At 41.7% G+C, this 123,121-nt stretch overlaps 1 protein-coding gene across 1 annotated transcript; it reads left to right on the forward strand.

Moving 5' to 3' along the window:
- The first annotated feature begins 15,281 nt into the window (after positions 1 to 15,281).
- On the forward strand, positions 15,282 to 92,340 carry ngfrb (nerve growth factor receptor b). Its single transcript, XM_034193726.1, has 6 exons — positions 15,282 to 15,621; positions 25,386 to 25,527; positions 44,483 to 44,839; positions 71,058 to 71,298; positions 82,478 to 82,638; positions 86,515 to 92,340. Exons 1-6 carry the CDS (start codon positions 15,586 to 15,588, stop codon positions 86,856 to 86,858), a joined length of 1,281 nt encoding a protein of 426 aa, XP_034049617.1. The 5' UTR covers positions 15,282 to 15,585; the 3' UTR covers positions 86,859 to 92,340.
- Positions 92,341 to 123,121: the final 30,781 nt, after the last annotated feature.

The following is a 123,121-nucleotide window of genomic DNA, read 5'->3' on the forward strand; positions in this document are numbered from 1 at the left end:
CCTCGCCAGCAGTACCAGATCCGACACACGGAGGCAGTGGCCACCTGGGAGTTCTGGACTTGGCGGCTCCAGTATTCCCGGGGTTCGGTGGCGGAGGAAATCGTGTGGTTCCCGTTCGACTTCGGACTGATGTCTCCTATCTTCGAGCCTGCCCACATGACATCTTGTATTTGACTCACTATTGTAATCTGTTGTTGTTGTGCATTTTCACAACAGTAAAGTGTTGTATTTGGCTTTATCCATTGTCCGTTCATTTGCGCCCCCTGTTGTGGGTCCGTGCTCCTACACTTTCCCCAACAGTTTCCCCTCCCAAGTAATTGTCAAATCATGTTTTTCTTTTCACAAATATGGGAACAATAGTCAAAAATATCATTAAAATGCATAGTTTTATGCAAAAGATTATCAAAATTTTCCGCTGGCCTGGTCACTATATGGGAGCCTCATAGGATGTTTTTTCATGGAGCCCCAAATCTCTGGCGGTGTCCCTGACACTACGTACAGCTTTAAAAGAGTCATATTTTAGATCCTTGCATCAGGCCGGTACAGGTCATCAGGGGTCTCAAAAACAGATATTAAAGTTTGATGATATTAGAGCTTAAATGAGCCATTGCTACGTGCGGAGTCAATGCGGATGTTTAACATGAAATACCAACTACAAATACAAAACAACTGTGAAAGATCAATAAGACTTAAGACAAAGACCCCCTTCAGTATCTATAAACGGTGTCATGTTGAACAATATGTAGTAAAATTAAGCTTAATCATAGAAAGCAATTGTTGCAGTTAATTACTGTAAATCATAGATGGAGTCTACAAGTGAATACTAAACTGATTGAAGGATAATTTTCATTTGTCTTGGTTTCATAATTAGTCAAAATAAGAACTAATCCAAGTTCATGAACCACTTCAGGTTTAAAAGTAAAAATGAGAGAGGAAGAGGGAAAAAAACGCATATTTTAAATCAATCAGATCAAGTGATGAAGTTCAAAGACACAGACCTGATTACAATCTGGACTCTCTCTCACACACACACACACACACACACACACACACACACACACACACACACACACACACACACACACACACACACACACACACACACACACACACACACACACACACACACACACAGCATCTGTTGCCAGTGATGGGTGGTCCATGAGACATTCACTGCTCCTTCTCAGGTTCCGAGAAAAGGATTCTGTTCCAGGTTGCCAGGCACTGTGAGAGGGGGAAAAAAGCAGCTACTCATCTCCCTCGGTGTTGGAGGGCTGAGTATCCAAGAAGAGTTCACGTGTCACATATTCTAACAATATGATAATGAGGCTGACCTGGGAGGCCCGCCTGTCACTCATCAGAGAGCAGCGACGCCGCTGATCCAGAGTTTGCTCCCGAGCTTCTCCTCTAATGTAGCGTAATAGATGGAGAGGCATCACATCACGAGACAAGGAAGCCAAACACTCACACCAATAACTGAGAGACAGAGAAATCCTCTAACCACCGGTGATGCCTTCAGGTCACATGGTTCATCTCAGAAAACACAAGATCCTCAGTGAATTATATAACTTTTGTCATGCAGGAGGTGCGGTTGCATTTTGGTGACAGAATGAAACTTGGACGAGCCAGATGGCAGCAAACTCTTCTTCTTCCTCTGGGAAACATTTATCTGCACTTTATTGATCCGCTCTGTCCATCCTTCCTTCTGATTTTTTTGCTGTCTGCTCTTCCTTCCATCTTCTGTTTGCAGGCTGCCACATCTGCCTTAACAGGACAATAAATCTAAAGCCTAACGTCAAACAAAATGCTATGAACTATCTCTGCACACCTTTAAACTTTAACGATCTCATATTTTTTATTGCTTCAATAGAATCAAATATTGCTGTTACTTTTTAATTCTGAATTAATTTTAGCAACATAGAAAATGATACTCCCTATTTCACAAAAAAGATATTAAATCAGAACACCTTTTTTCTGATTGTTATCATCAGGATTCATGAACAAATCATCTCATTAACAAAAACTACAGAACATATATAATTTATATTTATTTATATAACATATTATTTTGATTCTAATCTCAATTTCAATGTTTTTTAAATCAGCAGACTAATGAACACATTTTAGTCTATTAGTCAATGCATCACCAATGTGACTAAAACAAAATAAGATTTAGAAATGAATAATTTTACATAAAGTTGAATGAGTTAATGAATTTATTCAGCATACACACCTACACATACTACACACATACACAACTCACAAATAAATCAATCCAACAACACACCCATGTGCCCAAAAGAATGTAGCCAGAAGCAAAAACTTATAAACACCCACCCCTTTAACCAAAAAATAAAAATGTATACATATGTATATAAAAATATACATATATTATATTATATATAATATATTATGTATCATATATATATTATGTATATAAAAATATACATATATTTATGGAAATACTGGAGGAGTGAATTAGTTATACCTAACAGCTAACGTTAGCTTATCTAGCTGACTGTAGCACCGTTTATCGTAGCTTACAAAATAATTGGTTCTTTTCTGTTTGATAACCCACATTAATTCATACTTTGTCCACATTTATTTGTATATGTATTTGTTAATACCGTTATTGTAGGTTTAACTACGCTATTATACTTTATACACTAATTACCGTTTTTGTTTATCTTGTTAGCTTGCTAGGTATGGCTGGCTTATTAATGGCTAATTTAGTTCTTCTAACTATAACTAGCTTATTTTCGTTATTTACAATTTTATTTTACATGGTGTAGATTTTTAATGATTCATCAGTTTACGTGTTCTTTATAAAGATATCAACATATAGTACCGTAGTTCTTAGGTTTCCATTTGATAGCATATAGATTATGCTTTTTATCTTCCTATAATATGCTAGCAAAGTTACTTTAGATCGATAACAATACACATTACATCATAGCTTCTGTTTCTATAATAAAATACCAGATTTATAGCTTAGCCCACTAACTATAATTTAATTTTACTACTAGTCTACATACTAAATTACCTATACTACAATCTTCTCCTGTATTAATATTTAGGTTTTAATACCTACTCATGTATATTATATATTATATAGTACCATATTTATTATTTTATATGTTGTTTATTATCCTTAATATTTAAATATAGTTATATATATGATGTCTTATCTTTCTTATGTCTTATTATTTATTATTATATATACTTTTTTCTTGAGCCGCTTGGGTGGGTAGGGAGACTTCCCATGGGATATAAAAGCTTTTCAACCTACCATCCCTGGTTCTCAAGACCAGGCACCTAAGTGGCTCTACTCTACTCTTTTCTACCCTTCCTTTTTAGATATACCTTTATATACTAGCATAGTTCCACCTTAGAATTGGAATATAATATATAAGATATACCTTACTGAATTTTCATATACCCATGATAACAAATACAAAATATAAATTAATCACTAAACTAAAATTTCAAAACACAAACACAAAACTAAATCGATAATCCTAATTCATCATGCTATAACAAGTAATTAACATTTTTTTGTAGAGCCTTTTAAAGCCAACCAAGTTACCGAATGATTACACATCTGATTTACAGGGTTTTTAAAAATAATTTCTTTGCAGGCAAACTGCCTGGTACATCACAACACAGAGACAGTTGCTTACAATCACTCACTAAAATGATTATTAAAAACCTGATTAAATACAGCCTGATTTCTTATACTGAATGTGACCTAAAAGACATTTTTTTGGGGTGGAGTCATCATACTTTTTTGATAAATTTTAGACATTCAGCAGCTTTTAATTATATAAATGTTTTAAGCACATGTAATGTGCCTGTTACATTTGCACAGCAACGGATCTGTAAGAAATATTGTAAAATTACTAATAATTGACATCACTTTGTTGCTGAGGTTTCCTTTATACGTTTAGGTTCCTTCATTTACTGAACCTGCTTATTCCAGTTCAGAGTTTTGCAGGAGTTACTTGGCAAGAGGCAGGGTCCACCCTGGACAGGCTGCAAGTCCATCACAGGGCCACATATAGACAGACAAACACATTCACACACTTGAAAGTGATCATCTTCTTTTTTTTTTTTAACCTTCATCAACAAAGTTGGAGGAGGTTATGTTATCGCCCCTGTTTGTTTGTGAGCAGCCTGGAGCCCACAATTTTTAATATATTGTTATGAAATTTTTGCTGACTATTCAAATCCCGATAGACAAGAACTGATTCAATTTTCAAGGTCATGGGTCTGGAAAAATCTTGTAATACTGGAAAAATTCTTATTTTTAACATTGAACGAATTTTCAGAAATTCATAACTCTGCACAAAAACATATAATTTCTTTCATATTTGAGAGTTTTATGTAGGATGGCATCCTTTAGCAACTGGCAAAGTTTGATCCAGATCTGATCCAGATTACAGATTTTGTGGCCATTTAAAACCCCATTTAATGTATATTTTACATCATATCTTAATCAAACATGCCCCAATTACTCTCATACTTATATGTGAGGTGCAGACTGGCACTCACTATCACCTGACAAAGTTTGATCCAGATCTGATCCAGATTGTGGATTGTGTGGACATTCGAATTTAATATTGAAAAGACTTATATCAAAAGTGCCTCAATCACTCTCATTTGTGACATTGAGGTGCAAACTGGCACTCTCAATGAATAGACTAAGTTTGATTCCCATCTGATCCATATTGCAGATTTAGTGGATATTTGATTCTTTTTAACATTGAAAAGCCCTTTTGGTCTATATTTTGTATTATATTTTATCTTATGAAAAGTCATTTCTAACAAGACTTTGACCTTGAAAATATTTCCAAGGTAAAAATTTGTGGAATTGGAAACTAGTGTTGACGGAGGTTCTACGAGTGCGGTGCCCTAGTTTTTTGTTCTTTTTGGCTTCTCCGTTTTGGTCCAGGATTACCACGGCAGATCAGATTGTTGACTTGGCACATGCATTATGCCTGATTCACTTCCTGATTCAACTCCAGATGTTCCTGGAAAATGGGACAGATGTGGTTTTAAACCAAGAATCTTGTTGTGTGGGCCGCCAGAAGAGGAGGTACTGCTGGCCCACCACCAGAGGGCGCCCTGCCTGGAGTGCGGGCTCCAGGCACCAGAGGGCGCAGCCGCCTCACAGGAGCAGCTAGGGTGACAGCTGTCACGCATCACCTGCAACAGCTGTTACCAATCAGCAGGGGTACATCAGCAGGACGACGTCTCCACCTCTTTGCCGAGATATCGTTCTACCTGGAAGGTAATATTCTCAGCTGACTGCTTGGCAGTAACCTTTTGTGACTTTTGTGAGTGATAACAGACCTTTTTTCCAACGAGAGGTGGAGGTAGCTTTCCTGCCGTGTGGATTACTGGGTGCAAACGCGCCCACCTTTAATTGTGTTTTGTTCCTCGCCAGCAGTACCAGGTCCGACACGCGGAGGCAGTGGCCACCTGGGAGTTCGGGACTTGGCGGCTCCAGTATTCCCGGGGTCTGGTGGCGGAGGAAATCGTGTGGTTCCGGTTCTGCTTTGGACAGGTGTCTCCTATCTTCGAGCCTGCCCACACGACACCTTTGTGGATTGATTCTGATCTATTGTTGTAATCTGTTGTATTTGATGTGCACATTCACGACAGTAAAGTGTTGTTATTTGACCTACTCCATTGTCCGTTCCTTTGCGCCCCCTGTTGTGGGTCCGTGTACCGACACTTTCCCAACAGGATATCTCGGCCAGCGTCATGGATCCCGAGGGGCGTCAACCGGCTGTTGAACGGCCAATGGAAGAACAGGGCGCACAGGCGTCCGCAGGAGGAATGATCGGTGAGTTGCAGCGGATCCTCACCGCTTTCACGGCTCGGTTGGATTTAATGACCGAGCAGAACGTCCTCCTTAACCGCAGGGTGGAGGCTCTCGCCGCGCAGGTGGAAGCGCGCCCTCAGGGCGCTGCTGCGGCTCTCCCTCCTGTCGATCCTGTGCGTAACAGTGACGTTCCACAGGTCGTTCAACGACCCCTCCCACCTTCCCCGGAAGCATACATAAGCCCTCCAGAGCCGTACGGGGGTTGTGTGGAGACGTGCGCGGACTTTCTTATGCAGTGTTCGCTCGTCTTCGCACAACGTCCCGTCATGTACGCGACTGATGCTAGTAAGATAGCTTATGTCATTAATCTGCTTCGCGGCAAGGCACGCGCTTGGGCTACAGCGCTTTGGGAGCAAAATTCACGGCTCCTTCTGATATATGATGGGTTTGTGAGGGAGTTCAGAACAGTGTTCGATCACCCAAATAGAGGAGAGACCGCTTCAGCCGTGCTGCTGTCAATGAGACAGGGGCGCCGGAGCGCAGCTGCTTATGCAGTCGACTTCCGCATCGCGGCTGCGGGGGCCGGCTGGAATAACACTGCCCTCCGCGCCGCCTTCGTAAACGGACTGTCGTTGGTCCTGAAGGAGCTCCTGGTGGCCAAGGACGAACCGCGGGATTTAGACGGGCTTATTGATCTCGTTATACGATTAGACAATCGGTTAGAGGAACGCCGTCGGGAGCGAGGCGAAGGACGTGACCGGATACGCGCCGCCCCTCTCCCTTCCGGGTTCGAAAAGGGGCCGCCCTCCCCACGCTCCACAGCCGCAGCGCTTTGTGGGGCAACAGCTCCCCCTGGTGATGTTGTTAGGGAAACGCACAGGCCAAAATGGGGAGGCTGATCCGTGGAGAGTGTTTTCTCTGCAGCTCAACAGAGCACACACAGAGAGACTGCCCCAAACGGCCAAAACGTCAACACTCACCCTTAGAGACTGGGCTAAGGGGGGGTCAAGACATTCAAGTGAGACACACACAAATTGCCACACGACTCCCAGTCACAATCCTGAGCGGGGATTTAACCCTTCAAGCCCGAGCACTGGTGGACACGGGATCAGAAGGGAATCTGCTAGACAGCAGATGGGCAAAGGAGGTAGGGCTCCCTCTGGTGGCGCTTCCTTCGCCATTGCAGGTGCAGGCACTAGATGGCACCCTCCTCCCTTTACTCACACACAAGACACAACCAGTAACTCTGGTGGTGTCTGGAAACCACCGGAGGAGATTGAGTTTTTTGTAACTTCTTCTACCTCCCACGTGATTTTGGGCATCCCATGGATGTTAAACCACAATCCCCGGATCGATTGGCCGTCTGGGGTGGTGGTTCAGTGGAGCGAAACCTGCCATCGGGTGTGTTTAGGATCCTCGGTTCCTCCCGGTTCCCAGGCTAAGGAGGAGGTCAAAGTCCCTCCCAATCTGACGGCAGTGCCGGTTGAGTACCACGATCTTGCTGATGTCTTCAGCAAGGATCTGGCACTCACCCTTCCCCCGCACCGTCCGTACGATTGTGCCATTGATTTGGTTCCAGGCGCTGAGTTTCCGTCCAGCAGGCTGTACAACCTCTCACGACCTGAGCGCGAATCAATGGAGACCTACATCCGGGACTCATTAGCTGCCGGGCTGATCCGGAACTCCACCTCCCCGATGGGGGCAGGTTTCTTTTTTGTGGGCAAGAAAGATGGCGGACTTCGTCCATGTATTGATTACAGGGGGCTGAATGAGATTACGGTTCGCAACCGATACCCGTTGCCATTATTAGATTCCGTGTTCACCCCCCTGCATGGAGCCAAAATCTTTACTAAGCTGGATCTTAGAAATGCGTATCACCTGGTTCGGATCCGGAAGGGAGACGAATGGAAGACGGCATTCAACACCCCATTAGGTCACTTTGAGTACCTGGTCATGCCGTTCGGCCTCACAAACGCCCCCGCGACGTTCCAAGCATTGGTTAATGATGTCTTGCGGGATTTCCTGCACCGATTTGTCTTCGTATATCTGGACGATATACTCATCTTTTCTCCGGATCCTGAGACTCATGTCCGGCATGTACGTCAGGTCCTGCAGCGGTTGTTGGAGAACCGGCTGTTTGTGAAGGGCAAGAAGTGAGTTTCACCGCACATCTTTGTCCTTCCTGGGGTTTATCATCTCCCCCAACTCCGTCGCTCCTGATCCGGCCAAGGTTGCGACGGTGAGAGACTGGCCCCAACCCACTAGCCGTAGGAAGCTGCAACAGTTCCTCGGCTTTGCAAATTTCTACAGGAGGTTCATTAAGGGCTACAGTCAGGTAGTTAGCCCCCTGACAGCCCTGACCTCACCAAAAGTCCCCTTCACCTGGTCGGATTGTTGCGATGCCGCGTTCAAGGAGTTGAAACGGCGCTTCTCGTCTGCACCCGTTCTGGTGCAGCCCGATCCTAGTCGCCAGTTAGTGGTTGAAGTGGACGCCTCGGACTCAGGGATAGGAGCCGTGCTTTCCCAGAGCGGGAAGACCGATAAGGTCCTTCACCCGTGTGCCTATTTTTCCCGCAGGTTGACCCCGGCCGAACGGAACTATGACGTCGGCAATCGAGAACTCCTTGCGGTGAAAGAGGCTCTTGAAGAGTGGAGACATCTGTTGGAGGGAACGTCCGTGCCATTCACGGTTTTCACTGACCACCGGAACCTGGAGTATATCAGGACCGCCAAGCGGCTGAACCCCAGGCAAGCCCGCTGGTCACTGTTCTTCGGCCGTTTTGACTTCCGGATCACCTACCGTCCCGGGACCAAGAACCAGAGATCGGATGCCTTGTCCCGGGTACATGAAGATGAAGTCAAAGCGGAGTTGTCGGATCCACCGGAACCCATCATCCCGGAGTCCACTATCGTGGCCACCCTCACCTGGGACGTAGAGAGAACCGTCCGGGAGGCCCTGGCACGAAGCCCGGACCCCGGAACTGGGCCGAAGAACAAACTATACGTCCCACCAGAAGCTAGGGCTGCAGTCCTGGACTTCTGTCACGGCTCCAAGCTCTCCTGTCATCCAGGGGTGCGAAGAACCGTGGCAGTTGTCCGGCAGCGCTTCTGGTGGGCGTCCCTAGAGGCCGACGTCCGGGATTATATCCAGGCCTGCACCACCTGCGCCAGGGGCAAGGCTGACCATCGCCGGGCATCAGGTTTACTCCAGCCGCTGCCCGTGCCTCATCGCCCCTGGTCCCACATCGGCCTGGATTTTGTCACGGGCCTCCCGCCGTCCCAGGGTAACACCACCATCCTCACGATAGTGGACCGATTCTCCAAGGCAGCCCACTTCGTGGCCCTCCCGAAGCTCCCAACAGCCCAGGAGACAGCGGACCTCCTGGTCCACCACATCGTCCGGCTGCATGGGATTCCAACAGACATCGTCTCCGATCGCGGTCCCCAGTTCTCCTCGCAAGTCTGGAGGAGCTTCTGCCGGGAACTGGGGGCCACGGTGAGTCTCTCGTCCGGGTACCACCCTCAGACCAACGGGCAAGCAGAACGGGTAAACCAGGAGGTGGAGCAGGCCTTGCGCTGCGTAACTGCCGCACACCCGGCGGCCTGGAGTACCCATTTGGCCTGGATCGAGTATGCCCATAACAGCCAGGTGTCTTCAGCCACCGGCCTCTCCCCTTTTGAGGTATGTCTGGGGTATCAGCCCCCGTTGTTTCCGGTGGTTGAGGGAGAGGTCGGTGTGCCCTCGGTCCAGGCCCACCTGCAGAAGTGCCGTCGGGTGTGGCGTGCCGCCCGTTCTGCTTTGCTAAAGGCCCGGACGAGGGCAAAAGCCCATGCAGACCGTCGGCGGACCCCGGCCCCTGCGTATCGGCCTGGGCAGGAGGTGTGGTTATCCACAAAGGACATCCCCCTCCAAGTGGACTCCCCCAAGTTACAGGACCGTTACATCGGCCCATTCAAGATCCTGAAGGTCATCAGTCCAGCCGCAGTGAGGCTTCGGCTGCCGGCCTCACTGCGGATCCATCCTGTGTTTCATGTGTCCCGGATTAAACCTCATCACTCCTCACCCCTCTGTACTCCGGGTCCGGCGCCGCCTCCTGCCCGGATCATCGATGGCGAGCCGGCTTGGACTGTACGCCGGCTTTTGGATGTCCGTAGGATGGGCCGGGGCTTCCAGTATTTGGTGGACTGGGAGGGGTACGGCCCTGAAGAACGCTCCTGGGTGAAGAGGAGCTTCATCCTGGACCCGGCCCTCCTGGCCGATTTCTACCGCCGCCACCCGGACAAGCCTGGTCGGGCGCCAGGAGGCGCCCGTTGAGGGGGGGGTCCTGTTGTGTGGGCCGCCAGAAGAGGAGGTACTGCTGGCCCACCACCAGAGGGCGCCCTGCCTGGAGTGCGGGCTCCAGGCACCAGAGGGCACAGCCGCCTCACAGGAGCAGCTAGGGTGACAGCTGTCACGCATCACCTGCAACAGCTGTTACCAATCAGCAGGGGTACATCAGCAGGACGACGTCTCCACCTCTTTGCCGAGATATCGTTCTACCTGGAAGGTAATATTCTCAGCTGACTGCTTGACAGTAACCTTTTGTGAGTGATAACAGACCTTTTTTCCAACGAGAGGTGGAGGTAGCTTTCCTGCCGTGTGGATTACTGGGTGCAAACGCGCCCACCTTTAATTGTGTTTTTGTTCCTCGCCAGCAGTACCAGGTCCGACACGCGGAGGCAGTGGCCACCTGGGAGTTCGGGACTTGGCGGCTCCAGTATTCCCGGGGTCTGGTGGCGGAGGAAATCGTGTGGTTCCGGTTCTGCTTTGGACAGGTGTCTCCTATCTTCGAGCCTGCCCACACGACACCTTTGTGGATTGATTCTGATCTATTGTTGTAATCTGTTGTATTTGATGTGCACATTCACAACAGTAAAGTGTTGTTATTTGACCTACTCCATTGTCCGTTCCTTTGCGCCCCCTGTTGTGGGTCCGTGTACCGACACTTTCCCAACAAATCTTTTGTTTTAGAAACTGCTTGCTCTGTTGTGCTGCTGAGTTTGTTCTGAAAATGTAATTTAATTTGTGTTTTCTCATGATGATCAGTAATTATCACCATTAAAATTCTATGTTTGATGACATTAATACAGTAAATTTATCTACCAAAATCCAAATGCATTAATACAGCTTGAACAAATCAACATTAATTGCCATCATGTACATGCATGTGTACTAAATCTTCCTTTACTTTGGTTTCTTATCTCTTTCACATGTAAACAAAAGTTGGGCTTTTGCTGAAACCTTCACCGTTACCCTGACAACAACAAGAACATGTAGACAAAAAAAAGTCAATCATCAATACAAATTTTAAATGTTTTTTTTCTCATTAATGATTTCATATCCTTCTTCAAGCGCACCAACTAGTCCAACACTCCATTTAAAAAGGAAAAAGTCATATTCTGTTTGTGTGCATATGTGCAAGTGTGATTTTTGTAGCGTATTAACTTGTAAAACCCAAGAAACACCATCGCGGTTTGTGTGGTTATGATCAGAGCTCAGGACCCGTTGCTTGGCATCACAACGCCCCAGGTGCCACGATTTCCCAACAATCTCTTCTTTTTCAACAAAGGTAACAGTGTTTCCAGCAAAAACAATGATTTATCTATCTTTGATAGCTGAATAATCTGCAAAAACATGTGAAAAGAACCATTTTTAGGCTCTGGAAAGTCCTCGGCTGCTGACAGATCACGCTTTGTAACATACAGTACAGAGCCAGTATTTGACAATGAGGTTTATTCCAGGTCAGCTACTCTTTTTTCCCCATATGACCCCAAATATAGTTGTATTAAAGCTACATTGTGTGTAATTTTGGGGCATTTATCAGCAAAATTATAATATAGGATTCATCATCATACTGTTCGTTAGTGTATAATTACCAGCTGCAACAATGAATTGATGTGTTTTCATGAGCCTTCCTATCCACATTGATTCTTGAAGCCCAGAGTGAGGATGAAAATAGCTCAAGATTGTCACAAATGATGATTGATGGGTTCACTGAGATTTGTGTTAAAGTATTACCATATTTTCTAGTCACTGGTTCTTTTATATTTGATGATATATAAATTGCTAAAATAGCTTGGTCACTTGAGGGATAATGCAATTTGCAACCTCATCGACAGACACAAAATCCTACAGACTGTAGCTTTAACACAATGTATGCTACATTATTTTAAAGGAGTCATATTGTGCACAAGCACAAAACGGTGTGAGCTTGGTGGCTTTTTATAATGAAATAAACTGACAAACAAGCTCATTTCATGCAACACTCAACCACACATTTGTTGATAAAATAAAAGCAGCACCTGCTCCTAATTTCCATCATGCATGTGGAGACAAGATTATTGTCTGCAACAAGCCCGAACATATCCAGCAGATGGCAGACAGGTACATGGCGTATTAAGTAAGAATAGAAAACTTGCTTTCTCTGTTGATCTGTTTCATCAAAGTAAACCAAATTTTAAAAAGTTTAACTTCATTGCATGCGCTTTTAATTTGGAGATTCACAGCATGATAGCATTTATTGTGTTTGAGTAATCGTGTTGAGAATTTGGAGGGGATGGACTCCATTATACTGGATTTTATGAGGCTGATTTCCCATCTGGGAGTTGCCATTAGGACAACACAGCATTAGCTACCTCTTACAGATGAATATGATCGGCTTTAATTATCCTCAGTGGTACAGTTTGATGACTGTGCATGAAGAAACAATCCTACTGTAAGCAATATTTAATCTGGATTTGGATGTCTGACACATACTCTTTCCACAGAAGTCCATATCTGATGTTTTGTGTGCTGCATGAGACAGACGTGGCCAGCAGCAGTTTATATCCAGTTTTTTGTTTGTTTGTTTGTTTTTGTTTTGTTTTTTAATTATTTTATGTATTTTCCTGTTTTTGTTTAATTTTATTTAGTAATTTATTTGTTTTCTGTTCTTGAATGAGTATGGCAACTGAAATAAAATAAACCGAAAATTAAACTGAAACAGTTCCTTTCAAATAAATTATCCATATAGCCAAAAATCATAAGCCTGGGAACCAGACAAATCTTAAAGTGCCTGTTTCATTTAGACTAGCAAATGAACAGAATTGTAATGATTATTATTGAGAATTATGACTGAGCCAGGCAAAAAATAAAAATAAAATCACACACACAGGCCCAAACAGATTTACAAAAATTAAATAATAAAATAAAATTTAAAAATCTAACCCATGCTGACAGAAGCCTTTAATTCATACTTCGCTATGGATGCACATTCCAGAACCATCCAGCAAGTGTCAGCATTGAACAGGTCAGAATCAGGTTTGTAGGTTGAAAAGGCCTCAAAACACCATGAAACAATATTTCTAGTTTGTTATCACTAATTTGCAGGACAGATAAAATATTCTGATCTCATCCCCAGCCACACATTCTATCCATCCTTCAGTTCCAGTTTTACTTTTCAGGTCTACTGTATATGTTGTTTCATATTTATATTCACATAGTAGGAATCATGGTTGCTAGCATAATTGGTTTGACAATGCTCACATGAAGATGCATAAAATAGTTATTTTTTTTCCCAGTTGATGTGGTATCAAAGTTAACCACCCTCTAGCCATTTCGTCCTCATGATGTGCTCTTTTAATGTATTGAGTTATAAGATGACAGCATTTACTTTTTTTGAGTTATAGCTAGCACAAGTTGATTAGGAAGGACTAACCCAGTCATCCACCTACTCGTCCACATTTTTGCTGTAGAAGCTGTTGTTGCACAAAATATAGGCTCTGTGACACTGACTGCTTTGTTTTACATTGAATTCCATCAATTCTGCATTTCCAGTTCACCACATTAAGCTTGACTTTTTCTGACAAACCCATTCTAAAAGAAATACATTAGCTCAACTAAAAAAAAGGTAACAATGCATGGAACTTTTCAAAAGTAATTCCAACCCAGCCGTTACTGACTAAATGCCATGAGATGTGTTCCAATCTGAGCTCCATCAAAGTCAAATAGAACTCTAAATAAGCAGGCAGCCAGGACACAAAGAATACTGTACATAAGGAACACAGGACAGACTACGAGACATAACACTACGGCACATGAATGGATGTTAACTGACCAACAAATGGTAGACGAACGGGCGCGGCTTAAAAGCAGAACTAATGAGTAACAGGTGCAAAAATCACACAACACTGATCAAATGACAACCCAAGAGACAAAGGCAAGAAACAAATAAAGAACAGTGTGAGGTGACATATCACAGAAAGCTGTATAACGACCAGGGTTGGGTAGGATTACTTTGAAATGTAACCCAAAAGTAATCAGATTACATGTAATCCAAATGTATGTACATACATACATGTAATCCACATGTATTCTTTCAAAGTAATCCTACCCAACCTTGATAACGACACAGATGAACAAAAACCACATAGACCTGGAGAACTGAGGATGGGGGAACACAGAGACAGGACAGGAGCACAAACACCGAGATGGGATGGACTGGGAGACATGCCCACACACACACACACACACACACACACACACACACACACACACACACACACACACACACACGAGACTCACATATGGACCACATACACACATGCACACATTCATAAACAGGACCCACACAAATGACAGACGATGGAGAAACCACACACACATGGGACCCACACTAACGACAGGCGAACCACACACACAGAAAACCGAAAGGGGGCATGTGCAACAGACAAAACATGTAAGTTGAAGCAACTCAGTTAAAAGGTTTATTGCTGTTAAGTAGTCAACTTATTTAAGTTATTCTAACTTCTTTATTTTACCCCATTCTACTCAGAAATGTCTATGCAAATTGTTACCCTAGAATTTTGCAGGAAAGTCATCTAAGTCGTCATTGTAAGATACATTTTGCAGTTCCAGTTGTATGATCAAACTGTTCATTCATTCATTGCCAGCTTATGTCCAGCTGTTTTTTTTTAAACTCTGAACATCTTGTACCAACATTTTGAAAGTTATCAACTTACATGTGAACATAAAAACCCTTTTTCATGCTGAAAATCCTCAATTTGAGTTATAAAAAAGTAACCCCATGAAACAGTTTTTAGAGTGTGTGTAAACACAGTCTGGAGCCCATGTGTGGTTAAAGGTGTGTGTGTGTTTCTTTTCACACACACTGTTTGAAGCCCCTGGTGACCTGCTGTATATCAGTGGGCTAAAAATGTATACAACATGACCCCTTTAACACTGACAACATAGCGTGTGTGTGTGTGTGTGTGTGTGTGTGTGTGTGTGTGTGTGTGTGTGTGTGTGTGTGTGTGTGTGTGTGTGTGTGTGTGTGTGTGTGTGTGTGTGTGTGTGTGTGTTTAGTGGGCGTGGACAGGAAGATGTCTCCTGAACTGAAGCCGCTAAGCTTTGCGCTTGTCATTTGAGCGCAGTGAAGAAAAGCGCACTGATCATCCAGCGAACCAACTTCAGCCAAAACGTTCACCGACTCATCGGACTGAAGCTTTTTGTGTGTGTTTGTGTTTGCTGGGGGAATTTTCCTCCCTGATAACACTTCCAAGCGACTCGGACAATATTTTTATTTTATTTTATTATTAATTTTTTCTTTCGTGCAGTGATCTGACCCAAATTAAGGACAGACGCGTGCGCGCAGGACGCAGCGATGGCACTTGCAAAAATCCACTGAGCACCGCTTCCATCCTCTGGCGGTGCATCTGTCTGTCCTGGAAGGAGGCACGTGATGGGTTCTATTTTCGTGACAGTGCTGCTTTGCGCCGTGAGTAACCTCTCGAAGTCTTTTAATGGAATCTTTCGCTTGGCTTCATCTGCGCAATTACGCAATTGTGTGATAAAGCTGTAAAAAGTTCCCACTCGCACACAGCGCAGTTTTCCATGCAGTAACATAATATAGGATTTTAAATTTAGAGTGATCCATATGTCCTCTGTGTGTGTGATGTTGCTGCGGGTCTTTGGAAGAGCTGCACCTGTCCTAAAGCAGCTCTGCTTTATGCAGCAGCCATTCAGGCTGGATCTATAGTTCCACCCTTCTCGGTTACATGTGGGCCCACAGACAACAGGACAATAAGTGTGTGGCCTCACAGAAAAGCAGGTGGTAATAGATGTGAGCCAGTCACCACTTAACAGCATCTTCATCAGGTCAAGTAGACTTTGTTTAAAAAAAACAAACATCTGGAAGCCTTTGCAGAAGAGACTTCATCACATCTTGACAGGATGGTGGAAGCTCTGCATCTTTGCAGGCTGCCTTTCTGATTTATCTCCAGGCTCAAGGGCCAGTGTCCCAGGATAGAAAGGTTTCTGCTGTGTTCTGTTTGAAAGGACGGGACTGCACAGTGCAGCGGGTTTGTCAAGGCCTGTGCCTCCTTTTCTGATCTCCCCCAATCGCCCCCTCCCATGCTCACTCTTCCTGTCCTCCATCTGTCTGTCTCTTCCCCTCGCCCCATAAGAGGTGATGATTCAGCATCGTTTGCGAAGGCATTAGCCATAATGTCATTGCCGCCGGTTCATCCCGCGGCAGATCGAGATCCATCGGCTGAATTTAAATTAGGCGTGTGATCTGAGAGGGCCAGCGTGGTGGGACTCTAATGGCTTAACAAGCGCTGACGGCACAGGTCCAAAGGTTAAGTGCCTACAACTCCAAATTGACTGGGGCATTAGGAAGATTGGTTGGAGCTCCAAAGTTATGTGCCCAGATGCTCTGTGTAGATTTCATGCCTTGCTTCTTTGCTGTAGTTTCAGGCAGGCTCACTTACTCATGCACAACCCCCGAAACTCCCTTTTAGAAACCAATTACAGGAAATGTGCAAGTCGAGCTGCAACTTGCTTTGTGATGCGTATCCTTTTAGTCATTAGACCAGCGATTTGCTCTGATCATTACCCTCTAATTCCAGTCCTCCCTTTTTGGTCTTTTGGTGTTGTGTGCACACTCACATGGAGCTAAGAACTAAAGTGTAAAACAAACGGAAGCCAAACATTGGCGGTTGGAGTCATTTCAAAAGTGTCAGTCAGTCATTTGGGAACAGGTTAGTTCACCTGTGAGGCTGTTTATGCGCGAACCAACACATGCATGCCAGAGGGTGTGTGTGTGTGTGTGTGTGTGTGTGTGTGTGTGTGTGTGTGTGTGTGTGTGTGTGTGTGTGTGTGTGTGTGTGTGTGTGTGTGTGTGTGTGCGGTGTACAAGGGGGGTAGATCAGGGCAAGCAGGCGGTGAAGGATTTGATTTACACTTTGATTGTTTGTTGCGTAACTTGCATGTGAAGAATAAAAAGTGCCGGCCAAGTGGAAGAGGCGCCAAAAGTTCACAGTAAACAGAAATATCTCAATATTTTTTGCAGTCAAACCCGTTAATACCTGAGTCATTAATTACTGAGAGGACAAAGTGTTCATAGGATGAAAGCGCTAACAGTTCATTAGCTTTAGCGCATGATGTGTCATGCTTTAACAGCATGACATTAAAATAAGAAATCACGCTAACTATGACCGACACTTTGTGGCTGATATTACCCACAGATAACACAAATGTATAGTGGTCGATGCTAACTATGTCCCAAACAGTTAGCAACTTTCATAACTGAGAATTAGCGCATGCTGTCACACATTATTGTCTATTGTTAGCATATAATATCATGCTAATTATGACACACAGTGGCTGAAATTAACAATGGCTAACACAAACATTTATCAGCTGATGCTGTGTCCTTAAGAGTTAACATTATTGTCATAGTTTAGCTTTAGTGCGCGCTGTCGTACATTAGTGGCTATTGCTAGCATGAAAAATAAAAAGTACTGGGCCGAGTGGGAGAGGCGACAAAAGTTCACACCAAACAGAAATAACTAAACATTTTTTGCAGTCAAAAAATGGTAAGGTTAGATCGTACTTGTGTGAAGCGCCTTGAGGCAACTTTGTTGTGATTTGGCACGATATAAATGAAAATGAAGTGAAACTGAAACCCATTAATAACTGAGGCATTAATGACTGAGAGGACAAAGTGTTCATAGCATGAAAACCCTAACCGTTCATTAGCTTTAGCGCATGCTGTGTCATGCTTTAACAGCTGACGTTAAAATAAGAAGTCACGCTAACTATGACCGACACTTTGTGGCTGATATTAACCACAGATAACACAAATGTATAGTGGTCGATGCTAACAGTTCCCAAACAGTTAACATTACTTTCATAGCTTAGATTTAGCGCATGCTGTCACACATTATTGTCTATTGTTAGCATATAATATCATGCTAATTATGACAGACAGTGGCTGACATTAATAATGGCTAACACAAATATTTAGGGGGTGATGCTAACGGTGTCCTTAATAAGAGTTAGCATTATTGTCATAGCTTAGCTTTAATGCCTGCTGTCATACATTAGTGGCTAGTGCTAGCATATAAAGTCTTGGTAACTGTGGCTGACTCTTTGTGGCTGTCATTAGCCACAGATGATGGTATTGATTAGCAGCTGAGGTGAGCTATATTACTCATTATTGTCATAACAACTACTCTGATGACAGGACACAAATGAAGGTTTGGAAAATTTGGGAAACACTGCAAGTGGAACAGTAGAAACACTACACAGCTAATAATGAACAACATCAGCAGGAGAGATGCTGCTTTCCTTTAGGTGGCACTATTGGTCTTGAGTCTTTTCTGAATGTTCTGAAAATGTCACCAGGAGTCATTTGAGAAATCCGTTTATATCCATACTAGCACCCCTAACCAAACAGGAAAAAAAAAAGAAAAATAAAGTAGCATCTTGTTTTACACAAGTAGAAATATAGGATTTTTTTTCACAAATGTCACTTTTTTGGGTGGAGTTAGGGGCTACTGAAATTATTGGTGGTGGACAGGGCTGGGGGTTGCATTCCCATAGTGTCCCACCCTAGAGTGGACCGACTGTGTGATTATAAATGGATTTAAAACACCCACAAACTGGAACCCAGGGAACTACAGCTACTCTAATCCCCGGCCTGTTCATTGTCCATCAGCACTCTGAGCAAGTTTTGAAGCATTTGGTTGAAGATAATGTAATCCACTTCAGAGTTTATTCTGCTTTGGTCAACAGCAGTCAATTCAGAGTATTCGGAGACCACATATACCTCCACTGTGGTAATAACAGTCATTCATTAATTCATCTTCAACTGCTTAGTCCAATTAAGGGTCGCGGGGGGCCAGAGTCTATCCCAGCAGTCATAGGGCGTGAGGCGGGGTACACCCAGGACAGGACGCCAGTCTGTCGCAGGGCCACAAACAGACAAACAAACACAGACACACCCACACGCACACCTATGGACAATTTAAAGATTCCAATCCACCTAACCCGCATGTCTTTGGATGTGGGAGGAAACCAGAGCACCCGGAGGAAACCCACGCAAACACGGGGAGAACATGCAAACTCCACACAGAAAGGCCACGGGAATTGAACCCATGACCTTCTCGCTGTGAGGCAACAGTGCTAACCACTAAGACACCGTGCCACCCACGGTAATAACAATCAATCATTAATACCTCCACGGTGCGATCACAGTTCTATTTTCCCAACTTTGTGATATTATAAGGAAAAAAAATACGATTTATCTTTTTAAGTTGGATCTGAAACATCACCAAAATCAAATGAACTCTTCCCTAACCAGCCTGCAGATGCCTCATTGCTAAGGACCCTAGTGACTGAACCGATTTTGGTGTAATCCTGCTAACAGTCAGAAAAACAACAGGCCTGCTGTAACTCCTTGGAGAACACAACAGTAAATCCTCTACTAATGTATGAATCCTTAAAGGGAAATTAACAATTTCATATGTATTCAGCAAGATTTTGATTGTATCTTTGCACTTATCCAAATCCACAATCAAAGACGTTCGTTCTTCATGTGTATCCAACAAAAATGGAAAAGCAATACTTTTGTTTTCAATCCCCTTTTTTCATGAGATCGAGTGAAAGATGTAAGTCTTCTTCTATGCATGCAAAAATCTTGTGTCTTTCAAATTTTGCTCGCACATTTGTTAAAATTTGTGTTTCCTAAAGTAATCCATTCACCTTGGAAGTGTGGCATATCCAGATGCCGATTAAACAGCACACTGTAAAATCAAACATGTTTCAACTCAAAAATAAAGGTGCCTAAATAAAGTGAAAAGTATAATTTGTCATGTTAAGTTGATTAGAGTCATATTAGAAGAACAACATGTTTGATTTTAAAGTGCATAATTATTGCAGATCGCAGTGCATAGAAAAAATCTTTGGTCTTTTACTTCAGTTCATGAATAATGGGATGAAAAACAAAGTGTTGCATTGATATTTCTGTTGTAAATTCCAAAATATATCATGAGGTGTGTTGCAAAAATCAGTTTATGTTAGACGTTTAAGCATTGCCGACAACCATCAGTGCGGATAACTGAAGAGAACTGAAAGTGAACGGGCCACAACACCAACAAGACATGTAGCGTGTGTATAAAACACACATAAACACACCCAAAGATATTTGCATGTGCGTGCGCACAGTCGGATTATGTGCCAGCTGACTTGGAGGTGCCTGAGGGGACGTGATGATTTGCAAAGTATTTTCTCATGTCAGCAGCGTTCTGCACGAAACTGAACGTTCACATGTCACAATTTATGATGAATCCGTGATCATATGGACTGATAAAAGTTAAAATTTTCCATACATTTATCATTATGCTATCTTTCAGTCAAGAGTAAATTAAGTGGTAAAAGAGAAGACTGAATTATGCTGACCATGTGACTGTGTGAGAAATTAAAATGTAGACTAAAAAGCCGTCTCCTATACTGAAAAAAAAATACTTTAGATCAACTTAAAAAAATGCAATGTACTGTGAAGCTTCTGCTGTTAATGTGGTTTTTGCAACTTTATACTGTTAAACATTTGCATTTTGGCTACAAGATTTATTGCAAATTTCATTTTATTTCAGCGTATTTCATCACAGTCTGTCAAAATGTCCACTTTTTTCTGGGAAACCAATATGATTTCTTGGGTAATTGTCTATAAAACTTGTAAATTCAGGTTAGTTCTGAAGCTCTTTTGCTGCTGCTGGTCTTTGAGACAATTAAGCAGCAACTTAAGTAGTGTCAAAAATGGTCCATTATCATATTATATTAACGAGCTGTGTCACATATTAGTGTTAGAGCATTTTGCCCTGTTAAAATACAAAATGTTTTAAAAACTCATATATTCTGAAGTCTGCTGTAATAAAAATGGACCTTCAGTATCACGTTCATGAATGCCCAGTTATCCAAACACATTAGGGGTGTGGCCCCTTTGAGTGACAGCTGGTGTTTTGTCACTGCAGTTGAGTAGCAGATGTTTCTGTGAAGACCTGTTGTAATTATTATTTAATTAATTAATTTAATGAGCATTTTATTACACATACCTGTAACGGCTTTCTGTGCAGTTAATTGTTCAGTCAATTCACGTAAGGTGTGTGTGTGTGTGTATGTGTGCGCGCGCCGGTATTTGGATGAGAGAAATTATTGTGTGATGTAATTGTGGATGATAACTTTGTTAGGATTTTTTCCAGCTATCGGTATCTTTATGGGGTTAGGTCATTAATCCATGATTACTGAGCAAATAAGGGGGTCATAATTTTTATTGCCCACATCAAAGCAAAAGCATGATTAGAACCACCACTCAGGCCCCCAAAATATGATGTAACAAGAGCAATCAGAGATTTCTGACGTCCATCAATCCAGATTTGGATCGCCACCAAAATTCAGTGGAGTCTTCCATGCACTATTATCTATCTGTGGTGCAAATTTGGTGAGAATCCATAAAGGGAAATCATGATCCAGAATCCAGATCCATATCTGGATCACCTCCAAAATTTAATGGAGTCTTCCTTGCCTTAATATCCATCTGTGGTGCAAATGTGGTGAGAATCCCTGAAGTAGTTTTGACGTAATCCTTCAAAGCGTATATAAAGATAAATCTTGATCCAGAATCCACAATTGGATCCAGATCACCTCCAAAAATTAATGGAGTCTTCCATGGTCTAGTATGTATCCGTGCTGAAAATTTGGTGAGAATCTGTGAAGTAGTTTGACATAATCCTTCAAAGACTATATAAAGAGAAAACTAGTCAAGATGTTGACTAGTTTGTCAAGAATGTTGTACAATACTTGACTTTCATGTTATCAGTGCTCAAAAGTGGCAGAATTAGCTATGAGTTCAATGTACAGCCAATATTTGCATACGGCATGTTACATATCAATCAATCAATCAATCAATTTTTTTATATAGTGCCAAATCACAACAAACAGTTGCCCCAAGGCGCTTTATGACAGTGTTAGCGTGGTACGCTAATACTAGGGTTGCATTATTAGTGAGTATTACTACTGGGGGGAGGTGATGGTCTAGTGGTTTAGGCGTTGGGCTTGAGACCAGAAGATCCTTGGTTCAAATTCCAGCCGGACTGGAAAATCACTAAGGGCCCTTGGGCAAGGTCTTTAATCCCCTATTGCTCCCGGTGTGTAGTGAGCGCCTTGTATGGCAGCACCGTCACATCGGGGTGAATGTTAGGCATTATTTGTAAAGCGCTTTGAGCGTCTGATGCAGATGGAAAAGCCCTATATAAATGCAGTCCATTTATTTACTATTTACTGCAGAAGACTATAAGTATTACAGTACCAGATCAACGTGAGGTCCTATTGTGCAAAAGTCCAAGAAAAAAATTTGACCTGATATATCTGTATTTATTATAAATCATGCTGGCAGCAAGAAATAAGTCAACAAAAAGTGGAACATCTTGTCCTAATATAGAAACAATGGTCTAATAACAATCACATATCTCTATAGAATGAAAGACAGATGTCAGAGGGTGTTTGTCAAGATTTACTTTAGAGCTTTAAGGAGATACAAAGCTAAGAGTGAGAGAGATTAGATTTGACATGATTTCATGCTGAAAGTGACAAAAAAGTCTGACATAAACACAGATGTACTGGTGCATACATCCTGATGAGTGATATGGACATTTACTCCCACACAACGCGAGCCTGGAGGTGCCAGGTGTTCTGTCTTAACCAGGATATGCTGTATGAAAACATGTGTATGGCTTTCTGTCAGACTGTAGTTGTTCAGGTCAGACCTTCTGTCATCCTATTTCAACTCCTTAAATATGATGTGAGACACACTTAAAATATATCAAAGAATATCAGTCTGTGTACTCAAGCAGCACACCTCCTCAAACAAGCACTGAAATTCCATGACAGCTAAGAGCAATATAACATACGCATAGATATACTATGTGTTTAGCTGCATTGAGTTGTAAGACAGTATCTGTCATGTTTATGTACTTTGACCACTTTGAAAGAGTTGACGGTTTAGACCATTATTAAGCACAAAAGAAATATATAATTGGATATTTCCAACATTACATACCAGATAAATTTTTGATGAGACCAAAACAGGGCTCAAAACTAAACCTTGAGGAACACCATAAGACATGTTAGCCACTGGTAATGAACACAAGCAAAGGGAAATACACTGCATTGCTGAGGCAAATAAACCACCCAAAGCAGCTAAGGATGGACTTATGGCCAACTACAGTGCATCCGGAAGTATTCACAGTGCTTCACTTTTTATACATTTTGTTTTGTGCATATTTAATGTAGCAGCAATGTGCACTACGTGTTGTACTTGGATGAAACCGTGTGCTTGGTTTTATTATGTAGTGACAGTATGCAGGTGCAATGATTCTCATCCATTAAACCTAAAAAAGCACAAAATAAATGGCTTTATATAATACCAATACCAGTTACATGCCTGTCGTTTATCTGAAAGCGGTTATCTCTTTTTATAGAGGTGCAGAAACATCTCAGCCACTAAGATGCAACACTCAACAATGTATGCACAGACAACATAATCCAGGCCTGTCTGATTGATGTATTAATTGAAGGGATGCTTATTTTATATACAGGGTTAAAATTAAGGTTCCAGTAGGTTCCGGTAAAGCTTGCGGTTAAGGTGAGGCTTACTACAGGAGGTGAAAGTTCAGGTTGGGCGTGGAATGCTGAGCAGTGGTTAATCACTGCTTCACAAAAGAGCAAAAATGCAGATTTTTCCACAATTTGTATGTTTCGTTAAGTACATAAGCTGAATAAAATCTTATATTTGCTGTGAGTTCAAGTTTAAATGTGTTCCGCAGGTGGGATACCGATTTGTTGTTTTAAATATTCTAAATGTTTGAGCAAAAATGCAGATTAATAAAGAAATTTGAACAGAATGTCGTAATTTATTCATGAGATTTTTGATTAGTCGCACACACAGTAGCAAATGTGGGGGGATCTTTTTTTTTAGCCTGTGTGTCCTGTCACCTCCGAAGTAAAGTTTTTAAAAGCAACATCACACCTTGGTTGATTTAAAAAAAAATTATGTGGACAGTTATTTTTAAGCAGTGACAGGTACTGCTTACACAGTGAATATCTATCTATATTCAAGAAGCGCCTCTGTGAGGGCGAGTATGTGGCTCTCTGACTGTTTGTTAGCTCAATCTCAGCTTTCGGATATGGCTTGCGCATAGCATGATGATGTGCATCCTTTATTATGAAAATTTTGAGAATTAATTTTCAAAACCTTTATTTTGAAACCTTTATTTTTGATTGACATAACATTCATATTTCAAAGATGACATGGCTCACTGATGTTACTGGTAGCAAAGTTAAACAACATCAGATAGTTCATGTTGCTCACACCATTTTATAATAAAACGTGTAATGCCAGCATCCTAGCAAATACTGTTACTGTGAAACGTATGTTGTGAGTGTGTCGTGCGATGGAGTTTAGCTTGACAACACTGATGAGACGTTAGCTAAAATCCATTGTTTTTTTTTTTGTTTTGTTTTTTTTTGCTAATGCCAACAAATTTCCCACTATTTGTACTATGTTTCAGTAAGTACATAACCTGAATAGAATCTTCTATTCTCCCACAATTTGTACAACGTTTCATTAAGTAAATAAGTTGAATAAAATCTTATATTTGCTGTGAGTTCACATTTTAATATGTTCAGCAGGTGGGATACTGATTTGTTGTTTTAAATATTCTAAATGTTCTGTTTAATTTTGTCTGACACTCTTCCAATAGCATATAACCTGTTTAATAGGCCAATGAAACATCGCCGACCTCAATATAAATCTTTTCAAAGGGGTCATACTCATCAATAAAGTCAATTTAATGTACAATGGTTCATTTCAGGTCAGCTTGGTGTATAAATCTTGTCGTTCCAGGCAGTGGTAGCTGTCAGCTTGCTGTTAGACGCAAGTTAGAGACAAAAAAAACTGCTGCAAAGCTGATCTCGATAAACAATCAATGCAGCCCGAGCTTGCTTTCATCAGGCAGCCAGTCGCGGAAGTACGAATTCTCGCCTTCGAATTGGCCACTTCACTGGAAGTGACATGATTCCGTAACAACCCATAGGAATACAAACGTCCCCCGGACACTGCACTTGATTGTGAAATGTGCTATGTATGTGGTCTTTGCCTTTAACCACTGCTTCTTCATTTTTGACCATTCTCTTTGTCAGGTTGGCACCCTGGCCAACCAGGAGAATTGTTTGTCAGGCCAGTTTACTGCTAACGGCGAGTGCTGCGAACAGTGCCAGCCCGGAGAGGGCGTCATCAAAGCCTGTGGAGTCACGCAGACCATCTGCGCCCCCTGCCTCGATAGTGAGTACTACAAGCATAGCGTGTGAATGTCATGTGTAGGCAACACACACACACACACACACACACACACACACACACACACACACACACACACACACACACACACACACACACACACACACACAAAGTTTGGGTATACAGTATGAGTCACGTATCATGTAGCTTTTATATGTAACAACTGTATTTGTTGAGAGAACGTGATTTAAGTCAGACTATGGATAATCCTACAGTCAATTTTAGCTGTATTCGGGAAACCTGAGCCAGAATACAGCTATGATTTAACCCCTCTACTCATTGTATGCTGGGTCAAGCTGCAGTAAACCCGGATACACAGAAAAGAACTGATGGAGAAATCCAAAATTATGGTGGTAGAGTATGAAAAAATAATTGTGAAGACCTCTGATTTAAGTACTCTTGGTATAGCCATGTCAGTTCAAAAGCATGTGCTTTTGCCTGAAGTTGCGACATCCGCCATGCTACTGAAACCGCCTTGTGTGTGGACTGGCAACCACCCAGGCAGACGGCCAGTCCATCCCCACCTCTCAAAAGTAGCCTTCATCAATTGGAGCTCAGTGATGATACATGGATGTCCCATTAGCCTTTTCAGTTCCGGGGGTCCTCAACTCTGAGGCACCTATGTGCTGGATCATGTACTGGGAAATATGTCACATGGCACTAGCTTCATAGATGACATTCACGTACAAATCAGAAAAAGTGGGATGACAGGAAATTCAAATAAAAACAAACAAACAAACATTATTTTGTCCCATTCTTCCTGCAAACATGTCTTAAGGTACGGGGTCAATGTTGTTGCATTTTGCATTTCAAAAATTCTCCACACATTCTCTATTGGGGACAGGTCAGGATTGCAGGATGTCCAATCCATTATCCGTATCCTCTTCTTCCACAGCCACTGCTTTTGGAATTGGTGCAGAAAGTGTTTTTTTTTTTTTTTGTACTGTCTTGTTGAAAAATGCATGAACATCCTTGGAAAAGATTTTGCATTGAAGCCAGTACATGTTGCACTGAAATTTCACTGTACTTGTCTGCATTAATGCTGTCATTACAGAAGTGTAAATTACCTTTGCCAAGGACAATGACACAACCCCATAGCATGAACGACTGTGACTTTTGGACTTCTTGCTGCTAACCATCGGGAAGGTCCTTTTCATCTATGGTGTACAGCACACAAAGTCCATTTATTCCAATAAAATATGTGGAATACTGATTTTTCTGACCATAATACATTTCCCCTGTGTGATAGTCCAACCCAAATGCCTCCAAGTCCAGAAAAGTCGACACTGCATCTGGACAAGGTTAACATAAGGCTGCTATATATACAACAAAAATATAAACGCAACACTTTTGGTTTTGCTCCCATTTTGTATAAGATGAACTCAAAGATCTAAAACTTTTTCCACATACACAATATCACCATTTCCCTCAAATATTGTTCACAAACCAGTCTAAATCTGTGATAGTGAGCACTTCTCCTTTGCTAAGATAATCCTTCCCACGTCACAGGTGTGCCATACCAAGATGCTGATTAGACACCATGATTAGTGCACAGGTGTGCCTTAGACTGCCCACAATAAAAGGCCACTCTGAAAGCTGCAGTTTTATCACACAGCACAATGCCACAGATGTCGCAAGATTTGAGGGAGCGTGCAATTGGCATGCTGACAGCAGGAATGTCAACCAGAGCTGTTGCTCGTGTATTGAATGTTCATTTCTCTACCATAAGCCATCTCCAAAGGCGTTTCAGAGAATTTGGCAGTACATCCAACCAGCCTCACAACCGCAGACCACGTGTAACCACACCAGCCCAGGACCTCCACATCCAGCATGTTCATCTCCAAGATCGTCTGAGACCAGCCACTCGGACAGCTGCTGAAACAATCGGTTTGCATAACCAAAGAATTTCTGCACAAACTGTCAGAAACCGTCTCAGGGAAGCTCATCTGCATGCTCGTGGTCCTCATCGGGGTCTCGACCTGACTCCAGTTCGTCGTCGTAACCGACTTGAGTGGGCAAATGCTCACATTCGCTGGTGTTTGGCACGTTGGAGAGGTGTTCTCTTCACGGATGATGTGAAGGAGATGTGTTGCACTGCATGAGGCATATGGTGGTCACACCAGATACTGACTGGTATCCCCCCCCCAATAAAACAAAACTGCACCTTTCAGAGTGGCCTTTTATTGTGGGCAGTCTAAGGCACACCTGTGCACTAATCATGGTGTCTAATCAGCATCTTCGTATGGCACACCTGTGACGTGGGATGGATTATCTCAGCAAAGGAGAAGTGCTCACTATCACAGATTTCGACTGGTTTGTGAACAATATTTGAGGGAAATGGTGATATTGTGTATGTGGAAAAAGTTTTAGATCTTTGAGTTCATCTCATACAAAATGGGAGCAAAACCAAAAGTGTTGCGTTTATATTTTTGTTGAGTATATATATATATACACGAGGGTAGGCTGAAAAGTTCTAAGGCTCACTATAATGCAGTTAATGCATTACTCCTTCATGGGGAGCCTTAGAACTTTTCAGTCTACCCTCATATATGTATATATATATATATATATATATATATATATATATATATATATATATATATATATATATACGAGGTCTATTAGAAAAGTATCCAACCTTTTTATTTTTTAAAAAAACTATATGGATTTGATTCATATGTTTTTACGTCAGCCAAGCTTGAACCTTCGTGCGCATGCGTGAGTTTTTCCACGCCTGTCGGTGACGTCATTCGCCTGTGAGCACGCCTTGTGGGAGGAGTGGTCCAGCCCCCTCGTCGGCTTTTCATTGTGTGAGAAGTTGCTAAGAGACTGGCGCTGTGCTTCATCAAAATTTTTTCCAAAACTGTGAGGCACATCCGAGTGGATACCATTCGACAAATTAAGCTGGTTTTCAGTGAAAATTTTAACGGCTGATGAGAGATTTTGGATTGTTTCTATCGCTGTAAGGACTTCCCATGGAGCGGGACGTCGCGCAGCGCTCCGAGGCGACATTGTCATTCTGTTTCAAGCTGAAAACCTCCAAATTTAAGCCTCTGTTGACCCAGGACGTCATGAGAGAACAGAGAACTTTCAGAAGAGGTCGGAATCAGCAGTTTATCCGGACATTCCACTGTTAAAGGAGATTTTTTTAATGAAAGACGTGCGGACGGGTTGGCGCGTCGGCTCGCAGCCGGCGCAGCGTGCCCGCCACAGGATAACCATTTGTAAAATCCAGGCAGCTTTTGGTGGCTTTCAGTTGAGTGAGTATCTGAGAAATTGTTTAACAGCAGGGCATGTTCCAACTTGTCCTTAAGGCTTCCAATGGAGGTGTCTTTCCTATGGCGGGCGCGCTGCGCCGGCTGCGAGCCGACGCGCCAGTCCATCCGCACGTCTTTCATTAAAAAAATCTCCTTTAACAGTGGAATGTCTGGATAAACTGCTGATTCTGACCTCTTCTGAAAGTTCTCTGTTCTCTCACGACGTCCTGGGTTAACAGAGGCTTAAATTTGGAGGTTTTCAGCTTGAAACAGGATGACGACGTCGCCTCAGAGCGCTGCGCGACGTCCCGCTCCGTGGGAAGTCCTTACAGCGATAGAAACAATCCAAAATCTCTCATCAGCCGTTAAAATTTTCACTGAAAACCAGCTTAATTTGTCGAATGGTATCCACTCGGATGCGCCTCACAGTTTTGGAAAAAATTTTGATGAAGCACAGCGCCAGTCTCTGAGCAAGTTCTCAGACAAAGGAATTCTGACGAGGTGGCTGGACCACTCCTCCCACAAGGCGTGCTCACAGGCGAATGACGTCACTGACAGGCGTGAAAAAACTCTCGCATGCCCACGAGGGTTCAAGCTTGGCTGATGTAATCACACGTGATTGAAATCCATATGGTTTTTTAAAAAAATAATAAGGTCGGATACTTTTCTAATAGCCCTTGTATATATATATATATATATATATATATATATATATATATATATATATAAAAAATTATTATTATTATTATTATTATTTTATTTTTTGCACAGCAAAGTGTGAAGTGGCATTTGTGAAGGTAACTCTGCAATGTAGTTCTTGACAAAACAGTCCCAAAGTAATGCAGTGCCCATGTTGTTATATCAGCTATTGATGAATGACGGTTTTTGATGCAGCATCGGCAGGACCATGAAAACCTGGACCTTCATTTTTCTGCAAAGATATCAACATCACCAAACACTTCTGTACATCAAATTCATGACTATCTTGATGTTCCAGAGACACGAATGCTACTAATAAGATAAGTGTCTCTCATTCATTCAATCATTTTCTATACCAGCTTACTCCAATCAAGGCTCATGGGGAGGCTGGAACCTATCCCAGCAGTCATAAGACCTGAGGCTTCGAACATCCTGGACAGGATGCCAGTCTATTACAGGGCCACATACAGACAGAGAAACACATTGTCACACACACAGTCAATTTAAATTCACCAATTCACCTGTCTTTAGAAGTAGGAGGAAGTCGGAGCACCCAGAGGGAACCCACGTGAACACTTGGAGAATATGCTCCACGCAGAAAGGACTAGGTGGGAGGCAATCCCACAACCTTCTTGCTGTGAGGCAACAGTGCTAACCGCTATTCCATTGTGCCGAACCAAGTTCAACATTTTAACCACAAACTAATTTAGTTCTGAGGTGTGAGCCCACAAATTATAGAAAGCCTGGATGTCTGTCATGATCCTGGACAATCTCAAACTCAGACATTCCAAATCTTCACACAGCTTCTCAAGTGCTGCAATCAGGGATCACTGATTGTACAAAGTCAAGGTCAGTGAACCTTTCCTCACCAACAAAGGTATCCAAGTAGGCGGACTCCATGAACTCTGCTAACATCCGCATTTAACAGAGTAGGAGCCAGAACAAATCCCTGATGAACACCAAAATTCAATGGAAAGAAGTCAGACTCTCCCTCCACAACCACACAGTACTGTTTGTCCTCTAACCATTTACGAAGCATTTTATTCATCCCACAACTGGATTTTTTGGTCCAAAAAAAAAAAAAAAAGCAAAGTATTTCATTACTCAGCAGACATGAATATTAGTTTTGGATCACAGGAACGCTACTTTTGAAATCACATGGGGATGCTCAGTGTTCATTTGAAGTAATTTAAACCAGATTTTGGAACTCTACCTTGCCAATGTTTCAATACAACAGTAAAAATATGTAGTATATCAAATATATTGATTTTGCATCGTGATCATGTCACTATAAATTGACATCAGCTTCAACATCACTTCTACAACCCCTGGCAAAAATTATGGAATCACCGGCCTCAGAGGATGTTCATTCAGTTGTTTAATTTTGTAGAAAAAAAGCAGATCACAGACATGACACAAAACTAAAGTCATTTCAAATGGCAACTTTCTGGCTTTAAGAAACACTATAAGAAATCAAGAAAAAAAGATTGTGGCAGTCAGTAACGGTTACTTTTTTAGACCAAGCAGAGGAAAAAAATATGGAATCACTCAATTCTGAGGAAAAAATTATGGAATCACCCTGTAAATTTTCAGCCCCCAAATTAACACCTACATCAAATCAGATCTGCTCATTGACATTGACCCTGTGCCATGACACTGACCCTATGTGTCTTTTTTGCAAGGAATGTTTTTGCAGTTTTTGCTCTATGGCAAGATGCATTATCATCTTGAAAAATGATTTCGTCATCCCCAAACATCCTTTCAACTGTCCAAAATATCAACATATACTTGTGCATTTATTGATGATGTAATGACAGCCATCTCCCAAGTGCCTTTACCTGACATGCAGCCCCATATCATCAATGACTGTGGAAATTTACATGTTCTCTTCAGGCAGTCATCTTTATAAATCTCATTGGAAAGGCACCAAACAAAAGTTCCAGCATCATCACCTTGCCCAATGCAGATTCGAGATTCATCACTGAACATGACTTTCATCCAGTCATCCACAGGCCACAATTGCTTTTCCTTAGCCCATTGTAACCTTGTTTTTTTCTGTTTAGGTGTTAATGATGCCTTTTGTTTAGCTTTTCTGTATGTAAATCCCATTTCCTTTAGGCGGTTTCTTACAGTTCGGTCACAGACGTTGACTCCAGTTTCCTCCCATTCGTTCCTCATTTGTTTTGTTGTACATTTTTCGATTTTTGAGACATATTGCTTTAAGTTTTCTGTCTTGACACTTTGTCTTCCTTGGTCTACCAGTATGTTTGCCTTTAACAACCTTCCCATGTTGTTTGTATTTGGTCCAGAGTTTAGACACAGCTGACTGTGAACAACCAACATCTTTTGCAACATTGCGTGATGATTTACTCTCTTTTAAGAGTTTGATAATCCTCTCCTTTGTTTCAATTGACATCTCTCGTGTTGGAGCCATGATTCATGTCAGTCCACTTGGTGCAACAGCTCTCCAAGGTGTGTTCACTCCTTTTTAGATGCAGACTAACGAGCAGATCTGATATGATGCAGGTGTTAGTTTTGGGGATGAAAATGTACAGGGTGATTCCATAATTTTTTCCTCAGAATTGAGTGATTCCATATTTTTTTCCTCTGCTTGGTCTAAAAAAGTAACCGTTACTGACTGCCACAATCTTTTTTCTTGATTTCTTATAGTGTTTCTTAAAGCCAGAAAGTTGCCATTTGAAATGACTTTAATTTTGTGTCATGTCTGTGATCTGCTTTTTTTCTACAAAATTAAACAACTGAATGAACATCCACCGAGGCCGGTGATTCCATAATTTTTGCCAGGGGTTGTATACTGCTACTGCTTAAACCAGAAGATGCCAGAACAAACAAATCAGTCTGTCAGAAGCTGATCAGCTGATTTTATTCTTTCTTCAGGAAACATTAAGTTTGTGAATATAAAATCTGAAGGTTTGGACATGAAAATAACAATACAAAGGTTTACTAAATTCAGAGATATGAATCAGAAATCGGTTTTGAAGTAAACAATAGGTTCACATTGATTTGCAGACTCCTGCATCGATCAGCGGTCCAAATTTAATGCTATCGGTTGAGTGAAGCTGTTACGCTGGTTCCGTGTCTTCAAACTCTCAGAAAGTTTGGTCAAGCGTTTCTTTCAAAAACCTGTTTTTACCTTTGTGCTACTGTGCATCTATGTCGCTTCTGAATGATGCACCACTGCCTCATCTCAACTGCACAAGTGGCTTGACTCATAAGAAAATAAAGAAAAAACTGAGGAGTTCAAACTTAAAAACAGATAAATTTCAGCACACAGAAATTTATACTATGCTAACAGCCTAAAAACAACTAGCTTCTTCTTCTTCTGTGCTTCTCCTCTGCTGTGCTTTCTGCTACTGCACGTGGTGCTGCCTCCAGTGGTGAACAAAAGGCAAGCACAGGCTTGATGCTGCAGCACAGTAGTAAAAACCTGAAGAAGATTGCTGAGTTTTAAAAAATAAAATATGTATCTAATGGCATGCAATAACACTTTTGACTTCTTCTAATTTATCATAAAAAATAAATGCCTACATTAAACAAAGAATTGTGTCAGATTGTATCTTGTAGCACATGTATCTAATTGTCAATATCAATATAAATCATAAAGATTACATGTGTTGCATTGTACATTTTGTTCTGTATGCTGTCAGACTTCTCTGCCACATGTGCCACAGACTGAATAAATTTTTGAAAATATGCAGATTTTAATACAAATGTTCATCTTTTGCCAATATGGCTGCACATTAGGAAAGGAAATAGATCTAACAAGACACAAGACCTAAGTGTGTTCCAGTGTTACTGCCCTCATCGTGCCCCTTACCATGTAGGGATGGGAAAATGTTTTGGAATGAAACAATGACTTTATGAGGACGGTGATGTTGAGAAGATACAAAAGTGGAACTGCTGCCAAACACTACAGCAAAAACTGCAATTAAACATATTTAAACTAACATAGAAGCTACTTGCGTAGACTTAGATTTTACATTCAGGAGGACAGTGAATACGCTCTGCTGCATGATGTAGTGTAGGAGAAACTGTACTTGTAATGTTATGAGTTATTACATATAGTGCCTGGTCAGAGGTCAGACTGTGCCTGCAGAGGCCACAGCTGGTCTGGAGCCAGCTCCTATGCAGTTCCCAGAGTTTGCTTTGCGGTCTGTATGAATTCCCTGACGATCCTTCATCTACACCAGGAAGCGGCTGTAAACCTCCCTGGTCTGTGAAGGATGACAATCCATGAGCCAAGGAGCTCCACATTCAGAAAGTGATGCAGACCAGAGGTCATGAGAGAAGTCAAATAATATGGGTACAGAGAAAACTATTTATGTGAAATTGTTTTGTGAGAATTCATTGGAATGATGTACATATCCTTGTATTCAATTTAATTTAATTTAATTCAATTTATTTAGTTTATATAGCACCAAATCACAACAAAACTGCCTCAAGGCACTTCACACAAGTAAAGTCGAACCTTACCAACCCCTAGAGCAAGCACACAGGCAACAGTGGAAAGAAAAAACTCCCTCTGATGATACTGAGGAAGAAACCTCAAGCAGACCAGACTCAAAAGGGTGACCCACTGCTTGTTTAAACTTTGAGCCAAATGAACTGATTTGGAAATTTATTTAAGAATTAAAATGAATCAATAAATACAAGGTTATGAAAATACTAGTGTGCCATTCCAGTTATCTAACATGTTCTGTGAGCACATTTATTTAGTAAGGTTTCAAAAACCAAATTTCGCACATTTTTGGGGGGAAGTTCTGCATGCATAAAATTAATTTTCTACAATTCTTGTGTTAAAAAGCGTGACCAAAGGATACTGCTTTTCACAAAATGATTGTTTTTGCATGTTTAGGTTCAGTAGCTACACTGGCAGGTCCATCACCAGGTCCATCACCAGGGGAGGTGATTGTCTAGTGGTTAAGTCTTGGGCTTGAGAGGATCCTTGGTTCAAATCCTAGCCTGACTGGAAAATCTATAACAGCGTTTGGGCAAGGTCCTTAATCCCCTAGTTGCTCCCGGTGTGTAGTGAGCGCCTTGTATTGCAGCACCCTGACATCGGCTTGAATGTGAGGCATAACTGTAAAGCATTTTGAGTGTCTGATGCAGATGGAAAAATGCTATATAAATTCAGTCCATTTACCATTTTTCTTTGTGAAGCAATGACACGAAGATGGAAAATGGTGAACAAAAAGAGAGCTCGATGAACCGATATATCACAAAGGACATTTGGATCTTTCTGTTCCGTTAAAAGATTCTTTCAATCACAAACAATACATTACTGGTTTTCAATGCTACTCGCTTAAAAAATAAACAAAAACACACACACACTCTCTCTCTCTATATATATATATGTTATAATGTTGTCCAAACATTATAACATATATATATATATATATATATATATATATATATATATATATATATATATATATATATATATGTTATAATGTTGTCCAAACATTGCTGTTACTGGGTTGCTATTGGAAAACTTTGGAAAACTTAAAACTAAGTGTTTAGCACCGACATCAAAATAATCACATTCATTGGGTGGTATATTTTCCGCCTTTCTCATTAATAATTAAAAAAAATCTTCCAATGAATTGATTATGAAAATTACTTTTATTTGCAACTGTAAATAATATACACTACCATTCAAAGGCTTGGTCACATGTAAATAATAATATTTCATAAATAATAAGAAGACTAAAATTTAACATTTTTTTTAAAAACTATATATTCAGTCATTTAATAATTAATCATTTAACACATTTTAAAATGCAAGAGTCTGAATGTTTTCTAATGTGTTCTATTGATATTTTGGATTTTTAATGGACAAGTGTCAAGAAACTGTTAGATTTTATGAGTCATTTCCACAGTAGTTTAGTAGTGTGTATAAGGTAGATTTGCAAATAAACTGTATTTGGTTAATAAATGAACACATCAAGAAATTGTTGAATTTGACGAGATGTTTCCAAACTTGTGAGCAGTATTATAAATAAAGTCTCAAGCAGGATTTCCAGGATCCACTCGGCTCAGTGAGTTAACAGGAACCTAGTTGATGTGCCAAAAAGTCCGGCCAGCTGAAACACAGGAGTTTGGCTGAATGAACAGACGGCCTGAGATGAAAAAGATCACGTGCAGCTGTTGAGCTAGAATAGACACGAGGTGCACATCTCAGCCAGCTCATAACGTGCACATACAGTACATACAACATACAAACATGCTGTGGAGAAAAAAAACAAAACACATTCTGTACGTCCGTGCACGGCGAATACAGACAGACGTGGGAAATGCAGTGCATCTTTGTGCACTACGGATAGACAGAGCCCAGCTTACTATCTCACACACACACATACACACACACACACACACACACACACACACACACACACACACACGTGCACGCTTACTTGCACACTTTAAGCTGTGCAGCAGCCACAGCGGATAAAGTCAAGATTCCATTTATGGGTTTTGGAAACAAAGCAAAATGTTAAACCAAAGGCCAAAGTTCTTTCATATTGTCATATGCTGAGCCGGGAGAAGGCCGTCTGTTCTCCTCTCCCTCCCACCACTCTTTGCCCCCCCTCCCCCATGCTGCAGGCTGCTGTTATTAATGTATTGACTTGCATTATTGATGCACGACATTATGATAATGGCTCTGAGAGCACTCATGGATGGAGGAGGGGGCTAGGGTAGTCTGAGTGTGTTTTGGGGGGGTGTTATAATACATAATGGTGAGACTCTATCCTCTGCTGGCAAAAAAAGAACTAGTCACAAAAAAGAAAAACACTCATTTCTTTTGACCCCATACTGATACGCTGGCAATATCACCCAAGTCATCCAGAGGCATACAGCTTTAACTTATGGTTAAAATTTTAACCAAGCTAATTTCGGACAGGTTATTTAATGTCACGTCTGAAGTTTTATAAAGTGAAAATATCAGATGTATGTTTTAGTTTTAAAGTAATGTACGCATTTTGAAGGTTTTAGTGTGGACATGCTGTGCCCAGGTGCATTATGGGTACCTCAGTACATTCACGACAGAAGAAATGCATTTGAGACGCTCTGATCAGGCTTCACACGGACAACAGCATTAAACTCTTTGTATATTGTGCCTAAAACTCTTGTGAATATATTCTTTGGGTTTATAGATGTTGTTATTGTGTTTGTTTTATGTAAAAATGCCAGAAGAAGCCCAGGTTGCTCCTCCATTATTTTTAATTGGAATCATTGCAGTCGATTCCTGTTTGCTATTAGAGTCCTGCTTATGTCAAACACTGTCTGTTGTCTTTGTTCCAGAGTAATATATATATAAGATGTCTGAAATTCAGTTTGCATTTATTAAATTCCACGCGTCTTAAATGTAGCAGACACGGATAATCTGGAATTTTGTTTTGGAAAATTTTCACGGTCTCTACTGCCACCTACTGGCCAGTAGTGTTCATGGCAGTATTCGCCCTAGTACTGAGCGTCCTGTAGTTAGCAGTGTTATATTTATTTTGACATCAGTTATATCAGACGGTTATCTAAGTACAACTTTGCTTTTTTTTTTTTTTTTTGAAAATGCCTTTTTTTATAAATAAAAAATCACATATTTTACAAAAGCACATTTATCTGTAAACACCAACACATGACACACCTCACATTAACATGCTGGTTTACATAGAATGAATGAGTCAACCAATCAGTGTTAGTGGAGGCACATTTTACCCATAATCCATTGCCATCTGTCTGTGTTTGTTACAAAACTTCAGAATTAATGCATTATTCAACATTAAGAAATATATGTTATATTTTAACTTTGTACAAAAGACAGAATTGACATTAATGGAATTATTCTATTAGTATTAATTTTATTTATAAACCAAACCATAAGTCAGGACTGCTTTATTTTCCAAGACCTGGGTCTGTAATCGCCTTTGATGCTACCAGAAGTGATTGTGGTGTTAAAACTCAAAATCAGCTTGTTAGTAGCTGCAAGTGTACCAGAGACAATACTGGAAGTTATCGGTTATCTTTAGCTTCCGATACATTTTTGGCTGGTTTAGCTTTATAAAAGATAACTTTTCAGTTAGCTGATTATCTGTTATCGAAGTTAAGTTTTTGGTTAGCTGTGCCCACCACTGGTCCTCCTCAAGTCTGTAGCGCTCTGGAGTCGTTAGATGCGGATACGCGTCAAAGTCACATGACCGAATTACAAGGTCGTACCATCAAATCCCTGAAATTCAACTTTCACAAAGAAAATAACTATTCAGCACTAGCAATCCCCAACATGAATGAACATGACTAACTTTGGCTGCAATGCTTATTGGACATTTGAAACGTGCAACAATCATCAAAACAGAAATAAAAATTACAACAGTGAATGCAATTCCTAAAAAGACCACAACAAATATATTCATCTTTAGACATTGCAAATAAGTTTCCTATGAGGTGGTGGGTTGATCAGTTGGAGGGAGCTTGAAGAAAAGAGATTTATTGGTGTAATTACGTCGTTATTTTACATAGTTATCACTGTTATTTGAATATCTTAAAAAAATATTTGGATTTTGTAAATTTGTGTCTTGAGTTGATTAATTGTACAATTAAAAACAAAAATGTTGGTTATGTTGTGCAATTATAAAAGATACAAGAAGGCAATTATTATATTTTATAGTCATTTAGTCTAAAAAAAATGGGGATAACATGAGGGAAAGCACCTTATCTAAGAGTTGAAGATAATGTCTTCAAATGCCTTGTTCTCATCAATGGAATCAATTTATAGTCATATGGTATAAAAGGCAAAGATGGCAAGCTTTGTTTTTGTATGATGACTTTGTTAAAATACTTTTCCAAACATCAATAGTGGCCAATAAGGCCACTGGACATAAAAGCTTTAAAAATTAAAGAAACAGACCACTTCAATTCAAACTGCAGGCAACTTCAACCATGACTGCTCAATCATGACTGATTATGTGGGTGATGATAAGATTATTCCCTTCAACAATCCCAGACATGTTCAGCAGATATATGGCATATTTCAAACAGTAACTAAAACAAAGTTATTTATTTTTTTGGTTTTGTTTGTTTGTTTGTTTTTTTCATTTGATCTGGTGTATCAAACATTACCAAATGTAAGAGTTTATCCTTATTATATGAGCTTTTAATCTGAAGTTTTATAAAATGACTGCATTTTTACGTCCACCAAAATAATCAGCATTTATTTATTTATTTGTATATGTGTCTGTCTGTTAGCAGGATTACGTCAAAACTACTGCATGGATTTTGACAAAGTTTTCACCACAGAGAGATATTGGGCCATGGAAGTCTCCATTACATTTTAGAGGTGATCTGGATCCAGATTCTGGATCAACATTTCACTTTATATAGGTTTTTAAAAATTATGTCAAAACTACTACACGGATTCTCACCAGATTTGCACCACAGGTAGATATTAGGCCATGGAAGACTCCGCTGAATTTTGGAGGTGATCTGGTGTCGCAGACCGAACGGTCCACCTAAAAATCTGTCCCCCCTGGTGACGTGGTTCACGGATTAACACCTCGTTTCTGTTTCAAACTGCACTCCAGTCATCATCTATCTCAGCAACAGATATCTGAAGCTTTTGTACAACAATCATTTCCACATAAATTCAGCATTATTTCATCATAAAAGGCGGCGGAAGCGATCAGAGCTAAACGGCTAAACGAGCTGCTAGCTGATGCGTTCACTGCATGTCGGACATTTCAAAATGTCACGGAATTTTGCCTCCTTTCTGCTTAAAACGACCTAGTTTCTGCTTAAAACTGACTTTAGAATGATTTAAGAAGTTTTACCTTTATCATCTGATGGTTAATAATCCCATTAATCCATTTGATTACGGTGGGTGAAAAGACTCCATCTCAGACGTGCTGCTGTGGTCCGAAATCATGCATTTGCATATGCAAAAGGAAGACTGATTTTTAGGGGCGGACCGTTTGGTCTGCACCACCTGATCCGGATTCTGAATGAAGATTTCAATTTGTACACTTCACTTTGTTGGATTTTGAGGAATACGTCAAAATTGCTTCACGGGTTTTCACCAAATTTTCACCACACATTGGTGTTAGGCCTTGGAAGACTCCATTAAATTTTGGAGGTGATCTGGATCCGGATTCTGGATCAGGATTTCATTTTGTACGCTTTTAAGGATTACGTCAAAACTACTTCAAGGATATACGACATCACGATGTAAAACCAATATCAGAACGACACTATTTTGTTTGAGCTTGTGAATTAAATATCACATTGCAACATCTTGATCAGTCGGACCATTCGGGATCAGTATGCAATTACTGCATTGTGTTGTGGAATCCAGATCCAGGTATTTTGAGTCCTCGTCAAGCCTTGGCGGACGTCAAAACTCTCGGATTGCTCTGGTTTGTTTTTGAGTCATGGTGTTAACAAACTGAAGGAGATGGACTCATCTAACCATCCATCGACTCACTGGCTGCCTAGGAATAATAATCAGCTCTAATGAGTGGTAGATTGTGTATCCTGGACATGTCGATCACAGTGCGGACAGAACAGCATCCATCAATGCAGCAAAACATGTTTATACTGTGGAAGAAAGCAGATGCATGCACTGCTTTTAATCTCCATACCCCTCTTTCCCCAAAACACAACTGTGCGTGAACACTGTGGTATGTCATCATCTGAGGAGTTTTGCTGACATGTCTGATTTATCATATTGTATTGATTAAGCGCCATCTGTCTTATGTCCAAATTAAAGATGCTGCTATTCTGACATCCTACGGAAGATCGCTATCAATTTAGCACGCTCAATCTACAATACACCAGACCTTTGAATTACCCTGTAGTCGTAAACCCCTTGTTTGGATGTGTGTCTGAATGCATTCAAAATTCAGTGTTTGATCTCCAGAATCATTTCAAAGATGCCAATGAAGGCGTGATGATAGAAATTCCACACAGTGAGGAGGTGATGGTGTAGTGGTTAAGCATTGGGCTTGAGACCAGAGGGTCCTTGGTTCAAATCCCAGCCTGACCGGAAAATCACTAAGTCACAAAATCCCCTAGTTGCTCCCAGTGTGTAGTGAGTACCTTGTATGGCAGCACCCTGACATCAGGGTGAATGTGAGGCATTATTGCAAAGCGCTTTGAGCGTCTGCTGCAGATGGAAAAACACTATATAAATGCAGTCCATTTATCATTTACAGTGGGAAAAGATTGTGCTATGTGCTCTGTGCGCTAAAATTATCCGACCATCAAGGTTAAAAATTGTATGCAACTCCAGCATGCCTTGAGAGAACTGCACAAAGAACTAGAAGGGCACTTGGTAGCACGCATGCCTCTGCCATGCCACATATCAATATTGAAGGATGTGGATTCACAAAAGGTCAAACTAATACATTATGCTATATTCCAGAATTTAATCCGGATCATCACCAAATTTTAATCGATTGATCCTGGACATATTTCCCATCATTTCACCAAATTTGGTTCAAATGCGTTCAAAACTTTTTGAGTTATCCTGTTAACAACCAAACAGACAGACAGAGACAAACGCCAATCAAAACATAACCTCCTTAGCAGAGGTAATAACCTCAGCTCAGATTCAAACCATAACATTCTTGTTGTGAGGCAGCAGTGCTGAACTGTTGCTTTAGTACAGTTTTGTTTGATTTGGGTGAACCAAGCAACACCTTAAAAAAACCCGACATGGACAGTTTGTCACGATGACTTTTAGCTTTATTTTTACAGTCCTTCCACCACGTCCTGTTCTCTTTTGCTCTTGCTCTCTGTCTCTGTCTCTCTCTCTCTCTCTCTCTCTCTCTCTCTCTCTCTCTCTCTCTCTCTCACACACACACACACACACACACTCACAGCTCTTATACTGTTGCATAATTTAGTGTGCTTCCCAGTTCTCCATCCACCCGAAATACAATTCCATAAAACATCTCATATTGATTGTGTCCTCTGCAGAGCTATCTGTCCTAAAAAAAAATCACTTTCAAATATTTAAACCTTTTATGTAAAATATGTTTATGTATGTGCATGTAATTCAACAAATTTAGAACAGAGGTTTTTGTCTCAACATGTATTTAAAAAGAAAAATCAATCACGTATAAATCTTGATTTCCAAGGCTCCAAACAACACTACACGCACTTTTAACAATGATCAAATCAATGAGTGTAGTTTTAGATAAAATTCAAAAATAAAAAGTGAAAATAAAACAGGTTGGGCAAAAGTTAAAATACATTTTAACAGGAACAAGCTGTAATGAACTACAAGTCACTCACAGAGCTTAAGGAAAGAAATTAAAGAAAATTATTTTATATATAATATTTTGGCATATATATATATATATATATATATATATATATATATATATATATATATATATATATATATATATATATATATATATATACACGTGCACACCAGCAAACCAATAAAAAATTGACTTTTTGACCCAAGTACATGTTGATTTTAGATGCACCTTTCTAAAATATGTATTTTGACCCTCTAGATCTGGATTCTTATCTAAATTATTCATAAATTTCACATGCGTCAACAATTTACACTTGCCTGATTATTTTTACCTCCGCCAAACTTCATTTGTTTGTTTGTCTGTTTGTGAACAGCCTGTAATCCATAAATGTTCATATATTGTCAAGATTTTTTTCAGGATTCATATCGTGATAGGCAAGAAATGATAAAATTTTCAAGTTCAAAAGTCAAAGTCAGGAAAAATGTTGGAAAATTGGAAAATCCCTATCCTTTAACACTGAATGAATATTCAAAAATTCATAACGCTGACAAAAAAGATAAAATGTCTTTCATATTTTAAATCATTATGTAGGATGGTATCCTTTATTGACTGACTTTAAAGACTGACAAAGATCTGATCCAGATTACAGATTTTGTGGCCATTGAAGTTTCACATTGAAAGCCCCTTAATGTATATTTTACATTATATCTTAATCAAATGTGCCCCAATCACTCTCATATTTGAAAGTGAGGTGCAGACTGGCACTCATTATCACCTGACAAAGTTTGATCCGGATTACATCCGGATTGTTTATTTTGTGGGCATTTGAATTGAACAATCGACTAGCTCTTCACTCTCACAAGCATCCTGGAGGGGACCCGGGAGTATGCCCATCCAGTCTACATGTGTTTTGTGGACTTGGAGAAGGCGTATGACCGAGCACCCTGGGCGATACTGTGGGAGGTGCTGCGGGAGTATGGAGTGAGGGGGTCCCTTCTCAGGGCCATTCAATCTCTGTACTCACAAAGCGAGAGCTGTGTTCAGGTTCTCGGCAGTAAGTCGTTGCTGGTGGGGGTTGGCCTCTGACAGGGCTGCATCTTGTCACCAGTCCTGTTTGTGATAGTCATGGACAGGATATTGAGACATAGTCGGGGGGAGCAGGGTCTTCAGTTTGGTGGGCTCAGGGTCCCATCACTGCTTTTTGCAGCTGAGTGTGAAACAGCTGGGATGAGGATCAGCACCTCTAAATCTGAGGCCATGGTTCTTAGCAGGAAACCGATGGATTGCCTACTACAGGTAGGGAATGTGGTCTTGCCCCAAGTGAAGGAGTTCAAGTACCTTGGGGTCTTGTTCACGAGTGAAGGGACAGTGGAGCATGAGATTGGCCAGAGAATCGGTGCAGCAGGGGCGGTGTTGCATTTGCTCTGCCGTACTGCTGTGACGAAAAGGGAGCTGAGTCAAAAGGCAAAACTCTTGATCTACTGGTCAATCTTCATTCCTACTTTTACCTATAGTCATGAGGGTTGGGTCATGACTGAAATAACCATATCACGGGTACAAGCGGCCGAAATGGGTTTCCTCAGGAGGGTGGCTGCTGTCTCCCTTAGAGATAGGGTGAGAAGCTTGGTCATTCGTGAGGGGCTTGGAATAGAGCCGCTGATCCTTCGGGTTGAAAGGAGCCAGCTGAGGTGGTTCGGGCATCTGGCAAGGATGCCTCCTGGTCGTGTCCAGGCACGTCCATCTGGGAGGATGGACGTGCCTCAATCACTCTCATTTGTGACAATGAGGTGCAAACTGGCACTCTTAGACTAAGTTTGAGCCGCATCTGATCCATATTGCAGATTTAGTGGGTGGCAATAAACACACCAGAGACAATTTAATACTGTATTAGATATGTGTTAATGCAGAGTATAAGGATTTAGAATCAGAATCAAATTTATTGCCAAGTAAGTTCTCACATACAAGGAATCTGATCTGGTGTCATTGGTGCATAAACAACAATAAAAAGAAAAGGAAAAAATACTTCTGTAAGAAGTAGTTGGTGCATAAAATAACAATAAAAATAAAAAGGAAAAATACTTCTGTAAGAAGTGAAGAAGTCAAATAGACAAATGGACAAAAAAAAAACTATGTTTACTGTCAAATAAATATAGTGGAATGTGACAAGCTTGAAATTTAAAATATGAGCAGAAATGGAAAAGCTATAGAATTCATGAAAAAAGTGCTCATTAATTTTATACAAAAATGAGGAATTTAAACAGGTCTTGTTAGGAATGAAGGTGGACAGGTGTATAACAACAGATATTAAACTTCATAATAATAATAATACTACTACTACTAATAATAATAATAATAATAATAAATTTCTCCCAAACATGCAACAAACCTGTAGCTTTAATTGAAAAAGAGCTGCTGCTGGCCACTCCCCCTCTGCAGAGTGCAGGAGTCACGGCAGCAATGGAATGGTTATACGGCCCAAAGTTCTGCTTTTTTAGCATTCTACATGTGCATTAATTACTTTATTTTTATTTGCATTTTCCATATGGTCCCAATGTTTTCTGATTTGGGTTTGCACACATGATGGGAAAAGTGAAACCTTTTAAAGCCATGTTGTGTGTTTTTTTTATGAGCACAAACAACTGTAAGCATCACTGATGGAACCAAAAGCAGAAACTTCACAGGCCATTTCTTCTTTCATTCTTCTTTCAGGTGAAACCTTCTCTGAAAACTTCAGTCACACGGAGAAATGCCAGCCGTGCACGCAGTGTGAAGGTCTCCTCCGAATGAAGACGCCCTGCACGGACTCCAATGATGCTATCTGTGTCTGTGGCTATGGCTACTATCTGAATCAGCTCTCTCAGCAGTGTGAGCCGTGCACCAAATGTTTGAAAGGACAAGGCATGCTCTACCCCTGCGAGGCTGATCGGGACACCGTGTGTGAGGAGTGTTCCTCAGATACCTACTCTGACGAGGAGAGTTTTCGAGACCCCTGCATGCCCTGCACCTTGTGTGATGAAGGGGTGGAGCTAGAGAGCTGCACCTTAGTCAGTGACAGCTTGTGTCAAGGTAAGACAAATCCAAGTGTACATGAAGATTAATCATCTATGTAGCAAGATACTGGTCTTTGATTTAGCTTTGCATTTCATTTTTATTTGCTATTGATGTGAAATCACAGGTATTGACACCTCTGAACTGTAAATTAACCATCATCACCATCGTATCTTGCTACACGGTTGCTTTAGCCAAATTCTGGCTCTTTGTCTGACATCCCTCAATTCACTGTCGGTGCATGTGGGACCGAGGGGACCCTTGGACTTGATCCTCCCAACCTTGCAACAGGTCCTATTAAGAGGGCAGCGCAGTCTTGTTTGAGGGCGGTGCTAAAGGGGTAAAATATGACACATATGAAGTGATTTCTCTACTTCCGGGGTACAAACCGCAGCATTTTCAATGAGGTTTTGGGCAAATTGCACGCAAACCAAGTGAAAATGCAAAGAAATAGTTACAGTGCAGTGGGAAAGTGGGCATGTGTTGCGGTTTGTTTGTTTGTACGCTTACCGACATGACGTCTCCCGCCTCCTCGCCTTTTCTTCTCCATCGGGAACCAAAAAAAAACTTTTCGCGACTGCTTTGGTGATTGCAGCCGAAAACAAAACTGTACACCATTTATCTGTGTGAAGTGTGTATATACTGTATATATATATTAAATGGAGGTCCCTGTAAGTGGTCAAATCCCACAATATCACAGAGGGTTCAAACGAGACAACGGTCACCTATAGCGCACAATTCCTCACTGCGTAACCGAGGTGGGAGTAAGTCACCATCAAGTTACTCTCAAGTCATCAATCAGCAAGTCTCAAGTCATAATGACCACCAAGTGTTTGACAGGTGACTTGAGACTTGACTTGGGACTTGCTGATTCATGACTTGAGAATGACTTGACAGTGACTTACTCCCACCTCTGGTATACAGTGGATGCCTTTAAGTGTTTCTGGATCTGTCCATCATTGGGTACACTGCAAAAACTGATATCTAAGAAAGTAAAAAAAAAGACTTGTTTAAAGACATTTTGACAACATTTTTGTCTAAATAGAAAAATAATCTTCTCAAGCATTTTGTATATAAGAAAAAAATGTCTTATTTGGGAACAATGTATCTCACTTTTTCTTAATACGTTTTTCCAGCTAATTTCAAGCTGTATTTAAGCAGTAACAAGGAAAGGCAATGGATTTCAAATTATCCAAGCAAAGGAACAAGATTGCTTTCCTTATTTTAATACAGAGGCTAATCTTAAAATAAGAATTCTGTCTAGTTTTAAGGCACATTTTGATTATTCAGTGCCTAGATATTTTGCTAGTTGTGGGAATTCTAACCAAGTCGATTTTTCTTACCTCATTGGCAGATTCTTTTTTTGCTTAATCCAAAACAATATGGCTCGATTTTCGATGATTTGTCTTATTTTTAGAGGGACAGTTTTTGCAGTGTAATTGCCAGTTTTCTGAGAAGATTGTTCCTTTCTTTCTGAACTTTGTGTAGACTCTGAAGGTTCTATCCACAATCATAGCAAGGTAGAGGAAGTGTTTTTGATTTTCAAGTTTCAATCACTATTTGATTCTAAGTTGCCACTAAGTCCTGTGAGTTTTGTGAGATTTCACTCTAGTACTTCTCATAGAATGATGACAGTGATTTCAGAACTTTTGCCTCAATAAATCTTAATGTCTTTTGAATGGGTTGCAGTTTAGAGATCATCAGCAAATATGAAATGTTGGATGAATTGTGCTTGGTTATTGTAAACAGTGAACAGTATTGACGCCTGTACTTAATCTTTGGGAAGTCCACTTATTCACTGCAAAAACTGTCCCTCCCAAAATAAGACAAATAATAAGAAATTTTGCCAAATTGTCTTGTATTAATCAAAAAAAAAAAATCGGCAAATGGTGTAAGAAAAATTTACTAGCAAAATGTCTAGGTACTGAATAATCAAAATGTGCCTTAAAACTAGACAGAATTTTTATTTTAAGATTAGCCTCTGCCTTAAAATAAGGAAAACAATCTTTTTTCCGTTGTTTGGATGGTTTGAAATCCATTATCTGTCCTTGTTACTGGTTAAATACAACTTGATATTAGCTGGAAAACTTATTGTGAGATAAATTTTCCCCAAATAAGACATTTTTTTCTTATTTAAAAATGTTTAGCAAGATTATGTTTCTATTTAAACAAAACTTAAGTCAGATTTTCTTTAAAGAAGTCTTTTGTTACTTTCTTAGATATCAGTTTTTGCAGTGTTCAAGCCAACCTCAAAGTATTGTTGGAGATTTAGTACCTGGCAACATCAGGAGTGCCTTGGTCTAAATGAACAGTGATGTTGGGTGGGAGCTCTTGGGGTTCTGGGGTCTTTGCTGGGCTTGAGCAGTGTCACAATTTTGGCCTTCCTCCACATGTTTGGTATGGTAGCTGTTGCCAGGCATTTGCTGAACATCTGTAGGAGCCAGAGTTTTGCAGTAATGCCATCCAGACCTACTGCTTTCCCAGATCTTAAATGAGTCATGCCGACAGCAAGTTCTCTCTCAGAAAAGGGGAAAATTTTGTTGGCGCATGAGTACATTGTTTGTTTAAATGTCAATGTTTCCTCCTAAAGCTTTTCGTGCCTGTCTTTATGTTTTAGATGGGTTTTCCATTAATAATGAGCTGGTGAGCCACTTGGCTTAGTATAACCGCACTGAGCCTTGGTTGGCTTTGGTATTCTAAGCTGAACGTTTTAATCCTTGCCCAGGCTTTCTCACCATCATATTTCATGTTTATAAGGAGTTCCCACCACCTTCAGCAGTTCCAGTACATACTTGCAAGAGAAGAGATGATTTTGCCAAATATATCTTGATCAGAGGGTGCTAGATATAGTTTAATAAAATGTCTAAAGTAATTAAACAATTTTAAATAAGTTTTCTTATACTGACATAATAATTTTAAAAAAAAGCATCATTGATGAATTTATAGTAAATCATCATTTTTCACAACCGGCTTTCTTTAGACAAATCACAGGATGGATACATGAACATTTTAAACGCACTGAATATGTCTAGCTGTTCATTTAGACCAGCCTTTGAGAAACAGAAGCAGCATGGTGCTATATGGCAAATCTGTCAAGAGTGCAGAGTTCTGAAGACTGAGTGCAAGAAGGAGAGGAGTGAGGAAAGCCACCAACTCTATCTGTCCCATCACCAGTTATACACCAGTTTTTTTTTTACAATAAAATAAAACAAATCTAGGCTTGAGCCTCCCGTGTGCCATCTGGCAAAATGTTACTGACATTTCTTTGTCAAGAACATATTTCCTTTACAATTTTTTCTTAAATGTTAGACTGCTTGTTTATTTGAACAGATGGACTATGGGAAAGTGGTGGCGTCATGGACATTATTATTAGAGCTCGACCGATATGGATTTTTTTTAGGTCGATGCCAATAATGATATTTGGATGAAAACAATGCAGATAATGGATAAATTGGGTGATTTGCCAATAGCCGATAAATCAGCCGATATTTTTTTTTTTAATGAATAAAATGTTCTTTTTTGGATTAACTTTATAACAGAGAAGAATTTTCAAGTTCAAAAAATGCAATCAAGAATTAAACCTTTGTGAAATTAACAAATACATATCCTTAAAAAGAGTTGTGAAATACATCAGATCTTACTACATAAACTGAGTTAATCAAACTGAGTTGAACTGAAACAGGAGAAATGTGGGGTGAATGTAATCGCAAAGTTATTACAAACAACATCCTTATAAACTTACTTGTATGCTTTTGTCAGCCAATCAGTGCAGTGTGACGGTGAACTAAGGGGGCTGGTGATGAACACATTTAAGCAGGGGTGTAAGCAGCTCTCAGTTGAATGGAGTCAGAGCTCCATCTACTGGACAAATGGTGCAAGGACATTTTACATTGCTGACACAAACATTATTTCAATAATTGTTCTGTTTATGACAAATTATTGGCATTCTATCAGCAAACTTTTGGCTGATAGCGAGTACTTTGAAAAGGGCTTATATCGGCCGATAATATCTGCCAGCCAATATATCAGTCGGCTCTAAGTATTATTTGTTTGGCCATTTTAAGAAAGCTAGAACATTAATCACATTTAGTAGTCTTACACACCTCTCTGCAGCTTCTCTCCCCCTGCCATCCCCTCATTACCCCATCCCCGTAGAGACGGTGCATGCTCCCAGACCACCAATAACCAGCAAAAATCTATTTAAGCATAAAAATTCAAAAATTGATCAACATATTGATTTATTCTGCCTTACAGAAACCTGGTTACAGCAGGATGAATATGTTAGTTTAAATGAGTCAACACCCCCGAGTCACACTAACTGTCAGAACGCTCGTAGCATGGGCCGAGGCGGAGGATTAGCAGCCATCTTCCACTCCAGCTTATTAATTAATCAAAAACCTAGACACAGCTGTAATTCATTTGAAAGCTTGACTCTTAGTCTTGTCCATCCAAATTGGAAGTCCCAAAAACCAGTTTTATTTGTTGTTATCTATCGTCCAGCTGGTCGTTACTGTGACTTTCTCTGTGACTTTTCGGACCTTTTGTCTGACTTAGTGCTTAGCTCAGATAAGATAATTATAGTGGGCGATTTTAACATCCACACAGATGCTGAGAATGACAGCCTCAACACTGCATTTAATCTATTGTTAGACTCGATTGGCTTTGCTCAAAATGTAAGTGAGTCCACCCACCACTTTAATCATACCTTAGATCTTGTTCTGACTTATGGTATGGAAATTGAAGACTTAACAGTATTCCCTGAAAACTCCCTTCTGTCTGATCATTTCTTAATAACATTTACATTTACTCTGATGGACTACCCAGCAGTGGGGAATAAGTTTCATTACAGTAGAAGTCTTTCAGAAAGCGCTGTAACTAGGTTTAAGGATATGATTACTCCTTTATGTTCTCCAATGCCATATACCAACACAGGGCAGAGTAGCTACCTAAACTCGGTGAGTGAGATAGATTATCTCATCAATAGTTTTATATCCTCTTTGAGGACAACTTTGGATGCTGTAGCTCCTCTGAAAAAGAGAACCTTAAATCAGACGTGCCTGACTCCGTGGTATAACTCACAAACTCGCAGCTTAAAGCAGATAACCCGTACGTTGGAGAGGAAATGGCATCTCACTAATTTAGAAGATCTTCACTTAGCCTGGAAAAAGAGTCTGTTGCTCTATTAAAAAGCCCTCTGTAAAGCTAGGACATCTTACTACTCATCACTCATTGAAGAAAATAAGAACAACCCCAGGTTTCTTTTCAGCACTGTAGCCAGGCTGACAAAGAGTCAGAGCTCTATTGAGCCAAGTATTCCTTTAACTTTAACTAGTAATGACTTCATGACTTTCTTTGCTAATAAAATTTTAACTATTAGAGAAAAAATTACTCATAACCATCCCAAAGACATATCGTTCTCTTTGGCTGCTTTCAGTGATGCCGGTATTTGGTTAGACTCTTTCTCTCCGATTGTTCTGTCTGAGTTACTTTCATTAGTTACTTCCTCCAAACCATCAACATGTCTATTAGACCCCATTCCTACCAGGCTGCTCAAGGAAGCCCTACCATTAATTAATGCTTTGGTCTTAAATATGATCAATCTATCTTTATTAGTTGGCTATGTACCACAGGCTTTTAAGGTGGCAGTAATTAAACCATTACTTAAAAAGCCATCACTTGACCCAGCTATCTTAGCTAATTATAGGCCAATCTCCAACCTTCCTTTTCTCTCAAAAATTCTTGAAAGGGTAGTTGTAAAACAGCTAACTGATCATCTGCAGAGGAATGGTCTATTTGAAGAGTTTCAGTCAGGTTTTAGAATTCATCATAGTACAGAAACAGCATTAGTGAATGTTACAAATGATCTTCTTATGGCCTCAGACAGTGGACTCATCGATGTACTTGTTCTGTTAGACCTTAGTGCTGTTTTTGATACTGTTGACCATAAAATTTTATTACAGAGATTAGAGCATGCTATAGGTATTAAAGGCACTGCGCTGCGGTGGTTTGAATCATATTTAGCAGTATTATTAGACAGCATTGCTTAAATTTTCATTGTTACGCAGATGATACCCAGCTTTATCTATCCATGAAGCCAGAGGACACACACCGATTAGCTAAACTGCAGGATTGTCTTACAGACATAAAGACATGGATGACCTCTAATTTCCTGCTCTTAAACTCAGATAAAACTGAAGTTATTGTACTTGGCCCCACAAATCTTAGAAACATGGTGTCTAACCAGATCCCTACTCTGGATGGCATTACCCTGACCTCTAGTAATACTGTGAGAAATCTTGGAGTCATTTTTGATCAGGATATGTCATTCAATGCACATATTAAACAAATATGTAGGACTGCTTTTTTGCATTTGCGCAATATCTCTAAAATTAGAAAGGTCTTGTCTCAGAGTGATGCTGAAAAACTAATTCATGCATTTATTTCCTCTAGGCTGGACTACTGTAATTCATTATTATCAGGTTGTCCTAAAAGTTCCCTGAAAAGCCTTCAGTTAATTCAAAATGCTGCAGCTAGAGTACTGACAGGGACTAGAAGGAGAGAGCATATTTCACCCATATTGGCCTCTCTTCATTGGCTTCCTGTTAATTCTAGAATAGAATTTAAAATTCTTCTTCTTACTTATAAGGTTTTGAATAATCAGGTCCCATCTTATCTTAGGGACCTCATAGTACCATATCACCCCAATAGAGCGCTTCGCTCTCAGACTGCAGGCTTACTTGTAGTTCCTAGGGTTTTTAAGAGTAGAATGGGAGGCAGAGCCTTCAGATTTCAGGCTCCTCTTCTCTGGAACCAGCTCCCAATTCGGATCAGGGAGACAGACACCCTCTCTACTTTTAAGATTAGGCTTAAAACTTTCCTTTTTGCTAAAGCTTATAGTTAGGGCTGGATCAGGTGACCCTAAACCATCCCTTATTTATGCTGCTATAGACTTAGACTGCTGGGGGGTTCCCATGATGCACTGAGTGTTTCTTTCTCTTTTTGCTCTGTATGCACCACTCTGCATTTAATCATTAGTGATTGATCTCTGCTCCCCTCCACAGCATGTCTTTTTCCTGATTCTCTCCCTCAGCCCCAACCAGTCCCAGCAGAAGACTGCCCCTCCCTGAGCCTGGTTCTGCTGGAGGTTTCTTCCTGTTAAAAGGGAGTTTTTCTTTCCCACTGTCGCCAAGTGCTTGCTCACAGGGGGTCGTTTTGACCGTTGGGGTTTTTCCGTAATTATTGTATGGCTTTGCCTTACAATATAAAGCGCCTTGGGGCAACTGTTTGTTGTGATTTGGCGCTATATAAATAAAATTGATTTGATTTGATTTGATTTGACATTTGTGGAAATATGTTCTCTAGGCTTTTATAATTTGCATAAATCGTGAAAAATACTTACTTTCTGTGAAAGAACTATTGATAGCAGCATCTGTAGATTATTCAGGATAAGAGTAACTTTTTTCATAACAACATTACTGGTAATGTTTGTTTTTCATTGTCAGTTCAGCCAATTTTATTTATTTATTTATTTATTCATTTTCAATTTAGATATATCCAACAACATGATTTTGGACACCTATCTCGAATGAAACTTAGGTTGAAATGGCCGTGTGAGTGGTGAAATGTGCAACGAGAGATAAACGAAAGAGAGGAGTTATTTAAAATTTATTATCCCCTTGTCAGGGTCATTAATTTAAGAAAGCACTATTTAAACGCTACAGAAACTCATTACGAATGTCTGTGTAGCCCGTAAAGTTGATTGATGGAGTATGATGTAATAATAGCGTTGAATACAGAGATGCTCAAAAATGGGTTTGAGCATGTCTGTGTCCAACGCTATGTGAATCTCCATTATCAGTCATAATCGAACCTTCTCCGTGCAATGCCACACATTGTTGGCCTGCTGACCTAAGTGCCATACCAAAACTCATTTCTTTGTCTGCACAGATACATCCCATCACAAAATACAAAGACAGCACTTTTTATATCTGGAGGATTTAGAAGGTCATATCTCTGAGCGGGACTGAATTTCTTTTATACTGTTGCACCCTGTGGGTATCACACTCCAAATCTTGAATTCCTTATGACTGCAGTCAGTGCTCTTTCCATTGACCTGATGCCTCACAGATTAAATCAACGCTTTTGTGAGGTGACAATAAAAAGAGTCTGTTTAGCAGTCTGTAGCGGTAGCCGTTGGATGGATGTTGTTATCACAGTGGTAAAGTCAGAGGGAGTTTCTGGTTGAAGGGAGGCTTTTGTGTCTCTTCCCATGATCCGTTTTGGCCTTTCAGTTATTTCCGTGGGGCGATTTGAAGCTAGTAAAAAAATAAAATAGAGTGTAGTAAAAGTATGTTTGTGTTTCATCTATTTTTACAACTAGACTTGTATGTTTTCCAAGATCAAGGCCTCAGATTTGTGCTTTGGTCTTCTTGAGCCTTTTGTGAACTAGATTTCTATGTTTTTAAGTGCAGAGCAGGTACAGATAGGTAGAGATAGAGATAGTGGGATAGGGAGTTGGGCTACCAATATGTAGACTTGGGTTGGATTCACAGTCACACTACCTATTTGGGTCTTTGGACAAGATTAAATTAGATTAGATAGAACTTTATTGATCCCTTGGGAAGATTCCCTCAGGGAAATTGAGGTTCCAGCAGCATTGCATAGCAGCACACAGGGTAAGAAGCACAGAGTATCAAAAGTGAAAATAAAGAAGAAAAACAGCTTGCAAATACAAATAAAAATACACAAATGTAAATAAATGGACTGCATTTATATAGCGCTTTTCCATCTGCATCAGACGTTCAAAGCGCTTTACAAATAATGCCTCACATTCACCCCGATGTGAGGGTACTGACATACAACGCGCTCACTACACACTGGGAGCAATAGGGGATTAAAGACCTTGCCCAAGGGCCCTTAGTGATTTTCCAGTCAGGCTGAAATTTGAACCGAGGATCTTCTGGTCTCAAGCCCAACGCCTTAACCACTAGACCTTTACCTCCTCTACTCTCCCCTAGACCAAATACCAGACATATGATCAATACTGGTTTACTGGCTACTACTGTTCCTCTCCTTCCTGTTCTCTGTTTTCCTGTTACTCCTCCTCTACTTCATCTGCATTGTCCAAGTTCAGCCACTTGACAATGGGCACCATTCTTGGTTGTGTTCTGTCCAGGGGGAGTCTTAGACTCTCATACACCTCATGCTGTGTAAGTTGGGAATAAGCACCGGCACCAATAGGCCTCATGGCCTTTATAGGACTTATATGATTTTTCAGTACAGAATTTAAAATATGTTCAGGAAAAATGCAAGTTCATTGCTGTGGGTTAAATGAAGAGGACTAACATTGTAGATAATGTACAATGACAATAACGGTTCTTGTTTCTGTGTAGGCTCTCAGTTGTCCAGGTGGTTTCCATAGTAGAGAAGCTTGAATCTTCGACTGGACTGGGTTGCCCAGTCCAGTCGAAGATTCAAGCTGCTCTACTAATAACGGTTCTTCTTAATGACTGAGTGATAAAGCCTCGACTACTGACATGTCCTTCCCTTGGGACTCTCAGCATGTGGTGTGAAACCCTTACAGATGGTCCAGAATGGTATTCAGTCAGAAGCTCACGTTACCCCACTGCTCTTTGGCCTCCATTGGCTACAGATATCAGCTTAAATTAAATTTAAGTCAGTAATGCTTGCTTACAGAGTAACTACGGGGTCCTCACACAGCTCAACTCAATCATATAGGACAAGAGGTGAGACTAGATGAGAGACTAAATATGTATAAAAGTTGAAGTAATATTATTTATGTTAAAATGTGTTAGTTTTCAAATCAAATGAAATGTATTAATGTATATAGCGCAAAATCACAAGTCACCTCAAGGTGCTTCACAAACATTTAAAATGCAGAATAAAATGAAATGAAGATTAAAAACACAATAAAAAATAAAAAAACATAAATAAGTAAAAAGAATAAAATAAATAAAAGTAATAAAAGAAGACACACAATTGTATAAAATGCTAATGATAAAACAGGGGGAAAAAGTGTGTCTTCAATCTAGCCTTAAAAGTCTCCACAGAGTCTGATTGTCGGATCTGCGTAGGCAGATCATTCCACAGAGCTGGGGCGCAGTGGGAAAAGCCTCTGTAACCCGCTGACTTTTTATTCACCCTAGGGACGCACAGGAGGCCTGCACCCTGTGAACGCAGGGCCTGAGCCGGTACATAGGGCTCAACCAGGCCAGCCAGGTAGGGGGGTGCCAGTCCATGAACAATTTTATAGGCCAATAATAACACTTTAAAATCCAATCTCAAAGAGACGGGAAGCCAGTGAAGGGATGCCAGAACAGGTGTAATGTGGTCAAACATTCTGTTTTGTGTCAGAAGTCTGGCAGCAGCATTTTGAACCAGTTAAAAGTTATGTCAAAGACATTTAAAAACACACAGAGATCACTCTCCCACACTTTAAAAACCCCTGTTCTAGGAGCTCTTGGAGACCCGACTTCAGCTTGTTTGTTCTGCACTTATAAGTTGCTTCTGCAAAATGAGTAAATGTAATGATGTAAATGAAGTCCAACACATGTTGGACTTCAACATTAGAGAGACCATAATGCTTACAAATGGAATCAGCACTGGCAAATGCAGAAAATGCTGACAAATACAAAAAAGGGTACACTAGCACCAATTCAAAATGATGTCTTGCAGATTGAGACACTTGCAAACAGAGAATACAAAGAAGTATAGCCTATAACACGCATAACAACATATAAACAAACAGCAAAAAAGGTCTAAAACCCACAATCATAAAGGACTACCAAGTGCAAAAAGAAACCTCACTAATTTGACTCGAGACCATATCATGAAGGACAATCAGAAGATTAATTAAATCAAATTAAATTACAAAATAAATCCAACTATAATCTGTTACTGAGAAAAATATATAATTAAATTACCATTAATAGTTCAAATATTGGTGATTATAAAGGGATTACATTAGGACATAATTACAAAAAAAATCCAATATGCAAAATATTCAGTTGGCCTATCTTGCGTTACATCTTTGTTGTGCAGGAATGGCATATTTCTGAACAACAAAGGTCACCGAAAGCTGCTGAGACAAATTTGATTGATGCTTATTCTGAATTACATCCTGTCTGTCTCATTGCTGTCAATTTAGCAACTTTGTTGGTAGATTTTGTGACATTTTTGACCTTCCCTAGCAACCAAAGATCCTATCTTGGGACTAGCTGGTGACTTTTATTCCACATAAACCAGTCAGTTTTTTTTAACAGTGGGATAATTTGGAAGATTGTTGGATAGAAAAGAAGGAGACACTGGGAAATGCAGGAGAGGAGCAGATGTTCTCTGTCGGTGATCATGTAATCTTAAAATCAAGTCACATTGAAAAACTTAAAAAAAAACAGGTCTGCCAGTAATCATTGTTGTGAAGTCGACACTGCCAGGTTTAAATTTAGATTTGTAAGTTTTTTCATCTTTAATGTACACTTTAAATCATTTGTTAGAAAAGTACCAAAAGTAATAAATTAATTACATTTGTTCTGTGTGCCCTCCAAAACCCGCCCAAATGATATTTAAAATCTTCAAAGCTGTGATGTCTCAGGTGCACGTGTTTTACAAAAGAGGTCAAGATCCAGGTCATGTCACCAAGCGAAGTGAAATTCAATGCGAGAAGCACCTGGATCTAATCCAGTTTGAGAAAAGGGGTTGTTAAAACGGGCCACCACACTCATCTGAAAGGCTACTTTAGATATCAAAGTGAATACTTGCGCAAACCAGAGAAAATACCACAAGCCGGAAAGGCTATTTGATAAGCAGAAGTGGACACAACATGTATTGACTGTTTACAGAAAACCACTTACTTGTGAAGGGAGGAGAAAAGGGCATTATCTATTTAACGCGTCTGAGTAATCACAAAAGGAGACACTATAACACATCTTAAGTTGTCTCACGGCCTGAGAGAGGAGGGCGCTGGACTCCGCCAACAGTTCCAGCTAAAGAGGCCGGACTGATAGTGCAGCAGATAACTGAAACAATCTTTCAAATGGTGATACAAACACCAAATTTGGCACACATATTCTTTAAACATTACTCTTTTGAGAAAGCAGACTATCCACTTGATTGTTAATAGGCGGCCAAGTAGGGGTCAATGAAGAATTACACAGGGGACAAGATTTACAAATGCTCCAATCATATTGAAAAGTATACCACATTATTCATCTGATCATACAGATACCAAAAAGGTATAGTTTGGACTATCTTTGATTGAATGTTATGAAGTTATGGGGTAAAAACAGCATAAATGGTACCAACGGTCAATCTCAGTTTGTACAGGGAGCCAAAGTTAAGGTTGCCCCAATTTTGGTATAAAGTGATGCAAATTATTGGTTGAGTGAATAGGGTTTTAAAAAGGAACAGTTTGCACCATGTGTCGTACTTAGTTAACATGTTACAGGGTAACATATGTCATATGCCATAGAATCCAATGGACGTTGACATTGTTTGACCTTTACTTTGGACAGTAAACATTCAACACGGTCAAATCCATTTAATTTATTAATCCTATTTGCTCAACCAATAATTTGCATCACTATTTACCAAAATTGGAGCAACTTTAACTTTGGCCTCCCGTACAAACTGAAATTGAGCTTTGTCACCGTTTTTGCCCCATAACATTCAGTCAAAGATAGTCCAAACTATACCTTTTTGGAATTTTTATGGTTGGACGAATAATATGGTATAGTTTTCAATATGATTGGAGCATCTTTTAATTTTGATCCCTGTGTAATTCTTCATTGACCCCTACCTGGCTGCCTATTGAAAAATCAAGTGGATAGTCTGCTTTTTCAAAAGAGTAATGTCTCAGGACTATTTGTGTTGAATTTGGTGCTTGTATCACCATTTGAAAGATTCCCCTGTAAATATTCTCTAATCTGCTGCACTATGAACTGTAAAACAGTGTTTAGATAACCGAGCAGAGCCCGTGATGAATGAGGATTTGCTGCTTTTCCAGGGCATGATGGCTCTCAGCCTGCTGTGTTTTGGGTTCATCATCATATGTTATCCTTCGCTCTAACTCGGTTATGCGCTCTTTATATTGAAATATAATCTTTTTAGCCAGGAACACTCGTTATCGCTGTTTAAAAATCTGTTGTGCTGCCAGACGTCCATACCCATTATGTTGTTTTGCAGTCAGGCCCCGTGATTAGGAATAGAGGGGGGAAAAAGCAACATGAAGAGGTCCAAAGCGAGGTAAGGACAAGTTGTAACCCGAGACATCTGAGACGTAGCCTAGGTGGAGAACAGAGCATCAGTTTTGATAAGGCTGTAGGGTATAAAAGCTGAGTTTCCGCCTGCTACTGTGGCAGTTTTATGTAAGGGTTTAGACCTTTAGTGAATGTTCCCTTGCAACAATTTAGCACCCGTTATGTGCCTATAAAAATCAGCTGATGAGTGAAAATCCAATTTCCTCCAACACCACCAAAGGGATTAGGGGTTTGTTTTCTATCTTAGGAGGGGGGGAAATAAAAGTCACTCTCGATGACGAAAGTGATTTTGGCAGGCTAGACCTGCTAAAGTCGACAGGCTGAAGGCTAGATGCTTATCTAAAGATGGGCAATATGACTTCTACTTTTCTCAGAGTTGCCGAGCAAGGCTGAAAGGTCGCAGGTCATGGGAAGCTTGTATGTGGAGGGGGGAATATCTGTGGGGAAACAGTATGGGTTTCTTCAGGGGTTGTGAACCCAACAACATGTCATAATCCTTTCAATCCTTTTAGGGGTCACAACAACACCAAGGGAAGAGAACATATTTCTCGGAAACTGGCTTTAAATGTTACGTTTAGCATAAATTACCCAGTGGAGGTGATGATACTGTAATTAAACACTTTCACAGAAGGAGGAGTTTGCTTTACAAAGGATACTGGTGTATAATCAGGCTAATAACAGGACTGGTTACATGTTAAAGTCTGTTGAATTCAGAGAAAGAACGACAGCATTGGGAAACTCCTTACCAAAGGAGTGGCCAGTCATGCTGACAGAGTGTTACGGGGTCTTTTTTTTACTAAAGAGGTTGAAAGAACAAGATTAAAGTTTGTTAGAAAGGGTCTTGGCTTGGTTCTTGGATTGAAGCACTGACCCTCATATTTGCAGACAGTTGCTCCATCTTCTTTGATATGGTGCCATTTTCATTTCATTTCATTCCATATCGATAAATATGTGCAACTTACTTAAAACAACATATTTGTTGTACTTTGAGTATTTTGTGCATCTCTATGTCGATGATCATTTGAAGAGTTCAGATGCAATACCCAGTAAGTATTTTAATGCAGTTGAAAATGGAGATTTAAAGGAAACCATATTTGGAAATGCACAGACTTTCATCAATAAAATGAAAACAGTTTGTTCAAATTCTTTCATATTTTGCACACTGATGGTCCCCTTGACAGCCAAGTACATGTTGGTGTCAACTTAAAATTTATGGTTTTGGAGATACTGGGTTTTGCATCTGAACTCTTCATTTTCACTCCATTGATTGCAGTATAATAGTGACAATACATCAAGTCCCCTTCGTGTCACACTGCTGTCAGACTGTCTGGGTTTGTGATTGTCCTGGATCAAGCCTAAGATGGAAGCTTTCAATGCCTTTCTGGATTTGACCATCAGAAGTGTATCTGCAAGCGGCCAAAGTGTTGAACTTGTAGAGATAATCAGTTATCTCGGTCCTCTGTTTGTGAAATCAAGAGACATATGGGAGGAGCTTATGGACATACAAGTTCTGTCAAAACAGGAGTTTGATGATGCAAATATTTTTGCAGGGGGATAAAGGTTCAAGTCTTCAGGGTCCTGGTGCTTCCTACCTCATTGTACAGTTGTGAGATTTAGATGCTAGCCAGTGAGCTAACATGATGACCGGATCTCCTTGGTACTAGGTCTGTTTGAAGGACCCTTGGGTACCATTGGAATGACTTTGTCAAACAGGTAGTTACTCAGAGACACTCAGATGAGGTGTACTTGTATTGTAAGAGAACAATGTGCAAGGTGGTGCACTACTCTGGGCATGATACGGCACACGGGTGCCTCAGTGTTGAGGACCCAAGCAACAGGAAAAAGCCAAGGGCAAGGGGACATCTACATATCACCTGGCTGGGACAGATAGATGCTTACTTTCAGTGGCTGGGGACCAGACGTCTGCCTGGGTAATTGCCATCCAGGACACAGCGACGCATGACACACTCTCCGTACCTGACCTGGAGGTGCATTTTCACCACAGAACTAGGTCCTGAGTACTGACTTACCCAACTTCCACAGACTAGTCCCAACAGGATTCTCAGCTGGTAAAATATTCCTTTTGTCACTGTCTTCTCTTTGGCATCATTGACATCATACTGTGTTTCAGTACAACACTAATTTTCAGTGCATCAAAGACAGAAGTACTGACAGACAACAAGAATAAAACAATGATTTGATAACAGCTTGTAAATGCAAAGTGAACAAAGTTAGAAAGTGTACACCAGTTGGAGTAGCACACATCCTGGGTCACGGCACTGAGCGGCAGCATGACCAGTTCCTTTCTTCATTACTTTATAGCTTCCCAACTGAAATCAATTAGGTATCAATCAGGTTTACTGTTGGGTGAGCAGGAGGCAGACCCCCAGGGGCAGTTCCAGCCGGGGATTGAACCAGCAATTAGCTTACTGTGAAGGATTGGTGTTTCTCTAATTTATTGCTATTATGTTAGGATTGACACAAGGGTTAATTCTAATTACATTTACAAAAGTCTGACAAAACACTTTTCTCTCAACAGTGGAAGCACAACTCAATGTGAGGCACTGCAGAGAGAACAATGGTGCACAAATTTGATGGATTTATGAGACAAGACAGCTGAATAAAGATACTTGCTGTTCATATAAAGAAATATGATATAAACTTTGAAATAAGTAAAATCTGGAAAAAAAAATCAGAGTCATCAGGAGATGACATATCCCCCCAGTCCCCACAAAAAAAAAATCAGTAATACAGAGTGTCAGGGATCACCCAAGTACACTCTTGTGCAAAATATGAATGAAATTGGTCAACTGGTTTTTGAGATATCACACTAACAAGGGTGGCAATGACAATATCTTGAATATCTCACTGTGACCTTGAAATTGACCCCAAGGTCACCATAATTGACTGGTGTCGGGGGATCACCCAAGTACACCCTTATGCTAAATTTAAATGAAATTGGTCAACTGATTCTTGAGATATCACACTAACAAGGGTGGCAATGACAATATCTTCAATATCTCACTGTGATCCTGAATTTGACCCCAAGGTCAACATAATCAACTGGTGTCGGGGGATCAACAAAGTACACCCTTATGCTAAATTTGAATGAAATTGGTCAGCTGATTCTTGAGATATCACACTAACAAGGGTGGCAATGAATGACAATATCTTGAATATCTCGCTGTGATACTGAATTTGACCCCAAAGTCACCATAATCGACTGCTGTCGGGGGATCACCCAAGTACACCATTATGCTAAATTGGAATGAAATTGGTCAACTGGTTCTTGAGATATCACACTAACAAGCAAAAATGGACGGACAGACATGCTGATCACTATATCCCACTGTATTTCACACCGGGGTGATCAAAAAGGAGGCTATAGTTAGTGTTGTCTATGTGACTTCGGACTAGCTCCTGAAAAATCAGTTATAGTAGACATCCGACAGTGGGATTGTGCTTTTTTGGGGCTTTCCCAAAAAGGGCTTTTTAAAAATATACCTAATTAATGACAAAGCTCCATCCAAGTTGACAAATGCCCCCATCTACAGTCACTCACACACCAGCCTACATTATGAGTTTTCTGATTCTATCATTTCTATTTAAAAGAAAAGTATGCAATAACATAATTTATTTGAAATACTGAGCAATTTTGGGCTTCTTCCTGAGAGCCAAGTGGCTTTCTTTGGGTTTGATTCTCTACGGAGATCTGGTCGCACCGGTCAAAGCATAAATCTTCTTTTGACTGCATTACCTACATTTGTCTGCAGTGTCAAACTTTGTAGCAAATTAACAGTTGCTGAATTTATTCTATTTTATTTTTTCCCCTCAGAATTCTGACAAATTTGGAGCACAACAGTAGCTGTATAAATAGACACGTACCGCCATTTCCACTCTGACAGAAAGAAATCAATACAGTGACCTATTGATCATTCCAGATCTGAGTCAGCATATGACGGGATGAAGGTCGGGTAAAGACAAAGCAGGAAGGGGGCGGAGCAGAGTGTGATGAGGCTAAGTGTGTTTGGTTATTAAATTGGTAAGTGAGTGGGAGAAGGAGGGAGGGAGGGAGGGAGGGAGTCGTTTCCTTCCGGAGTTTGGTTGACCTCAATGATCGACAGGCTGCCCTCCAGAAATAGGCTGGCAAGACGCTGCTAACAAGTTCCAAAGAGTACTGAATTCTTCAGTCACACGCAGGGATAACAGGTATATGGGTGCAAGAAGGATAATATGAAAAGCAGTGTTTTATTCGTTTGTTTCTGCAGGCGGGTGAAAAGCATCACATAGATACTGAGGATGCAAATGTGGAAAATGAAAAAGGCCAAAATGTCACCGACATTCCTGATTTCCGACATCCAGAGCATTACCACATCAGTAACCGTGACGTGTCCCCAGCTCAACAAAACAAACCATTGTCTCTGTAAGACACAGTTGCACATTGTGACGCCACAGCTTCGTCTTTGCACATTTACTGACTTATATCAGCTCTTCTGACTTTGGTCAGTATTGACCTTCTCTCTTTGACCCCTTTTGCTCCCTGCTCCAAACACTACGAGCATTGTAATCAAGAAGGAAGCTTGAAGTCCTATATCTTTCTCCTTGTTGGCAAACAAGAATCATCTCCTTGTGGCAACAGCTCCGTTTCCCGAAGTCGCCTGCCATTCCACTGGAATTTGCCCCTCGACATTGAATTTTTGGAGGTGATTTGGCACGAATGTGCCTTCCAGGTCCAAGGGTGACCACAACACTTGCGTTTTTGCTCGTGCCCTTCATTCACTGCCACAAGTCGAGGTTTTGTCCTTGTGAGGATTAATGTGATCGAGTGTTACTTGGGCGCCATGTTAACCCTCCTTCTTTAGTACATTGTGGCATTTGGAAGGAATTTCATGAAGTTTAACATCATGAGATCACTTATTGTAGAGAGATTATTTTCTGGCAACTATCTATAATTTGCATTTTTCTTTGTAGATGACAATATGCAATTTCATGTAATACTTAATATAATAATATTATTATATTTACTTGATATATTTCATTCTTTGTAGAGAATAACATCCATTTCTTTACTGATAGCATTCAGATCTCTGCAGATGATGAACAATTTTTTTGCAGACAATACATAAATTCTTTTTGTAGCTGTTACTGTTATTATCACTCACCCATCTTCAACTGATTATCCGGGATTGAGTCACAGGGGCAACAGCTCCAGGAGGGGACCCCAAACTTCCCTTTAGCGGCAACGTTAGCCACCTTTGATTGGGGGATCCTGAGGCATTCCCAGGCCAGTGTGGAGACATAACCTCTCCAGCTGGTCCTGGGTCTTCCCCAGGGTTTCCACCCAGCTGGACGTGCCAAGAGCACCTCCCTACGGTGGTGCCCAGGAGGCATCCTTACCAGATGCTTAAACCACCTCAGCTGGCTCCTTTCAATGCGAAGGACTAGCGGCTCTACTCTGTGCTCCTCATGAATGACTGAGCTTCTCATCTCACCTCTAGGAGAGACACCAACCACTCTCCTGAGGAAACCCATTCCGGACGCTTTTACCTGCCATCTAGTTCTTTCAGTCATGATCCGACCCTCATGACCATAGGTGAGAGTAGGAACGAAGATTGACTGGTAGATTGAGAGCTTTCGGCTCAGCTCCCTTTTCGTCACAACAGTATGGTAAGGGTGCGCCAATCTCACGCTCCATTGTCCCCTCACTCGTGAACAAAACCCCAAGATACTTGAACTCCTTCACTTGGGGCAAGACCTCGTTCCCTACCCCGAGTAGGCAAGCCATCGGTTTGCTGCTGAGCACCATGGCCTCAGATTTAGAGGTGCTGATCCTCATCCTAGCTGCTCCAGACTTGGCTGTGAGCCAACCCAGTGAGTGGTGGCAATCACAGGCCGATGAAGCCAACCAGACCACATCATCTGCAAAATGCAGTGATAAGGCTCTCAGCCCGGGGTACCCAGTCATAAGCTTTATCCAAGTCCACAAAACACATGTAGACTGGATGGGCATACTCCCAGGCCCCTTGTAAGATTGAAGAGCTGGTCAGTTGTTCCATGGCCAGGACGGAACCCGCATTGTTCCTCTTCAAACTGAGGTTCGGCCAAACCCCCCTTTCCAGCACCCTGAAGTGCAACCATGAGATAGATGCAAATGTGGAAAAGGAAAAAAAAAAGAAGCCAAAATGTCACCAACATTCCCGATTATTTATTTATTTATTATTCTCACAGTTATTTAATAAAGTTCACGTCTTTGTGGATAACAAGTGATTACATATAGAACATACCATTTATGTGTTTCATTTTTTGTCGATGATAACACTCACTTTATCACTGGTAACATTCATATCGTGCAGAGGATAAACTATATTTTACAGATATAAACATTCAGTTTTTTTTGGTCAATGCCACTATTCATTTCTTTGCAGATGATACCATTTTCTTCTTTGCTGATGAGAAAATTGTATTCTGTACAGATGACAGTTATTTAATACAATTCACGTCTTTGCAGATGACAACATGTGACTTAATGTAGACCATACCATTTCATGCTTAATATATAATCTGTTCATATTATGTAATACTTATGTGTAATTCTTTGCAGATGATAGCTTTCATTTCTTTGCTGATAACATTCAGATCTTTGCAAATTATTTTTTTGCAGACAATATTTTTTTAAAATATAACCATTCAATTCATTTCAGAATTCTTTACAGACAAAAATAATTTATTTAAGATATTGTACAAATGAAAAATTATGTCAGTTGCATGCAATAATTGTGCAGAAGTGCGCATGCATTTTGTTATCACTTGCTGCTTCTTTGAGAATTAGGAGATAAAGATCTTAAAATAAAAAAATGAAAAGCGCAAAATGTACCACAAGCCTCCTCGGACCTACACCAGATCATAATGTGCAAAATAATATCACATGTGAGATGAAAAAAAATTAAAAATGAAACAACAACGGGAGAGAGATGCGAGCTGAGAGGTGCAGAAAGGAAAGTGCAGGGACTGAACAGATGCTGAGAATGTGGCCTGGTCGATAAAAGCGATGGAGTTACTCCTCTGCACTCTCTGGTTTCTCGCGCTGACATCTACGAGTGCTGATCCCATTCTGCCGCAGAGCAGACACACTCACGTACACACATAGGCGTGCACAAGCATCCCATACATTTTTACCAACATGCATGCACATGCAGGGGTGTGTTCAGTGACAAGAGAAATGAGGTGGGTCATGTAAGGTGGGAATCGAGTCATACGCCTCGAGGAGAAAAAGTGTGAGAAAGAAGGGCGGGACTCCGAGATGAAAGAAAGTCAGAATCATCAGAATCATCGTTGGACACAGTCAGTAGAACCAGGGAGCTGTTCCTGCACTTCTTCCAATATCATGAAGAAATGTTATTCACTGGAGGCATATCAGGTTTTGGTAACAGTTGCTGCAAAGTTCCAGTCTTCAGATAAAAAGTCAGTTTTTAAATAAATGGTGTTGAAACTGCAGTAACACCTGTTTACAAGTCTGCATGAGGTCAGACCTCTTCAGCACAGGTGTGGCCCTCAACACACACACCAGTCAAATTACACACATTTTCACAGCATGTGCGAATATCGAGAAGACAGAACATGTTTTCCTCCGTAATTATGCATCTAATGTTGAGACGTGTACGTGTGCCCAGATTTCTGTTGTTCGTCAACAAGCAAAGCCACAAGGACGAGTGTAGTTATTTCACTGACAGAAGAAGCATATTTTATCATAACTGTAAGGAATTCAAGGTATACACATGACTGAGCCTGTTGTTTTGAGAACATCATGTATTTCACACATAATGACAATAATCAAAAAGATATGACCTGGAATCATCTTACAAACGGCACACTTATTTAAAAAAATACACGCAACAGTAGATGCATCAGTCTCTCCAGAAATTTCTGATATCAGGATTTCTGCAATGAATGAGTCAACCGATAAATGGACTGCATCCGATATAGATATAAGGGATAGATAGATCCATTTATCTGTTTTTATATCTACATGCATAATTGTTGAATTCTTTTTTAATTAATTTTTAGTAGTCCTAAAATAACATTTAAAAGCAACAATGCAGATTTATAAGAATGCAAGTTAAAAGGAAAATGGATGCTTGTCTTTTTATTATAACAACAATAATTATAGCACATTTTATTTAATGCAATTCACCTCATGATTTTATGCTTACAACTTCTCATTCACTCCTGTGTTTAGTCTTGTAACAACTACTCAGTTCACTGAAAAATAATACATTTTAATCATCCATTAATCTTTTAGGATGCCTTTTAAGCCGAAATACAACATTTTGAAGTAGTGAGGCTACTCAAATATGATAATTTGCTCCTTGGCTGTTTTATAATATTAGAAATTAAATATTTTCAAAATTTAAAGCATTCCAAGTAGACAACAATTACTCTGGGATTGTTTTTGTAGCTATCGATGATACAGGCTAGGGTGTTTTTGAAATTTGTTTTAATGTTTTATGAAATATGTTATTAATTGATTAATTCTAAAATTAATTAAACCAATTGTTTGTTTGTTGCAGATATATTCCTCCTATTCCCTTCCTAAATTAACTTGCAATAACATTAATTCCTAAACTCTGACAAAAGCCTCAGTATGTACTTTGTCAAACAACACACATACACTGAGGAAAATAATACGTTTGACCTCTGTAATTGCAAACAAAGGCTACTGTACAAAATATTAACATTGATTTTCACAGGCGTTCAAATACTTATTTGCAGCAGTAACATACAAATAAATTATATTTTTTAAAAAATCATACATTGTGATTTCCGGATTTTTTTTTTTTTTTTAGATTATGTCTCTCACAGTGGACATGCACATAAGATGAGAATTTCAGACCCCTCCATGATTTCTAAGTGGGAGAACTTGCAAAATCGCAGGGTGTTCAAATACTTCTTTTCCTCACTGTAAGTGAATGTGTCCATCACCTCTAGTTTAAAGTAATAACTCAAAAACAATAAATGCCATCATCTTTTCAATCCCCAAATTAAAAAGGCATATAATGAGTACAAACAGATTAAAATTTGGTCAACTTTAATGCACCAGATCCATAGAAAAACCAGTTTGATGCGTTTATTAAAAATCACATACCTGTCTGTGTCCTTGGACAAGACACTTTATCTGCATTGTTCCAGTTCACCCAACTGTAAATGGGTACCAGCCTTGGCTGGGGAAGTAACCTGTGTCATACTGGCTTCAGAACATAGGTTTTACTTCTATTACTACTTTGACTACTTCTGTTCAAGTTCACCCATTACCCATTCTCCAGGTGCATCTATAGCTGTGTCAGGAAGGGCATCTGGCGTAAAACTTGTGCCAAATCAACATGTGGCTCCACTGTGGCAACCCCAAACATAAAACGGAAATCACATGCATAGAAAGATACAACTTTGTGCTGGTAGAATGTCTCCACATTATGGACTGGCTGTGTGATTACTGGGTTAAGCACTGAGCTAACTGCAAAGTGGAAACAAGCTGAGCTCAGCAGGGGAAGGTCACTCCAGGCTAGACGGACCATCATACACGAAAAGGTCACACTGTGGTTCAGTGACAGCACTTAGATTTTTAACTGAGGGAGGGAAGATGGAGTAATGTATGCATAGAGTGATGGGATAGAGGGATGTTACAGGAAAAAAAATGACTCATGCTGTGTTGAAAATGGAGGGTATGTTCAGAGGGAACAAGAGAAAAAGTCAATCCAAACAACCCCAAAACCGACTGATTAAAAAGGAAACGCCTGACAAAAATGAACAAAGGGCAAACAGAGAGAGGACTGAATGATGAACTGTAAAGTGGGTGGGAGTCTGTAGCATAGGATAAAGATTTTTGTCAGTGAATGGTGTCTGGTTTCTAGTATGTGCTGGGGGATGTCAAAAGCAGCCGGGGTGGGGACAGATAGATGAGCCACAGTGGTGATGGTAATGATATCGCCGATGTTTGTCTTCTATTATCATGAAGGAAGGTAGAAACTAAGCAGAACATGTTTCGCTTCATTTTTACCCGAGGCCAAAGTATGGCCATCGGGTATTGCGAAGGCTTTGCATCCATCTGTCTGTCCATCTGTGTTCATCATAACTCTCAGTCCTATTACTGCCAGGGTCTCCAAATTCGCAGGGAGCATTCTGGGGACACAGACCTTGGACAAGTTCAAAGATGGCTAACCTTGATCTAGTTTAAGAGGTCACATTCTGTTTCCTATTTTTATGCTCATATAGCCGAGGGTATTTTAGCATTGTGCTATATCAATATATTGCTACAAGTTCAAAGTGACTTCACTGGTGAACAAGAGGGGCATTAAATACAGGTGTTTTGTTGTCTGGGTGTCTTGGTGGCTTTCCTCACTCTTCTCCTTCTTGCACAGTCACTCAGTTTTTGAAAACTGTCTACTCGACACAGATTTACCATAGAGTGCCATACTGTTTGTATTTCTTCATAATTGATGTAAATAAAGTCCAGGAAGACATATTTAGTGACTTAGATGTTCATGTAACCATCCCCTGACTTGTCTGAAGAAAACTGGTAATAAAACTGATTATTTACAAGTATTATACCAAAGGTGCACATTAGGGCTGTTCATGTTATATAGTGAAAAAATAAAAGTTGTGAGAGATGTAGGGCCACATTGTTGTTTTTTTTTCCACTTGGGGTTTTATAGGTGCAGACCACATTTGAACTCAATCAGATAAGATTTAGAGGTCCCCCAGAGTGACACATTTTCCTCTCCCTCCGCTGGCAAGGCAACGTCACCCTAACAGGGGAAGACTCTGATGCCATTATTTTCTTTTATAGGTACATGTGATGGATTCTAATCGTAAAAAGTGGTGGTTGATTGGTCACCCAGAGGAGAACATTACTGGAATTACTGGATTACTACATTGCTTGTTTGGGGAAACAATGTCCAATTACAATAAAATTTAGCACAGATTTTTTATTTTATTAGTGGAACAATAACAATACGTGGCCCAAAAGATTTTGTAACATTTTACATTTTGAACCGGACTAGTGCCCATTACTTAGGCAATCCATCATCTTCTCATCTCATCTTCAACCGCTTTTCCAGGTTCGGGTCGCGGGGCAACAGCTGCAGCAGGGGACCCCAGACTTCCCTTTCCCGGACCTCATTGACCACCTCTCACTGGGGGATCCCGAGGCGTTCCCAGGCCAGTGTGGAGATATAATCTCTCCACCTAGTCCTGGGTCTTCCCCGGGGTCTCTTCCCAGATGGACATGCCTGGAACACCTCCCTAGGGAGGCGCCCAGGCACCCATCATCTTGACTTTTATATTTTTAATTAATTTACATCAAGTTGTACAGATTTGCTTTGCATTTGAGTTTAAGGAAGATCATTTTAGGAATTTTTCATATTGAGAAGCCTGATTTACTTTTTGTATTTGACATGGCAAAAACAAATTAAAATGGGTGAAATACGAAGTAGCCCAATACTTTTGGAGGGCACTGTAGATGATTTAGTACCACAAGATGTCACACTATCACCAGCATCTCAGAACCAAAACACCATCTTCTGTTGACCTTGACTCTCCATCCTCCCCTTGCTTCCTATGCATCGAGGAGAAGGAACACCAGTTGGCGCCCTTTAGCAGCTAGAAGGCTCCCCATCTGGAAAAAGCCAGACTTTTCTTGATTCTAGTCCTACCATGTGCTTGGTCAGATGCCTTTTTAGCCTCTGGATGGGGTTTCTTCTGGGGATGCATTTCTGGAGAGTCACTACTGACCAAATCTTGAATGGATAGTGTTATGTGTGGAGTAACTAACTACTGTCACTTTGTAAATGTGGGGATGGGTAACATTTTCACACGGTGGGGCTCGTATGCATGCGCAGGCAGTCCTGCTCTGTACACACGTACCAAAAAAGCTGGGATTACCACAAGCACACACACAAGCACACACACACACACACACACACACACACACACACACACACACACACACACACACACACACACACACACACACACACACACACACACACACACACACACACACACACACACACACACACACACACAGAGAACACAGTTGTTTACTGCTATATTAACGTTTAAAATGCATTTTCTGGCACCTTTAAATGACGTCCTCACTGACCCCAATTAGCAGTCTGAAAAAAACAAAAACACTGGTGAATATTCAACTTTCCAAATACTGCAGGCAACCGTATCTAAAACAGCATATAGTAGGACAATTTGGGTTGCAAGTGTGGTATCTAGATAAAAACTCCAACATACTGGTGGTATCGGTCCTGCTGTCACAAAATATTTCCATCATTTGCTTTCTTTCAGCTAAAAGCCTGTGCATCCGTCTCATTTAAAATGTTTTGGCCTCATTAATGAAAAATAGCTGCCTCTCCTGAGGTATTTAGAGCCCTCGAAAACCAAACAGGATGGTTTCCTGTTGTTGATGTGAGCAACTTTAAGTAAATGACAGGCAAGAATATGTTTCAGGAGAGAGCACGTCTTCCTGGGCATTAATGATTGAGGAAAGTGGGGAGGACATGATGGAGAAATTTGCTCTTAATGGCACACTGGGGACGAGGGAAAAGGACCAAGCATTGCGGGATGTAATGGTGTGTGTCCGTTTCCAGCGTGAGGGGTATTCGTGGTTAGGCAGGCTTTGGTAAAGAAGATCAGACTGGAGGAAGGCAAAAGTCAGGATGGATGTTCTGTCTGAATTTGTGTTAATGGATCCATTTGGAAATTTTTCACAGCTCCTTTTGTCTGTCCTTGGGGTCCAACATGTCTTAGTGCTGATGAGTTCTTGAGTTCTGCTACTGTCAGAAGAAAAACTTCTGAGTTTTTAAAACAGAGCTTTTCATTGGACTGGCCATGACTGATTTTCACCAAGAGCCAGTGTCACGTATTCATTACCTTCATGTTGTCTCCATCCTATTTTGCAGTCCCAACTCCAGACCCTTCATTTTCTTCCACTGGTTTTATTGATGTCTCCATTCCGTCTCATGACGACTTTGTAACAGACATCTTCCCACCAGACGGGCCTACGGACAGTCTCACCACCACGACCAATGGTGATTCCCGTAAGCCGATCTACCAGGGTCTCAATGATAAACTCATTCCCATCTACTGCTCCATCCTGGCTGCCGTCGTGGTCGGTTTTGTGGCCTTCATCATCTTCAAAAGGTGAGGCCTAAGAACATGATAAAATTAAGATTCACTGCTCAGCTAAAGGTGGAAGATCATTATTGGTGAATTGTTATTAATTATGTATTATACAAATAATGAATGTTTATGAGTTCAATGGTATAAATATTTCATGAGGTGAAAGATGGAATGTTCCATTCAACAAGGCAAAGCTGAGTTCAATGGTATGTTCCAACTTTCACAGAATTAAATATTCATTCCATTGAAAGAATGAAAAAAAAAAACATTCATTATTTATTTATATAACTGCTAAAATAGATCCTTGTCATTTGATATTTTATTAATTTATAAACAACAGAAAAGGGACTTACATTTTGGTGTTCCACTGGTGTTTAATAGTCCAACAAGAACTTTAAATTGGAGTCCAAAATCGCACGATGTAGTCTGTGATGTTGTCCACTGAAAAAAAAAACCCAGACTTTGCGTAGTTCCTCAGTCCAGTGAAAAATCACATCAGAAATTTGTCCATTTGTCATTCTAACTTCATCCTAAAACCTCTTCAGATAGCTTACAGCGTAGTGGATTTGTTTTTTGTGTGTGTTAGAAGAATTAGCACCGCCAGTTAACTCCTTCAAGTCGTCATCTGCCAGCAAAACAAACTCTGCAGTGTTTAGCTAAACGCCGCCCTCAGTAGTGCTATTGCATGCAGTGGTCGGGGCGTGCAATAGCACATTCAAGATTCAAGATTCAAAGCTTTTATTGTCATATGCACAGTAAAGAAACATGTTTCCCTGTGCAATGAAATTCTTACTTTGCTGCACACACTGGATGTCCACATATATATATAAATAACTAAGTATAAAATATCTAAATATAAGTGGGGGGCACCAAAATTGCACGCTAAAAAAGAACTATTGCATGATCAATGAAACACAACGGCAAATGGTATGAATAATCCATGTCACATGAAATTCAACCCACCAATCATGTTGTGAAAGTGTAGTGACACGGACCCACAACAGGGGGCGTAAATGAACGGTCAATAGATGAGCCAAAAAGTAACAATTTAATGTTGTGAAATGTGCACAACGATATACAGACAATCTCAGAATATAATTACAGTCAAATCACAAAGGTGACGTGTGGGCAGGCTCGAGGATAGAAGACGTCTGTCCTGAGAAGAGCCGGAACCACACGATTTCCGCTGCCTCCGAACCTGGTGAATACTGGAGCCGCCAAGTCCCGAATTCCCAGGTGATCACCGTCCCCGACTGTCGGATCTGGTACTGCTGGCGAGAACAAAGACAGTCAAGTGTAGGTGTGTGCACACCCAGTAACAATAACGGTGGGAATGCCACCTCCACCTCTCACTCAATATGTAGCAGAGTACCGCAGTGATCCCTCAGAGGAAAAGAGTGCCGTCCTGCACTCACTCAACCTCCACAGGAAGAGGGACCGGTACTCCTGCAAACACTCACAATATACAGCTTATTAGTAACACAAATGGCTGAGGATATTACCTCCAATGAAGTACGATATCTCGGCAACGAGGTGGAGATGACGTCTGGTCTTTATGGAGTGAGATGATGTTGAGTAGATGGGTGACAGCTGTCAAGAGATAATGAGTGACAGCTGTCACCCCCGGCTGTGTCCGTGGCGGCAGCGCCCTCTCGTGCCTGAAGCCCGCACTTCAGGCAGGGCGCCCACTGGTGGTGGGCCAGCAGTACCTCCTCTTCTGGCAGCCCACACACAACAGGACCCCCCCCTCAACGGGCGCATCCTGGCGCCCGACCAGGCTTGTTCGGGTGACGGTGGTAGAAGTCGGCCAGGAGGGCCGGATCCAGGATGAAGCTCCTTTTCACCCAGGAGCGTTCGTCGGGTCCATACCCCTCCCAGTCCACCAAGTACTGGAACCCCCGGCCCATCCGACGGACGTCCAGGAGCCGGTGCACCGTCCAAGCCGGCTCCCCGCGATGATCCGAGCAGGAGGCGGTGCCGGTCCGGGAGCACAGAGGGGTGAGGTGTGGTGAGGCTTGATTCGTGACACGTGAAAAACCGGATGGATCCGCAGTGAAGCCGGGAGTTGGAGCTTCACTGCGGCAGGACTGAGGACTTTGAGGATCTTGAATGGTCCGATATATCTGTCCTGAAGTTTCGGGAAGTCCACCTGGAGGGGGATGTCCTTTGTGGAAAGCCACACCTCCTGCCCGGGCTGGTAAGCAGGGGCCAGGGATCGCCGGCGGTCTGCATGGGTCTTCGCCCTCGTCCGGGCCTTCAACAAGACAGAACGGGCGGAGTGCCACACCCGACGGCACTTCCGCAGGTGGGCCTGGACCGAGGGCACACCGACCTCTCCCTCCACCACGGGAAACAACGGGGGCTGATACCCCAAACACACCTCAAATGGGGAGAGGCTGGTGGCAGAGGACACCTGGCTGTTATGCGCATACTCGATCCAGGCCAGATGTTTACTCCAGGCCGTCGGGTGTGCGGACGTTACACAGCGTAGAGCTTGCTCCAACTCCTGATTGGCCCGTTCTGCCTGTCCCTTGGTCCGGACGAGAGGCTCACAGTAGCCCCCAGTTCCCGGCAGAAGCTCCTCCAGACATGTGAGGAGAACTGGGGACCACGATCTGAGACGATGTCGGTGGGTATCCCATGCAGATGGACGATGTGGTGGACCAGGAGGTCTGCTGTCTCCTGGGCTGTTGGGAGCTTCGGGAGGGCCACGAAGTGGGCCGCCTTGGAGAATCGGTCCACTATCGTGAAGATGGTGGTGTTGCCCTGGGACGGCGGGAGGCCCGTGACGAAATCCAGGCCGATGTGGGACCAGGGGCGATGAGGCACAGGTAATGGCTGGAGAAGTCCTTGGGACCTTTTATGGTCTGCCTTGCCCCTGGCACAGGTGGTGCAGGCCTGGATGTACTCCCGGACGTCGGCCTCCATAGACGCCCACCAGAAGCGCTGCCGGACAACTGCCACGGTTCTTCACACCCCTGGATGACAGGAGAGCTTGGAACCGTGACAGAAGTCCAAGACTGCAGCTCTAGCCTCTGGTGGGACGTACAACCGGTTCTTCGGACCTGTTCCTGGGTCCGGGCTCCGTGCCAGGGCCTCCCGGACGATCTTCTCCACGTCCCAGGTGAGGGTGGCCACGATAGTGGACTCAGGCAGGATGGGCTCCGGTGGATCCGACAGTGCAGTCTTGACCTCCTCTTCGTGTACCCGGGACAAGGCATCCGACCTCTGGTTCTTGGTCCCGGGGCGATAGGTGATCCGGAAGTCAAAACGCCCGAAGAACAGTGACCAGCGGGCTTGCCTGGGGTTCAGCCGCTTGGCGGTCCTGATATACTCCAGGTTCCGATGGTCAGTGAAAACCGTGAACGGCACAGACGCTCCCTCCAACAGGTGTCTCCACTCCTCAAGAGCCTCTTTCACCGCAAGGAGTTCTCGATTGCCGACGTCATAGTTCCGTTCAGCCGGGGTCAACCTGCGTGAAAAGTAGGCACACGGGTGAAGAACCTTATCGGTCTCTCCGCTCTGGGATAGCACGGCTCCTATCCCTGAGTCAGAGGCGTCCACTTCAACCACGAACTGGCGGCTAGGGTCGGGCTGCACCAAAACTGGCGCAGTAGAGAACCGTCGTTTCAACTCCTTGAATGCGGCTTCGCACCGATCCAACCAGGTGAAGGGGACTTTTGGAGAGGTCAGGGCTGTCAGGGGGCTAACTACCTGACTGTAGCCCTTAGTGAACCTCCTATAGAAATTAGCGAAGCCGAGGAACTGTTGCAGCTTCCTACGGCTTGTTGGTTGGGGCCAATCTCTCACCGCCGCAACCTTGGCTGGATCAGGGGTGACGGAGTTAGAGGAGATGATAAACCCCAGGAAGGACAAAGACGTGCGGTGAAACTCGCACTTCTCGCCCTTCACAAACAGTCGGTTCTCTAATAACCACTGCAGGACCTGACGTACATGCTGGACATGGGTCTCAGGATCCGGAGAAAAGATGAGACTATCGTCCAGATATACGAAGACGAATCGGTGCAGGAAGTCCCGCAAGACGTCGTTAACCAAGGCTTGGAACGTCGCGGGGGCGTTGGTGAGGCCGAACGGCATGACCAGGTACTCAAAGTGACCTAACGGGGTGTTAAATGCTGTCTTCCATTCATCTCCCTTCCGGATCCGAACCAGGTGATACGCATTTCTAAGATCCAGCTTAGTAAAGATTTTGGCTCCATGCAGGGGGGTGAACACGGAATCCAACAATGGCAACGGGTATCGGTTGCGAACCGTAATCTCATTCAGCCCCCTGTAATCAATGCATGGATGGAGTCCGCCATCTTTCTTGCCCACAAAAAAAAAACCTGCCCCCATCGGGGAGGTGGAGTTCCGGATCAGCCCGGCAGCTAATGAGTCCCGGATGTAGGTCTCCATTGATTCGCGCTCAGGTCGTGAGAGGTTGTACAGCCTGCTGGACGGGAACTCAGCGCCTGGAACCAAATCAATGGCACAATCGTACGGACGGTGCGGGGGAAGGGTGAGTGCCAGATCCTTGCTGAAGACGTCAGAAAGATCGTGGTACTCACTGACGGCACTGCCGTCAGATTGGGAGGGACTTTGACCTCCTCCTTAGCCTGTAAACCGGGAGGAACCGAGGATCCTAAACACACCCGATGGCAGGTTTCGCTCCACTGAACCACCACCCCAGATGGCCAATCAATCTGGGGATTGTGCTTCAACATCCATGGGAAGCCCAAAATCACACGGGAGGTAGAAGGAGTTACAAAAAACTCAATCTCCTCCCGATGGTTTCCAGACACCACCAGAGTTACTGGTTGTGTCTTGTGTGTGATTAAAGGGAGGAGGGTGCCATCTAGTGCCCGCACCTGCAATGGCGAAGGAAGCGCCACCAGAGGGAGCCCTACCTCCCTTGCCCATCTGCTGTCTAGCAAATTCCCTTCTGACCCCGTGTCCACCAGTGCTGGGGCTTGAAGGGTTAAATCCCCGCTCAGGATTGTAACTGGGAGTCGTGTGGCAATCTGTGTGTGTCTCACGTGAATGTTTTGACCCCCCCTTAGCCCAGTCTCTGAGGGCGGTTGCTGTTGTGGCCGTTTGGGGCAGTTTTTCTGTGTGTGCTCCTTTGAGCTGCAGAAAAAACACTCCCCGCGGATCAGCCTCCTCATTTTGGCCCTGTGCGTTTCCCTATCAACGTCAGCAGGGGGAGCTGTTGCCCCACAGAGCGCTGCGGCTGTGGAGCGTGGGGAGGGCGGCCCCTTTTCGAACCCGGAAGGGAGAGGGGCGGCGCGTATCCAGCCACGTCCTTCGCCTCGCTCCCGACGGCGTTCCTCCAACCGATTGTCTAATCGTATAACGAGATCGATAAGCCCATCTAAATCCCGCGGTTCCTCCTTAGCTACCAGATGCTCCTTCAGGACAAACGACAGTCCGTTTATGAAGGCGGCGCGGAGCGCAACGTTATTCCAGCCGGACCTCGCAGCCGCGATGCGGACGTCAACTGCATATTCGGCTGCACACCGGCGCCCCTGTCGCATTGACAGCAGCATTGTTGAAGCGGTCTCTCCTCGGTTAGGGTGATCAAACACTGTTCTGAACTCCCCCACAAACCCAGTGTATGCTGATAACAACCGTGAGTTCTGTTCCCAGAGCGCCGTAGCCCAGGCGTGTGCCTTACCCCGAAGCAGAGCAATCACATAAGCTATTTTACTAGCATCTGACGCGTATATGACGGGACGTTGTGCGAAGACAAGCGAACACTGCATGAGAAAGTCCGCGCACGTCTCCACACAACCTTCGTACGGCTCAGGAGGGCTTATGTATGCTTCAGGGGATGGTGGGAGGAGTTGTTGAACCACCACTGGAACGTTCATATCCTGCACAGGGTCGGCAGGAGGAGGAGCTGCAGCAGCGCCCTGAGCGCTCGCCGCCATCTGCGCGGAGAGAGCCTCCACCCTGCGGTTCAGGAGGATGTTTTGCTCGGTCATTTGATCCAACCGAGCCGTAAAGGCGGTGAGAATGTGCTGCAGCTCACCAATCACGCCTCCTGCAGACGCCTGCGCTCCCTGCTCTCCCATTGGTCGTTCAACAGCCGGGTGACGCCCCTCGGAGTCCATGACGCTGGCCGAGATATCCTGTTGTGAAAGTGTAGTGACACGGACCCACAACAGGGGGCGTAAATGAACGGTCAATAGATGAGCCAAAAAGTAACAATTTAATGTTGTGAAATGTGCACAACGATATACAGACAATCTCAGAATATAATTACAGTCAAATCACAAAGGTGACGTGTGGGCAGGCTCGAGGATAGAAGACGTCTGTCCTGAGAAGAGCCGGAACCACACGATTTTCCGCCGCCTCCGAACCTGGTGAATACTGGAGCCGCCAAGTCCCCGAATTCCCAGGTGATCACCGTCCCCGACTGTCGGATCTGGTACTGCTGGCGAGAACAAGACAGTCAAGTGTAGGTGTGTGCACACCCAGTAACAATAACGGTGGGAATGCCACCTCCACCTCTCACTCAATATGTAGCAGAGTACCGCAGTGATCCCTCAGAGGAAAAGAGTGCCGTCCTGCACTCACTCAGCCTCCACAGGAAGAGGGACCGGTACTCCTGCAAACACTCACAATATACAGCTTATTAGTAACACAAATGGCTGAGGATATTACCTCCAATGAAGTACGATATCTCGGCAACGAGGTGGAGATGACGTCTGGTCTTTATGGAGTGAGATGATGTTGAGTAGATGGGTGACAGCTGTAAAGAGATAATGAGTGACAGCTGTCACCCCCGCTGTGTCCGTGGCGGCAGCGCCCTCTCGTGCCTGAAGCCCGCACTTCAGGCAGGGCGCCCTCTGGTGGTGGGCCAGCAGTACCTCCTCTTCTGGCGGCCCACACACAACAAACCAAATGACAAGGATCCACTCAGCCATTACATAATTATCTATAATTACTTGTGCACTGACCCCAAAGGGCTATAAGCTGATCTTTATCATTAGATTTTTAAAATAATGTCACTAAAAAAGTGTTGGGTGTAATATTACAAACTATGTTCGTTATATATTCGTGAAGTTGCCAGCGTTACAGTTTTATAAGAACGTCTGAAATAATCAATATTGTCAGAGTTGAGATGACACAGACAGGTTTTTTTGGTACTCAGAAGTTCCAAACCTGGGTTTTCTGCGCTTACCCTGATCTTGAATGCAGCAGATCAGCACTATAAAAAGACATTAAAGTATAGAACCCACAAAACAAATTCAAACAGGATTTGAAGCCTGAAGGCATTTCACTTTTCTCATTAAATTCCAGCTCTGACAGCATTTTTTTTTTTTTTTTATTGATGGCAACATCAGCATTACATTTTCCTCAAGCCAGCGCCCTGTAAATTGCCATCTGGGTTTTTCTGTTTTTCCTGGCACCCAGTCACAGTCCTCTACGGTGTACCTACTGTGTATTTACTCTAATGCTGACTAATCCTAAAGAGGATTTGCTATCTTTGTGGTTTTTAATTGGTTTGGGTGTGAACGAAAAGAGAAAGGAGTCACTTTGGCCTACATTGCTAATGTGTGCTGTGTTGATAAGTGCACTTTTGAACTCTAGTTGAACGCACATTTAAAGTTGCAATGCATAATAAATATCAGCACTCCTGAGATTCAGGCAAGCTGATAAGATGAAGATAGATTGATTGCATTCAAAGCCTTTTCATTTTGTGTATAAAAACAGGAGACTGGAAACATTTAGATTTTTTTCCATTTGGAACTTTTAACTGAAATGTCTGGCAACAATTGTTTTGTTTTTGGGTTTGTTTTTTGTTGTTGTTGTTGTTTTTTTTGCAAAGTGGTGATGTTTGTGGCTTTTTCTTCCTGTACAACCCAGACGTAACTGCAAAAAGTTGAATAATTACACCTTGTTAGAGCCCAGTGGCTTCTATATGCATGTGGTTAGGAGGAGGATACACAAAAAAAAATAGGTTGAAAGCACTGGAATAAAGACATAATTGTCCAGCCTAGATGTATTACAAGTGGAGGTAACATTGGTGGTCACCAGACCTAGGCTTTGGAAATCAAAGAAAAATGACCAAAACCCTCAAAACTACACAGAACATTCAGAGAGAAAGAGAGATAGACAGAAAAAAGAGAAAGACGTATCTGCTTAGCTACATTTATACAAAATCCTTTCCTCAGAGTTTTGTGTATTTGTGTTATTTGATGTATACAAGGCAGCAGCTGTGAACAAGCTGTGAACAAAAATTATGTTTTGCTTCTCTGATTTAATACATTTCTTTGCACAAATGGTCTGTCTCTACTGACAACCACACCTGCTCCTAATCCATCACCAAGCCAGCCTCCTCTAACCATTCAGCAGGTGGCAGACATCACTATGGGATAGTACATAGGCAGGTTTTTACTTATTACATAGGCTACTATTTGATCAATCTGGTGTAAATTCACCAGATTTCAATGGGTTTGTCCTAATTTGGTAAGTTACAAAGATAATAACATTTAATGTACTGCTTGAGTTGTCGTCTTGAACTTTGGGGGATGGGCTAATTTTTTTAATTTACTCACTAACTTTGTTGTTGCCCTGATAGAGATACATAACTGTTAAATCATGCATTACATTTAATTTAAAGGTTAATTAACAAAACTTGCATTTGCAAAACTGTTACTACTTTGCCTGTTATACGAGGTCTATTAGAAAAGTATCCGACCTTAGTATTTTTTTTCAAAAACCATATGGATTTGAATCACGTGTGATTGCGTCAGACAAGCTTGAACCCTCGTGCGCATGCGTGAGTTTTTCCACGCCTGTCGGTTGCGTCATTCGCCTGTGAGCAGGTTTTGAGTGAGGAATGGTCCACCCCCTCGGCGGATTTTCATTGTCAGGAAATGGCGGAATGATTTGGGCTTTTTTTCCATCAGAATTTTTTCAGAAACTGTTAGAGACTGGCAGCTGGAAACCATTAGAAAAATTTATCTGGCTTTCGGTGAAAATGTTACGGGCTTGGTCGAGAATAAGGAGTGTTACTGTCGCTTTAAGGACGGCTTTAAGGATGCTCGGTGCGCCGCGCTCCGTGCCGCCATCGAGAGCCACAACCCACCGGATCATTTCTAAACGGATGGCTCTGTGGAGCCGGACCGTCGTGTGCACTTTCTCTGGTTATCACAAGAGCTGGACATCAACCATTTTCCGGCAGATTTCACTTTTAACAAGAGATTTTGTCATGGAAAGCCGAGCGGAGGCTTTGCGCGTCACGACCGATTTGCTGATGGAGCAAGACAAAAGAACACCTCCATTTTGGTCTCACAGGACGGCTTTGAGATTGCGTTCAGACAGCTGTCGGTGGTTTTTCCATCAAGTGATTATCTGAGAAATTGTGGATGTGCCTGAACATGCCAGAACATGTCCCGTGAGGCTTCATCACGGCATTGCTGTGCGCCATGCGGCACCGCCGCGACGCGCGAAGCCTCCGCTCCTCTTTCCATGACAAAAACTCCTGTAACAGTGGAATGTGCCGTTCATTTCCAAACTGGACGCTATGTTTTATCCGGGACATTGTCTGGCTAGCACAGGAATTGTGAAAAGACGTGGACATCAGCACTTTTTAGGCACATTGAGACAGACGTGCGGAGGAATTCCGCGTGTTGCGGCGGTGCCGCATGGCACAAAGCAACGCCGTGATGAAGCCTCACGGGACATGTTCTGGCATGTCCAGGCACATCCACAATTTCTCGGATAATCACTCGATGGAAAAACCTGAACGCCATCTCAAAGCCGTCCTGTGAGACCAAAACGGAGGTGTTCCTTTGTCTTGCTCCATCAGCAAATCAGTCATGATGCGCGAAGCCTCCACTCAGTTTTCCATGACAAAATCTCTTGTTAAAAGTGAAATCTGCCGGAAAATGGTTGATGTCCAGCTCTTGTGATAACCAGAGAAAGTGCACACGACGGTCCAGCTCCACAGAGCCATCGGTTTAGAAATGATCCGGTGGTTTGTGGCTCTCGATGGCGGCACGAAGCGCGGCGTGCCGAGCGTCCTTAAAGCTGTAGTAACAGTCCTTATTCTCTGTGAAGCCTGTAAAATTTTCACCGAAAGCCAGATAAATTTTTCGAATGGTTTCCAGCTGCCAGTCTCTAACAGTTTCTGAAAAAATTCTGATGGGAAAAAAGCCCAAATCATTCCACCATTTCCTGACAATGACAATCCGCCGAGGGGGCTGGACCACTCCTCACTCAAAGCCTGCTCACAGGCAAATGACGCAACCGACAGGCGTGGAAAAATTCATGCATGCGCACGAGGGTTCAAGCTTGTTTGACGCAATCACACGTGATTCAAATCCGTATGGTTTTTGAAAAAAATAATAAGGTTGGAAACTTTTCTAATAGACCTCGTACTTTGCCACCCCTAGAATCTGACTGGTCACCCAAGATGCCAACCCACTGCTGAATGGCTATCTGCCCAACCAGAAGTGGGACTTCAATTGAACTCTTTGATGAGAAACTTGTTAACTATGTAGAGGTGAAATAGTCATTTTGGTCATCTGTGTTACAATGGTACTACTTAGCCTACGCTAACAACAAAATGATTTGATTATCACTCAGATGGCACCTTATAAATCATCCTTAAATCTAAATGTTGGATTATGTTTAACCAAGTGGTGTAAGGTGTGACTGTACATCATGCCACAGAGAGAAACCCAATGATCCGCACAGCCACAGTGCTCCAATACAAAAAAATTTTATTTAACAAAACATAAATGTAATGTTTCGGGCAATCGGCCCGTCCGATGAAGGGCTGGTTGCCTGAAATGTTACATTTGTCTTTTGTTAAATACATTTTTTTTGTATCAGAGCACTGTGGCTGTGTGGATCATTTGGTTTCTTTCTTTGATGTACACACACACACACACACATATACATATACATATATATATATATATATATATATACACATATATATACATATATACATATATATATATATAATTGGTCCTGCACGCCTTTTTATGTGTTTTGGATGTGCGTGTCTTCATTGCATCACTTGTACTTCATGCCACGCCTGCATAAGTCAGTGCCCCCCAGGGCCACCCTACTCAAATGATCCTGAACACGCCACTGGAAGAGTCAAGAATAAAACAAACAAGTACAGCAATCACTGTTTTCCTTTGACAAGTATTGTCCTTGTGGTTTAATTCCACTGCAGGTGGAACAGCTGTAAGCAAAACAAACAAGGAGCCAACAATTGCACAGCCAACCAGAACCAGACGCCTTCACCCGAAGGAGAGAAGCTGCATAGCGATAGCGGCATTTCTGTAGACAGCCAAAGTCTTCAGGAGCAGCAGGGACAGACACAGGCACAGACAGGTAAAACTGATACACCAGTATCTTCATGTGTGCATGAGCAACTCCCTTAAAAGCCAACAAATACAAAAGATCTAATCTAACCATTCAACTGGACTCATATTGGGCGGAACCGTTTTCATCATGACTGCTGCTGTAAATATGAATATATTATTTATGGTCTCAGTCTGCGACCTGTGAAAAGTCTGGATAGTCTTTTTTTTGGTACCATTCAAAGCACATAATTTTCTCTGTAAGGAATTAACCATCTGGTGGTTTCATCAACCTCACCTTGAATCCAACCTACGACCTGTAGCAAGTCAGCGAACAAAGACTACAAACTAACAGTGTTGCAACATGCATTTGTTTGACAGCATCAAACTAGTTCTTTATGGACAAACCTGTTTGATGGAATGTAGGACATCTGAAGCTTCCCTCACTAGTGGCAAAGAAAGAAAACACATTAATCACTGCCTCAGGAGACACGGGTATACCGGCCGTTCAGGCGTTGTCTAAAACTTTGACGTGTGCCTGATGAAGGAATACCACACTGAGCTTTTCATCATTCCAGCCAGTCCTTTCTTATGCAACATCTGCATCCACTTTGGCTCCTTCAATGTGAAGGTCAACATTTATTCATGATTTCAAGCATAGTATTATAAATCTTAAGTTAGCCAAAAAAAAAAAACTACTAAAGAGCATCCTTCTATTTTAGCAAAAACCAGCACCCAAAGTTACCACCAGAGCACATCAGTGGTGGAACAACTTATCCAACTACTACATTTGGTCTGCCAGGTTTTTGCAATCTCTCTAAGATGGTGAACACCCGGTGTTCCAGCAACAACACATGCACGTGTCATCGCCATCCATTTGTCTACAGAGACAATGATGTTGCACAAGGCTAGTAGGTCCTTTGGTGGAACATTATCTCAAAAGGTGCACAGGGCTTCTTGAGAATGGCAGTTTTCTGCACAGATGATAGAGGGCAGCACTCATTTCTATCCATACTTGCCTCCTGACTCTGTTTCAGCTCTGTGCTTTCTGCCTCACTGTGACCTACCATGCTGCACAGCTGTCCGCTGCACTTTCCCAGCCACTGGAGATGATGCCTGCCTGCTTCATATCACAGTGAAGCCTTGACTTAGTTCTCCATACAGTGTTTCCTATGGGGACGTGCCCAGGGTCCATTTGTTATATACGTATGACCTACCTATTTGGATCGGTGGACTACTTTTATCTCTCCAGCCTGTTTAATATTTAATCCATCTCTCCAAATTTCAGATGTATCTGCTTTTAGCTGCAGTGTTTCATCTCTTCACATTCTGAGCACTTTTCTTTCATGAACTACTACATCTGTCTGTCTTTGCACATAGAGCCAGTTTCTACAAAGGCAGCTGCAAAGCTTTTCTCACCATACTGTGTTCCTCACATGTGCACAGTCCTCATGCACTTGTGGAAGCCTGAAAATACATCTGCGCATTAGGATTTTGACATCTGCAGAGGTCTATGCACACAATTGCATCATTAATACTGCAGCGTTTTATAGCGCACCCATGAAACCCTGTGCCAAGAAGGGGAAGGGTTCACTACACTGTTAAACCGAACACTCCATTTTAATACAATAATTAAGTTAATGTAACTCAAACTTTGAAAGAAGTTATAGTCACTCATTACCATTAATTAAACTAACATAAAAGTGAATTGTTGTCATAACAACTCAGTTCATTTAAGTGCATTTAAAGTTTTGGGGCATTTATGTGTTGGTGATGTATTTCCAGTGCATTCCATTCACTCATTTTAATTGAGTTTATGTAACAGAGGCCAGCAGGTGTCGCTGTGCAGATGTAGTTTGTAAACCTCACTCCCAACAGCTCAAAAGAATTCTCTGGTCACAAGGCCAGAGCCCTGGGTTTTAGCCTTCTGGTTAGAGAGTTCGACTTCCATGCTGGAGATCGTGAGTTTGCGTCCTGAGGGGAGCGAATGGGCGGAGTCATAACAATGCAATGCAGAGTCAACAAGTAAACCAAAGAATGCATCAAAAAATTTAATCCAAAATGTAAATGCAAATTTTTTAGGGAGAAATTTATGTCACTTTTTTATTGAAAAACATAAACTAGATTTACATAAGTTTAATTAACATCAATTGTTAAGTTACTAAAACTTTAACAATTAAATTTTTGAAAATTATTTTATTTAAGTTGGCAAACTCAACTGGTTTAAAAGGCAATCGGTTTCCTCAAATGGTTTGAGTTCAACTAACTCATTGAGTTTTACCATGTAGACAAAGGTTCAGTAGTCTGTGTGTGTATTTACTCCAAACTAAGCCAAACATCACAATTCACAGTTACCCATAAAGGTTGGATAATTGCCATCTGAATTAAATGCCAAAGACTTATTTACGGAATATTGTGTATGACATTTATATTGTACGGTGCATCTTTATCACCAGTGAAGTTAAAAACAAAGTGACGTGTTTTTTTTGTTGTTGTTGTTTTTAATTAAAGTAACATTCACTCTCGCATCACAGATAAAAGAAACATCTTTTTAATTGAAACAAAAAGCACATGTAAGTATAGAGCTAGTAGTGCAGTCCACTGAAACTTGGCATCAAAATATTAAAGGATTATTAACCGAGCAAGCAAGGTTAATAATTTGTTTATTATATTTCTGTTCAGTGCTGTGTTTTCATCTTGTTGGTTTTCAGTTTGCGTGTCCACTTCGAGCTCATTTGTTGTTAATTCCTCCAATTCCAACTTGTCAGTATAATAAAATACACTCGGAGAAGGGTTCTCTTCATCGCTCTTAATTTCTTTGTTCACTTTTTGTTTTATTTTGTGCCATGAAAATTGTAAACAAAGTTGCAAATCTCATACGTGATCCGGGCCTACTGTCATGGTAACGGTCTGATATGGGAAAATATCAGCCGGAAATCAGCTGATCAGAGTGCGCGTACCATCGTAGTCATATAATAAATTCATTTATTGGCCTGAAGATTCAGACTAGTGAACCTTCGGGCAAGTTGGATGTTCCCACCAAGAAGTTAGCATGAACTGCTATGGAGTGCTACAGACACGTGACCTGCTGCAGTGCACGCATGTTGCATTACAAAGTTTGTACACTGTTTTTAAAAAAAGGTAATGATTTCACCAACTGGTTACAGGTAACATGAAAACTCATAAAAATGATTTATTGTGAAACCTAATGTCTTACATCAAGGCGGGATTCAGACCTTGAGTTTGCTTCATTCCGCATTCAGCTTTTAAAAAGATACAGAGTTGGACTTTTCCAATAGAATATTACAAATTTTTTCAATTTAATTTCAATTTATTTTAATTTATATTGCGCAAAATCACAACAAATTTGCCTAAAGGCGCTTCAGACAAGTGAAGCAGAACAAAACATGTAAATAACGCATATGTGAGCATACAGTCAGCTCTTTGGTGCCATCAGAGCTATATGTAGCTTAATAACATTCCACCATATCTGCAGATCAATACTTGGGTTTTGCAGTATCTTTTGACAGAGCAATGAACTACGTCCCCCCATTATGAACCGCGCCAGAGTTTGCGTGCATTTCTAGCCAGACGACTGCATACATGTGGATAAATTTTGTGTTGAACTGAGTGTGATTACAATATTCACATGTGCAAACAACAAACCAAATTTAGGCCAAACAGCTCCAAATAAGCCGAGGTGAAAATACACCAGTTATTAGTCATAAACAAGAGTAAATATTTATTGGTATGTGGGGTATGTATCTTTAATTGGAAAAAACACACAAGAAATTACTTGATTCATCACAGAAATTCTGATTCTATCAAAATTAGAACAGACTAATTTGTTGCTAAAATGCATGAAATTAGATTTTTGTGTCTCAAACCTCATGTCTACATCCTGCAGTTGTTACCTTGGACAAAGAGCCCTGTTTGCTCCTCCCTCTCCACACAAGAGAGAAAGTCGAGAAGTTGCTGTTTAGGGGAAACAAGGGCGACGACTGCAACCACATGGACGACAGCGACTGGTGCAACCTGGCGGGTCTGCTGGGCTATGAGGAGGAGCGAATCGCAAGCTTCCGGCAGGAAGAGCATCCTGTCCGTGCACTCCTATCTGACTGGGCGAGTAAGGACTGCGCCAGCATGGACACACTGTGCACGGCTTTACGCAAGATCAACCGCGATGACGTCGCCCAGTGTCTCGTACTCAGCCCAAGCATTGCAAAGCCCACCGCCACATCTGTTGTGTGATATGCTTCACAATAAGAGCACCGTGTGATCGTTAACCTTACAATATTTGCCTCATGTTATAATAACTCACCTCTAGAGTATTTCAACTATTCCCTCATGATGCCAGCAGAGTGTTGACAGTTGAAAGAGTTGATGTTTAAGCAGGAGACGCATCCAAGAAATTAGACAAAACCCCAATGATTATCAACACAACTTATCAAGTCAATGCAACCAACTCAAAAGAAGCCAAAATCTTCCACTTAAGTGTGTGAATGTGAGTGGAACCTTTGTGTAACGTAGCTTAAAAGCCACGCAATGCTTATCCCCGATACCGTGTTATCATTCCTTTGGTTTTACCGGCGTTGGAGCAGACATGAACCAGAGGTGGGACGAAGTCACTATCAAGTCATGAGCACTGGTTAGGGTTAGGGTTCTGGTTCTTAACACCAGGCACCTAAGTGGCTCTAATCTACTCTCCTATTTTACTCTTCCTTTTTTAGATATTTAGATATACCTTTATATACTAGCATAGTTCCACCTTAGAATTGGAATATAATATATAAGATATACCTTACTGAATTTTCATGTAGCTACTTAACTTCCAGTTCTGTGCTTGGTGGTTTCATTACCCCGGCAGATTGGTGTGGGTAAGTTTTGATATGACACGTTTATTCATGCTTGGTAATCTTCATATATGTTCCATATATTGTTTGTATATTATATACTTATTTCTAGCTATTCTTACTTTCTACTTTTTTAATGTTGTTTTTTTTGTTTGTTTTTTTTTAGCTATTAATGATTTTCTATACTTTTATTACATTATATATACTTTTTCTTGAGCCGCTTGGGTGGGTAGGGAGAGTTCCCATGGAATAAAAAAGCTTTTCAACCTACCATCCCTGGTTCTCAAGACCAGGCACCTACGTGCCTCTAATCTACTCTTTTCTACGCTCTTATTTTACTCTTCCTTTTTAGATATTTAGATATACCTTTATATACTAGCGTAGTTCCACCTTAGAATTGGAATATAATATATAAGATATACCTTACTGAATTTTCATGAATCAGCAAGTCCCAAGTCAAGTCTCAAGTCATAATGATCATCATTTGTTTGCAGACTGACTTGACCCTTGACTTGGAACTTGCAGATTGATGACTTGAGAATGACTTGACAGTGACTTGGCCGCACCTCTGCTGTGAGCTAGTACGCAACTGCGCCCGAAGCTTTTGTGGATTTGTGGTTCTTTTATTCCATTCATCCAGACTTACTGTCTAGCATCATCCAGTGTTGTACTTCTGAATGTGACGCCTCTGATTCATGCTACCAAAGAGGACTGAAGATCTCCAGAGCACACTTTGTTATTTATACACCATGTTAAGGCTTTTTGGATTTCAGTTAACGGATGGCTCGTGCCTGCTACCGGATGAGGCCTGCATACTGCAGAGACTCTGGATCTTTGCAGATATGACCACCTGGGGTCCTGCGCTTGGACTGAATGAAGCTGTATTCCCTCAGCAAGCATGAAATTTAAGTCCAGCTGCAGGACACATGGAATTAACTTTGCTTTCAGCCACTCAGCTTTGTCTTAAGTGACTTCTGTAGATGCTAAATTCATTCTGCAGCATACATGCATACATTAACCACAGCGTACATAAAGCTTGTCGATATACACATACAACATAATATGTACTGCATTTACGGCAGGAGGCACAAACCTTCAGTTTTTGCCCTCTCACGAGGAGTCCTTACACTCAAAAAACTCACTGGATCGGATTTCCATCGAATAAATATATGTAGTCCCAACTAAATTAAATTATCTTGCATGGATCTGCTTTTTTTTGAGTTGATGCTACATGTATTTTTTAGATGGAAATCCTGCATTTATTGAATTGAGTTCATTGAAATAGTAATTTTTTTTTGTGTGTACGTTGTTTAATGTCATCAATGGCCCATGTAAGTTAATCATGTCTTTAAAATTTTCATTGTAACATTTGCAACGCGTGCTATAGTTGCTGAAACACTATGTCAACAACAAATGGCATGCAAAAACAAGCAACTCATTGTCATCCAATGTGCAAAATTGCTCAGAAAACGTGCAGAATAATCAGGATGCAACATAAAAATCCAAGGTTTTCCATCCTTTTTGCTTCATTTCTCAGGGTATCTACAGTAATTGTACTTATCGAATGAACTGAACAAGCTACAATTGTTCATGAAAAGACACTGTGTGTATCCAAAGCTGCGATTCTTGCGACTGACAATCCTTCAGGAGGGAGGAAGCAAGTTAGCAAGGAGCAAACGGTGTCTGATTTCGTCATTGTTTGCAACAATGACCTCCAAATAAAAGCCAAGTCAGCGGAGGCGCAAGTCAAAGGAAGAGTGGGTAAGAGTGGATCTGAAATAGGAAGGTTTTGACTTAACTACATGTTAAAATGAAACACAAGAACGTGCATCTGAGTTGATGGAGCTGTTTGACTGTAAACATGCATCCCTGTTTTTATTTCACTGCGTACTTTCTTTGCTGAGCCGTACCTGTCAGAGCAAGTTTCTTCAACATCATTATTGTAATTATAATAACAGCCAACTAAGGAACCTTTGCACTTCATTTTCTCTTTGTTGCCTATTGTTTTGATGACATATTTGAAGGACAGAATGGTTCAAGTTTCCTGTACACTACGCTCTCTAGTACTGAGTGTATATTGTTCGTAACCCCAAGCATACCAAGCTTCGAGCTGTAGTGTTACTTTAAATGAAGGTATTCTGACTCTTTCCTCGAAGGGTTATATTGTAAATAGTATTATGTCCATGTATTATCCTGCTATTTTAGATTGTAGCACTTAGCTTATTTGTATGCGTGTTTACCCATTTAGCATCATAAGTGCCTGGGACTATTTCAGGTGTTCGTTGATGTTGTATACTTTCGTTTTTCTACTTCTTTTGTAAGTATGCCTGTAAATGATTTTTATTTTGTATTAATTGTACATAATTTGTCGTTGTATTGCTCGGAATTTAGTTCAACGATGGGTTTTTCTTAAAATATCAGTGCTGCCTTCTTCAGGTGTAATTGGATGTTTTGTCATTATGCATAATGCAGTGTAGCAGGGGACTACACGGCATGCGTGCAAAATCATCTGGAGAGTTAAGATCTTTCGGAAATATGGCTATCCTAAGATCGCCAAAGCTTAGGGGACTGTCAGCAAGGCAAATTGCAATGGTCAGTAACTTTTATTCTGTGCTTTTTTGCTGGAATACTCAAAGCAAGAATGAATAATTGGAGTAAAGAGAAAGGTGCCAAATCAGAACTCTTCCAACGGATTAGTACGCATGCACCATTGCCTAGTGGTATGTTGCATTATGAGTAAAGACAAAACACCAGATTACCGAATTATTCACCAGTATTACAAGCATTTAGAAGATGGAAAACAAACGTAAAATGCTTAACATATATCAGGTTGTATTTTATTTATCTACTACCCACGTTACTTGGAAATAAATTAGACATTCTCACCTTCTAGGCCTCTCGATTAGCTGTTGACCTCATAGATGAGTTTCTCAGCCATTCAGCTTGTATTTGCTTGTAATTACATGTTACCAGCTGTGTTGTGGAGAAACTTTGACACATAACTTTCAGAGCAGGTGGCTCAGTGAATGATAAGGAGCTGGTCTGCCAATGTGTAGACCTAAGTTTGAATCCCGCTCATGCTACCTGTCTGTGTCCTTAGACAAGACACTTACTCTACATTGTCAGTCAGGCCAACTGTAAATGGATACCAGCCTCAGCTGGGAAAGTAACCTGCCTTGGACTGGCATCCCATCCAACTGGAGTCGTCTCTTGTCTGGTTGACGAGCCGGTACCAAGGGGCCACCGTTTTCTGTAATATACAACTGTCTCCATGTCACAACCAACACAGCTTGATTTCATCTGTGACACTGAAAAACTGTGGTCAGTGTGGAACACAAATTATATCTGTGTCTATCTAAATGTCAGGAGATAGAAGCCTGTGGTCCTGAGCTGTTATTGTGTTGTTAGCTTGTAGCTAATCATCATACAAAAATATCTAATGTCACAACTGCAAGCTTGTATCTGTAGTAAAACCATGAAGTTGGCAGTTAAGCAACCAGATGAACACGTGTACATTATTTGCTTGCAAAGAGTCTCAACAACTCTGTGTTCAAACAGTTATACACTAAATAACCATGTTAACTGGCTTTATGAGTGACTACATTAACTGGGCTTCGCTCGCTAGCTCAATCACTACTCAAATAATTAATTCATGCATTTGAAAAAAATAGCTTTGTCTCATTTGTCCATTTCTGAACGATTTCAACTTTGGTAAAAACTTAAATAATTATCTTATGTGACATGGCTAGCTCATATGATAGCCACCTCCATTATGGACACTGTTAATGTTAATGTAAAAATATACATAGGGATTACTCAAATTAATATTCTGCCTCCTTAATAGTAATGTGGCAAGTTATATTCAAAATAAAGTGACATTTTAAGGTTGACTACGTCGACAGATCTAAAATTGTTATAAATGGTGAACTGTTAGGTCTACCCTGGTTCCTCTGGATTCCTAAAATTGTCCCCTTCCAAATCACATAGTCTACCATGAAGGTTGCAAAGTCACAGAAGAATTAAGAACTATGATATTTAAAGCAGTCAACCTTTTTATATTGTTGAAAGAAACCCCTTCCCATAAGGACCCAAACATCTTTGTAATAGTTAACGTAAAAAATAATAATTATACCAGCAGTAGTACTGCTAACAGCCCTCCTACCATATAAATTTAGACTGTGAGTAGAGCTGACAATCATTTCAAGTCAACTGATATTAAGTATCCTCCAGCGCATCTGCAGAACTTGAACTAGCAAGAGTCTCTAATCTGCGGGGAACAGTTTGGATTGGACTTTTATCAGTTATTCTGACCGTTAGACTTCATAAAAGTTCTGTGTGTTAAAATATGTCCTGTCCTCTGGCGAGTTAAATCAATGTTTGATTTTATGAGGAAGCAGGACAAAGAAACCACGCTGTTGATTATCATATATGAGTGACGTTAAAGAAAAAAAATGATGATGGTGGACCAAACTCTATGAGTACTGATTGTTTTTGTAATATTGCTTGAGTCAACAATATAGCCTCAGAGTTTAAAAAAATTAAGATGGTTAGCTTTCTTTGAACAGTATTTGTTTAGTTGATAGGGATAATAGAGTTTTATTTGGGTAAATGTGACCAGGAACAAAATTTAATGTACAGTCAACCAAGAAAAGGTGAAGTTTCTTGTCATGAGGCGGGGCTGGGGGGAGGTTAAGAAATTATAGTATGTATCATGTTGTAGCCTTGTTAAATTAGCTTTTAGAGATACGACTGCAGGGTTGAATTGTACATATTTAAGAAATACTGAATGTTTCTTGTATACTAATATACTGTACTGTACTTAATGTGAATTTGCAAAGTTCCTACATCAGACAGCCAATAATAAAGCTCTTCAAAGTGAGTCTGCTGCCTGTATTGATCACACAATATAAATATAGAAACCAGAGTGCATGCACATAAGATCAATCATAACACACATGCATATATGCATGCACACGGTCTGTTGAACGTGCACTATGTTCTATGCATTATTATATATGGAGAAAGCCGGTGCATTAAAGCTGCAAAACGCCATCAGGTATGTAATCTGAGTCAAATGAAACAGAATGACAGCTGGGGGCTTCGCCTAAGTACTGGGAGAGTGGAAAGTAGAAAGTAGGGCGAACGAGTTCATCCTTGGCTTCTTCATATCTACTGCATGAATTACACACCGTCACAGCCAATCCCAACCAAGTTTCATCAATATTATGATAGAAACCATCTGTTGGCACAAAAACCTGCTTTAGTGAGTGACACCAAGAGGTAATGGTGGATGGTTCACATTTTTATGTCACTGTGGGTTGACGCAATAGTGTTAATTATGGAAATGTCATTAAGGATTAAATATTATAGGTTTAAAACAAATTATTACAACTGCCTAAAGTGGGTGTACCAAAAGGACTCAGTGATGACAGACAACCTTCCTCAGAAGACCTGCTTCTCATCAAACTGATGCAATGACACATGACTCATGGTTTAGATACTATCTGGAGCTACGTGCTTGCTCCCACCTCAACTTCCGCCAGATCACAAAAGCCATCAACAGGTTCTGGTACAATCCCAGTACCAAAGATCAGATCAGCTTCTCATTGAACCATGGTTCAGATGGAAAACACATTTCCCAGCTAACTGCTGCTAACCTCCAGTGAGTTGTAAGGAGAGAATGTCTGAAGTCTGAAGGGAACCATGTGTGCCAGAGTGACATGTTGGTGATAGAAGACAGGCCGCATACGATGAGCTTTGACATCATGTTCAACACATTGGAGAAGATTTCAGAATGCTAGTTAGGTTTTCTGTGTATTTTTTTTTTTGGGGGGGGGGGGGGGGGGGTAGAGTCAATTCAGCTAGTTTGCTCTTTGGCCATGCATCACCCTATCTACCACACCACAGAATTTCATGGAGTCTGAATGGCAACAACCCAAGCAGTCAACTGGTCAATCCCCGACCCTCAAAAGTCACCATCCATCTGCTGCAGCAAAGTGAAACGTAGGCATCCCCTTGGCCCCCTCTGTGTCAGACGGAGACTCAGATAAAAAGTATTACTTGCATGGTGAGGAAGTGTCAGCTATGAAATTTCAACCCAGTCTCACGGCATGTCGTGATTCAGCAGCACGAAATATACATTATTGGTTCGTCATATTGTCACGAAAAGTGCAAAATTTTCATCATGGGAGCACGAATTTATTCTAATTCATTCCCTGACAGGTGCATATAATTAAAAATGCAGTGGGGGGTATGGTTAGGGTTGGGGCTAGGAGTAGGGTTACTCACTCACAGAAATATTTAACCCTAACTTTTAAGATTTATGTAATTTTATTACATGACAAATTCTCATTTACTTTTTTTAGATAATTTTAATACAAACCTACCAAATAAACCTTACATGATGCATATTCATTACTGTAATAAATCCTATTCATTTGAAATGCATAATCCTCAGCTTTATGTATTTAGTATTAATAAAATATAATTACTCTAAATCAATAATAATGACAGTATTTATTTAAAATACATAAAATATATTGTTTGAATTGCATAATAATTATGTTACCTATGCCATTTATCTTGTATAGATAACATAATTATTATGCAATTTAAAAAAAATGCGAGACTGGGCTGGAAATTTAGGCCATGTGGCATGGCAAAATAAAAATAACACAATGCCAAAATACCCTCAGCCGTATGAGCATTGTCTTCTTTATAATTTGCAGTTGTTTAATTATTTTTTTGGCCACTTTTCAGAGAATATTTAATGATAAGACAAAAACCTTTTTCAGTCAGTATGATTTTAAAAAAGAGTAAACACAGTTGTTTGACAATAAATGGCTTCACACAAGCACTAACCATGAGTGAAAAAAGTTTTTGTGTTATCATTCATGTTTTCTGGAAAATGGCCAGAAAATCAAAAATCCCACCAGGGTATGTAAACCTTTGCATACACACACACACACACACACATATATATATATATATATATATATATATATATATATATATATATATATATATATATATATATATATATATATATATATATATATATCACCTCTGTATGTTTATATTGATGTTGCAGAATACAGGTTATTTTTTTTTTATACAGGTTATTTGTTTTTTTTTTTTATACAGGTTATTTATTTCAGCAACAACACAGCAGCATAAAGACAACATATCAAACAAATAAAAAAAAAAAAACAAGATCAAATTTAACACCGTGTGCCTGAAAAGGGGGTGGGAAGAAGCAAAGCTTATAAATTACCCACCCCTCATACCCCATCCCAAAAGTCCAAGTCCAACATATAATTACACTTATGCTCACACTCCTATATATACAAATAAGCAAATTAAATACATACATCCACAAATGTATACATCTTTTTTTTTTTTTTTAATTATGATTTTCTTTATATCCAGAAATTATTAATTTCTTATAATGTTTCTTAAAACAGACTAAAGAACTACATAATCTAATTTCCACAGGACATTTGTTCCAAATCTTCACCCCTTTAACTGAAACACAAAAACCCTTGACATTAGTACGTACGGGAGGCTTCTTAAAAACCATACATCCTCGTAAACTGTATTCAGATTTCCTGATCTTGAACAGGCTCTGGACATAAAGTGGCAAGGCCTGGTTATTAGCTTTGTACAAAGTTTGTATGGTGATATAATCCACTAAATCTCTAAATTTCAGTAAATTTAAAGTCATAAACAGAGAATGCGTTGGCTCAAGATAAGGTTTATTACAGATGATTCTGATGGCATGTTTTTGTAAAAGAAATACATGATTGGTATTTGATTTGTAAGTGTTACCCCAGAGTTCGATACAATATGTCATATATGGTACAATTAAAGAATGATATAATCTGAGTAGCCCATCCTGGGACAATATGTCCTTGACCCTGTACATGATAGCGATAGATTTTGACATTTTAAATTTTATATAATTTATATGAGGTTTCCAGCTGAGTTTATTGTCAATTATAACACCTAGAAATTTGTTCTCAGTTACTATCTGTATTTCCATATTGTTAATGGTTACACTTTTACATTTAGGCACAAGTTTATTTCCAAAAATCATACATTTGGTTTTCCCAAGATGAAGTGACAATTTATTAGCATCAAACCAAGCCTTAAATTTATCCAGTTCGTTTACCACCGTGTCCAGAAGCTGTTCAAGATTATCACCACTGCAAAATACAGTTGTGTCATCTGCAAAAAGAACACACCTCAGTACCCGTGACACATAACATATATCATTTATATATAAAATAAATAACAAAGGACCTAACACTGAACCCTGGGGCACCCCACACATAATTTCCCGAAGTTCGGAATCAATGTTATTGTATTGAACATACTGATACCGACCATGTAAATAACTATTTATCCAGTCATATGCTAATCCTCTGATTCCATATTTCTGTAATTTAGTTAGCAATATTTCATGATTGACAGTGTCAAACGCTTTCTGTAAATCAAAAAAAATACCTACTGTATATTGCTTGTTATCGACTGCAGTCGCTATATTTTCCACAAAATCCATCATCAATAAACTCAATCAATGAATCAATCATTCAATCATAAGCAATATTTTATTTACCTTTTAACGGAGTCTGCAGGAGGGCATGTGTGTGCACATGCATGGGTTTTTGAAAAGAGCGGAAGTTACCTTGGTCCACGTGTGATGCGCGTGCATGCTGACGTCCATGAGATGCCTTGTATATCACTCCAGAGGTGTTACCAGGTTACAAAAACAGCATTTTCAGTTTTAGAAGTCTTTATTTCTCACTAGCTTTTATAGAATATATGAGAAACATGTTAGATTTACCCGAAATGCACCGAAATTAGCAGCTAGTGAGACCAGCCAGTGATGTCACGTGCCTCTCTACTCTGATTGGCTGTCACCCCCCTCCCCCACCAAAAAAGGGGATTTGTATGATTCATAGCATAAAAATAAGAAACAGAATGTGATCTTTTGACCTGGTTAGAATATTAGTTGGGATCAATATGGTTGAAGAGTTTGGTTGTAAACTGGTCGTAATTAACATGGTTAAAGTGTTTGGTAGGAACACTAGTTGGGATTAACACAGTTGAAGGCCAGCCAATCTGCTTTGTGTGTGGCTGATCCCATCAGCTCTCAGACGCTAAATAGAGTAAATCCTGATTAGTACTTGGATTGGCGACCTTTTAAGAAGACCAGGGGCTGTGATCTTAAATGCATCCATAACAATTGCATCCTGTATTAGGCTGAGGCAGGTCAACTGTACTTGTTTTAGATCCTTGAATACATTCGGCTCTTCATCCATAAAAATGTCAAAAGGTCTAGCTGGAGCAGTTAGAGACTCAAATATTTATCCTCTGTGGGGTTGAGGTGTCACAGTGATGTGATATTTTACATACATTTTCCACTTTATTAAGTACATCTACAAGTGAGGAAAATAAGTATTTGAACACCCTGCGATTTTGCAAGTTCTCCCACTTAGAAATCATGGAGGGGTCTAAAATTTTCATTTTAGGTGCATGTCCACTGTGAGAGACATAATATGTGCATGTCCACTGTGAGAGACATAATATATATATATATAAAAAAAAAAAATCCGGAAATCACAATGTATGATTTTTGAATAATTTATTTGTATGTTACTGCTGCAAATAAGTATTTGAACACCTGTGAAGTCAATGTTAATATTTTGTACAGTAGCCTTTGTTTGCAATTACAGAGGTCAAATGTGTCCTGTAGTTTTTCATCAAGTTTTCACACACTGCAGCAGGGATTTTGGTCCACTCCTCCATACAGATCTTCTCTAGATCTTTCAGGTTTGGAGTTTCAGCTCCCTCCAAAGATTTTCTATTGAGTTCAGGTCTGGAGACTGGCCAGGCCATTCCAGGACCTTGAAATGCTTCTTACTGAGCCCCTCCTTAGTTGCCCTGGCTGTGTGTTTGGGGTCATTGTCATGCTGGAAGACCCAGCCATGACCCATCTTCAATGCTCTTACTGAAGGAAGGAGGTTGTTTGCCAAAATCTCACAATACATGACCCCATCCATCCTCCCTTCAATACGGTGCAGTCGTCCTGTCCCCTTTGCAGAAGAGCACCCCCAGAGTATGATGTTTCCACCCCCATGCTTCAAGGTTGGGATGGTTTTCTTGGGGTTGTTCTCATCCTCTAAACATGGTAAGTGGAGTTGATTCCAAAAAGCTCTATTCTGGTCTCATCTGACCACATGACCTTCTCCCATGCTTCCTCTGGATCATCCAGATGGTCACTGATGAACTTCAAACGGGCCGGGACATGTGCTGGCTTGAGCAGGGGGACCTTGCTGCCCCGCAGGATTTTAAACCATGACAGCATCATGTGTTACTAATGTAATATTTGTGACTGTGGTCCCAGCTCTCTTCAGGTCATTGACCAGGTCCTCCTGTGTAGTTCTGAGCTTTCTCGGAATCATCCTTACTCCACAAAGTGAGATCTTGCATGGAATCCCAGACGGAGGGAGATTGACAGTCATCTTGTGTTTCTTCCACTTTCTAATAAATAATCATAACAGTTGTTGTCTTCTACCAAGCTGCTTGCCTGTTGTCCTGTAGTCCATCCCAGTCTTGTGCAGGTCTACAGTTTTGTCCCTGGTGTCCTTAGACAGCTCTTTGGTCTTGGCTATGGTGGACAGGTTGGAGTGTGATTGATTGAGTGTGTGAACAGGTGTCTTTTATACAGGTAACAAGTTCAAACAGGTGCAATTAATACAGGTAAAGAGTGCAGAATAAGAGGGCTTCTTAAAGAAAAATTAACAGATCTGTGTGAGCCAGAATTGTTGCTGGTTGGTATGTGTTCAAATACTTATTTGCAGCAGTAACATACAAATAAATTATTAAAAAATCATACATTGTGATTTCCAGATTTTTTTTTTTTTTTTTTTAGATTATGTCTCTCACAGTGGACATGCACCTAAGATGAAAATTTCAGACCCCTCCATGATTTCTAAGTGGGAGAACTTGCAAAATCGCAGGGTGTTCAAATACTTCTTTTCCTCACTGTATACATCTTTTAATGCATATTTCTAAATTGCCAATCACTAAAACCTGCCTGTATCACTAACATGTACCTAATAAAGTGGACATTTGCCTCTTAGCTGTGTAGGTACAAGAATCTGCTTTTTTTTTTGAACATATTTTACTGTTACATCACTGTATGAGAATCTCATGCAGTGTTGTTCTGTGTTTACACTCGTCTACTCAGAGGGGACCACGTAACCCATCGCTTTTACAAGCTGTCCATCTATAAAAATGAAGTGATGCGGTTTCCCCACTCTGTTATTCTGCTCTCTTTCCTGCTCTCGCACCTGCTCCTGTGTGCTGGAACACTGAGTGAGTCTCTCCCTGCACCACACAATTAAGTGAAGACTGATGAAATTATCTCTCTGGCCCGAGCAAATGGAGGGATGAAGGGATAGAGAATGCAACGTGGGAAGGAGGGAGAGTCCATTCTGTTTCCCTCTGGGGCCATGGGAAATTCTATTAGACATATAATAGACCCATTTTTCACCTCCGTGCACATCAGACTGATATGCAGTCCCTCCTCCGTCATTATTATTAAAGAAGCCCTTTTTTCCTTCCTCTGGGATTCTAAAACAGATCATTTCATATTTAAAGCTGAAAAACACACTCAACAAACTCTTCTACAGTTACTTCTCCACTTGGAGACACCACTATGGGCTTAGTCGTGTGAAGCCTCCAGAAATGTTTCTGTCCGCCAGAACCAGATCAAGCCATTCATCCCATTCGGGGATCTTTTCTGGCCTCATCTGCACACAGTAAAGAATCCTTACTTTTTTTCTTTTTTTTTTTCAATGCAGCTGATCTATGGTGACACCATACCACTGTACCAACAGAGAGTAAAGTATCAGCGGTAGCTTTCAGCTATAAATTATTATTATTATTAAAGGGGTCACAATATCCACATTTTCAGAAAACTACGTACAGATAATTAGATGTTTGTAGCAAGAAATGAAACATTGAGAACATTGAGATGATACATTAAAAAAACTGCATGAAACGGCCGGTGTTCTGTTGAGATGAGATGCGTCGTCGAGATGAGGTTCCTCGCATAACTGCATATGTGTGCACTGAAAAAAATTACTTGATGAAGTTCGCTTATTGTGATGGGCAACTAAATGTATAAATTGTTCATCCGAACGTAGTAATGTATAAAATCTACTCACTATAAAACGATAAGTATTCTTAACCTGTAGTTAGCTTATTTCAACAGGCAAAATATACATATACATACATTTATGCTCCTAACGTAAAATACATCAAATGTTTTACTTACTAGGCTATAAATACACTGAATACAATTAATAAAAAAAGTTTGAAAAAAAAACACAAAAAAAATGCGCATGCGCAGTTGCACGTCAAGCGAGTTACATCATCTCCACATGTGCAGTTGCGCGAGGCACCTCATCTCGACGGGTGACGTCTTCAAGTCCGGGGTAGAGAGATGTGCGCATGCGCATGCATGCACAGTAGCGCGACGCACCTCATCTCGACGTTCACCTCATCTTGACGGGACACTGGTTTCTGTGAATGTTGCTTTGAATGACTGGAGTTCACCACACACACCCTGTCTCTGAAGTGGCCGTGTCTCCACCTCTTGACAGATTGTGCCAGTGTATCCCACAGATCTCACACAGGCTCACTGGGTGTGTCTCACACAAGGAATCCAAATAACGACTTCCTTGACATATATCACAGACATCTAAAACAAGGTATTCAAGGCTAAATTTGCCTCAAAGTAATTTGTACATGCACAGATGTAGAATTATGGGATTTTAGGATTTTTTTTTTACTTGAAAGCCCAATTCTATTTAACTATAAAAATTTGTGGATAAGTGGTTAGTGGGCTTGGTTTCAGTGTAGAAGGCTCAAACCTCATCCTTGCCATATTTCTCCAAGTAATGTGGAGTTGTGTCAGGAAGGGTATCCAGCGTAAAACTTGTGCCAAATCAACCTGCAGATCCACCTTGGGTCTGCTGTGGCCACCTGAGTGAATAAAAGAGAGCAGCCAAAGGACTTACTTTATAAAAGTTACCAGCGTTGGCTGAAAAGTTCTGCCTTTAATATGATTATGTTAGAAACAAGCACGATATCAAAGTAAAAGTGGTACTAGAATAATCCTTTGCTCATTAACTATGGCTACACCAAATGATTTTTGCCTGTAATTTCAGGCATGAGCAAAGTCACCTAGGTTAAAAAATGGCAACGTACATGAAGGAGCACTGGAAACAACGTGTTGAGGGTTGTTGGTTGTTGTTGGAGGCAGAACCTTTCAGCCGACTCTTGTATATCAAATAATTTCATGCAATGACTTAAAAAATAAAAAGGTAAAATTTGAGTTTTGGCAAAGTCTTGGTAACATTTTTCAAAGTGCTTTCCAAACAATTTATTTTACATGGAGAAACCTGCAACTGATTTTTTTAAACATCTTTAAATTGTGATAAACCAAACTGAAGTCTAACCAATTAAAAATCAGCAGTTCCACGGGGTTATATCAGCTCTAATTAATAACAGTGAAATGTTTAAATCTTAATTTCATCTAGCTAAATTTTAAAGTCAATCAGATCAACAGTTTTTGAGTAATAGTACACGTAGACACATGGGGTTGATGTTTGTTGCCTCTGTTGCAACGTGAGGGTCAAAACGTCACATACGATCCTGTGCAAAAGTTTTAGGTACACTTGTAAAAACATTAAAAATTATGAAAACTTGATAAATATTCATAAATAAATTAAATGTGTTGGCAGCACAGTGGCTTAGCGGTTAGCAGCGCTGTATCGCAACTCGAAGGTCGTGGGATCTCTTTCCACTTGTGGCCTTTCTGTGGGGAGTTTGCATGTTCTCTCTGTGTTTGTGTGGGCCCCCTCCCCCCGTGATCCTTAAATGGAGTTAACAGGTTGAGAAAATGAATGGATGGATGGATGTGTTGAATTTCAACTTTAATGATAATTGGTATGAAAATTAAGTTCTATTTATGTGTGATTTTTTTTGGTATACAAGTCACAGGACCTAAAAAACTATTTTAGACAATGCAACTGAAAGTATGAGTACTTGTGTTTTACAATGAATAGTATTGATAGTTTTTATTTTTTTTATCTGTTTTATTCTTTTACTTCTGTTTTTAATTATGTATTTGACATTTTTTTTATTCATTTTTAATTATTTATTTAAATTTGATGATGAATTGTTTCATGTAAGGGGCCTTGAGACAGCTTTTCCTGTGATTTGGCGCATTATAAGCCAATTAAATTAAAATTAATTAAATTAAATTAAATTAAAATTACAATCATTTTAATATTGCATGATCCTTTGCAAGTGGCAGCACAGTGGATTAGTGGTTCACGCTGCTGCCTCACTGCAAGAAGGTCATGGGTTCAATTCCCAGCTGTGGCCTTTCTGTGTGGAGTTTCCATGTTCTCCCGTGTTTGCGTGGGTTTAGGTTAGGTGGATTAGAAATGTTATAATTGTCCAGGTCTCCCTTGCAAAAGTGGTTTCGATCTCAATGGGACTAACCTGGTTAAATAAAGGTTAAATTAAAGTGTGTTTGTGTGGTATTCTACTGGTACACTTACAAAAAAATGATTATTATGATAGAATAAAAAATATAGCTCACATATTCACTTTTGTTGGAACCCATTTTGTGTAAAAAGGGGGTGGGGGGGCATCTACTTTTGTTATAACTCTGGAATGCCTAAAATTTTTTTGCACTGTGCTGTATATTCAAAAGTAATGAATCCGATTGAGACAAACACCTTTTTGACTGTAGCTTAAAAAAAAGTCTGCAGCCTACAAGCAGGTGATTAAAGCTTAATGACGGAAATGCGCTCTGGCGTGACGCGCTATTTATTGTGAACAGTCGTTTCCTTTTTGGTGATGACAGCGCTTTCATGTGTTTAGCGGCAAGCAACAAAACGAGGAGAACTGAAAGAAATGGCACGCCATCTGTCAGAAGCTCTTAATTAGGAGGAATTCCATCCAGTGGTTTTGAAGTTTGTCATAGGTGGGGGTTTTTTTTTTTTTTGGGGGGGGGGGGGGGGGGCACTAAAAATGTTGTAATTGGAGTTTATACACATACTGCACATGTTCCCCTTTTCTATTTAGGCTTCCTGTCTGCTCACCAGGTGCTGGGTGCGTTCAAGTTCAACTGTGTCCAAACAACACAGTGTAGAATCCATGATAGACCCAGAACAGTGTGCACGTTCTGTCATGTCAGACGAGTCGCACCCATGAAATTGTCTGTGCATTCAACACACTGGAACAATATGAGCCGTCACACAGAATAAACAGTCGGTGTTGTGTTGCCGATGTGGATACTTTGCACATAGTTTCGTCTTTTCATTATTTTTATGAGCTCGTCCTGACAAGCGAGTCCCTGAATCAACAGAGCCTTCGGATCACAACACAACAAGATCTGCAGTACAGTAACGACTGCACAGAGGTTTGATTGACAGCGATGACTTCGAGCAGCTTCTCCGAGTCACATGGCTTTGAATTACTTCTAATGGAACGTTTTATTTTCAAGATTGTTCATGCAACTTTAAAATTTAAACCAAAAATAACTGCTTATGGTGGATACCGTGTAATCCAGGAAAACTAAATAAAATTCTGGACCCACCCCTTCTTGTAACATCTTCTACAGAATGTAACTGAATGTGTTCCAAGTCACACTGATAAGAATGTCATCTAAATCATTTTTGGAGGTTTATGACGTACAATAGTGCATCAAATTATTGTTAAACTTTATTTTCACAGTGGAGGAAGATGTGACTGTCACTCAGGTTGAGAAGCGGGATGTCAGGGGTTCAAATGTCAGGTATGACAGGATGTCAAAGCGTCCATAAGCAAGACACTGAACCCATGACGTTCACTCAAGACATCAACATTTTCTGCACAGTCTGTCTCGATATTCTGCTTGGTGAAATCTGATTTGGCATCAGAATAGCCAAGGACAAGCACTGATGTTCTGCATTTCAAATAACAGACAGGTTTGAGTTTCAGTCCCAGGAACCTGTCTCTGTGCTGAATGTAGGTACAGAGTGATGGTCATGATGTCACACTGATACGGCCTCTAAATAAAGGAGTGATGTAACGCTGCACTGTGGACGTGGAAGAAGACACGGCAGCAGATCATTGTACTCCAACAGATAATACAGCTCTCTGATAGAACGTGGACATTTCCCACATCTATCTAAACATCACACAAAGAGCCTGCGGCTCATATGCACTTCAGCTGTGTGTGTTTTTCATGCAACGAAAATACAGTTGTATGCAAAGGTTTGGGCACCCCTGATAATTTTCATGATTTTCCTTTATAAATCATTGGTTGTCTAGATCAGAAATTTCAGTTAAATATATCATATAGCAGACAAACACACTGATATTTGAGAAGTGAAATGAAGTTTCTAGTATTCACAGAAAGTGTGCAATAATTATTTAAACAAAATTGGGCAGGTGCATAAATTTACACACCTTTGTCATTTTATTGATTTGAATACATTTAGCACTAATTATTGGAACGCAAAATTGGTTTGATAAGCTCATTGACCCTTGACCTCCTTACACAGGTGAATCCAATCATGAGAAAGGGTATTTAAGGTGGCCATTTGCAAATGTTTCCCTTCTTTGCATCTCTTCTAATGAGTGGCAACATGGGAACCTCTAAACAACTCTCAAATGACCTGAAAACAAAGATTGTTCAACATCATGGTTTAGGGGAAGGATACAAATAGCTGAGATTTCATCTGTGAGGAACATAGTGAATAAATGGAAGACCGCAGGCACAGTACTAGTTAATGCCCGAAGTGGCAGGCCAAGAAAAATCTCAGATAAGCTGAAGTGAAAGATGGTGAGAACAGTCATAATCCACCCACAGACCTGCTCCAAAGAGCTACAACATGATCTTGCTGTAGATAGCGTCTCTGTGCATTGTTTTACTATACAGCGCACTTTGCACAAGGAGATGCTGTAATGCAGAGGAAGCCTTTTCTGCGTACACGCCACAAACAGAGTCACTTGAGGTATGCTAAAACACATTTGGACAAGCCAACTTCATTTTTGAATAAGGGGCTGTGGACTGATGAAACTAAAATTGAGTTATTTGGACATAACAAGGGGCGGTATGTATGGCTGAAAAAGAACACAGCATTCCAAGAAAAACACTTGCTACCTACAGTAAAATTTGGAGATGGTTCCATCATGCTGTGGGGCTGTGTGGCCAGTGCAGGTACTGGGAATCTTGTTAAAGTTGAGGGTCACATGAATTCCAGTCAATATCAGCAGATTCTTGAGAACAATGTTCATGAATCAGTGACAAAGTTGAAGTTGCGCCGGGGCTGGATCTTTCAACAAGACAAACACCCTAAACACTACTCAAAATCTGGTAAGGCATTTACGCAGAGGAACAAGTACAACGTTCTGGAATGGCCATCTCAGTCCACAGACCTGAATATTATTGAAATCTGTGGTGTGATTTTAAGTGGGCTGTCTATGTTCGGAAACCAATAAACCTCAACTGTTTTGTAAAGAAGAATGGTCCAAAATACCTTCAGCCAGAATCCAGACTCTCATTGGAAGCTGTAGGAAGCATTTAGAGGCTGTTATTTCTGCAAAAGGAGGATCTACTAAATAATGATGCATTTTTCTTTTGGGGTCCCCAAATTTATGCACCTGCCTAATTTTGTTTAATGAATTATTGAACACTTTCTGTAAATCCTATAAACTCAATTTCACTTCTCAACTATTGTTGTGTTTGTCTACTATATGATATATTTCACTGAAATTGCTGATCCAAACAACCAATGATTTATAAAGGAAAATCATGGAAATCATCAGGGGTGCCCAAACTTTTATATACAACTGTAATCATATGACCATATAGAAAGCAAAGTGCTGGATATTTAAGCTTCTCCTAGAGCAGGAGTATTCAACTCATTCCAGAAAGGGCTGACAGGGTGCAGGTTTTCTTTGCAACCACCCACTCCGCCAAGTGATTTCACTGATTATCATCACTTTGAGCAGATGGAATCAGCTGGAGATCTGTCCTAGAGCATTAGCGACAACTTCTACACTTTCTGAGGTGGCAAAACTCTTTCAGACATGTCATTGTATAGCCTGTGGGATTGTGTTGTTGCAGGCAGTAAGTGAAATGTGTAGAGCTAGTACTGATAAATGTGTTAACAGCACGAGCTCTACACATTTGCTGATGCTTTAAAAAGCATCACCAGAGTTTGTTGTATCATTGTATAGTCTGTGAGATTGTGCTGCTGCAGGCATTAAGTGAAATGTGTAGATGTATATATATATATATATATATATATATATATATATTCTGTTGCACCCATGCTTTGTAAAAATTCCCTGGGGAATCCCTGTAAGAAAAAACAATATATATATATATATATATATATATATATATATATATATATAGGATGAGTGTTTTTATTTTTTTAATTATTTATGTATTTATTTATTTGGTAGTTCCTTGGTTTGTGATGACAGACAGTTGCCTGATTGGTCAGCATCAGTTTGAATGCTGACCCGAGGCCGCACTGTGTTGTAGCCTGTCTGCTGTGATGTCTGCAATCTGCACAAGAAATCTTGTGATTCAAGAAAAGAAATCCTGCCTAAAAGCATTTCTTTAAGAAAAAAAAAAAAAAACAATCAAGGAGTCAAACTCAAAACACCTTAAAGATACACATCTTTTTTCTTTGAATAAGAGACAATTCCTTCACACATACAAAAAGAAGCGAATGTGTTTGAACGCCCACGTATATCTCGAGGCAATCGTGGGTAGCCACTCTTAGAAGCTTTCTTTTTCTCCCAGTTTCATTCAGTAAGGCTCAGATTGCTGATGGCAGCTCTATATATCATTCATTCAGGAAAGGCACCTGTGAAGGTCAACTCATAAAATCTTTATGATCTATTCTGGAACAGACCTTCAGGGAAAATTCATCTGTCAAAACAGCAGAAATAAGCTCACAGACAAAGTGTGAAACCTTTTCTGTGTCTTCTGACATCTGCTGTACATCTTTGTGTTTGCTAAGATGGTGCAGTTAAAGGGGTCACACTGTGCAAAATCACATTTTGCTACCTTTTACAGTTAAATATATTTGGATTTCCTGTTAAATATCCATAGAATCCCATAATTATATAACTGTGTATGAAGAAATTCCCTCTATTAAGCAAAATTGGCACCTGAAATGGCTTGTTTTACAGTTCTGTGACATATGTCACGAAGTCCATATTTGGACTTATGGCTTTTGAGGTGGTAGGTTGGGGGGGGGGGGGGGGGCTCTCTGAGACACAGTGAACTAATAGAAGAGGAGGGCATCTATTCAAGGTCAGCATTGCCAACGTCTTAAGTATGAAAAATATAGAAAAACACCAATTTTGGTACTTGGAATTGCACATCTGGCGCTCAGGAAATTTTTTGTCAACCACAAATACGATATGTTACAATCAGGGTATGAACATTATTTACTCTACTTATTAAGCGCATTGGCTGCACGACAAAATTTGTATAAATCAAATGTGACAGCGTTTAGCGAATGCTAACTATATCACCTTTATAGATATCAAGCTTACAAAGTGATTTGGCTGTGGCTCGCCAAGTTCTACAAATTCATTAGCATAACTGCAAAAAGACTGTAAATGTTGTACATGTGACTTCCGGCTCCTGAGTTGAGAATGCAGTATTGAACCCAGGACTATTATTTTAAATGAACATAACACACACAACCTAAAAGCCTTGAACATAAATGTGCTTATGTATAATTGTGCTTTTTGTATGTTTTTCTTCAATAGTTTGTTAGTAAAGGACAGAATTTCAAAATTTGAAATCATCATCCACCTGCAAAAAATAAATAAATAATGAATTAATTAAAAGTTACTTAGAATTTTGTATGTTTTATTCGAGAAATGTTTATTTTCTCACAGCTAATAAAAAGTTGTAATAATGTTTATCTTATTGAAAGATATATTAATTTTCCCCACAATAGAAAAGTTTGAGAATTTTATTAAAGTTAAATCTTCCCCACTCAAAACATTTACGATGCAGAAAAATTTGTTAATTTTATTGCACAAATGTTAAATCCCCTCATATATAAATAAATAAAGTTACAGCAAATTTTGTCTGTTTTATGAAAGAAATTTTGTTATTTATTTCTATATGTATATATTGATTTATTTATTTACAGAGAATGTTGCCTATCCTGTGAAAGAAATATTAATGGGAACATAAATAAAAGAAAAAAGCCTATGATTGTATACTTATATGTGCTAATCATAGATAAAATTAATAAAATCAAGAGGCACTTGCTGAACGTCATGTTGCTGATAACCTGTGGGCCATCACGTCTGTCTGGAACACAAACACGCCTGCATTTTCATCTTTAGTCGCGCCCATTCTCTTCTTCCCATTCCAGATTTCTACAGAGGCAACACTGTCGGGTTCAGGGACGAAGTATCGGCTATCAGGGACTGGAGTCAGATCAAAGTGGAACAATGAAAAGAGTGAGATCCCCACCCAAACTTCTAACCAAACAAAGGAGCTAAAGAGTAAACCCTCTCCCGTGGGATATGTAATGGGAGCAGCCGATTACCTGCGTGGACGGCAGCCATTTGAACCATGTACCCCATGACCAGGGAACAGGTCGGACATCACTTGACTTCTGTTTTAGGAAGATGTTTTCACGCATTTTGAAATATAAGATGACACTGGAATTTGAAAGTATCCTGTTGTGCTTTTTGAACGTGTTACGACCTCTGAATTTTTTTGCTTCCATTGCTGTCTTGGCACATTCTGTGTATTAATTAGAGCGCACTCTATAAAGAAGCCCTAACCTTGTCCATGTCAATCTGGAGCTGCTCTCATCTGCTGCCTCATGCACAACATCCTCCTCCCCCCCGTTAGAACTCAAGCTCCGATTGAATTAGAACCGATCCGCTGCCCAATTTATCTCAAATCCTAGCCGATGCAGATCTAATTTCAACCTCTTAGTACCACAAACAGGAAGAAGACGCCAGTCGATAAACAGCCCATGGTCACTATCGGAGGGAGTGAAGTGGTGTTGTTGGGGTGGGGTTTAGGGAATCTGGTGACACAGTGGAAAAAGAATGCAAGATGGACGTTATTATCCTTCACTCACTCCATTGCTCAGTCCATCAGCGTCTGGTGCTGTGATTTCTGTGATAAACTTAATTAAAGTCTGTAGGCAAACCAGCTAAAAACATTTTAAATAAGTCAAAATACTCTAAAAAGTGCATGCAGTCTGGTCTGAGCCCATCAGTGCACTTTATAAAATTAAAATTGTAGCAATGTATTGCCTTTTGTGTGTAAATTGGGCACATTATCGACCTTTACAGCAAATGCAGTATTTGTTTGTTTGTTCCATTACTCCTCTGAGATGCTTTTGCCAATTTCCTCCAAATGTGTCATGTGAATATACATTGCTATTGCTATCGTCTTTAACGTGTTTGATCACCAAATGTGACACACGTGTAGGTGGGTTCTGGATTTGCCCAGCTGAGGTCTAATTTACCAAGGGTCAATCATTTGGGTCAAGGTCAAAATTTTGGTTTTCACTCTAGTGATTGGGGTCAAATGTCAGACTACTGGGCCTTTATAGTCTTCATGCTCACAGATACTATGGTCCACTGATAATCTTCAAATTCAACTGAGATTGAGTTGGTGCCATAGATGTCTGTGGGTAGGGGATGATGGAGCTACACCCTCTCCAATAATTTCAGAAGACCTACCACAACAGTTTCTTGCCACTACCACCATTCTCTGACTGATCTGTCCCCATAGTGTCCCAAGGTTCCACAACAGCCTTGAGATAGTTATTATCCACTGCACTTGGATCAAATAAGTGTGTTCACAGATAACACAAGGAACCCTATATTCAACCGTGCACAAAGCAGCACACAGATTTCCAGCCAACTCAGTTTGGACTTCCAGCACCCATGTCAACAGCAAACCAAATGCTGCTCATCTGTGTGCCCACTGATATGAGGTCAGACGCAGTCACTGTCCATTGGTATCATCTAGTAGCAGAACATCTTTTATTCATAAATCATCAAAAATCTAGATTGAAGTCAAGCGCAGTGATTTGCAGCATTTAATGGGTGCAAGCCTCAGATGGACCTTACAAGGTGGACCCGGACCAGATGTGAACCTAAGCAGGTTCACATTTTACTTGTACACACAACAAAACTATTGAAAACCACTAAATAGTCATGGAACAATACAAAACTTTAGTTTGTATGGAATTTTTATACAGCTTTTCTTCCTTCCCTGTGTGGAAGTGCTATGTGGAGACTGGGTGGTTGACCAGGGAGGTCCAGACTTTTAACATGGTTTTGAAATTAAAACACAGACTGCTGATATATCATTAAGATGCGTCAAATACCTGTGCTTGGATACAAGAAACAAATACACATACACAATTACAAATACTAATAATCACACAGTACTACGTCAACAGAAAAAGAAATCTCACTTGACAAGCACATATAACAGCACACTTCCAGTTACTCACAGTGAACAGTTTTTAACTTACCTTAAAAAGTGATGCAGGCGATATGTGTTGGTACTTCCGTTCATTCAAGAATTTGCATGTGAAGTCCATCTCAAACACCAACTGTGGCTCATGCAGTGATAAATCTAAAAAGAAGCAGCACTATAAAACTCACCATAAATCTTGAACATTAGCAGATGCACCAAGAATTGATAACTAATGTAATATGTAATGGCATCTAATTCGATTTACTATTATTTGGGAGAATAAGAAGTCTGCATAAAAGTATGGTGAAACTGGAACATGCTTTTTAAGATTGCATGTTAGAGATGCTCTGTAGGTCATAATCAAGGAAATGGTCATGGCCCACCAACTGAACCAGATGGCAAAAGGAAGCCCTCTGGTCATACTCTGATCTAATATATCAAATGGCAGCTTGATAGTCAGAGTGTGCCACAGATTACATCATGTACAATAATGGCATTTATACCACAATGCCTTTTCAGGACCAAAAGAAATAGCAGTAATGTACAGCAACTGTAAAAACAACAGCTTGCTTCACGTGTCAGAAAAACACAGTAGTATGTCCGCTGAGGATTCACCCTACACGTGTTTGATATGGCGATGTGTGCCGAGTCAATGTCGTGACTTCTAGCTACAGTCCTGTGTCCGTGCCACCTTCTCAGGAGTATAGAATTCAGCAGGGAAATGTAATTAGTCTCCACAGAAACAGAAGCTGAGCGGTTATGTGTCTGTTAGGAGCAGTCGAATCAGATCAGCGAGCATCGAGGAAAAACAAGCAAACAATAAAAAAGAAAAGGGGGCAGATGTACTAAAGCACACATTAAAACATAAATATAAATCGGCTGCTGCGATGAGCAGTTATACATTATTAAGCTGTACAAAATGTCAACAAACATTTAATGACTAAGGCGACACACTACTTGTTTTATATCGACTAAGAAACAGATATAAACTTGAGGGGCACTCAGAGTGCAGAAACACCTTTGCCAAGCACCCTTCAACCACATTAACCTCAATTCTATATTCTAACCATCCCAGCTCTAAAATGAAACAACCAACAGCTACGCGACTTTAAAGCAGCTCTCCGACCTGGCAGAGTTTGACACTGACTACGTTTACATGCCGTTAATATCCAGGTTAAGGTCAATATTCCGGTTTCTGAATCATTAGGAATAACCCATTTACATGCTTAAGCAGACAGAGTTACTCCTGTATACATGGTCACTGGTATCATCTGGAATATGCCCATCTAAACAGCGACACATGGACAACGTCCAGACGCACGGAGAACGTCATGACGCAACTATGCGTCATTTCCGTTTCTTCTTCCTCTTTCTACCGTCAATAAAAGACATTATATTCATGTCTTTCACGATACTAATGAAGTACTCGGTTTCCTCCTTGCTCCAAAAGTGTGGTACTGTGCTGCCACGTCTGGATTTCGCCATACTTGTTTACCTTTACTTCTGTGGTGTCCGGTGGGTTGCGCGTGCCACATACAAGTAGTTGTCGTACTCAAAAGACCAAGATTCCCTGTGGATAGGACATGTGCAGAACACAAAATAATGTTCCTTTCTATGGGGATATCCCAATGCACGTTTATATGACCTGATATTCGGGTTAGAAAAGGAGTAACCCAGCGGTCATATTCAGGTTTTTAAAACCGGAATATGAGTATATTCGGGTTTTTTGCGGGTGTTTACATGGCCGTGTGCAACCGGGTTATTGCTGATATTCCGGTTATGAAAGGGTTATGAAAGGCTGCATGTAAACGTAGTCTGTTTCAGTGCTGATTCGTCCCAAACAGAAAGACCATTTGATGAAGTCAGGAAAGGTTGGGTTGGGGTCTGGAGCTCGGTCAGATTCCCACGACTCAGCCCAGTGTCATAGACCGAAAGGTCCGCCCCTAAAAATTGGTCCGCCCTGGCTTCACTGCACATGCGTCATTTCGGAGCTCAACCACTCATCTAAGACAGAGTCTCTTCACCCAAAGCGATCAAATGGATTAATGTGATTTTTAACCATCAGGTAAAACTTCTTTAATCATTCTAAAGTCAGTTTTAAGTAGAAACAAGGCTGTTTTAAGCAGAGACGAGGCGAGACTCATTGACACATTGAAATGAGCACATAAGCTAGCAGCTCATGTAGCCACGGCGTTCTGATCGCTTCCTCCGTCTTTTATGATGAAATAATGCTGAATTTATGTGGAAATGATTGTTGTACAAAAGTGTCAGATATCTGTCGCTGAGATAGATGATGACTGGAGTGCAGATTTAAGCAGAAACGAGGTGATAATCCGTGAACCGCGGCTAATGATGCATGTGCAGTGAAGGCAGGGCGAACTGATTTGTAGGGGAACCATTCGGTCTGCGACACCGGCCAGCACAGCCTTGATACAACTCTATGTTACTCTTGGGGAACTTGGTGTAAACTCCAGGTAAACCCATCATCAAGGCTTGATATCTTGATATCTTGGGTTAAGTGTAAAAATTGGATAGAGTTGCACGGAGGCCGCACTGGGCTGCACTGAGCGGAGCACAAGTGGTGGCAGGGAGTCCCTCCAAGGTCCCAAAAATGATGACATGTTCAAGACTGATACAAGTTTCCCTGACATGTCGCAACTTGGCCGAACAACATAAAGCGGCATACCGAGCCAAAACCAATACCACCCCCCCAATCCCCAGTGTTCAGTACTGTGTGCAAGCACGCATGCATGCGTGTGAGAATAAAATAACTAAAAGTGTTTTGATCCACTTTGGACCACACAAGGTGATTTGTTTTTGAGAATAATTGATTAAAAGTCAAGGTCAGGTGCTAAGGTCAGATTTAGATCCAATACTTATTCATTTTCTCTACTCATTTATTCCAGTTAAGGGTCAGCGGGGCTGGAGCCTAACATTAGGAGAGAGGTGGGGCACACCCTGGGAATGACGCCAGTCTATCGCAGGGCTCCAATGTTTATTTAGAGAGGATATTTAGAATGGTTAATAAAAAGGAATTGTTAAAGATACACCTATGCTACTACATTAAACACTAAAAATGAAGTCACTGTTGTGTGGGCCGCTGAAGAGGAGGTACTGCTGGCCCACCACCACTAGAGGGCGCCCTGCCTGGAGTGCGGGCTCCAGGCACCAGAGGGCGCTGCCACCTTACAGGAGCAGCCAGGACGACAGCTGTCATCCATCACTGGAGACAGCTGATCCCAATCAATACGGAGGTATATCAGCAGGACGGCATCTCCACCTCATTTGCCGAGATATCGCCATACCAAAGAGGTAACGACTCTCAGCCGTTCGTGTGCTTATACATAAGTATTGTTCTGTACGTGTTTTTGCAGGAGTACCTGTTTAATCTCTAGACAGCAGGAGCTGGTGACTGGGAGCTAGGACTGCACTCCTTTTCCCCCTGAGAGATAACTGCTTACTCTGCACATTCTTGATTGTTGTTGACGAGAGGTGGAGGTAGACTCTCCACCCTCCGTGTTGCTGGGTGCAGCCGCATCCACACCTGACTGTTTCTGTTTCCTGCCAGCAGTACCGGATCCGGCGAGCGGAGGCAGTGGCCACCTGGGAATTCGGGACTTGGCGGCTCCAGTATCCCCGGGGTCCGGTGGCGGAGGAAATCAGGTTGGTTCCGGTTCGACTTGGACAGACGTCTCCTATCGTCGAGCCTGCCCACACGACACCTTTGAATTAGACTCAATCTCCCTATTGTTATCAGTTATCGTTGCTGGTTCAAGTTTGGCTTTCCCTGTAACACTTGGCTCTCTGTTGGGACTGTTTACACTGAGACTGCTACCTGCTGCTTTGGACTTGAATTAACAGTCTTTTTCAAGACTTTTTTACTTTTTTACCTTTTTACTTTTTTTTTTTTTTTTACTTTTTTACTGTGCTCCAACGCCTAAGGAAGACCTCTAACGGTCGAAACATCGCGATGGAGCACTTTTATCTGCTAACTTTCATCAGCGTTGGCAAGCTAACTAGCTTGCTAACGCTTTCGTTTTTTATTTATTTATTTATTTTATTTTTTTTCTCTTTTAGCACTGTTGTCGTGCGTTGCCTGTGCTGCTTCATGGCCTGTTTGGTGCCTTGATTGGGGCACTCCTTCTGCTGAATCACCTTTAAATTATTTACACATTATTCACTTTGTGTGTTTTTAGGAATCCGCTAGGTTGCGTAGCTACTAGCTCTTAGCCGATTTAGCATGGCGGCTTCTCCTGTCTCTCCCGCACTTTTCTGCTCTGGGTGTGAAATGTTTAGTTATTCCTCGGCCTCCTTTAGCAGTAACGGTACTTGTAATAAGTGCAGCTTATTCGTAGCTTTGGAGGCCAGGCTGGGCGAATTGGAGACTCGGCTCCGCACCGTGGAAAATTCTACAGCTAGCCAGGCCCCTGTAGTCGGTGTGGACCAAGGTAGCTTAGCCGCCGTTAGGTCCCCTCTGGCAGATCCCGGGCAGTCGGGAAAGCAGGCTGACTGGGTGACTGTGAGGAGGAAGCGTAGCCCTAAACAGAAGCCCCGTGTACACCGTCAACCCGTTCACATCTCTAACCGTTTTTCCCCACTCGACGATACACTCGCCGAGGATCAAACTCTGGTTATTGGCGACTCTGTTTTGAGAAATGTGAAGTTAGCGACACCAGCAACCATTGTCAATTGTCTTCCGGGGGCCAGAGCAGGCGACATCGAAGGACATTTGAAATTGCTGGCTAAGGCTAAGCGTAAATTTGGTAAGATTGTAATTCACGTCGGCAGTAATGACACTCGGTTACGCCAATCGGAGGTCACTAAAATTAACATTAAATCGGTGTGTAACTTTGCAAAAACAATGTCGGACTCTGTTGTTTCTCTGGGCCCCTCCCCAATCGGACCGGGAGTGACATGTTTAGCCGCATGTTCTCCTTGAATTGCTGGCTGTCTGAGTGGTGTCCAAAAAATGAGGTGGGCTTCATTGATAATTGGCAAAGCTTCTGGGGAAAACCTGGTCTTGTTAGGAGAGACGGCATCCATCCCACTTTAGATGGAGCAGTTCTCATTTCTAGAAATCTGGCCAATTTTCTTGGATCCTCCAAACTGTGACTGTCCAGCGTTGGGACCAGGAGGCAGAGCTGTGGTCTTATACACCTCTCTGCAGCTTCTCTCCCCCTGCCATCCCCTCATTACCCCATCCCGTAGAGACGGTGCCCTGCTCCCAGACCACCAATAACCAGCAAAAATCTATTTAAGCATAAAAATTTCAAAAAGAAAAATAATATAGCACCTTCAATTGCAACACAGACTAAAAACAGTTAAATGTGGTCTATTAAACATTAGGTCTCTCTCTTCTAAGTCCCTGTTGGTAAATGATATAATAATTGATCAACGTATTGATTTATTCTGCCTAACAGAAACCTGGTTACAGCAGGATGAATATGTTAGTTTAAATGAGTCAACACCCCCCGAGTCACACTAACTGTCAGAATGCTCGTAGCACGGGCCGTGGCGGAGGATTAGCAGCAATCTTCCATTCCAGCTTATTAATTAATCAAAAACCTAGACAGAGCTTTAATTCATTTGAAAGCTTGTCTCTTAGTCTTGTCCATCCAAACTGGAAGTCCCAAAAACCAGTTTTATTTGTTGAGGAAATGGCGTCTCACTAACTTAGAAGATCTTCACTTAGCCTGGAAAAAGAGTTTGTTGCTCTATAAAAAAGCCCTCCGTAAAGCTAGGACATCTTTCTACTCATCACTAATTGAAGAAAAGAATAACCTCAGGTTTCTTTTCAGCACTGTAGCTAGGCTGACAAAGAGTCAGAGCTCTATTGAGCTGAGTATTCCATTAACTTTAACTAGTAATGACTTCATGACTTTCTTTGCTAACAAAATTTTGACAATTAGAGAAAAAATTACTCATAACCATCCCAAAGATGTATCGTTATCTTTGGCTGCTTTCAGTGATGCCGGTATTTGGTTAGACTCTTTCTCTCCGGTTGTTCTGTCTGAGTTATTTTCATTGGTTGCTTCGTCCAAACCATCGGCATGTTTATTGGACCCCATTCCTGCCAGGCTGCTCAAGGAAGTCCTACCATTATTTAATGCTTCAATCTTAAATATGATCAATCTATCTTTGTTAGTTGGTTATGTACCACAGGCCTTTAAGGTGGCAGTAATTAAACCATTACTTAAAAAGCCATCACTTGACCCAGCTATCTTAGCTAATTATAGGCCAATTTCCAACCTTCCTTTTCTCTCAAAGATTCTTGAGAGGGTAGTTGTAAAACAGTTAACTGATCACCTGCAGAGGAATGGTCTATTTGAAGAGTTTCAGTCAGGTTTTAGAATTCATCATAGTACAGAAACAGCATTAGTGAAGGTTACAAATGATCTTCTTATGGCTTCGGACAGTGGACTTATCTCTGTGCTTGTTCTGTTGGACCTCACTGCTGCTTTTGATACTGTTGACCATAAAATTTTATTACAGAGATTAGAGCATGTCATAGGTATTAAAGGCACTGCGCTGCGGTGGTTTGAATCATATTTGTCTAATAGATTACAGTTTGTTCATGTAAATGGGGAATCTTCTTCACAGACTAAAGTTAATTATGGAGTTCCACAAGGTTCTGTGCTAGGACCAATTTTATTCACTTTATACATGCTTCCCTTAGGCAGTATTATTAGACGGTATTGCTTAAATTTTCATTGTTACGCAGATGATACCCAGCTTTATCTATCCATGAAGCCAGAGGATACACACCAATTAGCTAAACTGCAGGATTGTCTTACAGACATAAAGACATGGATGACCTCTAATTTCCTGCTTTTAAACTCAGATAAAACTGAAGTTATTGTACTTGGCCCCACAAATCTTAGAAGCATGGTGTCTAACCAGATCGTTACTCTGGATGGCATTTCCCTGATCTCTAGTAATACTGTGAGAAATCTTGGAGTCATTTTTGATCAGGATATGTCATTCAAAGCGCATATTAAACAAATATGTAGGACTGCCTTTTTGCATTTACGCAATATCTCTAAAATCAGAAAGGTCTTGTCTCAGAGTGATGCTGAAAAACTAATTCATGCATTTATTTCTCTAGGCTGGACTATTGTAATTCATTATTATCAGGTTGTCCTAAAAGTTCCCTAAAAAGCCTTCAGTTGGTTCAGAATGCTGCAGCTAGAGTACTGACGGGGACTAGCAGGAGAGAGCATATCTCACCCGTGTTGGCCTCTCTTCATTGGCTTCCTGTTAATTCTAGAATAGAATTTAAAATTCTTCTTCTTACTTATAAGGTTTTGAATAATCAGGTCCCATCTTATCTTAGGGACCTCGTAGTACCATATTACCCCAGTAGAGCGCTTCGCTCTCAGACTGCGGGCTTACTTGTAGTTCCTAGGGTTTGTAAGAGTAGAATGGGAGGCAGAGCCTTCAGCTTTCAGGCTCCTCTCCTGTGGAACCAGCTCCCAATTCAGATCAGGGAGACAGATACCCTCTCTACTTTTAAGATTAGGCTTAAAACTTTCCTTTTCGCTAAGGCTTATAGTTAGGGCTGGATCGGGTGACCCTGGACCATCCCTTGGTTATGCTGCTTTAGACGTAGATTGTGGGGGGGTTCCCATGATGCACTGTTTCTTTCTCTTTTTGCTCCGTATGCATCACTCTGTATTTAATCATTAGTGATCGATCTCTGCCCCCCTTCACGGCATGTCTTTTTCCTGGTTTTTTCCCTCAGCCCCAACCAGTCTGAGCAGAAGACTGCCCCTCCCTGAGCCTGGTTCTGCTGGAGGTTTCTTCCTGTTAAAAGGGAGTTTTTCCTTCCCACTGTTGCCAAGTGCTTGCTCATAGGGGGTCGTTTTGACCGTTGGGGTTTTTCATAATTATTGTATGGCCTTGCCTTACAATATGGAGCGCCTTGGGGCAACTGTTTGTTGTGATTTGGCGCTATATAAGAAAAAAGTTGATTGACTGATTGATCAGTTGTATTTGTTGTGCCTTTTTTCACAACAGTAAAAACAGTGTTATTTGATTCCTCCATTGTCCGTTCATTTTCGCCCCCTGTTGTGGGTCCGTGTTCCTACACTTTCACAACAGGATATCTCGGCCAATGTCATGGATCCCGAGGGGCGTCAACCGGCTGTTGAACGGCCAATGGAAGAACAGGACGCGCAGGCGTCCGCAGGAGGGGTAATCGGTGAGTTGCAGCGGATCCTCACCGCTTTCACGACTCGGTTAGATTTAATGACCGAGCAGAATGTCCTCCTGAACCGCAGGGTGGAGGCTCTCGCCGCTGCGGCTCTCCCTCCCGTAGACCCTGTGCGTAGCATTGACGTTCCACTGGTTGTTCAACGACCTCTCCCACCTTCCCCGGAAGCATACATAAGCCCCCCAGAGCCGTACGGAGGCTGTGTGGAGACGTGCGCAGATTTTCTTATGCAGTGCTCGCTCGTCTTCGCACAGCGTCCAGTCATGTACGCGACCGATGCTAGTAAAGTAGCTTATGTAATAAACCTGCTTCGCGGTGAGACACGCGCTTGGGCTACAGCGCTCTGGGAGCAGAATTCACGGCTCCTTCTGACATACGATGGGTTTGTAAGGGAGCTCAGAACCGTGTTCGATCACCCTAATAGAGGCGAAACCGCTTCAACCGTGCTACTGTCAATGAGACAGGGGCGCTGGAGCGCAGCTGCCTATGCAGTCGACTTCCGCATTGCGGCTGCGAGATCCGGCTGGAATAGCGCTGCCCTCCGCGCCGCCTTTGTAAACGGACTGTCTTTGGTTCTTAAGGAGCACGTGGTGGCTAAGGACGAACCGCGGGATTTAGATGGGCTCATCAATCTTGTCATACGGTTAGACAACCAGTTAGAAGAATGTCGGCGGGAACGAGACGAAGGGCGTGGCCGGGCACGCGCCGTCCCTCTCCCTTCCGGTTCCGACCGCGCTCCGCCTTCCCCACGCTCCACGGCCCCTGCGCTCCGTGGGGCCACAGCTCCCCCTACTGACGAAGCTATGGACACGAGTAGGGCAACATTTAGGGCACCAGATGCACAGAGGAGACGGGCCCATGGAGCTTGTTTTGTTTGTGGTGCAATAGAGCACCACTTGAGAGACTGCCCCGAGCGGTTAAACTCCAATGCCCGCCCCTAGAAACTGGGCTAGGGGTGGGCCGAGACATCCACGTGGGACACACCCACATTGCCACACGACTCCCAGTTACGATCCTTTACGAGGACTCAACCCTGAAGGCCCCAGCACTGGTGGACACGGGCTCTGAGGGGAATCTGTTGGACAGCAGATGGGCCAGGGAGATAGGGCTCCCTCTGGTGGCGCTTACCTCGCCTGTACAGGTTCGGGCACTAGATGGCTCCCTACTCCCTCCGATCACGCATAAGACACCACCTGTAATGCTGGTGGTGTCAGGAAACCACCGGGAGGTGATCGAGTTTTTTGTGACTCAGGCCACTTCCCGTGTGGTTTTAGGTTTTCCCTGGATGTTGAAGCACAATCCCCGGATTGATTGGCCGTCGGGGGAAGTGGTTCAGTGGAGCGAGACCTGCCATCGGGTGTGTCTAGGTTCCTCGGTTCCTCCCGGCTCCCAAGCTAAGGAGGAGGTCAGAGTCCCGCCCAATCTGGGGACGGTGCCGGTGGAGTACCACGACCTTGTCGACGTGTTCAGCAAGGATCTGGCTGTCACACTTCCCCCCCACCGTCCGTACGATTGTGCCATTGATTTGGTTCCGGGCAGTGAGTTCCCGTCCAGTAGGCTGTACAACCTCTCACAGCCTGAGCGTGAATCAATGGAGACCTACATCCGGGACTCGTTAGCTGCCGGGTTGATCCGGAATTCCACCTCCCCGATGGGCGCAGGTTTCTTTTTTTGTGGGTAAAAAAGACGGCGGACTTCGTCCATGCATTGATTATAGGGGGCTGAACGAGATCACGGTTCGCAACCGATACCCGTTGCCCCTGTTGGATTCGGTGTTCACACCCCTGCATGGAGCCAAAATTTTTACCAAGCTTGATCTTAGAAATGCGTATCATCTGGTTCGGATCCGGAAGGGAGACGAGTGGAAAACGGCATTTAACACCCCCTTAGGTCACTTTGAGTACCTGGTCATGCCGTTCGGCCTCACAAACGCCCCCGCGACGTTCCAAGCCTTGGTTAACGACGTCTTGCGGGACTTCCTGCACCGGTTCGTCTTCGTATATCTAGACGATATACTCATCTTTTCTCCGGATCCTGAGACTCATGTCAGGCATGTACGTCAGGTCCTGCAGCGGTTGTTGGAGAACCGACTGTTTGTGAAGGGCGAGAAGTGTGAGTTCCACCGCACTTCTTTGTCCTTCCTGGGGTTCATCATCTCCTCCAACTCCGTCGCTCCTGATCCGGCCAAGGTTGCGGCGGTGAGAGACTGGTCCCAACCCACAAGCCGTAGGAAATTGCAACAGTTCCTAGGCTTTGCTAATTTCTACAGGAGGTTCATCAAGGGCTACAGTCAGGTAGTTAGCCCCCTGACAGCCCTGACCTCACCAAAAGTCCCCTTCACCTGGTCGGATCGGTGCGATGCCGCATTCAAGGAGTTGAAACGGCGCTTCTCGTCTGCACCTGTTCTGGTGCAGCCCGATCCTAGTCGCCAGTTAGTGGTTGAAGTGGACGCCTCGGACTCAGGGATAGGAGCTGTGCTTTCCCAGAGCGGGAAGACCGATAAGGTCCTTCACCCGTGTGCCTATTTTTCCCGCAGGTTGACCCCAGCCGAACGGAACTATGACGTCGGCAATCGAGAGCTCCTTGCGGTGAAAGAGGCTCTTGAGGAGTGGAGACATCTGTTGGAGGGAACGTCCGTGCCATTCACGGTTTTCACTGACCACCGGAACCTGGAGTATATCAGGACCGCCAAGCGGCTGAACCCCAGGCAAGCCCGCTGGTCACTGTTCTTCAGCCATTTTGACTTCCGGATCACCTACCGTCCCGGGACCAAAAACCAAAGATCGGATGCTTTGTCCCGGGTACATGAAGATGAGGTCAAAACGGAGTTGTCGGATCCCCCGGATCCCATCATCCCGGAGTCCGCTATCGTGGCCGCCCTCACCTGGGACGTGGAGAAGACCGTCCGGGAGGCCCTGACACGAGACCCGGACCCCGGAACCGGACCGAAGCACAAACTCTATGTCCCACCAGAAGCCAGGGCTGCAGTTCTGGACTTCTGTCACGGTTCTAAGCTCTCCTGTCACCCTGGGGTGCGAAGAACCGTGGCAGTCGTCCGGCAGTGCTTCTGGTGGGCGTCCCTGGAGGCCGACGTCCGGGGTTACATCCAGGCCTGTACCACCTGCGCCAGGGGCAAGGCAGACCACCGCAAGACACCGGGATTGCTACAGCCGCTGCCCGTGCCTCATCGCCCCTGGTCTCACATCGGCCTGGATTTTGTCACGGGTCTCCCGCCGTCCCAGGGAAACACCGTCGTCCTCACGATAGTGGACCGATTCTCCAAGGCGGCCCACTTCATGGCCCTCCCGAAGCTCCCAACGGCCCAGGAGACAGCGGACCTCCTAGTCCACCGTCGTCCGTCTGCATGGGATACCATCAGACATCGTCTCCGATCGCGGTCCCCAGTTCTCCTCGCATGTTTGGAGGAGCTTTTGCCGGGAACTGGGGGCCACGGTCAGTCTCTCGTCCGGGTATCACCCCCAGACCAACGGACAAGCAGAACGGGCCAACCAGGAGATGGAGCAGACCCTACGCTGTGTGACAGCCGCGCACCCGATGGCCTGGAGTACCCACCTGGCCTGGATCGAGTACGCCCACAACAGTCAAGTGTCGTCCGCCACCGGCCTCTCCCCCTTCGAGGTGTGCTTGGGGTATCAACCCCCGTTGTTTCCGGTGGTTGAGGGGGAGGTCGGTGTGCCCTCGGTCCAGGCCCACCTACGGAAGTGCCGTCGGGTGTGGCGTGCCGCCCGTTCTGCTTTGTTGAAGGCCCGGACGAGGGCGAAGAACCATACAGACTGGCGGCGGGCCCCGGCTCCCACGTATCATCCTGGGCAGGAGGTGTGGTTGTCCACCAAGGACATTCCCCTTCAAGTGGACTCCCCGAAACTGCAGGAACGATACATTGGCCCTTACAAGATTCTCAAGGTCATCAATCCCGCCGCAGTGAGGCTCCAGCTTCCGGCCTCACTGCGGATTCATCCGGTATTCCATGTCTCCAGGATTAAACCCCATCACACCTCACCCCTCTGCACTCCGGGTCCGGCGCCACCTCCTGCCCGGATCATCGACGGAGAGCCGGCCTGGACCGTGCGTCGGCTCCTCGACATTCGACGAATGGGCCGGGGTTTTCAGTATTTGGTGGACTGGGAGGGGTACGGCCCCGAAGAACGCTCCTGGGTGAAGAAAGGCTTCATCCTGGACCCGGCCCTCCTGGCCGACTTCTACCGTCGCCACCCTGACAAACCCGGTCGTGCGCCAGGAGGCGCCCGTTGAGGGGGGGGTCCTGTTGTGTGGGCCGCTGAAGAGGAGGTACTGCTGGCCCACCACCACTAGAGGGCGCCCTGCCTGGAGTGCGGGCTCCAGGCACCAGAGGGCGCTGCCACCTTACAGGAGCAGCCAGGACGACAGCTGTCATCCATCACTGGAGACAGCTGATCCCAATCAATACGGAGGTATATCAGCAGGACGGCATCTCCACCTCATTTGCCGAGATATCGCCATACCAAAGAGGTAACGACTCTCAGCCGTTCGTGTGCTTATACATAAGTATTGTTCTGTACGTGTTTTTGCAGGAGTACCTGTTTAATTTCTAGACAGCAGGAGCTGGTGACTGGGAGCTAGGACTGCACTCCTTTTCCCCCTGAGAGATAACTGCTTACTCTGCACATTCTTGATTGTTGTTGACGAGAGGTGGAGGTGGACTCTCCACCCTCCGTGTTGCTGGGTGCAGCCGCATCCACACCTGACTGTTTCTGTTTCCTGCCAGCAGTACCGGATCCGGCGAGCGGAGGCAGTGGCCACCTGGGAATTCGGGACTTGGCGGCTCCAGTATCCCCGGGGTCCGGTGGCGGAGGAAATCGGGTTGGTTCCGGTTCGA

The sequence above is a fragment of the Thalassophryne amazonica genome, chromosome 18 (assembly GCF_902500255.1).
Source record: "Thalassophryne amazonica chromosome 18, fThaAma1.1, whole genome shotgun sequence".
NCBI lineage: Eukaryota > Metazoa > Chordata > Actinopteri > Batrachoidiformes > Batrachoididae > Thalassophryne > Thalassophryne amazonica.

Excerpts from the sequence above, each read along its gene's own strand:
- ngfrb (XM_034193726.1), top strand. The coding sequence starts at position 15,586 with ATGGGTTCTATTTTCGTGACAGTGCTGCTTTGCGCC. Across the intron at positions 25,528-44,482 it reads CTGCGCCCCCTGCCTCGATA|GTGAAACCTTCTCTGAAAAC; the intron begins GTGAGTACTACA and ends TTCTTCTTTCAG. Across the intron at positions 82,639-86,514 it reads ACAGACACAGGCACAGACAG|TTGTTACCTTGGACAAAGAG; the intron begins GTAAAACTGATA and ends TACATCCTGCAG.